General features: G+C 41.3%; 7 protein-coding genes and 1 long non-coding RNA gene across 13 annotated transcripts; 3 read left to right on the top strand and 5 right to left on the bottom strand.

Moving 5' to 3' along the window:
- Positions 1 to 485: 485 nt before the first annotated feature.
- Positions 486 to 14,182, bottom strand: LOC146713080 (uncharacterized). The gene is made up of 9 exons (XM_085437446.1): positions 14,079 to 14,182; positions 10,870 to 10,905; positions 10,453 to 10,716; positions 10,128 to 10,373; positions 9,883 to 10,041; positions 9,283 to 9,371; positions 5,188 to 5,272; positions 3,779 to 3,865; positions 486 to 538 (listed from the first exon to the last, which is right to left on the bottom strand). Exons 1-9 carry the CDS (start codon positions 14,107 to 14,109, stop codon positions 495 to 497), a joined length of 1,041 nt encoding a protein of 346 aa, XP_085293572.1. The 5' UTR covers positions 14,110 to 14,182; the 3' UTR covers positions 486 to 494.
- Positions 14,183 to 16,130: 1,948 nt separating this feature from the next.
- Positions 16,131 to 16,382, top strand: LOC146713081 (uncharacterized). Its single transcript, XR_014919129.1, has 2 exons — positions 16,131 to 16,189; positions 16,225 to 16,382. It is a non-coding gene; the product is annotated as an uncharacterized LOC146713081 (long non-coding RNA).
- Positions 16,383 to 25,592: 9,210 nt separating this feature from the next.
- On the bottom strand, positions 25,593 to 30,430 carry LOC146713082 (Fc receptor-like protein 5). The gene is made up of 6 exons (XM_085437457.1): positions 30,327 to 30,430; positions 27,118 to 27,153; positions 26,701 to 26,964; positions 26,376 to 26,621; positions 26,137 to 26,289; positions 25,593 to 25,639 (listed from the first exon to the last, which is right to left on the bottom strand). Exons 1-6 carry the CDS (start codon positions 30,355 to 30,357, stop codon positions 25,593 to 25,595), a joined length of 777 nt encoding a protein of 258 aa, XP_085293583.1. The 5' UTR covers positions 30,358 to 30,430.
- A 7,931-nt stretch (positions 30,431 to 38,361) lies between these two features.
- LOC146713083 (programmed cell death 1 ligand 1-like) lies at positions 38,362 to 42,296 on the bottom strand. Its single transcript, XM_085452385.1, has 3 exons — positions 42,047 to 42,296; positions 40,311 to 40,670; positions 38,362 to 40,072 (listed from the first exon to the last, which is right to left on the bottom strand). The coding sequence occupies exons 1-3, from the start codon at positions 42,114 to 42,116 to the stop codon at positions 39,864 to 39,866; spliced, it is 639 nt and encodes a 212-aa protein (XP_085308511.1). The 5' UTR covers positions 42,117 to 42,296; the 3' UTR covers positions 38,362 to 39,863.
- A 7,960-nt stretch (positions 42,297 to 50,256) lies between these two features.
- LOC146713084 (Fc receptor-like protein 5) lies at positions 50,257 to 55,890 on the bottom strand. The gene is made up of 7 exons (XM_085452359.1): positions 55,787 to 55,890; positions 54,929 to 54,964; positions 54,483 to 54,749; positions 54,158 to 54,403; positions 53,901 to 54,071; positions 53,672 to 53,746; positions 50,257 to 51,768 (listed from the first exon to the last, which is right to left on the bottom strand). The coding sequence occupies exons 1-7, from the start codon at positions 55,815 to 55,817 to the stop codon at positions 51,725 to 51,727; spliced, it is 870 nt and encodes a 289-aa protein (XP_085308485.1). The 5' UTR covers positions 55,818 to 55,890; the 3' UTR covers positions 50,257 to 51,724.
- A 4,633-nt stretch (positions 55,891 to 60,523) lies between these two features.
- Positions 60,524 to 64,460, bottom strand: LOC146713085 (coxsackievirus and adenovirus receptor-like). The gene is made up of 3 exons (XM_085452458.1): positions 64,218 to 64,460; positions 62,630 to 63,010; positions 60,524 to 62,391 (listed from the first exon to the last, which is right to left on the bottom strand). The coding sequence occupies exons 1-3, from the start codon at positions 64,276 to 64,278 to the stop codon at positions 62,252 to 62,254; spliced, it is 582 nt and encodes a 193-aa protein (XP_085308584.1). The 5' UTR covers positions 64,279 to 64,460; the 3' UTR covers positions 60,524 to 62,251.
- Positions 64,461 to 84,127: 19,667 nt separating this feature from the next.
- On the top strand, positions 84,128 to 108,291 carry LOC146713086 (uncharacterized). Its single transcript, XM_085452448.1, has 5 exons — positions 84,128 to 84,614; positions 88,475 to 88,566; positions 88,965 to 89,917; positions 90,119 to 90,121; positions 107,236 to 108,291. Exons 2-5 carry the CDS (start codon positions 88,549 to 88,551, stop codon positions 108,110 to 108,112), a joined length of 1,851 nt encoding a protein of 616 aa, XP_085308574.1. The 5' UTR covers positions 84,128 to 84,614; positions 88,475 to 88,548; the 3' UTR covers positions 108,113 to 108,291.
- Positions 98,671 to 103,385, top strand: LOC146713087 (uncharacterized). Of its 6 annotated transcripts, XM_085452372.1 has the most exons (11): positions 98,671 to 98,741; positions 98,889 to 99,122; positions 99,234 to 99,339; positions 99,611 to 99,726; positions 99,907 to 99,978; positions 100,061 to 100,126; positions 100,391 to 100,479; positions 101,204 to 101,315; positions 101,396 to 101,504; positions 101,590 to 101,660; positions 102,179 to 103,385. In XM_085452372.1, exons 6-11 carry the CDS (start codon positions 100,061 to 100,063, stop codon positions 102,269 to 102,271), a joined length of 540 nt encoding a protein of 179 aa, XP_085308498.1. In that variant the 5' UTR covers positions 98,671 to 98,741; positions 98,889 to 99,122; positions 99,234 to 99,339; positions 99,611 to 99,726; positions 99,907 to 99,978; the 3' UTR covers positions 102,272 to 103,385. The 6 variants fall into 6 exon arrangements, with proteins under 6 accessions (XP_085308498.1, XP_085308495.1, XP_085308497.1 ...); XM_085452370.1 differs by lacking the exons at positions 98,671 to 98,741; positions 98,889 to 99,122; positions 99,234 to 99,339 and having other exon boundaries at positions 99,709 to 99,726; positions 99,776 to 99,978; XM_085452374.1 differs by lacking the exons at positions 98,671 to 98,741; positions 98,889 to 99,122; positions 99,234 to 99,339; positions 99,611 to 99,726 and adding an exon at positions 99,745 to 99,817.
- Positions 108,292 to 108,835: the final 544 nt, after the last annotated feature.

Genomic DNA, 108,835 nt, shown 5'->3' on the forward strand with positions numbered 1-108,835 from the left:
TGAGTTTTAAAAGTATCCGTGTTGGAGAGGTCCTGATATGTGAAGGCAGTTTATTGCACAGTTTCGGCGCAGTCACAGCAAAAGCCCGATCTCTGTGTTTTAAAGTAGACCTGGGGACAGCTAGAAGCATTTGGTCCGCAGACCTCAAAGATCTCACCGGAGTATACCAATTTAGAAGATCAGAAAGATATATAGGGGCTAGTGCATGCAATGTTTTAAAAAACAGCGTCAAGATCTTAAAATCAATTCAGAAACGTATCGGCAGTCAGTGTGAGGCGAGTATAGGGGCTATGTGCTCTCGCTTGCGCGTCAGTCAGAAGACTTGCCATAGCATTTTTTTTGAATAATATGAGTCTAAATAAGTGAGAAAAACAAATAAAATATGTTAAAAAATATTTTGAACATGTGGATGTCCTCTGGTCTGAGGTGCTGGGAGGACCAGTTAGAGACCAGCAGCTGGCAGCTGGCAGTCCACCAGTCCAACCACTGGTGGACTACTTCAGTAAAGAGTAGATGCCGTCTGGCTCTGGTTTAAAGTCTGAACACAAACACACACACAGTTCAAACAACAGGAGACATCATTACAAGATTTGTAGTTCAATCAAGGCTTTAATCTCCACCTCTCTGTGTCACACAGTTCAAACTTTACTGGAAACCAGCTCAGACACAACTGACAGAGCTTCTGTATCGCCCACACTGTAGCTGCATCTTAAAATATGTAAAATGTCAAACCTGGAACCCACAGAGCTGAAACATTTGCATCAACTATATTCAGCGACACTACAAGTCAAATCTTTTGCTGTTTTCCACGATCTCACAGAAAAAACATAAAACCAGGAACTGTATAATATTGATTCTGTTCATTACTGGGTGGAGATTTCATAAACTAGGATTTGTTTGCTGGATACATATTTACTTGCTGTCATGTGATTTTGCTGCAAGATTTAGCCACATTTCATACTCAGAAAAAACAGCCTGTGATAGACTGGATATCTTTCAAAGGTATACCTCACCTCTTCTACTGACAAATAAGACAAATAAGCCTCTCTCTCTGTCTCTGTCTCTGTCTGTCTCTCTCTCTCTCTCTCTGTCTATGTGACATGTTCACTGGGTGAGAGAGCAGTGAGGTTTCAGAGAGTAAAGGTGAGCAGTAGTGCAGTGAAGTGAGGCGTGGGTGTGTAAATTTTGACCCAGTAAATTGTTTTAAAATTGAACTTTGTGGTACACCACAGGTACTGTGAGCTTCATATGATGAGACAGTATCTATGGTGACCAAAAAAAGCTTCTACTGAGACAGAAGCTGCAGATAGATTTAAAAGAACATCCAGACACAGCAACATCAGCAGATTTATTGCAGCCAGTTAGTGTGTGTTAAATTGTCATAATGTGGAAATGCAGTAGTTAGTATTGCATAGTGCAGCGGTCCCCAACCCTTTTTGCGCCACGGACCGGTTTATGCCCGACAATATTTTCACGGATCGGCCTTTAAGGTGTCGCGGATAAATACAACAAAATAAAACTAGTACCGGTACCGAACAAAAGAAAATTTATTCATAACACAGGTGAAAAGACCCAGGAAAACCGAGTAAATGATAAAAACGATAACAAAATAACGCTGAAAACCAATAAAAACCCTGAAAACTATACATTTCACACCTGAGCCTCAACTCTCGCGGCCCGGTACCAAACGACTCACGGACCGGTACCGGTCTGAGGCCCGGGGGTTGGGGACAGCTGGCATAGTGCATGGGGCTTGCTACAGCCAATGCTCTGAAGGAAGTATATGGATTGAGAACCATTGCTATTGGTTTGTTTGGCTATAATTTATGCCACAACTGAATAGGAAACTGTCTGCTTCCACTCAACAGGACAGGATAATAGATACACAATCTCCATATTTAACATAAAACACTTCTGCTTATTTCCAGACAAGCTTTGCAAAACTCAAAGTTAAATATAAGGAACATCAATCGCCCTCTGTTTGGAGGTCCATGCACAATCTTGCTTCATGGGGTAAATATGATCATGAGAAAAGATGGTGGATCAGCCCACACAGGAGTAGCTTGTTAATGATCTGAAGGCAGTTGGTACCAAAGTCACCAAGAACAACATTGGTAACATGCTATGTCATAATTTGTCGACCTTTTCAGCACCCACAAGGTTCCCCTGTTCAAAAAGTCCTATGTACAGGCTGTCTTAAGTTTACCAGTGAACACTGACATGATTCAAAGAAGGCTTGGGAGAAAGTGCTGTGGTCAGATGAAACCTAAATTAATTTGGAAGCTCAACTCAGTGTTAACTCGATCCACTGTTTGGAGGAAGAAAAATGTTGAGTATGTCCAAAGAACACCATCCCACAGTTAACTATGGAGGTGGTAGCATTGGGATTTTTGCCTGTGTTTCTGCTAAGGGTACAGGACAACTTCACCTCATTAAGGATGGATGGTACCATGTACAGAAAAAACTTGGAAGAGAACCTCTTTTCCTCCATCAGAACATTGATGAAGGGTCATGGATGGGTCTTGTAGTATGCCAATGACCCAAAACATTCAACAAGGGAAACAAAGAGGAAGCAGCTGAGCCAGTCTCCTGACCTCAGTCCTACAAAATATCTATTGAGGTTTGAGGTGAAGCCAAGAAACCTAAAGGATTTAGAGAGTTTCAGTAAAGATGAATGGGCCAAAATCCCTCCTGAAATGTGGTGACCAACTACAAGAAATGTCTTAGTATTGTCCTTACCAACAAGGACTTCTCCACCAAGTACTACAGTCATGGCCAACTCCAGCCCTACAGGGCCTGTGTCCTGCAGGTTTTAGAGGTGTCCTTGATCCAACAGAGCTGATTCAATTGGCTAAATTACCAACCATTCATCTGCTTCCGATTATCCTTTCCAGGGTCGCGGGAGGCGCTGGAGCCTATCCCTGTCATAGCTGTCATATAGGGCGAGAGGTGGGGTACACCCTGGACAGGTCGCCAGTCTGTTGCAGGGCTTGCATAGAGACACAGACAACCATTCACACTCACATTCACACCAATGGGCAATTTAGATAGACCAATTAACCTATCCCCACTACTGCATGTCTTTGGACTGTGAGAGGAAGCCTGAGTACCCGGGGAGAACCCACGCAAACACAGGGAGAACACCGTGCTGCCTGGCTAAATTACCTCCTCAACATTTCTTGAAGTTCTCCAGAGGCCTGGTAATGATATCTAAAACCTGCAGGACACCGGCCCTAGAGGCCTGGAGTTGGCCACCCCTTTAGTACTAAATCAAGTTTTAATTGGGGTCTAATACTTATTCCCTCAATGATATCAATTTGTAGCTTTAATTAATGTGTCTTTTATTTATTTATTTGGTTAATATTCTGTCGTTCTCCATTAAAATGAAAACATAAAAAAACATTTCTTTGTAAATAAGCAAAATTACAAATTTAACAGAGAATCAAATAAATATTTAGAATATTATTGACCCTTTACCTCTAAGTGTATATGCTCCCCTTACCCCAGTCTATATATTTATTCTTGTTCTTGCTCTAGCTGTTTGTTTGTTTTTCGTTGTTTGATCTTTTGCACTGAATGTAACTGGAACCTCGTCGTCTCGTCTCTCTGTATAGTGTACTGTGTATAGCAGAGATAACAATAAAGTTTGACTTTATTTACATTTTGATGACGATAAAAGTGTTTGATGTCCTAAGCTTGAGAAATGATGTGGTTAGCTTAGCACGCGGACCAGAAACACTTGTCTCTGCCCAAAGTTGAACATGAAGAGCAGCTGTACCTCTTTTCCTCTTTGGTGTAACAGCTATTTGTCCATAACTTATTTCTTCAGTTCTCACTGCTGAGTAGATTACAGCTGGATCACGCTCTGAAGGAAAAACACACACAAATTATAGTTTAGTTCAGACAATATTTTTTTAATTTTAATTATGAAGAGATTAAGTTAGATCTTCTGCAACTAGCTGCAGGTTTTCACAGTTTTTTTCTTCTTTACACCTCTGCTGAGAAACTAGAATTAATTGCATTGAACTTGTAGCTGTTTGAGTGAAGACGAAGGTGCACAACCACAGAGATTGCACCTTCATCTCAGTGCAGTCTGACACACTTCACCACAGAGCACCAAACAAACAAGTTCTCACAGCATGAACACTCCCATTGCCAAACCAGAACTCACAGTGGTGAGAAGCCCCTTCAGCATTACGCTAGAATCAACAACAGGAAATAACTGCTGTGGTTAAACATACAGAACTTGTTAAAGGACATTTGGTCTCTTCAGTCTCTTTCTTCAGACATTTAATTAATTTAATTCTAACAATGTTCACCCTGCTAACAACTTATGCTTGTGCCTAAGCAAGACAGCAGACACATCTGGGCATTTTGCTCACATGTTGAGTTATGGCATGGCCAAAAGTTACAACCAACCTCACATCTGATCCATTTAAGGTGGACCTGTGTGAACACCATTAAGTTAAAACCAAATGTGGCACTAAGAAAACAGTCTTATATCATCATATGGCATCGGCTTAAATCAAGTGAAAGCTGCAGAGAGCCATGTCAGCGCTTCTTCCTGGTTTTGACTTTGGATAGAGATAGGTTGGGTGCTTTAGTCAAGTTTTTTATTAGCTGCACTGTATCAACTCTGTTTCTTTACTTTTGTCAGACCAGCACAGCAATAAAAACAAAACATTTTAAAGTGTTTCTGACAAGAATAAGATAAGAGGTGCACAAGACACAAATACTGAATGACTTGTTTACATGTGAAAACTAGCTTTCCTGTCCATGAATGAATCCCGGCAATGGAAAATTGAACTTTTCCATGTGAATGAAGTGTTCTTATTCCCCATTCATCAGGGTGTGGAAGGTGTGAATACCGAAAATACATTGTTTACACTTTAGTTTGTCATCACAGGATGTTTTAAATTCTATGAAGTACTGTTAATTCATTCATTTAGCTGGATGGCTAATTCATTTTTATCATTTTTAAACTTATAGACCTCCAAGTCCAACAGGATTGCTTTCATGCTAGTTCACACATTTTTAACCTTCCGTGATTTTTTGTTTGTTTGTTTGTTTATTAGAGCTACTGACCATCACTGCATTAGCATTTTCGTGTTATCCTACAACCTAACTTAAACCCTCAACTTCTGTCCAAGAGGAGAATCATGATGGAGACAAAGAAGAGCAGCTTACCTCTCGGCTTTGATCTGTTTTTCTTGTCGTTGATGATGATTTGTCCATAACTGACGTCTTCAGTTCTCACTGCTGAGTAGACAAATTAGTTGGATCAGTCTCTACACAGTAAAACACACACAGGACATCAGTGCAGGCAGAAAAAAGCTTTCAAGCAACACAAATTAAAAGTCAAAGTTATGTTTACAACCTCACTGCTCATCAATAGAATGGATGTATGTGGTCATCATGTGAGGCCATAAAAACTAAAATTATTAACAATTTAAGTAATTTAACTTCATCCAGTTATTAATAATTTCTTGTTCTGTTTTTAAATTCAACACCTAAATATCACACCATCTAAGGTGACGGGACACCTTTTTGTTCAACTTTTTTAAAAATCTCATACAGGATGCTGTATGACTGCAGAGCTGTTAGCTTCAGTTAACCGCAGACCACAAGTACACAATCCACCACACAGAACAACAGTCAATACACAAACTTCTCTTTGCCCAATAAAAAAACGAGAAAAAAATAAAAATGTAAAAATAAAAAAAACTATATGTTTCTTGTTCACAATAGCACACATTTTTACACTTCTGACCACCTCTCACATGCGTCATGAAGTTCTCATCCCTTATATAATTTAATAATTGTTTTCATGTTATTTATTGCCCTTGATTGACTGTACCCCCTAGATTTTTTGTGGGATCCTGCATCTCTGCAGTTCACCTCATAGACCCCTGCTGTTTGAGTGTTTCACTGCATGTGTACCTGTCTCATTCTTAATCTTTTTTATCATGCTGTCAGATGCCTCCTAAAGGCTTCTGCCAAAGAGCTTAAGCATGATAAGAAGGTTTTTAAAGTATTTAAATGGGCAGTTATAAGAGAATTTAGGGTCTCAAATATTCATGGATTTCAGCTGTTCACAGGTAGTTGACTGTAGTTCCCTTTTCTGTCCACTCTCTCCAAGTCCATGTGTGCTTACCATTGGTTTGTGTCTAGTGTGTAGGTTTGTGTCCAGTTCATAGGTTTTAGTATCAGTTTCCAGTTTTATTTGCTAATCTTTTGTCTCATGTGTGCCATTAGATTCTGTTCACCTGTGTCTCAATTTGTTCCCAGGTGTTTCCTCTGTGTCCTGATTTTCCTGCATTCTATTTATTTTGCTCTCTTCCTGCTTGTTGTTGCCATATCACACTGTTATGGTCATTCTTTTACATCTCCCAGTGTCTCCTAGGCACATTGAGGGTTTTTTTTTCTTTTTTTTTTTGTGTCCCGTTTGGATCTATAGCCATCAGAATTGTTGTCTTAAGGCCAAGAAAGATGCCAAGCGGATTTATTTTACCAAGTGGATCATCATGGCCTTGCCATATTGGTCCATTTGATTGACCTTTATTATAATTATGAATTTATTTTATTTTTAGTTGCTACAAATGGGACAGACATGACTGGGGGATAGGACAGGGAGAAAGAATCAAAGAAAGAGAGGGAGAGAAAGAAAACCAAAGGGGAGAAGAGACGGTGAGAAGGGGGGGAAGAGAAAACAAAAAAAAAACAAACAAAACTCCTGGGTCACCTGTATGGAGAAAAAAAACAGACGAGAAAGCAAACAGCAAAGAGCAACATAATAAAAAAAAACGGCACCATCACAATAAACTAGCTAGCAGTAGATATCAGTAGATACTAAATAATAAACGATATTGTGCAGCACGCAAGATAGACAGCGCACAATGTGCTTTGAGGCAGCAGCCAAGAAAGCTGTAGTCCACGTCTGTGAATACCCATGTGTACACCTGTGTGCATACCTGTGTGGATCAGCATGCTTGCATTCCAAAGGTTTCTCCATGTAACGATCTGCTAGGGAGTGTGGGGAGCCACAGCCCTGTCCTTTATGGTATCAAGCAGGTATGGAGGAGATCAATGACTCCAGACATCCAGAGGCTCCCAGAACACAAGAGACCAAGGAAGACCAACAGAGGGGCAGCCGCGCCACTGTTCCAGTAAGAGCTGAGGAGAGTCCCAGATGATGGCTCACTCAGCAGCCGCGGAGCAGAAGCCAGGGGGAGTTGCAGTGATGCGCCCGTGAGCTCCACCGGCAGCCAGCCGTGCCTGAGTGACCGAGTCCCAGGCCGAGAGGCCGGGGGCACCCCACCTCCGAAGTGGCCCGAGCGAGCCCCGATAAGCGGCCGCCAAGGAGTGAGCCGGTGTGTACCCGGACGCCCACCCCCAGACACAAAGAACCACCAACGCACCGACACCTGAGGGAGTCCGCCACTGGCAGGGAAGTGGTGGTGGGTGGAGATAGGCCTCCAAACCTTGGAGGGCCTGAGATGTCCCCAGAGAGGTGGCGTCTGATACCCAACCTGACATATAGACACAGAAATACAGGCACACACAGATACAAACATCCATTCCCACCCTCATGCTCTCATATGCACTCACTCCACACTCAACCAACGTGGAGACAGACATAAAGAGACGCTGTATACACGATCACACTCCCCAAGCGTACTCTACGAACCGGGTCTAGGTACCCTTGCCCCTGGAGGGGGAACTGCACCCAGACCCAGGTGGTGTTACCCTTTTCCCTGCGGTGGGGAGAGGCAGACCGCCCCGACTCCGCAGCAGCAGGGAGGCCCCACACTCCAGACCGCAGTCGGACGGCCAACTCCTCCTCCTAGCCCCCCCGCTCCAGCAGGTCGCAGAGAATGGGGGTGAGAGAAGACTCCAAATCTCCCTCCACCCGCTCATTGTAGTGTTGATGCATGTGTGTTCTAAGGTGCAATTAAAACCCAGGAGGGCATGGAGCTACCTGCCAGAGAGCAGCAGGTAAGCGCATGGTCCCTCCTGCTAGCCCTCAATGTCTACGTGTATTTAAAATTGAGAGGTGGGCAACGACGCCAGGGGCGAGGTGTACACCCTGATGGTACTTTGGACTCCGTGTATCGTGCCCACCCCCAAGATCCTATATGTATGTGTAATGACAGTGTGAGTAATGTGAATGTCTAAGTTGTGGGATAAAATTGAGGCACAGGCAGCCAGAAGGGGATGGGGGGGGGGGGGGGGGGGGGACGGGGGGAGGGGGGGGAACGGGGGGGGACGGGGGGGTAGCCTCCTCTGCACCCTGGTGACATACCCCTACTCCAAGGCCCTGCATGTGTGGGTGGTTTTGGTGGAGCGGGAAGAGGGAGGCAGCTGGAGATGGGGAGGGAAGGAAGGGAGGGGCAAGTGACCCCTCCCCAGGGCCAGCTCCTCCACTGACCCCAGTAGGCACCCCCATACTCCGCGACCCGCCAGGGAAAGGGGGCCCAGGCCTATCCAGACCGGGGCCCAGTGCAGCAGCGCCCCCCGGCCCCACAGAGCCCGGGACAGTTCACCCAACCCCACCACAGAGAAAACTGCACCCACCCCACCATCCACTCATCTTCCAGACTACATAAGACAATAAACGCCCAGGCTGAGATCTTCTTCCACCTCTCCTGTATCTCCCCCTCCTGCAGAGAGAGCTCCTGAGGAGAGGAAAGCTCCTGCAAGATGTGACAATCTCCCCCACCAGTTGAAGAGCCCCCCAGGTGGCTCGACGCACCGGCGGCACCCTGCGCCAGGGCTGGGCCCCCATGCACCCACCCGCCCACAACCCCGGCAACACACCAACCAGGACCCAAGCCCCCGAGGCCCGGCCAGGGCCCCAGCCCAGAGACGGAGCACCCCCAGAACCTCACGCCCATCCCGGACCCACCCAGGCACATTGAGTTTTAATTACTTTGTTGACTTTCCCATTTCTGTTTTGCCAACTCATCAGTTCAATAAAAGGCTCGCCTTTTGCTCAACTCCCCTTCACTTTCTGTGTTTGCATTTTCGGTCCTTGTTCACCACACTCAACACAAGCAGGTTGAACCACGCAGCAGAAATGTGTTACATTAAGTTATTTTGAAGTTGATTTCTATATGAATACAGGGAGACATAACTTTACTGCATGTACAAAATCTCCATTTCAGGACTTCAAGTGGAATTCTACTTTTTTAAATTTTGTTTGCATGCTAGTATTTAATTTTATAAAGACACAGTTTAATCAGTTCATCTAAACAAAAAAAAAAACCATAAACACAATATTGCCTCTGCTTTGTTTATCTGTTGCTGTTGTTGTGACATCTTAACAATGCTGTATATGATGTCTTCTAGGATGTCCTCTCCTGGAGCTTTACCTCTTTCAAATGACCCAAAGCTAACAGCAAAAGAACTCAATACAAATTCTCTATTTGAACCTTTAATCGAAATAAACGGTGAAAGAAATTCTAAATTTGTAATGTGAAACAAAGTTACTTGCGGAGACTTGAAGTGTAAATACAAAACAAATGTAATAACTGCCTAGATCATTCCCTAAAACCGAACCACACATGTAAAATTCAGATGTAATTTTTGATATTTAATGGATCGGATTACATTTTTTATTTCTCTCCGATATCCGATCCAGTAATTTAGGTCACTATCGGACCGATACCGATACGTAATATCGGATCGGTCAATCTCTAGTTACAACTGACCCACATTACAACTATCCCCGGCCTCCCCTACATGTGTAATTTGTAGAAATGTGACGGATAAATTGTAATGGAGAAAAAACATATATAAAAATAAATAAGAGTGTATTTAAATGTATAAATGATAACATATGTAGATTATCATAACCACACATCTGAAATGCAGTTTTATAACTCTCACCTTCAGGTTTCCTGTGAACACATCGTCTCACCAGCAGAACCAGTAACACCAGTAGAACAACAACACAGACTGATCCAACACATGACAATGCAGGAAGAAGATAGGAACCAGGAGGAGAGGTGGATGTAGGTGGAGGTGTGGTGGTGTGTTCCCCTAAAACAAAGCAAACACAGTTATTAAGTTGTCGTCACATTGTGAATGTTGAAAGCTGCAGAAACACAGACAGGTGAGTGTGTCACCTGTGACAGTGATCCAGCTGGATGGAGACTCTCCATGACCGCTGATGTCACACTTGTAGAGGCCTTCATCAGACCTGGAAACATGCTGGATGGTCATGTGACCTGTAGGCTGCTTCCTGATGAGGGAGCCATCTTTATAGAAAGCAGCTGGGAGGTTGGAGGGAGTGGTCTTTGTTTTACAGAGCAGAGTGACGTCATCTCCCTCCATCACAGGGAGGACAGGACTCTGCAGGATCACTGATCCACCTCAACACAGAGACAAACTACAGCATTTCATCCATTTACACACAGCTTCATCAACACTAACTCCACACACTCAGCTTACCAGTGACTGTCAGGTTAACCATGTTACTGATGGGACCCTCTCTGGACTCACACCAGTAAACTCCACTGTCAGAATGGAAAATATAGCTCATGTCACATGAAGAATTAGCTGGTTTTCCCCACCCATCTCTGCACTGAGACCTCTGTTGTTTGCTTGTGTTTCTCCTCAGAGTCCATCCAGCAGAGCTGTCGTCCTCCTCACAGCTCAGAGACACAAAGACTCCTTCAAAGAACTGAGAGCTGCTGGGACTCACAGTCAGACGAGCTGTGAGGGTTAAAAGGAAAAACTGATGATCTGTTAAGAGTTTTTTTTTTTCTTTCAAAAAGCAAAAAGAGAGTTTCTGCAAACATGAACCCAATCAGGTCATATCAGTGAGCATTTCTCAGGTTTAAACTGTGACAGAAGAAGGTTACTGACCTTGGTTTGTTGTGCAGCTCAGCAGTGAGATCAGAACTAAAAAGAAATGACACTCAGGTTGATTTGAGGTGAACATAAAGAACAACTCCACACAAACAGCTGACAAACACTTGTAACTCTCTGAAATATCTGCTCATTTTCAATTTAAAGCCAGCAACATGTTTCAATAAAGTTCGAATAAAAGCTTGAAAAATGTGCAAACCTAAAAAGCTGCCATTCATCAATTCCAGCTGTCACAGGGTGTGTACAGCTTGTCAGTCTAGTGAAGACCATCATTCACACCCATTTTAGCCATTTTAGAATCACCATTTAACCAAACATGTCTTTTGAATGTCAAGGAAACCTACACAGTATTGTGGTTCCTGTGTCGTTGGCAAGGTATTTTGAGTTTTGTGTTTGTCATGATTTATTTTTTTATTATTTATTTTTGGATTCATGAGGTAGCTCACATTCTAGTGTAATATTATTATTACTATTATGTATGTGTATGTATGTATGTATGTATCTATCTATAGATATATACAGTGGGGCAAAAAAGTATTTAGTCAGCGACCGATTGTGCAAGTTCCCCCACTTAAAATGATGACAGAGGTCAGTAATTTGCACCAGAGGTACACTTCAACTGTGAGAGACAGAATGTGAAAAAAAAATCCATGAATCCACATGGTAGGATTTGTAAAGAATTTATTCGTAAATCAGGGTGGAAAATAAGTATTTGGTCAATAACAAAAATACAACTCAATACTTTGTAACATAACCTTTGTTGGCAATAACAGAGGTCAAACGTTTACTATAGGTCTTTACCAGGTTTGCACACACAGTAGCTGGTATTTTGGCCCATTCCTCCATGCAGATCTTCTCGAGAGCAGTGATGTCGCCGAGCAACACGGACTTTCAACTCCCGCCACAGATTTTCTATGGGGTTGAGGTCTGGAGACTGGCTAGGCCACTCCAGGACTTTCAAATGCTTCTTACGGAGCCACTCCTTTGTTGCCCGGGCGGTGTGTTTTGGATCATTGTCATGTTGGAAGACCCAGCCTCGTTTCATCTTCAAAGTTCTCACTGATGGAAGCAGGTTTTGGCTCAAAATCTCACGATACATGGCCCCATTCATTCTGTCCTTAACACGGATCAGTCGTCCTGTCCCCTTGGCAGAAAAACAGCCCCATAGCATGATGTTTCCACCCCCATGCTTCACAGTAGGTATGGTGTTCTTGGGATGCAACTCAGTATTCTTCTTCTTCCAAACACGACGAGTTGAGTTTATACCAAAAAGTTCTACTTTGGTTTCATCTGACCACATGACATTCTCCCAATCCTCTGCTGTATCATCCATGTGCTCTCTGGCAAACTTCAGACGGGCCTGGACATGCACTGGCTTCAGCAGCGGAACACGTCTGGCACTGCGGGATTTGATTCCCTGCCGTTGTAGTATGTTACTGATGGTGACCTTTGTTACTTTGGTCCCAGCTCTCTGCAGGTCATTCACCAGGTCCCCCCGTGTGGTTCTGGGATCTTTGCTCACCGTTCTCATGATCATTTTGACCCCACGGGATGAGATCTTGCATGGAGCCCCAGATCGAGGGAGATTATCAGTGGTCTTGTATGTCTTCCATTTTCTGATGATTGCTCCCACAGTTGATTTTTTCACACCAAGCTGCTTGCCTATTGTAGATTCACTCTTCCCAGTCTGGTGCAGGTCTACAATACTTTTCCTGGTGTCCTTCGAAAGCTCTTTGGTCTTGGCCATGGCGGAGTTTGGAGTCTGACTGTTTGAGGCTGTGGACAGGTGTCTTTTATACAGATGATGAGTTCAAACAGGTGCCATTCATACAGGTAACGAGTGGGGGACAGAAAAGCTTCTTACAGAAGACGTTACAGGTCTGTGAGAGCCAGAGATTTTCCTTGTTTGAGGTGACCAAATACTTATTTTCCACCCTAATTTACGAATAAATTCTTTACAAATCCTACCATGTGAATTCATGGATTTTTTTTTCCACATTCTGTCTCTCACAGTTGAAGTGTACCTCTGGTGCAAATTACTGACCTCTGTCATCATTTTAAGTGGGGGAACTTGCACAATCGGTGGCTGACTAAATACTTTTTTGCCCCACTGTATATCCTCCTGACTACCAGGAAAAAAAATGTTGTCCAATCAAAAAAAATTTTAAATCCCTCATTGTTTGATTTAATTAGAAGACTGAAATTATTTTTTGGGAAAAAAAAAGATATCACATGTCCACTGCAGAGGACATTGGAAGGCCAAACGTGTAAAAATGAACTTTGATGGCAAACATTTGCTTCAACTCTTCACCAAGGAGAAGTTTGTAGTGGTTTCTTCCACAAATAGTCACTGCTATACTGAAGCCACGAGTTGGTGATTGCCAGATCAAAAAGTAGAGAACTGCACATACTGTCAATTTCTGAGTGCGAGAGACCATCCTGTAGAAACTCAACATTTGGCAACAAGGTCCACGTATTGGTAGTGTACTCAGCAATTGCCAGTGGCTTTGGCACATGGACCTTTGTTTTTCTTAGACCATCTTGTGCGTCTGTCCTGAGGTTGATTGCCATAGACAGAGGATGCCATGACAACTGGCTTGTTGTCCAACCACTTAATGACAGCAAGTTCAGGTCTGAGTACCATCCCTGATGCTCCTCCTTCTTTCTTCTTCAAGAGCTTATTCCCTATGATCTTCTTCATCAGACAACTCAAGATCTGGGTTTCCCTCATCAAACTGCAATAAATTTTTTTCTGCTTCTAAAAAGTACTCCTTTTCTAGTCATTTAAAAAACAGAACAAACTGGAGGAAATGACTACAAATGTCCACTATGGAGGACATTTTTTAAACACTTCAATACTATACTAAAATGAAGTTAGAATTAAGCATACTATGTTTTAATGTGTTATTAAGAGACTTATTTAAAATATGTTAACAACATTTACATATACCACAGTGTAGTCATGTGTCCACTGTGCAGCTGTGTTGATATAATGAGTGAATGATTTGATCTTTTCACTGCCTGCTGTGTTTCCTCGACTCCTGAGCAAAGATAAAGAGTCAGTTCAGACCTGCAGTTGGTCCTTGTGGTGTTTGAACTTGAATTCAGCCTGATTTGTTTTTCATGTCTTCTCCTCCATCATCAGTTATCAGGAGAGCAGACAGTCAAAGTACAAGAATTCAAACAAACACAGAGATTCTACTTACAGAGCAGACACAGCACAGATGTTTCCTTCATCGTCCTTCTCACTCATTTGAGCTTTTTTTCATTTCTGTCACTGACACCAAGTAAAGCCCGCCCTCTTCCTCTGAGCACCAGCTTTCTATTGGTTCAAACACAGAGGTCGGGACTAAATTCTTTTAAAAAAATCAAGTTATAAACTACAAACATGTTAATTTTAACGCGATGAGGTACCTCAGACATTCTGCACCGTAACTGTGTTATTTTTGTCAAATATTTAAATTGATGATCTGAAACATTTACGTGTGAAAAATGGTAGGTAATCAGGAAAGGGGGGGCAAACACTCACACCACTCTATAAGATCAAAGGTCACACCTAAGAAAAGAAAACCATCCGTTCAACAAACAATTGTTGCCTTGTTTTGTTTCCACCATGTTTAAGTGTGAACTCACATCTAGTTCAGAGTGAAATTTTACAAGAGCAGTGTCATGTGTCTCGCCTCTGTCAGTGCGCTCCAGGGCAGCTGTGGCTACAATGTAGCTTACCATCACCAGTGTGTGAATGGGTGGATGACAGGTTGTGTAAAGCGCTTTGGGGTCCTTAGGGACTAGTAAAGCGCTATACCAAAACAGGCCATTTTACCATTTACCATCACTTCAATTTATTCACAGCTTCTAAGCAGATTTCCACTCTGTCATCAGTTTTCATCATCTCGTATTCCTGTCAGATCGTGTGTGTTCCTGTCTAGCTATCTTTGTGAAGACCGAAATCTGCATTCATTCTACTATACTTGTGAGAACCAACACTCACTTGTGAGGACACACTCGCGATCCTCTCAAATTTGAAGGCCTTTTTGAGGCTCAAAATTTAGTTTTTTTTAGTCAGGGTTTCAATTAGGTTATGGTTAGGTATAAAGAGGGTTTGATTTAGTTCTCTTGTGTTAAAGATTTTGGTGCACAGTCCTATGGGCCGCTGGGTCATCATCATCCATACTCTCCTTTAAAGCTCCCGATCAACTTTTTTCTGCTCCTCTTCTCCTTCCCTCAAAGGTCCTCTTTGGTATATACTGTAGACGTGCCTTCTAATTGACTGGTCCTTGTATTAAGTTACTGTGTAGATATTCAGCTTATGAGTTAACGGGAAGAGCGGTATGTGTATATAAAAATAATATAAAAAAATTCCTAATGATTAGGGTTAGGCATTCGTTTTGAATGGTTAGGGTAAGGGACTAGGGAAACCATTATGTCAATGAAGGTCCTCACTAAGATAGCTGAACGGGCGCATGTGTGTGTGTGTGTGTGTGTGTGTGTGTGTGTGTGTGTGTGTGTGTGTGTGTGTGTGTGTGTGTGTGTTCCTCGACTAATTTCACCTCATAAAATGTGCCAACATGAGTTCAACAGGTCAGAACATATTTCACAGCAACATAAACAATCAATAAACATTAAAACTAGTACCAATGTTTGCAACGTTTTATTAAAAATAAACAAATAAACAGAAATAAAAATAAATAAACAGCAATATATGAACAAGCAATATTTAAACAGAAGTTACAGACTTCAAAGTCTCGTAAATGGAAGGAAAAGTCAAAGCTTCACAGATCAGAGAGGACAGATCTCCCTCTGTAGCTGCTTGGAGAAGATTTTTCTTTGATTTCATAAAATCTACCACAAAGCTTACTCAGTAATAGCTGCTAAACGGATCCTGAACATTATTAGGCAGATTATTAATAACCAGATTATGACACAGTGTTTCTGTACTTGGTTGAGTGTCTGTAATTATCTGTGACTGTGGATCTCTGCATTGGTTTGTTTGTTATGAAAGGTTTCCAATAACTTTCAGTCCAGTCCAGTTTACACAGGGAATCTTGTTTGTGTTCTTTAGGACACTTAACATTGACTGATGAATTATTCAACCATAAAAAAATAATATAAAAAAAACAATCCTTACTCAAGGGAGGAACCAGTTCTGTGCCTATGGATAACAGACAACAGGCACTTTGTTACCTGCAGCCAGTCACAAAATTGCATATTTAATCAATTTCTTTAATTAAATATATAATAATTATCAAAAATGACACTTTGTCAGTGCATAAAATATTATTTATGCAACAACAATGTGATTGTAAATAAGGTATCAGCTAAAAACTCATCTCGTTAAGGGCTGCAGTCGAGGCTTTGTCATGGTTTGAAGTTGCATTTCAGTGGTGTTGGAGAAATTGTTAGAGGTGATGCAATTATGAACACAGAAAAGTATCAATAGATTTTGATCCCCGTGTAATACCATCTAGAAAGAGTCTGATGGGCAGCAGATACATTTTTCAGCATGACAATGATCCCCAAAACATTGCAGGTATGGAGGAGATCAATGACTCCAGACATCCAGAGGCTCCCAGAACACAAGAGACCAAGGAAGACCAACAGAGGGGCAGCCGCGCCACTGTTCCAGTAAGAGCTGAGGAGAGTCCCAGATGAGGGCTCACTCAGCAGCCGCGGAGCAGAAGCCAGGGGGAGTTGCAGTGATGCGCCCGTGAGCTCCGCCGGCAGCCAGCCGTGCCTGAGTGACCGAGTCCCAGGCCGAGAGGCCGGGGGCACCCCACCTCCGAAGTGGCCCGAGCGAGCCCCGATAAGCGGCCGCCAAGGAGTGAGCCGGTGTGTACCCGGACGCCCACCCCCAGACACAAAGAACCACCAACGCACCGACACCTGAGGGAGTCCGCCACTGGCAGGGAAGTGGTGGTGGGTGGAGATAGGCCTCCAAACCTTGGAGGGCCTGAGATGTCCCCAGAGAGGTGGCGTCTGATACCCAACCTGACATATAGACACAGAAATACAGGCACACACAGATACAAACATCCATTCCCACCCTCATGCTCTTTTTGGGGGCTCGTCCGGTTATTGAGGAGGGAGAGTTGGAGGTTTAGACGGAGAAATCCGGGGTCTTAGGTGGTCTGACGGGCAGACATGAATTCCAGTGGTCTAAGTGAGTGGGCATAAGCCGGCTTATCCAAAAGGTAAGGCACTACCTGTTGAATTATTTCCAAAGTGTGCCAAATTGGAAATGATAAAATTTAAGTCTACTCACTGAAGTTACTGGTGGATGTCTGTTTTGATTTTGATGAGAATCTCATGACAGTACTGAGGATTTAAAGCAGTTGGACTGCTGGAAAGGATTTAATGCGGTTGGACCGCTAAAAGGAAAAGCAGTTGGACTGCTCAATGTTTTTAGTATGTTAGGGAATTTGCTTATTTTTTTGGTTATAAGGTTGGACCTGCTTCAGTCTTACACTTTGTTGGGTGTTTTACTGTTGTTCCAAAGTATTATAAATTACTCAAGAACGCCAGTTGGACTGGTAGGAAGCGCAGTGCTCAGAGGTAACGCTTGCCAATGTCAAGGACGCTTAGACATTGTCCTCGAAGAGGGATAGTCAGTTGGTCACTGTGGAGCTTGGGGCACTCCAGAATAACTAGGAGTTAGAGTCTCCTTACCGTTTGGAACGGTATCTGCGCTTTTTTGGGCAGCAAAGGTTGGACCTTGGGTGTTGGACACTTTTAAATTGAGTTAGGGACTTTAGAGATGAGGCCAGAAACTGTTGGACAGATACTGGTTAATTGATTACAAAAAAGTTGGACTTTATCGGTTAGACCGTTAACTGAAATTTGTCAAAATTGGTTAGGCGCTAAAGCTGACAGATCTGACAGTAGTTGTAAATATAAGACGTCTTTGTAATATAAAAAGATCTGTGTGAAAGGAGTCTGAGGCAATGCTGCTGCTATTTTTAGACGGTGTGTGTGTGAGTGAAAATGCAAATGAGTAAGCAGTGAACTGTTTAAGCCACAGTTGGTTTTACAAATACTGCTGCAAACATTGTTGAGTGTGTGTTTCAAATGCCATTTATGTTTATTAGAGGACTATAAATAAAGTTTTGAGTTGCCGTAGTGGATGTATAGTAATTGACTGAGTTTGGATGTAGATATATAAATATATTGAGTGCACTGTATATACTTAAGACTAACACATCACTTTCAGTAGTAACTTTTCTCCAGCATTAGTTGCTGGTGGGTTTATTTTTTCAATTTCTTGTGTGTGCGGTGAGAATTAATGGAGGTTTCAATTTTTTGTTTGTTTGTTTTTTACTTGCTCTTTTTGATTATGACAAGCATGTCTAAAATACTCTTAGGAAAGTGTGTTGAGTTATATTCCTCAACTCTGGTCACACTTTAAGTGTGTGAATGCGGTGACTAGAAGCTTTGACATGATGAATAAAGGTGTGAGAGGTATTTCTTTGGTGATGTAAAGTAGGATGTTTTAAAGTTTGAAAGTGTTTTTAATTTGAGAGAGGCATGAGTGATGTTATAAGAGTTTGAGTTTCTTTTTCTTTCAGTTTAAAACACATAAGTACATACACTTGGTACACCTGTTTACTCTTTGACTTTATTAAAACAGACGGTGTATTTGAGTTTGAATTTCAGTAATTGTATGTTGATATGGTAATTTAGTTTTATGTTAGGTGAAGGAGATGTCCATCTCTGCGTCTTGCAGGATCGAAAGTGAAAGTTGAAGGTTGTGATGTGAATGCTGTGAGTACTCGATTTGAATGATTCTGTGTGAGGTGTACAAAATACTAAATAATAATAACACTATGAAAGTTGATAGTAGAGTGAGTGCAAGGTGATGTGTGAACAGAGGAAGTCTGAGAGAGAAGTGTGTGCGTAGGCAAAATGCAGAGTGTGTGCGTGAAATAAGGGAGTATTGTTTTTACATCAAGGTTTAGTAGAACTAAAGTAGAACGTCACAAACAGACAAAAGAAGGTAAAATGAAGAGAGAAAATAATGTGGTTCCCTGACCGGGAGAGAAAATAACTGACAATTACATTAATGAATAGAAAACACACATACACAAAGTGCCATATGTGAAATTATTCTAGGAAGGAGTCAGAAGTGAGATAGTTTAATATAAGATGCAATGAAGGAAGCAGCTTACATTCCTTTAATTCCCAGAGCCAGTGTGTTCCCTCCCCTGCCCACTTGGGCCCCGTATCAGGCGAGTATGGAAGGCTGGATAGCCCATGACGGGTAAGATCCCACCTCGAAACCCTGGGACAACCTAAGGCAGGCACAGTCACGATTATTCGCCTCACTCAGTCCCGGTGAGCTCCGACTCACTGGTGAGATGAAGTGAAGAGGATGGGACCTCAAGGGGTAAAGCCGCTGGGCTAAGGTGGAGGTGGAAAGTGGCAAGTGGAGCCCTACCTTCTGGCTGAGGACAAGGAATGCTGCTATTTAAGGTAGGAAATCAGAATTTGGGTTAGTAAATTTGGGAGGAGAAAATTGACTGTTTAAAGGCAAAATTATGAAGGAGTCTGACACACTGCAAAAGCAACATATGCAAATTCACATACACAAACAGAAAATGCATTAAACTTATAAAGACAAGACAAGCTCATGGAGTTCAATGCATAGACACTGATTAAACCTGGCTAAGAACACAAACACAGGCAATGAAGAACAGCTTGCTATTTTGTATGAATGATACAATGGTGTGAATGTTTAATAAAATACATTTGTGTTTGTAATTGAGGAATAGAAGAAGCCATATGACAAAGGGGGTTATGTTTTATGCTGAATTGAAGTATGTTACAGAGCATAAGGGGGTGATTTTTGTGTGCAAATTGAGTGGGTTTAATGAGACTTTTGGTGTATTGAGGAGGTGAAATTGTGTGGTGGCAAGACTTGTGTGTTTAAGGTTGTTGTGGTGATGGGTTGTTTCTGTCAGGTAGGTTGTTGTTGTTATTTTTGTTTTTAATAGAGGGAGTTTTAGGAAACATGGACATGTCTGGGAGGGGCCCACTATTTTGTAACAGTGCACTTAAAGAAAACCTGTCAGGGGATTTTGTTTTGTTTTTATGAGCTAACAATCAGCTCTATTTTTTCATTTCTGTTTTAAGCAGGCCTGCAACAGTGAATAACGGCGCTGAAAATTATCGGGAAGAGCAAATACAAGGGGGGCTTTCCAGATTACAATTGGCTGAGGAGAGCTACCTGTGGGGACTGATCAAGGTCGTAAGTCCCTGTAAAAAGGATTTTATGCGAGTCAATCCAGTCCAAAAGCATAAAGAAATATTTTCCTATGGAAAATAAAAAATGACTGAGCTCATTTTGCTGAGGGTGGAGTATCTGATCGTGCGGGAAGCTCCACTATCAGCAAATACATGGTGTGACTGCATGTAAGTGAATGTGTGACTGAATGTGAGTGAGGGTGAATAAATGTGGACAAACAATTTGCTTTTACCAGAGAAAATTTCTGTTTTGTTTTATTAAGTGGGGTTAGATTATGGGATTATAGTATATTGTTGGGAGGATGCCAAATGCTAAAGGGGAAATATTTTTTGATATAACTCAGTTACCATTAATTGAAGAAACACATGACTGATAACTGTTCTGTTTTAAGTTTATTTTATGATATAGATTGGAACATGAGTGAGGAAAACTGAGCATTTTTAAGTTTTGTATAGTATCTTGACACATGAAATGTATCAAGATAAAGGGGGGTTTAGGGTTTAATAATTTAATTGTTTAATAATTTAGGATCATTTTAGGACCTTTTGGGTTTTTGATCATTTGGATATGGTAAAACTGAAACTGTTATTTTTAAGTTAAGGTTAAAGGATTAAAAGTGAACTTGTCACGGTTTGCGAGGCAAGCCGTGTGGAGTTGTAGAAAAGGACCCAAAAGGCGGCAGCTCTGGTGCAGGTGAATATTTATTTACAACGGTGGGCACAAAACAGCACTGGTGGAAAAACAAGAAACCGGAAACCTAAACTGGGTAAGCTAATAACACAAACCAGAAACGAGACGCAGGGAGACCGAGGGGAAACAACACAGACAAACCAGCAACTACCATAACAGAAGACACAACTTAAATACACCCAGAGCACGGGGAGAACACAGACATAACAGGCTGGGGGAAACATGGAATAAACACAAAGAGAGACGAGAGCTCATAAATACACAGAGGGGCACAAGGGGGTAAGAGTCACAAAGGGAAAAAACACTTAGGGAACACCACAACAGGACACCTCAGAAAACCTGGCCTAAATAAGGAGCGAAAATACAAGGAACCAAGAATGCTGGGCCAACATGGCCCAGGACCATGACAGAACTGAATCCTGTTTAGAAGATACAATGCCGGTTTTTCAAAGCTGTGAATAAATCTTAGAGGGAAAATTAGTGAGGGTTGAAGGAGTAGAACAGGTTTGATTTTTTGATTTCTAGAAGTAGTGGTTATAATGTAGGCGTACACATACAGATATTACATAGGTTTATCTTTAGGATAAAGGGGGAGCTTCTACGTAGAAATGATTTTTATACATATTGCATTTTGTGCTTTTAAAGGAGTTGTGGCTCAAATTTGTCTCTGGAGGGTCACGAGCCTTTGGCTAGCGCTATGATTAGCCAATCTACTGTGAGGATAATATGAGTTCATGAAGGATTGCACACGCTTACAGACACAGAGTTAAGAAACACACATGACAGTATTGATTCCAGGCAAAAGGCCTTAAATTCATTTAGCTTTTAACTGAACTTAAAGAAGGACCAAAGAGGAAGGAAAGCATATATTTTGGTTAGGTCTGATAAACTAGAATTAGAAGGTATTGTTACATTAAAGGGAGCAAATGAAATAAAAAGGCTATACCAAAATGGGTTATAACATAGGAAATGTGAGGTTAAAATGAAGTTAACACATAGGAGTTGTTTCAAGGCAGCATTTAGCTATGATGAAATGTATACAGGAGTAATTGCTTATATGCTTAAACTTAATTGATTAAAGTGGTTGTTTTCTTTTAGAGTAGAGGAACTTGTAGCAGCGACAATTTGTGCACAGGATGTTGATGATCAGATAAGGGAAAGTAGAGCGAGCAACTGGACGTGAAAGCAGGGCTTAAAGAGTTTAAAGTGATGAGGAACGTTGAAGAATATACATAAATACAAGTCAATAAGTTAAGAGCATAATTAGGATCATGCTTTTGATTAAAGAGTCCCAAAAAGGATAAGTTAGGGAGATGCAAGAAAAGGTGTTTTGTTTCCTTTGCAGAAGATCTCGGCGACCACAGGAGGGGCGAGGATCCTGGAGATCTCGAGGCCTGCTGAACCACAATGTATTGCGACCTCTGGTGTTCCAGAGGTCGTGAGAGGGAGTGTGGAGCAGGGAAATTATTTTACTGCTATTGTTAAATAATTGTCATCATTACCATTGCATTAATAATAAAATCTGGAGTTTATATTGCATTCAGGGGTTAAACAGTGTCTCTTTCAGAAAGACTGAGTTGCAGGCTGACAGGAAGTTGTATGCAGAAGTGAAAGCAGATAGTTATTTTGAGCCGCAGGCTAAGACGAGGCTTTAACAATGTAACAGATAGCTTTAAGAAGGCCTTAAGCAGTTATGACTATTTCATACACAATGCATATCTGTGCTTATTAAAGAGTTGGAGCTCGGTCAATTAATTGGGGGTCGGAAGCTTTGTTCGGCGCGATGTTCGGACAATCTATTGTGCAAGTGACTTGGAGCCATAGAAGGAATTGCAATACATGCTTACAAAACACTTATATATCAGATCATTTTATATTAAGGTTTTAGTAGAGGTTCTTGGTTAAAACATTTATTTAGTAGAAGACATACACATAGTCTCAGTGAGCCTCTGGTCTGGTAAAAGGTCAGAAGTGCAACAGGTGAATTGAGAAAGAGCATTTGAGGACGAGACACAGACAGTAGGTGAAGAGGTGACACAAAGAGCATGTGAGGTCGTGACACACACACATAGAGTTAAATTTATTTAGAGGAACCGTCCTTGTTGTCTCGGCAAGAAAGAGGAACAAGACAAGAACTGAAAGGAAGACAGGAAGGGCTAGCCATGAAAATAGAAGATGATTTTCTAGGTGAAAAGTCATGATGATGTTGATCTGATCTATGTATAAAATGTACCGGTGACGCATGAAGGGGCGTCAGTAAACAAACCCTGATGCTATAAAATATCTGTTCATGCTTTGATTAAGTCGAGGACTACTGGCTGTCTGCGTACAGAGTGTCTTCCCACGCGTGTATTCATTAAAATCATCGTTTGACTTCACCCGGCCGGATCGGTGTGGTTATTCTTCGATCACCTCTTGTACCCTTCCTCAATATTGAATCTTAACAAATACCATCTAGAAAGAGTCTGATGGGCAGCAGATACATTTTTCAGCATGACAATGATCCCCAAAACATTGCAGGTATGGAGGAGATCAATGACTCCAGACATCCAGAGGCTCCCAGAACACAAGAGACCAAGGAAGACCAACAGAGGGGCAGCCGCGCCACTGTTCCAGTAAGAGCTGAGGAGAGTCCCAGATGAGGGCTCACTCAGCAGCCGCGGAGCAGAAGCCAGGGGGAGTTGCAGTGATGCGCCCGTGAGCTCCGCCGGCAGCCAGCCGTGCCTGAGTGACCGAGTCCCAGGCCGAGAGGCCGGGGGCACCCCACCTCCGAAGTGGCCCGAGCGAGCCCCGATAAGCGGCCGCCAAGGAGTGAGCCGGTGTGTACCCGGACGCCCACCCCCAGACACAAAGAACCACCAACGCACCGACACCTGAGGGAGTCCGCCACTGGCAGGGAAGTGGTGGTGGGTGGAGATAGGCCTCCAAACCTTGGAGGGCCTGAGATGTCCCCAGAGAGGTGGCGTCTGATACCCAACCTGACATATAGACACAGAAATACAGGCACACACAGATACAAACATCCATTCCCACCCTCATGCTCTCATATGCACTTACTCCACACTCAACCGACGTGGAGACAGACATAAAGAGACGCTGTATACACGATCACACTCCCCAAGCGTACTCTACGAACCGGGTCTAGGTACCCTTGCCCCTGGAGGGGGAACTGCACCCAGACCCAGGTGGTGTTACCCTTTTCCCTGCGGTGGGGAGAGGCAGACCGCCCCGACTCCGCAGCAGCAGGGAGGCCCCACACTCCAGACCGCAGTCGGACGGCCAACTCCTCCTCCTAGCCCCCCCGCTCCAGCAGGTCGCAGAGAACGGGGGTGAGAGAAGACTCCAAATCTCCCTCCACCCGCTCATTGTAGTGTTGATGCATGTGTGTTCTAAGGTGCAATTAAAACCCAGGAGGGCATGGAGCTACCTGCCAGAGAGCAGCAGGTAAGCGCATGGTCCCTCCTGCTGGCCCTCAATGTCTACGTGTATTTAAAATTGAGAGGTGGGCAACGACGCCAGGGGCGAGGTGTACACCCTGATGGTACTTTGGACTCCGTGTATCGTGCCCACCCCCAAGATCCTATATGTATGTGTAATGACAGTGTGAGTAATGTGAATGTCTAAGTTGTGGGATAAAATTGAGGCACAGGCAGCCAGAAGGGGATGGGGGGGGGGGGGGGGGGGACGGGGGGAGGGGGGGGAACGGGGGGGGACGGGGGGGTAGCCTCCTCTGCACCCTGGTGACATACCCCTACTCCAAGGCCCTGCATGTGTGGGTGGTTTTGGTGGAGCGGGAAGAGGGAGGCAGCTGGAGATGGGGAGGGAAGGAAGGGAGGGGCAAGTGACCCCTCCCCAGGGCCAGCTCCTCCACTGACCCCAGTAGGCACCCCCATACTCCGCGACCCGCCAGGGAAAGGGGGCCCAGGCCTATCCAGACCGGGGCCCAGTGCAGCAGCGCCCCCCGGCCCCACAGAGCCCGGGACAGTTCACCCAACCCCACCACAGAGAAAACTGCACCCACCCCACCATCCACTCATCTTCCAGACTACATAAGACAATAAACGCCCAGGCTGAGATCTTCTTCCACCTCTCCTGTATCTCCCCCTCCTGCAGAGAGAGCTCCTGAGGAGAGGAAAGCTCCTGCAAGATGTGACAATCTCCCCCACCAGTTGAAGAGCCCCCCAGGTGGCTCGACGCACCGGCGGCACCCTGCGCCAGGGCTGGGCCCCCATGCACCCACCCGCCCACAACCCCGGCAACACACCAACCAGGACCCAAGCCCCCGAGGCCCGGCCAGGGCCCCAGCCCAGAGACGGAGCACCCCCAGAACCTCACGCCCATCCCGGACCCACCCAGGCACATTGAGTTTTAATTACTTTGTTGACTTTCCCATTTCTGTTTTGCCAACTCATCAGTTCAATAAAAGGCTCGCCTTTTGCTCAACTCCCCTTCACTTTCTGTGTTTGCATTTTCGGTCCTTGTTCACCACACTCAACACAAGCAGGTTGAACCACGCAGCAGAAATGTGTTACATTAAGTTATTTTGAAGTTGATTTCTATATGAATACAGGGAGACATAACTTTACTGCATGTACAAAATCTCCATTTCAGGACTTCAAGTGGAATTCTACTTTTTTAAATTTTGTTTGCATGCTAGTATTTAATTTTATAAAGACACAGTTTAATCAGTTCATCTAAACAAAAAAAAAAAACCATAAACACAATATTGCCTCTGCTTTGTTTATCTGTTGCTGTTGTTGTGACATCTTAACAATGCTGTATATGATGTCTTCTAGGATGTCCTCTCCTGGAGCTTTACCTCTTTCAAATGACCCAAAGCTAACAGCAAAAGAACTCAATACAAATTCTCTATTTGAACCTTTAATCGAAATAAACGGTGAAAGAAATTCTAAATTTGTAATGTGAAACAAAGTTACTTGCGGAGACTTGAAGTGTAAATACAAAACAAATGTAATAACTGCCTAGATCATTCCCTAAAACCGAACCACACATGTAAAATTCAGATGTAATTTTTGATATTTAATGGATCGGATTACATTTTTTATTTCTCTCCGATATCCGATCCAGTAATTTAGGTCACTATCGGACCGATACCGATACGTAATATCGGATCGGTCAATCTCTAGTTACAACTGACCCACATTACAACTATCCCCGGCCTCCCCTACATGTGTAATTTGTAGAAATGTGACGGATAAATTGTAATGGAGAAAAAACATATATAAAAATAAATAAGAGTGTATTTAAATGTATAAATGATAACATATGTAGATTATCATAACCACACATCTGAAATGCAGTTTTATAACTCTCACCTTCAGGTTTCCTGTGAACACATCGTCTCACCAGCAGAACCAGTAACACCAGTAGAACAACAACACAGACTGATCCAACACATGACAATGCAGGAAGAAGATAGGAACCAGGAGGAGAGGTGGATGTAGGTGGAGGTGTGGTGGTGTGTTCCCCTAAAACAAAGCAAACACAGTTATTAAGTTGTCGTCACATTGTGAATGTTGAAAGCTGCAGAAACACAGACAGGTGAGTGTGTCACCTGTGACAGTGATCCAGCTGGATGGAGACTCTCCATGACCGCTGATGTCACACTTGTAGAGGCCTTCATCAGACCTGGAAACATGCTGGATGGTCATGTGACCTGTAGGCTGCTTCCTGATGAGGGAGCCATCTTTATAGAAAGCAGCTGGGAGGTTGGAGGGAGTGGTCTTTGTTTTACAGAGCAGAGTGACGTCATCTCCCTCCATCACAGGGAGGACAGGACTCTGCAGGATCACTGATCCACCTCAACACAGAGACAAACTACAGCATTTCATCCATTTACACACAGCTTCATCAACACTAACTCCACACACTCAGCTTACCAGTGACTGTCAGGTTAACCATGTTACTGATGGGACCCTCTCTGGACTCACACCAGTAAACTCCACTGTCAGAATGGAAAATATAGCTCATGTCACATGAAGAATTAGCTGGTTTTCCCCACCCATCTCTGCACTGAGACCTCTGTTGTTTGCTTGTGTTTCTCCTCAGAGTCCATCCAGCAGAGCTGTCGTCCTCCTCACAGCTCAGAGACACAAAGACTCCTTCAAAGAACTGAGAGCTGCTGGGACTCACAGTCAGACGAGCTGTGAGGGTTAAAAGGAAAAACTGATGATCTGTTAAGAGTTTTTTTTTTTCTTTCAAAAAGCAAAAAGAGAGTTTCTGCAAACATGAACCCAATCAGGTCATATCAGTGAGCATTTCTCAGGTTTAAACTGTGACAGAAGAAGGTTACTGACCTTGGTTTGTTGTGCAGCTCAGCAGTGAGATCAGAACTAAAAAGAAATGACACTCAGGTTGATTTGAGGTGAACATAAAGAACAACTCCACACAAACAGCTGACAAACACTTGTAACTCTCTGAAATATCTGCTCATTTTCAATTTAAAGCCAGCAACATGTTTCAATAAAGTTCGAATAAAAGCTTGAAAAATGTGCAAACCTAAAAAGCTGCCATTCATCAATTCCAGCTGTCACAGGGTGTGTACAGCTTGTCAGTCTAGTGAAGACCATCATTCACACCCATTTTAGCCATTTTAGAATCACCATTTAACCAAACATGTCTTTTGAATGTCAAGGAAACCTACACAGTATTGTGGTTCCTGTGTCGTTGGCAAGGTATTTTGAGTTTTGTGTTTGTCATGATTTATTTTTTTATTATTTATTTTTGGATTCATGAGGTAGCTCACATTCTAGTGTAATATTATTATTACTATTATGTATGTGTATGTATGTATGTATCTATCTATCTATAGATATATACAGTGGGGCAAAAAAGTATTTAGTCAGCGACCGATTGTGCAAGTTCCCCCACTTAAAATGATGACAGAGGTCAGTAATTTGCACCAGAGGTACACTTCAACTGTGAGAGACAGAATGTGAAAAAAAAATCCATGAATCCACATGGTAGGATTTGTAAAGAATTTATTCGTAAATCAGGGTGGAAAATAAGTATTTGGTCAATAACAAAAATACAACTCAATACTTTGTAACATAACCTTTGTTGGCAATAACAGAGGTCAAACGTTTACTATAGGTCTTTACCAGGTTTGCACACACAGTAGCTGGTATTTTGGCCCATTCCTCCATGCAGATCTTCTCGAGAGCAGTGATGTCGCCGAGCAACACGGACTTTCAACTCCCGCCACAGATTTTCTATGGGGTTGAGGTCTGGAGACTGGCTAGGCCACTCCAGGACTTTCAAATGCTTCTTACGGAGCCACTCCTTTGTTGCCCGGGCGGTGTGTTTTGGATCATTGTCATGTTGGAAGACCCAGCCTCATTTCATCTTCAAAGTTCTCACTGATGGAAGCAGGTTTTGGCTCAAAATCTCACGATACATGGCCCCATTCATTCTGTCCTTAACACGGATCAGTCGTCCTGTCCCCTTGGCAGAAAAACAGCCCCATAGCATGATGTTTCCACCCCCATGCTTCACAGTAGGTATGGTGTTCTTGGGATGCAACTCAGTATTCTTCTTCTTCCAAACACGACGAGTTGAGTTTATACCAAAAAGTTCTACTTTGGTTTCATCTGACCACATGACATTCTCCCAATCCTCTGCTGTATCATCCATGTGCTCTCTGGCAAACTTCAGACGGGCCTGGACATGCACTGGCTTCAGCAGCGGAACACGTCTGGCACTGCGGGATTTGATTCCCTGCCGTTGTAGTGTGTTACTGATGGTGACCTTTGTTACTTTGGTCCCAGCTCTCTGCAGGTCATTCACCAGGTCCCCCCGTGTGGTTCTGGGATCTTTGCTCACCGTTCTCATGATCATTTTGACCCCACGGGATGAGATCTTGCATGGAGCCCCAGATCGTGGGAGATTATCAGTGGTCTTGTATGTCTTCCATTTTCTGATGATTGCTCCCACAGTTGATTTTTTCACACCAAGCTGCTTGCCTATTGTAGATTCACTCTTCCCAGTCTGGTGCAGGTCTACAATACTTTTCCTGGTGTCCTTCGAAAGCTCTTTGGTCTTGGCCATGGCGGAGTTTGGAGTCTGACTGTTTGAGGCTGTGGACAGGTGTCTTTTATACAGATGATGAGTTCAAACAGGTGCCATTCATACAGGTAACGAGTGGGGGACAGAAAAGCTTCTTACAGAAGACGTTACAGGTCTGTGAGAGCCAGAGATTTTCCTTGTTTGAGGTGACCAAATACTTATTTTCCACCCTAATTTACGAATAAATTCTTTACAAATCCTACCATGTGAATTCATGGATTTTTTTTTCCACATTCTGTCTCTCACAGTTGAAGTGTACCTCTGGTGCAAATTACTGACCTCTGTCATCATTTTAAGTGGGGGAACTTGCACAATCGGTGGCTGACTAAATACTTTTTTGCCCCACTGTATATCCTCCTGACTACCAGGAAAAAAAATGTTGTCCAATCAAAAAAAATTTTAAATCCCTCATTGTTTGATTTAATTAGAAGACTGAAATTATTTTTTGGGAAAAAAAAAGATATCACATGTCCACTGCAGAGGACATTGGAAGGCCAAACGTGTAAAAATGAACTTTGATGGCAAACATTTGCTTCAACTCTTCACCAAGGAGAAGTTTGTAGTGGTTTCTTCCACAAATAGTCACTGCTATACTGAAGCCACGAGTTGGTGATTGCCAGATCAAAAAGTAGAGAACTGCACATACTGTCAATTTCTGAGTGCGAGAGACCATCCTGTAGAAACTCAACATTTGGCAACAAGGTCCACGTATTGGTAGTGTACTCAGCAATTGCCAGTGGCTTTGGCACATGGACCTTTGTTTTTCTTAGACCATCTTGTGCGTCTGTCCTGAGGTTGATTGCCATAGACAGAGGATGCCATGACAACTGGCTTGTTGTCCAACCACTTAATGACAGCAAGTTCAGGTCTGAGTACCATCCCTGATGCTCCTCCTTCTTTCTTCTTCAAGAGCTTATTCCCTATGATCTTCTTCATCAGACAACTCAAGATCTGGGTTTCCCTCATCAAACTGCAATAAATTTTTTTCTGCTTCTAAAAAGTACTCCTTTTCTAGTCATTTAAAAAACAGAACAAACTGGAGGAAATGACTACAAATGTCCACTATGGAGGACATTTTTTAAACACTTCAATACTATACTAAAATGAAGTTAGAATTAAGCATACTATGTTTTAATGTGTTATTAAGAGACTTATTTAAAATATGTTAACAACATTTACATATACCACAGTGTAGTCATGTGTCCACTGTGCAGCTGTGTTGATATAATGAGTGAATGATTTGATCTTTTCACTGCCTGCTGTGTTTCCTCGACTCCTGAGCAAAGATAAAGAGTCAGTTCAGACCTGCAGTTGGTCCTTGTGGTGTTTGAACTTGAATTCAGCCTGATTTGTTTTTCATGTCTTCTCCTCCATCATCAGTTATCAGGAGAGCAGACAGTCAAAGTACAAGAATTCAAACAAACACAGAGATTCTACTTACAGAGCAGACACAGCACAGATGTTTCCTTCATCGTCCTTCTCACTCATTTGAGCTTTTTTTCATTTCTGTCACTGACACCAAGTAAAGCCCGCCCTCTTCCTCTGAGCACCAGCTTTCTATTGGTTCAAACACAGAGGTCGGGACTAAATTCTTTTAAAAAAATCAAGTTATAAACTACAAACATGTTAATTTTAACGCGATGAGGTACCTCAGACATTCTGCACCGTAACTGTGTTATTTTTGTCAAATATTTAAATTGATGATCTGAAACATTTACGTGTGAAAAATGGTAGGTAATCAGGAAAGGGGGGGCAAACACTCACACCACTCTATAAGATCAAAGGTCACACCTAAGAAAAGAAAACCATCCGTTCAACAAACAATTGTTGCCTTGTTTTGTTTCCACCATGTTTAAGTGTGAACTCACATCTAGTTCAGAGTGAAATTTTACAAGAGCAGTGTCATGTGTCTCGCCTCTGTCAGTGCGCTCCAGGGCAGCTGTGGCTACAATGTAGCTTACCATCACCAGTGTGTGAATGGGTGGATGACAGGTTGTGTAAAGCGCTTTGGGGTCCTTAGGGACTAGTAAAGCGCTATACCAAAACAGGCCATTTTACCATTTACCATCACTTCAATTTATTCACAGCTTCTAAGCAGATTTCCACTCTGTCATCAGTTTTCATCATCTCGTATTCCTGTCAGATCGTGTGTGTTCCTGTCTAGCTATCTTTGTGAAGACCGAAATCTGCATTCATTCTACTATACTTGTGAGAACCAACACTCACTTGTGAGGACACACTCGCGATCCTCTCAAATTTGAAGGCCTTTTTGAGGCTCAAAATTTAGTTTTTTTTAGTCAGGGTTTCAATTAGGTTATGGTTAGGTATAAAGAGGGTTTGATTTAGTTCTCTTGTGTTAAAGATTTTGGTGCACAGTCCTATGGGCCGCTGGGTCATCATCATCCATACTCTCCTTTAAAGCTCCCGATCAACTTTTTTCTGCTCCTCTTCTCCTTCCCTCAAAGGTCCTCTTTGGTATATACTGTAGACGTGCCTTCTAATTGACTGGTCCTTGTATTAAGTTACTGTGTAGATATTCAGCTTATGAGTTAACGGGAAGAGCGGTATGTTAGGTATTTTAGTACCATGGTAGCATTTACTGGATATTGTTTTATAGTGACATTATGCAGGAAAACTCTGTCATTCAATAAGGCCCCTTTGTTTTAGTTATTTTTCTCTCTGACCCAAGAATTAATGTGTAGGACTCACAGGCTGGTACCCCAAGGTCGAAAACACCACAGAGATGAGACCACTTCCTTACTCCCATCCTCCCTTTTTCTTTATCTCCTGGAAAAGGCTCGTTAAAGGCTAGGTGGTTTGTTTCAGAATTCACTAATGAAAGAACTCTGTATTTTATGTCTAGGAGTGTATTTTGCTGGGATGATCATAAATTATAGCTGAACTGATAAACTACACACAGGATACTTCTTTGCTCACAAGGCAGGAAGACGTTTCCTTATTTGGTCTGTACCGGTTTGAACTGGGAAAGCTGACACACGAACCTTTTTTTTCATCTATATAAACTGCTGTGTATCAAATAAACCTTTGAGTTGATTTGGGAAGGCAACCTGAAGCAGTCTGTGTTTCCTTGTTCTCCCAAGCTGCTCCCGGCGCTGTAACTAACCCAGCTGAACGGCATACCTGAGTGTTACTTTAAATAATTAGGAATCTTAGAAGGAAAGGACAAAACTCTGCTTATCGCTCACGCCACGGAGGAAACCCGGGACGGCAATTTCCTTCAATTTTGGTGTCAGAAGTGGGATCCCTGACGGAAGGTAAATATGCGTCTTTCATATTTATATAAAGACCTATTATACCTCTCTCAGTGATTGATCCACAAAGAAACGGGATATGCTGACGAAGTTTTACTTAGTGATCCAGAGAGATACACTGACGACTTCCTCAGTCCCCGAATAAAGTAAATTAACCCTTGTGTGGTGTTGGTGGACACAGGAAGTTGCCTGTTGTCTTGAATATTTTAATTTTGTTTAAAAAAATAATAATAATTAATTGTTTAATTAAACGTACGTTAAAAAGTGAGAAGTTGCTCACTTAGAAAAGTGACACAGGGAGTTGCCTGTTGTCTTAAATACTTCTCGTTAAGTGAGAAGTTGCTCACCAAAGAGTGACACAGGGAGTTGCCTGTTATCTTGAAACGTACGTTAAGAAGTGAGAAGTTGCTCACTCACAGAAAGCTAGTAAATAATTAAATTTAATTTTGTTAAAAAAAAAAAAAAAAAACGAAAGAAAACTGAAAACGGGTCTCACAGACCCGATTACCATACAAGGGTTAAAAGCAGTAAATTAAAAGCAGAAAGACACAGGAAGTTGCCTGTTGTTTTACGAGAAGTTGCTCGTTAAGCGAGAAGTTGCTCGCTAAGTGAGAGTTGCTCACACAAACAAAAAATTGCTAGCAATAAATTTAAAGTGACCTCAGCTGTGCCGCAGCGAAAACACTAACATAAATCCTCCTAGCGTGTAAACCCCTCTGGAAATCACTGAACATGGGTCAGAATAATTCAAAGACCACAGACAGGTCCGATAAAAATCTAAAGTACCTGTAAAACCAAAAATTAATAAAATACAAAATAAAGTCTCAAATAACGGCTCAGTATAACTCCCATTTCCGGTTACGTGTAACCTACGTCCGCGAATCGGTGAAGACGTCCATGATCACGTATCCAGAACATGCGGGAGTGCTTATGTGACTGACTTTGTTTACAACTTAAGAAGTTCAATGCATTCTAATTTCTTTTCGGAGCCTTATCCCGAACGATTATCGCCAGAAAACAGGTCAGTAGAAATGTTGAATATCATTTGTGATAAGAAAAGTAGTCTGCTTAAAAAGTCCTGTAGAAAATACATGATAGAATGCCGCGACGTGATACATCAAATGTTACCGCTATGGACAAAAAGAGGGTAAATAATGACAAAGTCGCCGATTTCTTTAAGAATCTAAAGAAATTCCTGCTAACAATGTCCAGAGACAAAATTGACTTAAATGCAGTAACTATGTGTAAACAGAAGCCTGATGAATCCATCCTAGTATTCATAAAACGCTTTATGCACTGTTGGACAAGCTAGAGGTGCAAATTCAGCTCAGTTTTCCAGCAGCCGCAGACACCCAAAGCAAAAATGAATTTGTGTATTTCATTTAACATAAAGGGTGAAATGTTTGCTGACACTGATAACAGCTTATGTTTTCTCTGCCCTATGTACCGACATGATGGAGAAGGAACATCCTCTGTGTCAGCTGGACCCTCAGCAGAGAATGAACTCAACATCCTTTTTGTCCGGTACTCTATGTCACACACTGTGCCAAAAAAAAACGTGTACAGACGCCACTAACAGGTAATCCCATGACTGGGAGCCACACTTTTGTTTCTCTCACACTGTTCAACAACATGATAACTGCTCACACAAGTGAAGGTCAAACAGTGATTTTGTCACATAACTCAGACATAGTTTATGACATAACTACACCATGTCGTCACATAGATCTAACCTACCCTATCCACTGTACTATTTCTGCAGTTACATTGCCAGCTGAATACCAGAATATGACATTATGGTCAAAAAGTGAGAATGATATATGATTTATTGACTTTATCACGTACACCTATTAAAACACAACGAGCCAGTATATGTCAAGCAACATCCCATTTCTGCCGAAAAAGCCGCAGCTCTAGATGTCATCATAGGAGATTTATTGACTACAGGAGTAATAAAGCCCACACTCCTGTCAATCCTGTGCCAAAGCCTAACAAACCTGGCGTATGGCGTTTCATACAAGACTTAAGGCAAATTAATGCAGTCAACATTCCTCTGCCACCTCTCGTTTCAGATGTTCACAGCATATTGACATGCATTGCATACACATTTTCCCGTGGTGGATTTATGCTCCGCTCCTTTTTCTCATGAAGACACACAGCCGTTATTTGCATTCACACATAGACATAAGCAGTACACTTGGACTCGTTTGCCCCAAGGCATGATAGACAGCTCTGCTGCTTTCTCAATGGTGCTTCACTCCTCCAGGGCTGCACCCTGATCCACATGTGGATGACCTCCTCCTCTGTGCTGAAAGTGAAAAACTATGTCAAACTGCTACACACATGCTTCTCCAGCACCTCCAAAAGACTGGCCACAAAGCATCAGCAAAGAAAATGCAGTACTGTCAGACTTCTGTTCAATATTTGGGATTCACACTGTCTCACGGAAAACGTTCCATGACTGCAGACAGGGTCAAAGCTGTGACCTCCGTCCCTCGTCCCACTACACAGAAGGAAATGTCGTCCTTCTTAGGCATGGTGAACTATTGCAGACAGTGGATACCAGACTGTTCTTTTCATGACCACATTCTGCGTGAATGCTGCAAAAAAGACAAGCCTCCTCGAATACTGTGATCCACAGAAATGACTGTCTCTTTCAATGCATTACAGGGAGTGCTGACCTCCGCCACTCAAAGGTGCTGCCTGAATTGTTCAGGAATGCCGGCCTGCCTGAGGGCAGTAGTAGCTTGCTCTATCATGATAAGGGACTGCGAGAAGCTCACACTCTAACATGACACTATTCTATACACCAATCACCAGGTCACGACCATTCTAGCAAACATAACTAAACAGCATATGCAAATCTCACTATAAAAGCGAGCAGCACACCTGATTCGCCAGCACATTTATTGATCCTATGCTGTGTTCTTCTGACCGACAGGATGGCTCAGACAGGCTTGACGTTCATGACTGCATGACACGTATACAGGAATCCACAGCACCACGTCCAGATTTAGAGCAAACACCTATCTCAGACTCAGCCACGGTTTATGTGGACGGGTCCTGTTCAAGGCCGAATGACAACTCATTTCTTTGTGGCTATTCAGTGGTAACAGTGCCTGACATCATACTAGAGGCTCACTCATTACCATTTCACTCAGCACAAAAAGCAGAGCTCATGGCTTTAATACGCGCCTGTGAGCTACATTTGGATAAGCATGTGACGATTTGCGCAGACAGCCGCTATACATTTGGCGTTGTGCATGACTTTGGCACATTGTGGAGACAAAGAGGATTTAGATCTGCTGATGGAAAATAAATTGCTAAATTGTGATTTTGTTCAAAGACTTTTGCAGGCTATACAGCTGCCATCGGCCGTTGCAGTTGTAAAAACGAAAGGACACAGTACAGCTGACACAGACGAAGCAACAGGTAATGCTTTAGCAGACGTGACAGCCAAGGCTGCAGCTGCATCACAGCTCCCACCTCCGCAGGAAGTATTATCTGTGCCCCTACAGCTGCCACTTGTTACACTCCCAGACTATTTAGACACAAATGTTGATTTAAAATTCATACAAGAGCAAGCCTCTGCATGTGATTACACCTATTGGGAGAATAATGACTGTACCTTAGATGACAGAGATGGCTTATACAAAATCTTAAGGGTTTGATTGCCCTCCCATATTCCCTGATGCCAGTCCTTGCCCGACATTTTCACTGTGTGGGTCATGTCGGACAAAGAGGGGTAATAGGGGCAATAAAATCAAGATTTGTAATTGAGAAAACATCACACGCAGTAAAACGCATATTAGCAACCTGTCTAACATGTGCGCGAACTAATGTAGGTAGCTCAAAAGCGAAACATCAGCATTTACCACAACCAGATTTTCCATTTCATACATTACAAATTGATTTTACACATATGCCAGCACAAGGAAGCATCAAGTACTTACTGGTAATAGTGGATCAATTTAGTAAATGGGTAGAAGCTTATCCAACCTCAAAAGAAACTGCAGAAGTAGTCTGTCAAAAGTTGAGCAATGAAATAATACCCAGATTCGGAATACCTCACCAGATTAACAGTGATAGAGGATCTTCATTCACATTAGAAGTAATTCAAAAGTGTGCTAAAACTTTAATGACCTGTGTCAAATTACTTACTCAAGTCCTGTGTGAGATTAGAAGGACTCAATCTGCAGTAACCAAATTATCTCCATTTGAAATAAGACTATTTCCAACACCATGGTCAGCTTCCAGAGGGGCACCGCTAGTAGAAGGTGATGTATATTGCATTGTCCACTGATGTTCACAACCTGATAGAAAAACTGAATAATAACTATCAGAAAGTTTGTCTCTCTCAGCTTTTCCCCTCCACAGTTCCACCAGTGGAGACAAGGAGATGCATGTTGGAGAAGTCACTAAACCCAAGGACACTCTGGGAGGCCGCGCGTGTTCCAGCCCCCAGGCTTTACTGGCAGTGACGAAGAACCAGCATCCTCACAGACGGACAACCTCAGTGGATTCATGCCAGCAGGGTTAAGACCAGCCCAATCGGACCATCTCAGGCGTCGGATCAAGCAGACGACATCTCCGGCGAGCCAGCGCCCGGAACTAGAGCACACACGGGTAGATGACATCTCAGGCGAGCCAGCGCCCGGATCCAGTGCACACACGCAATCACTGATTAACACACAACGTCTGAAAGAGCCACAGCAAGGTACTCGAACATCCAGCAGGAATAGAAAGCCAAAAGTACCACATGATGTCTAACCTGATAAAGCTAGACTCACTCCATCCTGATAATGAAGAAAATGAAATGCCCATTGTCATCATACGGCGCTTATTCGATGTCTCTCGAACCTGGGACCAGGCCAAAAGACAACTGAGTAACTGTTTTTCTTATATACTTTCTTATATATTTAGGTTATTTATCATATCTATCGCATTAACCTTAGGATTTCTCTTTGCTATTTTGTATTGTAAACTGCAACCATGTTCACATTTCTGCAAGCCACATTTTCAATGATAACCCATATAGCTACCAGTACAGCCACTTCAATGTATTTGCAATTAGCACAAATTGATCCTGAGGATGTGCCAGATGTTACCAATGATGTTCCTGATGTGTATATTGAACATTAGGTTGTGAACTATTACATTTTATGATTTGCTTTTTATATTATGTTATTACATTTGTGATTTTTCCTTTCTATTTGAGTTATTATTTTTGAAAAATAATAAAAGAGGGGAACTGTTAGGTATTTTAGTACCATGGTAGCATTTACTGGATATTGTTTTATAGTGACATTATGCAGGAAAACTCTGTCATTCAATAAGGCCCCTTTGTTTTAGTTATTTTTCTCTCTGACCCAAGAATTAATGTGTAGGACTCACAGGCTGGTACCCCAAGGTCGAAAACACCACAGAGATGAGACCACTTCCTTACTCCCATCCTCCCTTTTTCTTTATCTCCTGGAAAAGGCTCGTTAAAGGCTAGGTGGTTTGTTTCAGAATTCACTAATGAAAGAACTCTGTATTTTATGTCTAGGAGTGTATTTTGCTGGGATGATCATAAATTATAGCTGAACTGATAAACTACACACAGGATACTTCTTTGCTCACAAGGCAGGAAGACGTTTCCTTATTTGGTCTGTACCGGTTTGAACTGGGAAAGCTGACACACGAACCTTTTTTTTCATCTATATAAACTGCTGTGTATCAAATAAACCTTTGAGTTGATTTGGGAAGGCAACCTGAAGCAGTCTGTGTTTCCTTGTTCTCCCAAGCTGCTCCCGGCGCTGTAACTAACCCAGCTGAACGGCATACCTGAGTGTTACTTTAAATAATTAGGAATCTTAGAAGGAAAGGACAAAACTCTGCTTATCGCTCACGCCACGGAGGAAACCCGGGACGGCAATTTCCTTCACGGTATGTGTATATAAAAATAATATAAAAAAATTCCTAATGATTAGGGTTAGGCATTCGTTTTGAATGGTTAGGGTAAGGGACTAGGGAAACCATTATGTCAATGAAGGTCCTCACTAAGATAGCTGAACGGGCGCATGTGTGTGTGTGTGTGTGTGTGTGTGTGTGTGTGTGTGTTCCTCGACTAATTTCACCTCATAAAATGTGCCAACATGAGTTCAACAGGTCAGAACATATTTCACAGCAACATAAACAATCAATAAACATTAAAACTAGTACCAATGTTTGCAACGTTTTATTAAAAATAAACAAATAAACAGAAATAAAAATAAATAAACAGCAATATATGAACAAGCAATATTTAAACAGAAGTTACAGACTTCAAAGTCTCGTAAATGGAAGGAAAAGTCAAAGCTTCACAGATCAGAGAGGACAGATCTCCCTCTGTAGCTGCTTGGAGAAGATTTTTCTTTGATTTCATAAAATCTACCACAAAGCTTACTCAGTAATAGCTGCTAAACGGATCCTGAACATTATTAGGCAGATTATTAATAACCAGATTATGACACAGTGTTTCTGTACTTGGTTGAGTGTCTGTAATTATCTGTGACTGTGGATCTCTGCATTGGTTTGTTTGTTATGAAAGGTTTCCAATAACTTTCAGTCCAGTCCAGTTTACACAGGGAATCTTGTTTGTGTTCTTTAGGACACTTAACATTGACTGATGAATTATTCAACCATAAAAAAATAATATAACAAAAACAATCCTTACTCAAGGGAGGAACCAGTTCTGTGCCTATGGATAACAGACAACAGGCACTTTGTTACCTGCAGCCAGTCACAAAATTGCATATTTAATCAATTTCTTTAATTAAATATATAATAATTATCAAAAATGACACTTTGTCAGTGCATAAAATATTATTTATGCAACAACAATGTGATTGTAAATAAGGTATCAGCTAAAAACTCATCTCGTTAAGGGCTGCAGTCGAGGCTTTGTCATGGTTTGAAGTTGCATTTCAGTGGTGTTGGAGAAATTGTTAGAGGTGATGCAATTATGAACACAGAAAAGTATCAATAGATTTTGATCCCCGTGTAATACCATCTAGAAAGAGTCTGATGGGCAGCAGATACATTTTTCAGCATGACAATGATCCCCAAAACATTGCCAGTGCAGTAAAATCATACCAGGATATGAAAACATGCAGTTGAAAAGTATTAGTCAAGAATTTGCTTTGATAACACCAAATAGGCTCTCAGCTTGTTAGAACGTTTTTGCATAAACCCTCTATACTCACACGTTTGCACGTTTTAATAAAAGTCTGCAACTAATTCCAAATTTCCAAGCAAAATATAAAAACAGTGGTGGAGATGCTGTGCAGTACTTTTCTACTACTATTACTGCAAAGTATTATTATTTACAAAATACCGAAGGCCAAATATATTCACACACTTAGTAAAACAGTGTAGGCTTTAACACTTTCAACATATAATATATATCATCTTATGCTATTGACCTACTGAATAAAAAAACAAAACAAACAAAGTCATCACTTACAGTTCAGTCTAAGTGATATTAAAGAATGTGTTTGTTTTTATAAATCCCTGCCAGTCTCAGGCTGACAGATCAGCAGGTCCTGCTTCTCAACCTGCTATTTTTTAAAAAACAAATTGGATGTTGGGCAGTTTAACTCCATTTTACCATAGTGATGCTTCTCTTACCAAACATCATCATAAAAACTAAAGACATTTCAAATATGCTGCAATTACTCAGGCGGCTAGTATGGACCCTGACTCTGCGATTTATGTTTTCTGTAGATTAAAAATCCAACAACAGCAGAAACAAGAAGCACAGCAGAAACTGGCAGACCAACTTTCAGTCCAACAGATCCATCCTCCTTCCCTCCATCCTCCTTCCCTGCCTCCTTCCCTGCCTCCTTCCCTCCATCCTCCTTTCCTCCATCCTCTGTGTCTCCTCCTGTGTGACCTGCAGGTGAGAAACAGGTGTGAGGTGTCAGCTGTCAGGTAGGTGATGAGTGAAGAACAGAACAGAATCCATTTCCTCTTCAAACTGCTGTCAGACATTATCTACTGCACTCTGATCACATCACTCAGACCAGCTGCTTTCTACAAAGTCTCATCAACAACATCTTTAGAAACAAACATCAACAACCAGGAAGCAGCTTCACCTCTGATCACACACACACTCAACTCTACTCACTCACCTGGAGGTACGACTCTCAGTGTGATGATGCTGATGGGGTCACCATCCTGATTTGCTCTTTTCCTTATGTTTGTTCCTCTCATGAAGACACGACACTCGTATGTTCCAGTGTCATTAATCGTCACATCCTTCAGAATCAGAGACACGTCTCCAGCCTTCATCTGTCTGTCCTGCAGATCCACCCGGTTCTTAAATGATGGATGCTGGTTAACTGGATCAAATTGTTCATCTCTGTAAAAAAGCACATATTCATCTTGCAGGTCAGCTCTGTTCCACTCTACACCTAAGATGTTGTTGTTATTTGGAGCTCGACATGGCAGAGTGACGTTCTGTCCAGATTCAGCTGTGATGATTTTTTGGTCTGAAAGAGGAAACGACACAGAGCAGTGAGGTTAAAGGTCAAAGTGCAACTGATCACTACTTCAGCAGCCAGATGGAATGAGGAGTGTATGCACATATATTAAATTATAGTAGATCCGTGCACGATATACATAAAAAAAAGAATTAAAAAAATCTTTTGTTGATGCTAAAGTACAGACATGATCATTATGACAGTAAATGCTGTTAATATCACACAGTACCACTGCACCCCACCCTACAGAGATCTGACCTTAATCTATTACTACTGACACAGAAGTCAGTTACAACCTTCATCACTCTATATTAACAAGATGTCTTCATACAGTCAATTGTTCTATTATTTTATTTACAGAATAAATAAAATATCTACACCACCTGCAGCTGATGCAGCATCAGAGTACAGTGGAGTAACTGAGTACACTTCCTCTTTTTCTTTTTTATATTGTGTCAGATATAGTCTGACATCTTTTAGTTCTTCAGATGATGAAAAACATTGAATTCATTTCATATGATGTGTTTCCTCAGATGAAACCAGCCAACAGTAAATCAAATACTTCACACTAACTCCAACATTCATCTGTAACCAGAAAAGTGAAGCTTTAATCCAGTTCAGATGGATTAACATGAACAGTCTGTTAATCCACTGAAGCTCACAGACTTCATCAACCTGTCAGATTATCTAGACTGAAAGACGTCATTTTAAACACTTACTGTTGAAGGATCTCTGAAACCCTCAAACTCTCTTCTGATCATCAGGATGGGAAAATTAAAATTACACTAACCACTCTATATTAACAAGATTTCGTCATACAATTAATTATTCTGTTATTTTATTTTTCACTGCCTAGAATTTGAGTTGTGCTTTTTTTTTGCTGAAGCTCCCAAATCTCATATTTTGACAATACAGGGTCAGTTTAATTTTAAGTCGGAAACTCAGAGGGTTGAAGGGATGCAATAAATGAGGAGATTACTGTGGATGACAGTAGCTGTGTTATATAAACACTTATACAGTGAAACATGAGCTGATAATAAGTGAACATAATGTGTGAGAGAAAGCAGCCTCTCATTATAAGACACTGTGAGTCTCTGCATGCTGCCTTTATGTAGCTACAGCTGTTTGTATACACTGAACAAAAAGCTTTGTAGCTGCATACTGACTCCTGACACTACAACACATCACACTGACACACACATTACACTTCTTTATCTCTGTGCTGGAAACTACACACAGACACCACCAAACCTCGTGATGTCTTCACACAAGCAGACAAACTGATTAAATATGAAACTAATTGTTTGGGAAGTAACTTGTAAACCAGACTGATGTTTGTTCCTCTTTATCTCAGAGGGAAACACCGTTTGGTTTATAAACCTCACCTGCAGAGACAAACACGAAGACACCGACAATCAGCAAAGTCGAGCAGAGCGACGCAGTTACAGGAAACATTTCCGTGTTTTTGTTTCTGCTGATCTGACTCTTAGTTTGTTCTAAAAGTCTGAGTCTGTTGGTATTTTCAGTTAATAACAGAACTAGAGTTGTAAAACTGACTACATGAGGTTAACTTTGAGGTTTAAATAAAGCTGAAACATTAGTTTTTCAGCCACTCGTGCAAACCCCACACTTTCGATATCTTAAGGAAGTCGCATTAGAGTGACGTCTGTTACGCTGCGCTGTAGGACGATCATAAGTAAGTGCGTCATAACTAAAGCGGTGAAATCTAAAGCAGGTCTGAGTGTTTAACAGGTTCAGTTCTAGAATGATCTCCACAGAACAACACAAACATCACCTCTCTCATCATCAATCATCAGCTACATACTAAAGACCATCATCAGCCAAAGGACTTCAAAATGACGTCACTGTAAAAATCTATATTGTACTATGGAGGAGGCAGCATTTAGCTGGAGCCTCCATAAAACCACAGCTGATCTGGAGAACTTTGTCCACCACCTGCAGCTGATTCAGCACTTCCTGTAAATCACATGACTGTAATCAGAGTACAGTGGAGTAACTGAGTACACTTCCTCTTTTTTCTTCTTTATATTGTGTCAGATAAAGTCTGACATCGTTTGGATCTTCAGATTAAATGATAATAATAATAATTTTAATAATGTGTTTTCACAGATGAAACCAGAAAATTAAAATAAAAAAAGAAAATAAAAACCAGTAAATCGAATACTTCACACTAACTCCACATGACAGTCATCTGTAACCAGTAAAGTGAAGTTTTAATCCTCGTTCAGCTGGATCAATATTAATAATCTGTTAATCCACTGAAGCTCACAGACTTCAGTCAACCTGTCAGATTATCTAAAAGACTGAAAGACGTCGTTTTAAACACTTACTGTTGTTCTGAAGGATCTCTGAAACCCTCCAACACTCTTCTGATCATCAGGATGGAAAAATTGAAATTATCCACTGAAAGATAAAAAAACAAAAAGTCAGAGTTCAGTATCAGCTTTTTCAGTATGTAAAAAGGGACACACTGAAGATTTTTTCCACTTGATAAAAAAAAAGTTTAAAAAAAATAGTTAAGAAATCAAACAATAAAATGTAACAAGTTTAAAGTCTGTGTATAAAGTGGCCTCTGTACCACAGAGCCACAGATCAAACTAACCCACACATCCGTGTGTCATCCTGTTTGGTACAACACACCCTTCACCTGTGTGACATCAGTGCACATAGCAACACCTTAGCAACCACATTCCTATCTTCTCCAAATCTAAGTACACACATGTGACAAACAGCTACCACATATACAAAGAAACAGAGAAGTAATAAAGAAGTGAAGTGTTGCAATAAATCAGGTAGATGTGCAGAGACAACTTCCCACTCCACTCAGTTTATGAGATCAGCTCAGTCTAATGAATAAAAGTAAAAGGTGGTGATTTCCTCTGCAAGATGGTTAGGTGCAAAACAAATGAGGACAATTTATAGTTAATATTACACAAACTACATATAAACAAATGTTACGACATATATTTTCAGATGATTCCTTAAATGAAAAAATAGAAAGCAGAAGTAAAAAAGCTGATTGTTTACTCAAACTACAAAACTAGAAATACTTTATCAGAATCAGAATTCAGAATCAGAATCAGAAAGGGTTTTATTGCCAAATGTTGAGCAGGTTTACAACATTAGGAAATTGCTGCGGTGCTTCAGTGCAAACATAGTGTCATAAAATTACGCTAAAAAAGACATTAAAATAAAAATAAGAATAAGAATTAAAAGTGCTAAGTAGATAGATATATACATGATATATACATGAGTGCAGGTGGTGAGTGCAGGTGGTGATCAGTGCCAAACATGGAATGATGCAGTGACACAGCGTAGGGTCATGTGTTAGTGGCGGGGACCGTCATATGGTTATTGTTCATGTGTCCAACAGCAGAGGGGAAGAAACTGTTCTTATGGCGAGAGGTTCTGGTGCGAATGGACCGGAGCCTCCTGCCTGAGGGGAGCAGGTCAAACAGACTGTGTCCAGGGTGTGAAGGGTCAGCTGAGATCCGAGCTGCACGCCGCAGTGTCCTGGAGGTGTACAGGTCCTGCAGAGATGGGAGTCTGCAGCCAATCACCTTCTCAGCAGAGCGCACAACACGCTGCAGTCTCTGTTTGTCCCTGATAGTGGCTCCAACATACCACACGGTGATGGAGGAGGTGAGGATGGACTCGATGATTGCAGTGTAGAATTGCATCATCGTCCGTGTTGGCAGGTTGAATTTCTTCAGCTGCCTCAGGAAGTACATCCTCTGCTGGGCTTTCTTGATGACGGAGGTGATGGTGGGCTCCCACTTCAGGTCCTGGGTGATGGTGGTACCCAGGAAGGGGAATGAGTCCACAGAGGTGATGGGGGTGTCAGTCAGGATGATGGGGGGGAGTGGGGCTGTGTGCTTCCTGAAGTCCACAATAATCTCCACTGTCTTCTGGGCATTCAGCACCAGGTTGTTGTGGCTGCACCAGGACACCAGACGTTCAACCTCCCTCCTGTAGGCAGACTCATCCCCGTCAGAGATGAGCCCAATGACGGTGGTGTCGTCTGCGAACTTGATTAGCTTGACAGACTGGTGGGTGGAGGTGCAGCAGTTGGTGTACAGGGAGAAGAGCAGAGGAGAAAGAACACAGCCCTGAGGGGAGCCGGTGCTGATGGTCCGGGAGTCCGAGACATTCTTTCCCAGTCTCACATGCTGCTTCCTGTCCGTCAGGAAGTCAGTGATCCACCGGCAGATGGGATCAGGCACATTCATCTGGGAAAGCTTGCCTCGGAGATGGTCTGGAAGGATGGTGTTGAAGGCAGAGCTAAAGTCCGCAAACAGGATCCTGGCGTAGGTTCCTGGGGAGTCCAGATGCTGCAGGATGAAGTGTAGGGCCATGTTGATGGCGTCATCTACAGACCTGTTGGCTCTGTATGCAAACTGCAGGGGATCCAGGAGGGGGGCCGTGAGGGTCCTGAGATGGGAGAGAACTAGGCGCTCAAATGACTTCATGACCACAGATGTCAGAGCCACGGGTCTGTAGTCATTTAGTCCAGTGATCCTAGGTTTCTTGGGGACAGGGATTATGGTAGAGGACTTGAAGCAGGCAGGCACATGACATGCCTGCAGTGAGGAGTTGAAAATGCCAGAAAACACTGGGGCCAGCTCGTTTGCACAGTGTCTGAGGGTGGCAGGAGACACACCGTCTGGGCCGGGAGCTTTCCGAGCATTCAGACTCTTATAAATGAATCTCCAACAAAAGCTTCTTAAAACACAGAGTGTTTATATCCGATACTGTTTTACCTTCATCTGTACAACGTTTCTGTCAGAGTCATTAATCACTGACATTCTCCCACCTGACTTCCTCAGAATCATCTAACTTTTTCTACAATCCATGCATTTCTTTAAATCATTTAATTAATCCTCTGATCTTCAGCAGCTCTGTGTAAGAGAAAGAAAGGTCCGTGTGTGTGTGTGTGTGTGTGTGTGAACATCCTGGTCAAACTGGTTAAGTAGTGTATGTTTGTCATTGGTACAGATTGACCCTGTAAATCAATGACATGACCTGTGGTGTGTACTGTAAAGTACATTTATTACCACTGACAACAAACCTGACCTTTCTCTCCTTGTTGTTCTGTGTTCATGAAAGGTCTGACTGTGAAGAGATTTCACATCGAAGCTTCTTATTAGAGCTAGCTGTGAACATAGCTGTGGTCAGCTCAGCCTGCCTCATCAATTCAAACAGTTTGAAACATCAAATTCAACTGAAAAGCATCTGTATTCTTCTCTTTTTTTTATTTATATTTTAATAACTTTGTGGATTTAGTGTTCCGTACAAAGTAACACTCATCAGTAACTAACTGCATTTAATCTAGTGAAATTCACTAAAGTTCAACTGTTTTTTTTTACTATTTTTTTCCACGTTAATTTATATAGTGGCGTGTTGGGGAAGCAGCTAGTTCTCTCCCATCATGCCCTGGGACATGTGCTGCTGTTTAGATGTTCTTGTTTGATTGTTTATGGTTACATTACTTTTAACTGTTATCTTGAATGTTGTGTTTATATTGCGGTTCAAAGTCACTGACAGTTATTGTTTTATAGAATGAATGCAGTACCATAAGTGAGTTCTGTTATGCTGTTATTGATGCTCGAAGCAGTGTAGCATCAGCAGGTATGCAATAAAAAAAATCTCTCTTCCTGTTTGTGTTGAATCGGCAAGCTCAATCTTTCTGTGGAGCTTCTTTATTAAGATTTCTCTCCATGCTGCAATATTGTGTTAACTATAAAAACTTCAAACTGTGGAAACTAAAAACACGAAGACCTCAAATATGGGGATCTTATGCTTTATAGGATGAAACTAAATGATTAAATGTTGAACCCTAAATAACATCAGCAACTACAGTCAACTTTATGTCAGATTTATAGAGAAAAAACAGATTTCATACCTCCAACCCCTCAGAGTGTAGCGGTTGCTTCTTTCCCTGTTTATTCCACTAAGTCGCTGACAGAGACAGAAATACGACTTCAAAGACAACAGGACGCATGATGAAAAAACAAAAGATTAATGGGGAGGAAGTCTGACTGAGAGGAACAATTAAATATTCACTTCCTTTGTCTGGCCTGGTGGTGAGTGAATAGAAGAAAAGAAACTGTCTGTGGTCATCAAACTATCGATAAACAGGGAAGCAGGAACAGTGTTGGATTTTAACACTTGTACTGACGGCTGTGAGATGCTGTGACGCTGCAGGTTCAGCAGCACCCTCTGGTGGACGATCGACGCTGCGTGTGACCATAGAGACAAATTAAAAATGGTAATACATGAACATTTGTCCAGCAGTTTTCATAATTCCAGTGACTTTAGAAATAATCTTTTATTTATTTCTTTTTTTCCTGACCAATCTGTGGTGACCACCATTGTTGCAAGTGTAATTGTTGTTTTCCATCCATCCATTCTCTACAGTTACCCTTATCACAGTCGCTGAGTGATAGCTTTCCTTTTCAAACCACTAGGTTTATATCTGGGACTCTCCACCATTTGACCTTAGAACTGAAGAAGCTTCTCAGATGAGAGGTGAAACGTCTTCAAGTAACTTAAAGAAGTCCAGACGCTTATCTTTAGAAGTTCTTTAGACTTTGAGTACTCATTGTGTTTCTGTCATCAGTCAATCAGCCTATTTCTGTTGCTTTTTTAGGATTATTTAGATTATTGTTTTTGTATCATTGTTATGATTGGATAGATATTAGAGTTTTCAATTTAATTTACCACAGATAAAAACATCCATAACAACTTTATATCTAACTCTATCTAAGAAACGATAACAATAAGACAACACAGTCATCATGAGGGTAAACTGGAACATTGCTCTCAATAATTAAACCATCAGTGGCAATCCAACCACCAAAAAGCCAACTGAGGGAATTTGAAGTAATTTCCAACTCTGGTTCACCATGGCCAGTACTTTTAACACTTTATTTATTATCTATATCTTAAAAGCAGCAACAAAAACAGAGTGAAAAAAACACATGACATGACCATCAGAACCAACAACCACACAGTTGTAAAACTGTGTAGCTTCCTCTACTAACCTACATCTCTGCCCCTAATGCCACATATCCCCACACAAGGGATGTACAAGTAAAATAATTATAGGAGGAACACCCTCCCCCCCTCCCCCCAAGGAATATCTGATTTGTGACCGCGAATTGCAAAGTGTTCCAAAACACTGGAGTCACAAACACTGTCTTCCACATATCTTTTCAAATCAGCTGTTATTCATCAGGAGAGATGGGCAGTACGCAGCCACTGTAAAGTGAAATTCACAGACAAAGATTCTTCCACTGACGTGACCTCTGCGACACACCTGCACCAGGGCAAACCTCCGCCTGCCCCACTCCTGCTAAACATGTGACAATAGAGCAACAGGACCACCGAGTCTTTGATTTTATTTATTTTCTGCTGTGTTTTACTTGCATCTATTTGAAAGAGTGAGTGTAAACTAAAAATAAAATAAAATATTTTATGTGCTGGAATGTGCAAAAAATAAGTTTAAATGTTCTTCCAGTCAGAGAATGTTGCATATAATTTAATTGTTGCTTGATGCATAAAGTTAAAACATTAAAACTAATAAAAATAGTTTTAAATAGATAATTTTTTATTTGATTACATTTTGTATGATGGATTATGCAGAAACAGTAGAATTGGGCTGAAAGATCTATCGCTTTATCACCTATTCAGGTTGTAAATTGTGTTTTAAAAAGTAACTAAGTAACTAAATACTTTTGAAAATAAGTAATCAGTAAAGTAATAGGATTACTTTTGGGGGGAAGTAATCAGTAATTAGTTACTGATTACTTCTGATTTTTTATGTCAATGGAAAATTGTACATATTGGTCAGTATAATCTTTTAGTGATATAAGTTCGCATATGGTAGAATACTGCATGTAGTTATTTGTATTAGGAAATATTTAACCATGTATGCTTAGAGGCGTATAATCAATTGTGTAGTGACAGGATGTGTGATCTCTAGCAGGCTGCAAAAAGGCTTGGTGTGCACTCCAGGAATGCACCCCCACATCCTGTCAGCATGGGAAAGAGCTCGTACCTTGTTTTATTGTTTCATTGTTTTAACGTAGCCATGTCTGTCTTGCTTTAAGTGCCTTTTGTTTAAGATGAACTGCTGGACTTCCTCACTGTGCTATCTAGGGTGAACCATCTAGGGTGAGGGGGAGACTACTCTCTTCCTGACCAAGGATGTTCCTTTTGTGCTTTCATGTTATATGACCCTTTGATCAGCAGGACCCCACACACACACACACACACACACACACACACACACACACACACACACACACACATACACACACCCATTGAACCATATAAATAAAGACCGGGGCAGTCTCTGAGTGCAAGTCTCAGTTCTGGAGGCTGCCCTTGCTAGCAAGAATTCTCTGTGTTTCTCTTCTCTGAGTCTTTACTGAAGAAGTGTTTAGAGTATATTTCTTAACATTATTTACTTCCATCGAAACATCAGAGCAAGCATTAACCACTGAGTTAAAGATTTTAAACAGAACTCGAGGATTGTGACTATTAGTTGCAATGATGTTCGACAAAAAGTAAGTTTTTGCCATTTTGGCAGCCTTCTGAAATTGAGACTGGCTCATATGCAGAATGTCAAAGGACACCTGAAGTTGATCTTTTTTCCATCTCCTCTCAGCTCGACGACATTCACGTCTAAGAGCGAGGGTGGATTCATTTAGCCAGAGTTGGCGAGAGGTTTTACAGCATTTAGTCTTTACTGGAGCCACAGTGTCCAAAACAGAAGAGCATGTAGAAATAAAAGAGTTGACTACGCCATCAACTGAGAGAGGTGCATTACTGATGTCATCGTAACAGACAGAGTTAGCAAAGGCCGCAGAGAAATGGGCAACAACCTCAGAATTAATCAGACGCGATAGGTTCAGTGGACCCTCAGAGTTCAGTTGCATATTGCATAACTGAACATCAGTTATCACAGACACATCCCTTGTGAAGTTGATGTTGCTTCCTGCTTTTATGACCCTTTTGGTGAGCAGGAGTTCACACACACACACACACAAGTTCTTGCACATGCATACAGGTGCTTACACACACACACCCATAGTGCCTTGTCTTTGTAACCAAGAGGGGTCTTACGAGGGGAGGTGCTTTTGCTGTGATGTGTATTGTAACAGTTTGTCAATAAAAAGGCTACGAGGACAGCTGCCCTTTGAAGGATTTGGGTTTGGAGTCAGGTGAGGAGCGTGAGCTCCAAGAGCTGGTTCTGACCCAAAACCTCCCTCGTTAGCGAGTTGGTTGTTCTGTTATGTCTTGTGTTCTTCATGATGAATAAGTCTCTAAACTAGCGGGTTATGTGGAAACACAGACCCAACATTAATTAAGGGCCTGGGAAAAGATAGTGGGAGTCTTCTTTGTTCAGCAACAGCCCAGGTTGGACAAAGAGCTGTTGAGTTTGTACGACGTTATAAAAGGGGTGCTGTGACATCCCAAGGTTAGAATGCTCATTACTGCGAACCTGGGGTGTTTTGATGTGTGTGTCCGTTCTCCTGCATGCAGTAATAAATAAGTTGACCACAACTTGTTGCAGACTTTATTACAGAAAATTTCCATGACAGATATACATCTCTCCATTAGTCAGTAGACTGGTTTTAAATCAGCTCTAAAGAATTTTACTTTCAATCGTGTTGATCCAGGATAACAACACTACCACCATGAGTTCCAACTGGAAAATTAGAACTGTGCAGAGACTGATGACTAACTGGATCATTATTATTCAAATTTTATATCCTATTACCTTCATCCTAAAAGGTGTTTTATGCATGTTGTTGTTGCTTTTTCATTTATTTGATTCAGTGTCTAAAATGTAACTGTCAGAAAACATGAGATGCCAGTGTTGTCTCAGACTGTAACATTACAACCAAAGCTGTGTAGACACAATGATGACCAACTGGAACACAGTGGCTGTATCCCAATTCAGGGTCTGCAGCCTTAAAGTATGCATTTCAAGGCCCATTACGTCACAGCGGCACGCCGAAGGCTGTCCCAATTCGAAGGCTGCTTGAAATGCGGCCTTGAAATGCGTCCTTCATTTCCCTGAATTTTAAGGAGGTGGCGGTGTAGACTTCGTGGCCCAACATATCCCAGAATGCATAGCGCGGCGGTGGGTGTGGATAATTTTGCCGAAAAAACGGCGGATGAGTGGCGGCCGAAGAGTAAACTTTAAGTAAGTACTGAATATCATGTCACTTATTAATGTGCAAATGTTTAATAACGAAAAACATTAAAACATTACTGTTGGCCACATGTCGGCAAAGTTATGTGACATTAGTGACGTTTGTACTAACTTGGTTTTAAAGCCTTTACTTTAAAACATACGCCGTTCAATAGCTGAGCTTAATCCTACAGAGAATGATCAAAGCTCATGTAGAAACAAACAAACAAATGAACAAAAGATTTTCTCCTTCATTTCTGTCAAACAAAGCTGTATGACACGTTTCCAGCTGTTAGTATCATGGTTGCTAGGCAACCTGGGCAGCGCAACAAAGGCTAGACCGTCCCATTACACAAGCCTCGCACTTCCGGCCTTAGCGGTCTTTGAGTACGCGGCCCTTGAGGATCGTTGAGGCTGCGTACTTTAAGGCTGCAGACCCTGAATTGGGATACAGCCTATGATTCACATCTTAGATTAAATCCATCCTCTCCCATGATTTATCTATGGCCACTAGTTTACTTCATATATTAACATGGATACAAGCAAATAATCAGTGTTTCCATAGTTTATTTAAAAAAATAATAATAAAAGTTTTTTGTTGCGTTATAATGAATTTAGAAATCATAAATCTTCTAGTTTCTGCTGATGCCAATGAATTGCACTCTTACCACAAACAAAGCAGTTTTTTGTAAGAGTTGGATGCATTTCATTAATTATTTTGCTGCAAAATGCAAAACAATAACAAATGTTTTATCATTTTGTCGATCTCCTCTGGTCTGAGGTGGTGGGAGGACCAGTTAGAGACCAGCAGCTGGACGTCAGTGGTTGGACTGGTGGACTACTTCAGTGAAGAGTAGACGACGTCTGGCTCTGGTTTAAAGTCTGAACACAAACACACACAGTTCAAACAACAGGAAACATGATTACAAGCTTTGCAGTTCAATAAAGACCTCCAACCTCTCTGCATCACACACAGTCCCAGTTCAGACTTTACTGGGAACCAGTTCAGATACAAATCACACTTTAGGTGCCTGTTTGGTTCACAGAACTGAGCCTGGAGCCCACAGAGCTGCAACAATTTGTTAAGAAAGTGCATTAAGTCACATTTTAAAAGATGAATGATTTGCTGCTTCCAGCTTCGCTCTCATATTTAAGCAAAGTTTCCGTCTTATTATTAGAGAATTTTATTTTTTTGTGAAAATGACGCCACATATTATGACTTTGTATCGACGGCTTCCCATCACGATGCACAAAGAGGGTGAGAGTATGACCTCAGACCTCTACAGCTGTGCTGAGCACCCTGCTCCATACTTTCTTCCCATCCCAGCAACACATTCATCAGATTTGCAGTTGACTCACGGTGATGGTTGTCATTTCTGGGGACAATGAGTCTACCCAGCGACTGTCTCAGTGGTTTAAAGACAACTACTTGGTCCCGCAAGCAGACGTTGCACTATCAGCGAGGGGGAGATAAAATATTTAAAGGACAGAAATCAGTAGTGAATAAATAATGTATAAAGTACATTTCTGGGTACTTAGTTGCTCAGTTGTCTTTTTTGAAATGGACACAGAGGACCAGCATGTCTGTTACATATTTTGCCTTAATACTGGGCTGAAGAGCAGCTGTACCTGGGCCTCCTTGTTCTGATGGTTGTTTGTCCATAACCGACGTCTTCAGTTCTCACTGCTGAGTAGACCACAGCTGAATAAATGTCTGCAGAGTAAACTATTGAAATCACTGCAGGTACAACAGTTCATATGTTATTACACAGGAGCTAAAGAAGGCTAAAACATTTTTATAATTTGTAATCTTGCATCAAAAAGACAAAAAATAATGATTTTTAGCTCATGAAGACCAGAAAATTTGTCCTGCACTGAGCCTCTGTGAGATCTCAGTGGATCTTAGTTCTTATTAGTTTGCACAAAAATGCATTACTTTAAAATAACAACAACTTTAATGATGTTCTGTGTTTTTGAGTTTTTTTCTCGTCTTAACACCTCTGCTGAGAAACACTGAGTGACCACAAAGAACTGGAGGCTGTTTCTGAGAAAGATGCAGGTGGACGACCACAGAGCTGACACGTTTTCCACTGCAGACTGACACTCTTCACCACAGAGCACAAAGCAAACATGTTCTCACAACATGAACACTATTGTAAGACTAACCAGGAACACCTCGGTGAGAACATCCACAGAGACAATAAACTATAAACAAATGTGTAACTCAGACAGCAAACACATGTGTGTCCAGTCAGAGCTGCTTTGGACACCTACAGCTCACTTACAACACTGATAATGTTTTGTGGGCCAGAAAGTCACAACACACATGAGTCTGAGCCGACACCATCAGTTAAAGTCAAACTGGGCCTAAAGGAAAACTGCAGTTGTGTCACATTTGAACCAAATATACATTTCATATATGAAGCAATCATAACTGTTGCATATGTAAGTGATACTTCTGCGACATAGAGGTGAAATATGTCACATGTTCATCAGCAGATTAAACAAACCAACTCTCCCACTTGGTTTATATGATGAACACAGTAATGCAACATGAACAGTAACTACACTGACCTTTAGATTCACTATGACACTATGACAACAGTGAGATGACACTTATGAAGAGCCAGAGTCACATGTTTCCTGTTTCAGCTGTTGACTGGCTGTTTGGGAGCAGAGTTGTGGGAATCATCATGTTTTTGCTTACTAGGTGCATTTTACAAACAGACCTTTGACCTCACATTCAGTGGTGATGACGCCCACCAAAAAGAGAAAGCAACACTACCTCTTCTTGGTTTGATTGGCTGTTGTGGATGATTTGATATTTTGATGGTACTGTGTATGATCTCATCTTCTCCATCTTCTTCTTGGAAAACATAGAAAACGGAGAATAACATATATTAAATATCTAAACAGAGATTATATTTAAGAACGTTGTTACTGATCTTAATGAATGTGAACTTTATTCTACTAAACAAACTCAGACATGAAAGATCAGGAAGTCTGGGTCTCACCTTCAGGTTTCCTGTGAACACATCGTCTCACCAACAGAACCAGTAACACCAGTAGAACCACAACACAGACTGATCCAACACATGATAACACAGAGAGATCAGGAGGAAGAGTGATGTGGGTGGAACCAGGAGGAGGTGTGGATGTAGGTGGAGGTGTGGTGGTGTGTTCCCCTAAAATAAAGCAAACACAGTCATTAAGTTGTCGTCACATTGTGAATGTTGAAAGCTGCAGAAACACAGACAGGTGAGTGTGTCACCTGTGACAGTGATCCAGCTGGATGGAGACTCTCCATGACCGCTGATGTCACACTTGTAGAGGCCTTCATCAGACCTGGAAACATGCTGGATGGTCATGTGACCTGTAGGCTGCTTCCTGATGAGGGAGCCATCTTTATAGAAAGCAGCTGGGAGGTTGGAGGGAGTGGTCTTTGTTTTACAGAGCAGAGTGACGTCATCTCCCTCCATCACAGGGAGGACAGGACTCTGCAGGATCACTGATCCACCTCAACACAGAGACAAACTACAGCATTTCATCCATTTACACACAGCTTCATCAACACTAACTCCACACACTCAGCTTACCAGTGACTGTCAGGTTAACCATGTTACTGATGGGACCCTCTCTGGACTCACACCAGTAAACTCCACTGTCATGAGGTGCTGTTATACTGATATTACAGGAAGAACCAGCTATTCTCCCCCACCCATCTGTTCCACACTGACTCCTCTGTTGTTTGCTTGTTTTTCTCCTCAGAGTCCATCCAGCAGAGCTGTCGTCCTCCTCACAGCTCAGAGACACAAAGTCTCCTTTAAAGATCTGAGAGCTGCTGGGACTCACAGTCAGACGAGCTGTGAGGGTTAAAAAAAAAAAAAAGATATGTTAGACATGACACAAGTACGAAAAGTGAGCTGTGCTTTATCATTTATCTCATCAGTTTTAATGAGCTCCATTGTGAAACATGAACCCAATCAGGTCATATCAGTGAGCATTTCTCAGGTTTAAACTGTGACAGAAGAAGGTTACTGACCTTGGTTTGTTGTGCAGCTCAGCAGTGAGATCAGGACTAAAGAGAAATGACACTCAGGTTGATTTGAGGTGAACATAAAGAACAACTCCACACAAACAGCTGACAAACCACTGCAACCAATCTTGCCCTCCGTTCTATTAAAAAAGACTTAATATTTTCACACAATAAATCAATTTTCTAATTGAGAGACAAGTGCAAAGCTGGCAACTATAACTCTTCCAAAAAAATAAAATGTTATACAAAATATATTAAAAAATCAACATCATGAAAAATAAATATATTTTATGTGCAAGTCATTTCAATATACATTGTTTTAATTGTACATTTCTTACGAGAAACTACTGATATATCCTGACTGAACCATGATCGTGAGAGACAAACCACTGCACTAATTTTTGTGTGGAATTTTTTACTAATGGAGTTAATAATGAGATTAAAAAAACAGTGTTTATTGAAATCTTTTGGTTAACTAAACATGTCTCGTTTCAAACAGACCAATGAACATCATCATTGTACCTGAGATATGAACATAATGGGTGGTTTATTATATGTATGTGCACTGTTTATACTGTGACTATAGACACTCTGTTACATTTAATAACCCAGTAAAGTCATGTGTCCACTGTGCAGCTGTGTTGATATAATGAGTGAATGATTTGATCTTTTCACTGCCTGCTGTGTTTCCTCGACTCCTGAGCAAAGATAAAGAGTCAGTTCAGACCTGCAGTTGGTCCTCGTGGTGTTTTGAACTTGAATTCAGCCTGATTTGTTTTTCATGTCTTCTCCTCCATCATCAGTTATCAGGAGAGCAGACAGTCAAAGTACAAGAATTCAAACAAACACAGAGATTCTACTTACAGAGCAGACACAGCACAGATGTTTCCTTCATCGTCCTTCTCACTCATTTGAGCTTTTTTTCATTTCTGTCACTGACACCAAGTAAAGCCCGCCCTCTTCCTCTGAGCACCAGCTTTCTATTGGTTCAAAGATAGAGGTGGGAAACTCACTTTTTTCTTTTTTTAACAATTACGTTATAAAATAATTTAAACATATATGTAAGGGTACATTGTAACAATGCACTTTTATTTCAGAAACAAAAAAAATAAATCACAATTCTGTTCTTTTAAACTTATGTACAAGGACTTAAACATGGACATGTAAAAAAGTAGTAACATAATCTAAATTTCACCAGTGAGATTACAATCCATGTGTATGATGCCCACAAACATCCTAGACATTAGTTCATTGAATAAATTCAAATGTCCTCTGCTCTCAGTGATCTGTAGTTTGATTGATGAACAAATCCATGTCCATGTAGTTATGTCCCCCTCAGTGAGAGAGGCAGATATGAGCTGAAACACAGGAATCAAACCAGGGACGCTGCTGTTATGGAGCTGAACTGGAACCATTCAGACACTGAGGCCCTCTGAACACATTTTAATTACAGCTGTGCAGAGACACACTGATGACTGACTGGAACACTATGATTCACATTTACATTCACACCATCCTCACACATGGTTTATATTTGGCCACTAGAGGGAGATGTTGGACTTTAAACACTAACATGGATACAAGCAGATCATCAGTGATGCTTTCACAGCTTATTAGAGAATTACAACATGCTAGCGCTAAGCTAGCCAAGAACCCAGAGTGACATTAAAGCTGAGTGTGTACCCCAGCCCAGCAGCCAGACCCTGAACTTCAACAGGTAACAGAAGCAGTGATGAGCAGTCAGGCTGTAACCTGACTTTATATGTTTCTGTTTCAAGTTCTGCATTAATGTTTCACTTCTGAGTAATGACCAACTCTAGTAAATGGTTCTTATATAGTGTTTTCTACTTGAGCATTCAGACTGCTTTATACAACTTGTGTCATCAACATACATTTAGGTGCTTTTTTCTGCAGTGGTTTTTATTTAAGGGTGGAACTGAACTTGGGGTTGGTATCTTGCCCGAGGATACAGGCACACAGACTGGAGCAGGCAGGGATCAAACCACCAACCTTGTGATTAGTAGATGGTAAATGGCCTGCATTTGTATAGCGCTTTTCTAGTCCCTAAGGACCCCAAAGCGCTTCAAACTACATCCAGTCATTCACCCATTCATCACACACATTCACACATTCACACACTGGCGATGGCAAGCTGACCTGCTCTGCCACCTGAGCTACAGCCACCCAAGCCACCAAGATGACCTGTTCTAGTAGATGATCGGGGCGGGGGGCTGGGAGGAAAAGTTGGCTGTCTGGTCGTGGTCTGGGATGCTTGGCCTCTCTGCTGCTGCAGGACCAGGGGTGGTCTGCTTGACTCCACCCCAGGGAAAAAATGTAACATCTTCTGGGTCTAGGGGCGGATTGCTCCTCTGGGAACGAAGGTACCTGGACCTGGGCTATAGAGGATATTTGGGGAGTGTGAGTGTGTGCACAGTGTCCATTTCTGTTTGTTTCCACATTGCGTGAGTGCCGAGTATTTGTATATGTGTGCATGAGGGTGGGAATGCATGTTTGTATCTGTGTGTGCCTGTTTGTCTATGTGTCAGGTCGGGTCTTAGACTCCACCTGTCTGGGAACATCTCAGGGCCCACCGTGTGTGGGGGCCTGTGTCCCCCGACCACACTCCCTGCTGGTGGCTTGTGCCCTCCATCGTTGGTGCATTGGTGGTTCTTGGTGTCCGGGGGATGGGCGTACAGGTATGTACCTGTGAGTGAGGGTTTTGTGTTTTCCATAAATTTTCTTTTATCTCTTTTTAATCCTTTTTAATTTTTAAAATTATTTTTAAGCAGCTAAAAGTCTCAACTTCAAGCCAACTAACACTCATAAGGGCAGGGATGGTCTGATGAACCTGAGGCAGTGGGATGGACTTTCAATGTTGTCTTTTCACAAGGTCAAAGGTCAAACCTAACACTGAAAATCCTCTTTCACTGTTTGACTTGTTTTTTGTTTCCCCAGTTAAAAGATTTATGTTGTTTTTAAAAAACAGAGTCAATCATAGAGTAAAGCATTAGGAGAGGAACATTACTTGAATTTATTCACAGAAACGTCAAAGCAAATTTTGACTCAGTCAGCAATCCTCCATCTTAATTTCTTTATACAGTACAACTTAGGTGAAGTTGAAATGCAGACTTTCAGCTTTAATTCACTTGGCTTAGCAGAAAGATTGCATAAAAATGTGAGGAAATCAAGCACTTTTGAACACAATCCTTTGATTTTAGGATCTCAAAAGTAATTGGACGAATTAAATAACTTAAAATAAAATGTTAATTTCTAATACTTAGTTGAAAATCCTTTGCTGACAATGAAGTCTTGAATTCCTGGATGACACCAGATGCTGTGTTTCCTCCCTTTTAATGCTTTCCCAAACCTTTACTGTACAATTTCAGTTGCTGTTTGTTTGTGTGACTTTCTGTCTGAAATGTAGTCTTCAACAAGTGAAACGCTCAGTTGGGTTAAGGTGACTGACTTGAACATTCAAGAATATTCCACTTCTTTGCTTTAATAAACTCCTGGGTTGCTTTGACTGTATTATCCATCTGTATTATGAAACACCGCCCAATCGAAGTGACTGGATTTAGAAGGATTTGAGCAGACAGCATGTCTCTGAACACCTCAGAATTCATACAGCTGCTTCTGTCCTGTGTCACATCAGTAAACACTAGAGTCCCAGTGCCACTGACAGCCATGTACGCCCAACCCTCAGCCTCAGCCGTGTCTTACAGTTGATGTGGTTTGCTTTGGATCATTAACTGTTTCACACCTTCCCCATACTTTTTCTTACCATCATAGAGGTTGACCTTGGTTTCATCTGTTCAAAGAATGTCTTTCCAGAACTTTGCTTTTTTCATGTTTTTTTTTCTGTTTTTTTTTTTTTTTAGCAAAGTCCAATTTAGCCATTCTGTTCTTGAGGCTTGTGAGTGGTTTCACCACTTTCACTTTCAGTGAAGCCTTTTTATTTACTTCCATGCAGTCTTCACTTTATGGTAGATTTGGATATCAACACACCTACCTCCTCACCTTTCCTTCTCAGTATGATAGATTTTGCAACGCCTAATATTTTAGCAATTTATCAGATGTTTTTTTTCGGTGTTCGAATCTTAAGGATGGCTTGTTTCAGGTTCATTGAGAACAAAAAACCTAAAGGATTATTTGAATGTTATTCTTGGTAACGTTTGCTCTTCCTGAGAAATCAGTGGTTTTATTTTTATTTTATTTTTCTTTATTGTCTGATTCCAGCTCAGACAAAATCTGCATCCGCAGGTTCAACAGCTCAGAAAAAGCAACATAGACATTCAATGAAGACTAAAATATTTAGTAACGATGTTTGCAAAGCTTTATTAACAATAAACAAGCAAACACACATAAAAAATAAATAAACAATATGTAAATGACGTTTGACATATTCAAAGAAACAAACAGAATGAAAGGTTTAAACTTTAGTAATAAGAGAGGCAACATCTGACTCTGCAGCTACTTAGAAAATATTTCTTTCTCTGGTTTGATTTCATAATGACTTAATTACAGGTAGCAAATTGATCCCGGACATTATACAACTAATGATCCATCGTCTATAATCCACAGAGCTTCACAGTGTTTGTGTTCTGTGCCTGTAATTACTCTGTAACAGCTGATCTCTATATGAAAATTTGTTTGATTGTCACAAAAAATCTTCACTCATTTTCAGTCCAATTCTTCTTACTTGAACAATTTCAAAGATATTTTTTTCTGTGTTTGCAAAGACACTTAACAGTGACCTATGAATCATTTAAGCAGCTCCACGGCTGAACCAGTGTGTGTCTAAACACAACAGACAACTTGGGCACTTTGTTATTAGTACCAGTCACAAAAACACACAATTTATTTCCAGAAACAGCACAGTTGCATAGATATAAAGTAATATATTTGCACTAGACAATTGAATCCCCAAAAACTTGGTATATCTTGGCATCATGTGAAGTGCGTCCTTAAAATTACTGTGGAAACTGAACAAGAGGAGGACAAAAGAAGATGCAGCAGGCCAGTTTCTGAAAGTCATGTCCTTAAGAACTAGAAACAAAATGGTAAATGGTCTGTATTTGTATAGCGCTTTTCTAGTCCCTAAGGACCCCAAAAGCACTTTACACATCCAGTCATCCACCCATTCACACACACTGGTGATGACAAGCTACATTGTAGCCACAGCCACCCTGGGGCGCACTGACAGAGGCGAGGCTGCCGGACACTGGCGCCACCGGGCCCTCTGACCACCACCAGTAGGCAACAGGTGAAGTGTCTTGCCCAAGGACACAACGACCAAGACTGTCCGAGCCAGGGCTCGAACCAGCAACCTTCCCATTTAAAGGCGAACTCCCAACTCTTGAGCCACCATCGCCCCAAACCCAGCAAAGACCTGACAGAGGACAAGAGATGCATCTGGACCTTCAGACGATTCATTTACTGCGTGCTGAAGTCTAATCACAATCCACATTTGAAAGTTTTGGTTTAAATATTCATCTCTACACCTCTTGTAAAACAGGATGGAGAGTCTGTCAAGGTTTGAAGCTGCATTTCAGGCAGTAGTTTTGGAGATCTTGTTAAGAATGATGGAATTATGATTCAATAAACACAAGATTATAGATAGATATCATTTTATTTCATACATGCAAATATAATTGAAATAACAAGAGAAACAAAAGAAACTTGTCATGTAAATATGTAAATATCTATGTCTACAGAATATGTGTGCTCGAAAAGGAGTAGGATGAAATTTACACTTTTCCTGTTCCCACCCCCTTATTTCAAATTTCATTGCTTCCATTCCAGGATTCAACATTATTTGATCCATATATGTTTAACTATGTACAAGTCTAACACATACACAAATAAAACCATTTTCAGCACATAAACCAGAACAACAAACTACATTTTACATAAACTAATCACCCTGTCTTTAACACCCGCTTAATCTCTGAGTTTACAGTATATTAGAATTTGATCCACGATTAAGAAAGAATTTGACTGAAGTTAAATTCATTACTCAGCATAACAATGATCCCAAACAAACTGCATTTGCAGTAAATCTAAACCATATCCATCGACCATGTAGTAAAAGCATAACTGGAGAGAAAAACACACAGTGGAAAACTATGACTCATGCATCGGCCTCCCCAGAGCCCAGAGCGCAACAATAATTAAGGAGTGTGGGATCATCTTAGCAGAGAACAAAAGGCAGAAACATCCAAAGAAAAGCTTTGAATATCCTGGAGAACTATTCCTGAAGACTACTGAAATACAGGAAAGCTGCCTGAGCGAGTTCAGGCTGTGCTGAAGAATAAAGGCAGTCATACGAAATACAGACTTTCAGCTTATTAGAACTGTACAAACTCTACATGTGTGCTTGTTTCAGTATATCGCTGCACCTACTTCCACTTTTCATAGCAAAATATAATGAAATAAAACTTGGTTTAGGATGTAAGAGTGTAATCTTACTACTGCTAAAAACTAACAATTATTATTATGTATAGTTTTACAAAAACCTGCTCAAAGGTTGAAATAAATTACATGTAAAATGTTGTAGGCGTAAAATCTTAAACTTAATCTAATTGGCAGCATCTTATCTTATTAACCTAGAGAATAAAATGAATGTTATTCTTGCAGGATGTCATCATGTAGAGTCTAAACCCACAGATTTTAAAGAATATCTGTGTTATTTTTTTAATTGTTGCCAGTCTCAGGCTGAAAGATCAGCAGCTCAATCTCTTTTGTCTTTGGGCGGTTTTACTTTCTCCTAATTATTTGCTTCACTGTTATCTAAAAATATGCTCCATTTAATATGAATGAAACCTGACTCGGTTGTTTTTGTTATGTTTTCTGTAGATCAGAACTCCAAATTTCTTAGCAAAATATAAAACCAGTGGTGGAGATGCTGCGGGGTACTTTTCTACTACTATTACTGCTAAGTATTATTATTATTTACAAATTTACAAAATACCGTAAGCCTAATATATTCTTACACTTACTAAAACAGTGTAGGCTTTAACATTTTAAACAAATAATACACAGCATATTATGCTATTAACCTACTGAATTAAAAAAAAAAAAGCTAGAAGTTCAGTCTCAGTGATATTAAAAAAATATGTCTGTTTTAATAAATCTCTGCCAGTCTCAGGCTGACAGATCAGCAGCTCCTGGTTCTCAACCTGCTTGTATTTCTTTTTTAAATTTGCATATTGGGCAGTTGAACTCCATTCTGCATTTTACTGATGTAGTGTAGTGATGCTTCTCTTACCAAACATCATCATCATCAAAAACACTAAAGACATTTCAAATATGCTGCAATTACTCAGGAGGCTAGTATGGATCCTGACTCTGCTGTTTATGTTTTCTGTAGATCAAAAAACCACCAACAGCAGCAACAAGAAGCACAGCAGAAACTGACAGACCAACTATCAGTCCAACAGGTCCATCCTGTGTGTCTCCTCCTGTCTGACCTGCAGGTGAGAAACAGGTGTGAGGTGTCAGCTGTCAGGTAGGTGATGAGTGAAGAACAGAACAGAATCCATTTCCTCTTCAAACTGCTGTCAGACATTATCTACTGCACTCTGATCACATCACTCAGACCAGCTGCTTTCTACAAAGTCTCATCAACAACATCTTTAGAAACAAACATCAACAACCAGGAAGCAGCTTCACCTCTGATCACACACACACTCAACTCTACTCACTCACCTGGAGGAACAACAACTCTCAGTGTGATGATGCTGAATGCGTTTTCATTTAAAATTGGTTCTTTGATTACATTTGATTGATTCTCTCTACGTTTTTTTTCTGTCTTGACACGACACTCGTATGTTCCATTGTCATTAATCGTCACATTCTTCAGAATCAAAGACACGTCTCCATCCTTCATCTGTCTGTCCTGCAGACCCACCCGGTCCTTAAAAGATGGATGCTGTTCATCTGGATCAAACAGGTTATCTCGGTAAAAAAGCACATATTGTGTCTCCAGGTCAGCTCTGTTCCACTCTACACCTAAGATGATGTTGTTATTTGGAGCTCGACATGGCAGAGTGACGTTCTGTCCAGACTCAGCTGTGACGATTTTTTGGTCTGAAAGAGGAAACGACACAGAGCAGAGAGGTTAAAGGTCAAAGTGCAACTGATCACTACTTTGGCAGCCAGATGGAGTGAGGAGTGTATGCACATATTAAATTATAGTACATCCGTGCACGATATACATAAAAAAAGAATAAAAAAAAATCTTTTGTTGATGCTAAAGTACACACATGATCATTATGACAGTAAATGCTGTTAATATCACACAGTACCACTGCACCCCACCCCTACAGAGATCTGACCTTAATCTATTCCTACTGACACAAAAGTCAGTTACAACCTTCATCACTCTATATTAACAAGATGTCTTCATACAGTCAATTGTGCTGTTATTTTATTTTTATTTACCTATAAAAATTTACTTATTTTTTGCTGCATAGAATTTGAGTAGTGCTTTTTTTGTTAAAGCTCCCAAATCTTATATTATGACAGTATGACAGTCAAAGTTAGTTTAATTTTAAGTCGGAAACTCAGAGGGTTGAAGGGTTGCTGCATCTAGAATAAATGAGTACATTACTGTGGATGACAGTATATAAACACTTATACAGTGAAATAAGTGAAAGTGAACATAATGTGTGAGAGAAAGCAGCCTCTCATTATAAGACACTGTGAGTCTCTGCATGCTGCCTTTATGGAGCTACAGCTGTTTGTATACACTGAACAAAAAGCTTTTTAATACAGGTATTTCTTTACACATATTATCTGTAGAATGCCTTGAAATGTAAACAAGATTCTGACATTTTTTTATTTTATACAACCATTGGGACATTGGGACAGATCTACAGAGAATCAGAATCAGAAAGGGCTTTATTGCCAAATGTTGAGCAGATTTACAACATTAGGAAATTGCTGCGGTGGCATGTGCCACCCTAAAATAATCTAGGCACTAGAGGTGGTAAGAGATCATTTTAAGGTGGCACATGCCACTCCACCTCTGTAGATCGGCCTCTGGCTGTATGCTGACTCCTGAAACTACAACACATTACACTTTTTTGTCTCTGTGCTGGAAACTGCACCGCTGACCAAGCGGGTAAATTCACTTCTTCGAACCTCATGACATTTACACACAAACTGATTCAATATGAAACTACATGTAAACAGACGCTCTGAAACTAAATGTTTGGGAAGTAACATGTAAACCAGACTGATGTTTATTCCTCTTTATCTCAGAGGGAAACGCCGTTTGGTTTATAAACCTCACCTGCAGAGACAAACACGAAGACACCGACAAACAGCAAAGTCGAGCAGAGCGACGCAGACATTTCCGTGTTTTCTGTTTTTGACGATCTAACCCTTAGTTTGTTCTAAAAGTTTGAGTCTGTCGGTATTTTCAGTTAATAACAAAACCAGAGTTTTAAAACTGACTACATGAGATTTAATTTAAGGTTTAAATAAAGATAAAATATTTGTTTTTCAGCTACCCGTTCAAACTCCACACCTTGGTTTTCTCAGAAAAAAATCGCGTTGTAGTGACGTGTGTTTACGCTGCGCTGTAGGACCAAAAGGTGTGATTTTCTTTTTGTAATAAACTTTATTTAGAACAATAGCAATGTCTCAAACAGACACGCGAAATATTGAATCATTCCGAACAGTATATCACACCTCTTTTTCCTTTTCTCCTAATATATATATATATATATATATATACATATATATATATATATATATATATATATATATATATATATATATATATATATATAACTATACCCTCAGTCCAACTCATCCTTGACTCTCACTATCGTTTAATGTCTTCCATACAATGGTCTCACTGTGTGTAGAGCACAAGGCCCCTCTGTAGTGAACATGCATACAACTAAGTGAAAATATGAAATTATTATAACTAATGTGATATGATTACATACGTGATTAATACATCATGGAGAAAAAGAAATCTGCTAATACAGCCCATAACCGTAGCACGTCAGAGCAGTGTGCTCACATCATAGAGCGGCATTTCATCTCCGAGGAAGTGATCCCAGAGAGAAGTAAAGCAAGTGTGTAAGTTCATCTCTGAATTCCCACGTTAAGCTTAACAACCGATATATGGAGCAACTGCCTCTTCTCTCTCTCTCCCTCCCTCTCCTACTGCTAATTCAATCGTGAAACTGCTTAATGATCAGCTGATCGGCTTTTCTGTCGCGAGTCCGTGTCTCTAGTTTGTTTTTGGTCCACTTTGCACCAGAAAGAGGAAACCAGCGGCTGAACAACAGCAGCACGTTTAAGCTTGATAAGCTGTTGTTACAATTTATTTAATATTACTTTCTACACCAGGATCCTTTTCTACGTAGCTGACGGCTGGTAACTGTGCAGGGGCGGATCTAGCAAAGTTTAGCCAGGGGGGCCGATAGGGCATTAACAGGGAAAAGGGGGCACAAAGACATACTTTTCTTTCTTATTCTCATTTAAAATGTCGAGCTTTTAATAAATAATTATCTGAATCTTACACCCAAAGTTTTAATCTGATGTAAGATGTAAAGAAGTCCATTGCTGTATATAGTAACTATTAAGTCTAATATATATACCCTAGTAAGCTATAGTACTTTTTCCTTTGGGAAGATACCATCTGTGCAGTCTGCAATTCTGTTGAAGAAAGATGTTGAATCTATTTAATTATTCTTGAAAAATAATTTATTTCTGTGCATTTTTTTTCCAACCTGCATCAAATTAAAGTTGATTACGTCAATTAAGCATCATGAGGTGGAGGGTGGGGGGTGGTTCCCTATTTTTTTTTGTTGGGAGTTTGCAACCCTATTAGTTAGGTTACTTAATATTTCTGCTAAGTTCTCTTTAAAATACCAGAATAGGAAGGATTGAGTAGGTTTAAGTTTATTAGATTGATCAGTTTTGCTGAACTATGAAATATTTTGGGTGCAGTGTATTTTTTTACATACAGGTATAACAGAATAGCTTTAGTGTTGCTGTTTATTTAAACTTGAGTATGAACTAGTACAAAATGCAGCAAGATATAAAAAAAAACTATATCTATATTGGATTCATATCGGTATCGGCAGATATCCAAATTTATGATATCGGTATCGGACATAAAAAAGTGGTATCAATAGGGACATATTGAATATTTATTCCACTTAATACAATTAAAAAAGTTAAAAATAGTTAAGAAATCAAACAATAAAATATAGCAAGTTTAAAGTCTGTGTATAAAGTGGCCTCTGTACCACAGTGTCATGGCCTGGGTCTAGGGACCCAGGGCTCATGTATTTTCAGTGTATGTTTATGTTTATGTTTTCCGTGTGTTGTTTTGGTTTCTCCATGTGTCTCCATGGGCCTGTGCTTCGTACCGCGCTAAGTGAGTTAGCTGGATTAGATTGTTGACGATTTCGCGTGATCCTGGATCGTTCGGTTCCCCGAAGCCCATCCGGGACTTGCTGTCATAGCAACAGAGCCGTAAGCGTAAACCTGCTGGGGAGCAGGTTTACTTTATGTAAACAGGATTAGATCGTGGCCACGCAGGTATGTCCGCGTCATTCATATGAAAGCAACAGCGATATTCCACCACTGTTTCACCATAAATAAATAACATCAATGTAACTAAAGATAATGCAGCACTTGATCCTTGTATTGATTTCACACAGATACATACAGGTCATTCCCTAAAAAAGGGAAATGTACTATTAACATCCTATTACATGTATGTGATTATTACAGATGTAATTCATATTTCAGAGTAGTAATTGTAAATTACTTCGTGTAATCAAGATGAGAGACCACGGCTATAAAAGCGAAGGTGGATTTGGGAAGTCTGTCGCAGTCATATCCTGTCCGTTTACGCGAGCAACCCATTGCGGAAGGTGCAAGATTGATAAGGAGAGTTTTCGGAATTCAGCGTATATTGCGGGACAGACAGGATCCTTTAGCTCAGCGTGACAGTGTGCTCATTGAGAGATATCGATTTTCCCGTGAGGGTATTATTTACTTAACCAACTTGTTGACGAGGGGGTGCAGGACCACCACCTGTCTTTTTTTTTTGCTCTGACCTTTTCTTGGTTGCTGTTATGAACAAACAAACAGAGTATTCCAGGGTCTCTTTCCAAGAGACGACAAGCAATATAAGTGATAAATATTACCATGCTGTGGAATATTCTTATATTTCACTTTTACTTGTTCCCATGTTCTAGTGGGTCCTGTTGTGGCTCTAATGTGAAAGGGGATATAATATAACATATTATAATATAATATAATGTAATATAATATTGGATAATATAGTGTGATATGATAAATCTACCCTACCGCCTACTGGTGTTGGCCAGAGGGGCCGATGGCGCAATATGGCAGCCTGGCTTCTGTCAGTCTGCCCCAGGGCAGCTGTGGCTACAACCGTAGCTGCCTCCACCAGTGTGTGAATGTGAGAGTGAATGAATAGTGGCATTGTAAAACGCTTTGGGTGCCTTGAAAAGCGCTATATAAATCCACTCCATTATTATTGTTATTATTGAATTACTTACGAGTTTAATTTGTCAGCAACTTTCTGCCAGCCCTCTCTCCTTGCTTTTGCAGCCTTTGCAGTGTTCCCTTGCGTTTTAATTAAACTCTGAAACTCCTGAAATCCCTCACTCAAGAGTTCTTGCTCTGCTGCCGAAAAATACCGAGCGCGCTCCTTCGCCATTTTCGCCGACCAATCAGCGGGTTGCCGATCACTGTTTCTGCTATCGATGCGTATCCCCTTTTACGGCACCCAGTGATCGCACATTACTTCATCCAGCTGTACTAATCGTCAACAGCAGGTGTGTTCGGGGAACTGGATTAGCGAGCTCACGGTTAGCGCGATGATTTGATCTTGGATGTTTCATTTGATCTTGGATGTAGTAAGCGACGTACGAAGCACAGGGCCCATGTGAGCTTCCGGAGGTGTGGGTTCGCTGAGGAGACTGCGAACCCGGAAGTGTTTCTGCTCCAGAGACAGCCACACCTGCCGCTCGTCGTCCTCTGCCAGCTGCAGCAGATTACGCTCGTCAAGGGAACGGCATTTAAGACTGCAGCTGAGCTGAGGCCGACGCTGGATCCTTGAGTCAGAAATCGTCAGTACTGCCGTGAGCTTTTGCGTAACCTCCGAGGAAATAGATCCCCTGCTAACCTTCTGTTTTTTTGTGTTACCAGGAATCTGGAGCGGAGTGTGCTTCTAAGTCACGGTGTGGGAATTGGAGTTTTTTTTGGAGTCGCCACCTTTCTCTTTTACGGACATCTGCACTGTGTGGGATTCAGGGAGAATCACCACGGGACCACAGTGCTGGGATTTTGTATATAGTTGTGTGTTTTTCACCTCCTGTAAATAAATCCACTGTCCTTCGCTAAGAGTCTCGCGTTTTGGGCCCTACTTTCACTGCCACTCCATGGTCTGCCATCGCAGCCCGTGACACACAGAGCCACAGATCAAATTAACCCACACATCTGTGTGTCATCCTGTTTGGTACAACACACCCTTCACCTGTGTGACATCAGTGCACATAGCAACACCTTAGCAACCACATTCCTATCTTCTCCAAATCTAAGTACACACATGTGACAAACAGCTACCACATATACAAAGAAACAGAGAAGTAATGAAGAAGTGAAGTGTTGCAATAAATCAGGTAGATGTGCAGAGACAACTTCCCACTCCACTCAGTTTATGAAATTAGATCAGCTCAGTCTAATCAATAAAAGTAAAAGGTTGTGATTTCCTCTAAAAGGTGTTTAGGTGCAAAACAAATGAGGACAATTTATAGTTAATATTACACAAACTACATATAAACAAATGTTACGACATATATAATTTCAAATGATTCCTTAAATGAAAAGATAGAAAGCAGAAGTCAAAAATCAAAATCATATCAAATCAAGCTGATTGCTTTACTCAAGCTACAAAACTAGAAATACTTTATAAATGAATCTCCAACAAAAGCTTCTTAAAACACAGTGTTTATATCTGTATATACTGTTTTTACCATCATCTGTACACAATTTCTGTCAGAGTCATTAATCAATGTCAGATTTTTTAGAAAAAACCAAGACAAACGCTACTCCAACCCCTCCAAGTGTAGCGGAGGGGTTGGAGGTATTAAATGAGACTTTCCCTGTTTATTCCACTAAGTTGATTACAGGGGCAGAAATACGACTTTAAAGACAACAGGACACATGATGAAAAAACAAAAGATTAATGGGGAGGAACAAAGTTTGACTGAGAGCAACAATAAATTTTTTACTTCCTTTGTCTGGCCTGGTGGTGAGTGAAAAAAAGAAAAGAAACTGTTTGTGTTCATCAAACTATCGATAAACAGGGAAGCAGGAACAGTGTTGGATTTTAACACTTGTACTGACGGCTGTGAGAAGCTGTGACGCTGCAGGTTCAGCAGCACCCTCTGGTGGACAATCGACGCTGCGCGTGACCATAGAGACAAATTAAAAATGGTAATACATGAACATTTTTCCAGCAGTTTTCATAATTCCAGTGACTTTAAAAATAATCTTATATTTCTTTTTTCCCCCTTGACCAATCTGTGGTGACCAAAATTGTTGCAAGTGGCAAAATTACGTTTTGGATTTCTTTATTACGCCATAAGAAAAAAAAAAAAAAAAAAAAAAAGAAACTTAACAGCTGCACCTAGAGGAGACCTTACTATAGCACAGATACTTCTGCTTCTGGTGAGATGGAGTTTTTGTTGGGAAGATTATGATAGTGATAATAATTGTTGTTATTTTTCATCCATCCATTCTCTTGGGTTACCCTTATCACAGTAACTGGTGAGTGATAGTTTTCCTTTTCTTGTGAATATAACTGATGTCTATCATCACCATAATAAATATTTCTGATCAGTCAATGCAAATCTGCTGTGTAACTGTTGCATGCAGTAATAAATAGCTTGACTTGGGCTGTGCGATATGACCAAAATTAAGACATATATCGTCCGATAACGATATAAATATATATATATATATTTAAATGTATATATTTGTATACAACTATACATTTTTAGACATGGGTTGTAACTGCCGCTGTTTTCTTTGTAGTATTTATTACACGGCGTGCTGCGGGGAAAAGCCTGTTCTAACGTTTGAGTCTAAAGTTTATTTTTTAGAACCTGGCGGCTCTTTTTTGCTTCTCATCCGTAAATACGCTGCATCTTTCTCAACAGGATCTTGAGCTTTATTGTGAAAGGTTTATGTGGAACAAGCGGACACGCCGTGGTTTTACATTCGTTGTTGCTAACGACAACGCATAAAAACAAATGCTTGTATGTCTGTAGTGTGGTTATGTTAAATATAAGAGAAAGAGAGAACTTTAAGAAATGAATATAGCCACTACAGTGACCATCAAAACGATGAAAACATATTGCCGTAAGCAGGTTATTTTGCGACACCACGAAACAAACGATAGTGTAAAATGAAACGATAGACGTTTTTATATCGTCATCCGATATATATCGTTATATCGAACAGCCCTAAGCTTGACCACAGTTTTTTGCCATGTTGCAGATTATTATTATTATTATGGAACATTATGCAGAAACAGTAGAATTGGGCTGAAAGATCTATCGCTTTATTACCTATTCAGGTTGTAAATCGTGTTTTAAAAAGTAAATAAGTAACTAATTACTTTTGAAAATAAGTAATCAGTAAAGTAACAGGATTACTTTTTTGGGGAAGTAATCAGTAATTAGTTACTGATTACTTTTTTTCAAGTCACTTGACCAACACTGTTCATCAGCCATGTTTTCTGTTACACATAGCTGATGTTATGGGAAATGCTCAGAAGGATAAAACATAGGAGGGCCAGGTGCTGACCTGGGAAAAGATTGTGGAAGTCGTCTGTGAAGGTTCTCAGTCATCCAGGTCATCGTAGTCTAAGGAGCTTGGAAAGAAAAGCGTCTGGACTTCTTTGAGTTGCTTGAAGACGTTTCACCTCTCATCCGAGAAGCTTCTTCAGTTCTAAGGTCAAATGGTGGAGAGTCCCAGATTTAAACCTAGTTTGAGTGACCCCCCACAGAGGGACAAAAGGACCCCTGATGATCCTCTAATCACATGAGCCAAGGTGTGACAGTGGGTGTGGGTCCCAATCAGCCAGGGTTTCGGGTGAGCTCATTGTGAAACCTGGCCCCACCTTATCATGTGATTTCCTGAGGTCAGATGGCCCAGGATGTGAGTGGGTGTTAAAGCGTCTGAGGAGGGATCTCAAAACTGGATTATAGATGGCAGAGAGTTGGTGTCGTAAACCCCCGCCTCTGTTCAAAGATGGTCGCTCACAGTGGACGTAAATGGCTTCTTTCACTCCTCTTTCAAACCATCTGTCCTCTCTGTCCAAAATGTGAACATTGGCATCCTCGAAAGAGTGTCCTTTATCCTTAAGATGCAGATGGACTGCTGAGTCTTGTCCTGTGGAGGTGGCTCTTCTGTGTTGTGCCATGCGCTTGTGAAGTGGCTGTTTGGTCTCTCCAATGTAGAGGTCTGAGCATTCCTCGCTGCACTGTACAGCATACACCACGTTGTTAAGTTTGTGTTTTGGCGTTTTGTCTTTCGGGTGAACCAGTTTTTGTCTGAGTGTGTTGCTGGGTCTGAAATGCACCGGGATGTCGTGCTTGGAGAAAACTCTCCTGAGTTTCTCTGATACACCGGCTACATAGGGGATGACAATGTTGTTGCGTCTGTCCTTCTTATCCTCCCTCGCTGGTGTCTGATCTTCTTTTCTGTGCCTCTTTGCTGACTTTATAAATGTCCAATTAGGATAATCACACGTTTTGAGTGCTTCCTTTACATGTGTGTGTTCCTTCTTTTTTCCTTCAGGCTTAGAGGGAACATGTTCTGCCCAGTGGTGTAGGGTCCTAATTACTCCAAGTTTGTGTTCCAGAGGGTGATGGGAGTCAAAGATGAGGTACTGGTCCGTGTGTGTGGGCTTCTGGTAAACTTCAATGTTGAGGTTGCCATTCTCTTCAATGTGCACGGCGCAGTCCAGGAAAGGCAAACAGTTATCCTTTGTGTCTTCCCTGGTGAACTTGATGTTTTTATCCACAGCGTTAATGTGCGCAGTGAAGGATTCCACTTCTTGCGTCTTGATTTTGACTCAGGTGTCGTCTACATATCTGTACCAGTGGCTGGGTACTCTCCCTTTAAAGGAACCAAGAGCCTTTCTTTCCACTTCCTCCATGTAAAAGTTGGCTACAATAGGTGACACGGGGGAGCCCATAGCACAACCATATTTTTGTCTGTAGAAACCCTCGTATTTGTATTTGTGAAAGTCTTCTCTGTTCAGCAACAGCCCAGGTTGGACAAAGAACTGTTGAGTTTGTACGATGTTATAAAAGGGGCGCTGTGACGCCCCAAGTTTAGAACCCTCATTACTGCGAACCACTACGTAGCAGGTGGTGAAGAGGATGGCAGAAAGGTGGCTGCAGGCAGATGAGAGAGCGGTGGTACAGCCACGGAAGATGGTGAAGCCGCGAGTGGAGTGGAGACCTCTGACTGAGGTAATGCTGCCTGCGCTAACGGCTGGCTAAAAGCAGCGTCAGCTACATCATCATCCACTGCAGACACAGACAAAGATGGTGAGGAAAACAAAATATTCTCTTTATTACTCACCACAGCCGGCTCTTGAGATGCACGGGAATCCGGCTGCGGTGAGGAGCGCCGGCGGCGCGAACATCATTTCCTTGTAGACGCCGGGGCAAACCGTGGGGATGTAGGGAAGGAGGACCCAGGCGCTGAGCTCTGTGTGTAAACAGTGCGTTTATTTACAGTGTATGGAAAAAACAACAATAAATCCCCGTGCTCTCCCCTGGCTCCCGTGTTTTGTCTTTCCCTGAAAAGTCCGTGTCTCAGCACTCCTCATGCTGGCTGCTGTCTGGCACTCCACACTTCTCCTGGGGAAACAACAGAAGCAGACATCAGGACACTTTACAACTGCGGGCATACACACACACACACACACACACACACACACATACACACACACACACACACACACACACACACACACACACTAACTTTACTAAGCTGAAGACTAATGTGGAGTCTCATGCAATGATTCCACATCGGTGGGAGCTCCATCGGTCTCTTAAATAGCTCCCCCGACGAGCCTGATCAGCAGCAGGTGTGTGTGGAGCTTCAGGCGTGGCAAATCCTCTAGCAGGACCAAACCCATCAGGCCTTCAGGTGCTTGACGTCCACACACATACATACGCACACAACCTGCCTACCCATACAATAAGTGGAACACCGAACAGAAGCATAGAATTACAAATACAGGTATCCAGGTAAACCTGTGATTCAGTCAATGCTATTAGTTAAGGAGAATTGTTGTCCACATAAAACTTGACAGATGGCATTATTTCAACTAAACAAGAGATCCTTTAGTTAAGAAGATGAATTAATGAACATTTTTACTAATCATAACATCTACAATATTTCCTGTTTGTTAGATCAGCCCTGTAGAAAAAAAATATGAATTGGCTGATTGGTGTCAGGATGAGGTCGTGGACGAAAGAAGGAGGACCCAAACGCTGGACTCACAGGTAGGTGAAGATTGGTGTTTTATTGTCAACGGAGTGAACAAACAGAACAGAAGTAGGAAACGGCTGGCCGGCTGGACGACTGACTGAATGGATGAATGAAAGACTGACTGACATCTGACCGGCTGACCTGACGGAACTGAACAGAGGACAACCTAACAGCGGCGAGAACAACATCACAATAACATCAATGACACGACATTGGACTGGTTGAACTGAGGGACATAAATACACAGGCTGAGTGATGAGAGATTAGAACCTGGTGAGTACACAGCTGAACATAATGACCTAATGATAAACGGGAAGAGGACGGAACATAATGCACATGGACCAAGGCTAACACAATAAAACAGGAGGTGAAGCAGACAGAATATAAACAGTGAACATGAACTAAGAATACTGGGTCAAAGACCCAGAAACCCTGACAATTGGTCATCACCTATTGACCAATCGGTTCTCAGAAAAGACATCAGGGCAGGATCTCGATGATGTGTTTGGCCAAATCACGAGTTTTCAAGTTTATAAATGTTTCCCAGAAGGAATAACACTAACACTGGTTGGCAGAAAGATATAAAAACTACAGTCAGCTGTCAAAGAAGAAAAACCCCTGATTTAAAATCTCTAATCATTTAAAAATGAGAAAAAAGGGAAAATGTAATTTTGAAACTACTAGAAATTTTTCTCACTTAAACTAAACTGCTGTGTTTCCATCTCAAACAGACAGATCCTGTACTGAAGCTCTGCTGTGCAGTTTACAGTATTAAATGATGCGTTTGCTGTTTCCTGCACTGTTTTTGTTTCCTGCAGAGAAGAGAGATGTGCATCAGTTAGCCACAGGCAAACAAGTTTCCATCCGACATCTCAGTGAAACCCACAGAACCACACCACAAATGTTTTTTTGTTTTTTTTTGATAATGCAAAGTTGTAAAATATAGTAACATATGTAAATGGCCGATTAAATTTCAATTAAATTTCCACAGAAAAAAAAAGATCTGTCTTTTTGAATACGTTGATTTGGTTAATTAATTTGGTTAGAAGAAAACATGAAGTATATAAAAATAGTTTCAATGTGTGGATGTCCTCTGGTGTGACGTGCTGGGTGACCAATCAGAGACCAGCAGCTGGACGTCAGTCATTGGACTGGTGGACTACTTCAGTGAAGGGTAGACGTCTTCTTGTTCAATTTAAAGTCTGAACACAAACACACACAGATCAAACAACAGGATAAATGATTACAAGCTTTGGAGTTCAATCAAGACCTCCAATCTCCACCTCTCTGCATCACAAACAGTCTAAAGCCTTACTGTACTGGGAATAACATCAGCTTCAGATTCAAATATTGCTAAGGCTTTATCTGCATCTTAATGAACCATTGAATTCACAAAACACAAACATGGAACCCACAGATTTGTCAGAGAATAAATCCTTTGTTCAGTATTGCATAGCTAATTACTTGTTTGGTGGTCAGTTCCACTATGTGGTCAGATGATAAATAGCAGCTGCTATCTGAGCATCCCACACTTGTTCATGTATTGCTGTACACATCTGTGTTTCTGCTCACCACACTTCCATATTTCTCACAGAAATTGCCTGTGAAGTCTTACTTTATCAGAATGATTCTCTGGATTCTATTCTATGGATTGCAGGTTGTTGCTGGGGAAGCCCAAATTAAGCAATGATTTGATCGTAAGTTTGGGCCTCTTTAATAGCTGTAGATCAGCAGTGTGCTTCTGCAGTAGGGTGGGTGCATTTGATGGTGTTTATTGGATATAGTCATAGTCTTTGGTGGTGGACTCCATGTGTCATGGTTATTTGTGCTTGTTTAAGCCAATTGAGGCCAATCTCCACCCTTCCTTTCATCTCAAAAATTCTTGAAAGAGTCTGCAGAGGAGTGCCTTATTTCTCTGTGCTTGTTACAAATGATCTTCTTATGGCCTCTGACAGTGGACTCATCTCTGTGCTTGTCCTGCTAGACCTTAGTGCAGCATTCGATACTGTTGACCATAATATCCTATTAGAGCGATTAGAGCACGCTGTAGGTATTACAGGCAGTGTTTGTCAAGTTACTTGAAAAAGGTAATCAGTAACTAATTACTGATTACTTCCCCAAAAAGTAATACTGTTACTTTACTGATTACATATTTTCAAAAGTAATTTGTTACTTAGTTACTTAGTAACTTTTTAAAACATAATTTTCAACCTGAATAGGTAATAAAGCAATACATCTTTCAGCCCAATTCTACTTTTTCTGTATAATCCATAATATAAAATGTAATCGAAAGAAAAAAGTATTATATTTTTTAAAACTTGTTTTATTAGTTTTAATCTTTGAACTTTATGCATCAAGCAAAAATTAAATTATATGCAACATTCTCTGACTGGAAGAAATTTTTTTTAAATTTTAACCTATTTTCTGCACATTCCAGCACATAGAATAAAATAAAATAAAATAGTTTTTTGTGTTTACACTCACACTTTCAAGTAGATGCAAGTAAAACACAGCAGAAACCGTTAAGTAATGCAGTAAAGCAGCATGCTTACAGGAAAGTAACAGGAATCTAATTACCTTTTTTGCAATAGTAATCCCTTACTTTACTCCTTACTTGAAAAATGTGATTACTGCCCATCTCTAGTTACAGGTCATCATCTAATAGACTCCAATTTGTTAATATAAATGGAGAGTCCTCTTCACATTGGAAGACAATTGGAATTGGATTCAAAATCCTCCTCCTCACATACAAGGTCTTAAATAATCAGGCCCCATCTTATCTTAATGACCTTGTAGTACCATATCACCCAATTAGAGCACTTCACTCTCGCACTGCAGGCTTACTTGCTGTCCCTAGAGTATTTAAAAGTAGAATGGGATGGAGAGCCTTCAGTTCTCAGTAGGGATGGGTATCGTTTAGATTTTATCCGATACCGGTGCCAAACCGGTACTTTTGAAACGGTGCCGGTGCTTAAACGGTGCTCAAACCGCTGCTTAAAGAATGGAGAACACAAAATTGGTCCAAAAACCTCTCATGTTCAGCTGTTTTTTTGTAAAAAGATAACAATGTTAGCCTTTTCTGCAGCTATAGGGCATATATGGTATCACTCTTGGCTGGAAGCAGTGCTTAAACAATGGAAAAAACACAAACTCTGTCCAAAAACCTCTCATGTTTAACTGTTTTCCACTTTTTCTTTGGTCATTTTAGCCTTTTTGGCCAGGGTGAAGGGAGTATCTGCCATCAAACAAGAAGACAGCCGCATGTAACTACTAAGGTGTTTGCTAGTTCACCTTACATGCATTAATGTAATAACGTGGTTAGCCTACTCAAAGTAAATTACACACGAACAACATTAAGCTACTCACGCAGAGAAGAACGGCTGCTGCTGCCGTCATCATCCTCATCATTTCTGCTACACTGGCAGGGCTACGGGCCAGGACTCTACTCTTCGTGTTTTTGGGGGATGTTGCTAACTCCGGGTCCGATAACTGGCAACCCACCCGCAGTAGATGTGCTCGGTGTGAGGTCTCGCAGCAAGCTATCAAATACGGCGCATTTCTCGGCTTTAAAAAAACCCACTATGCGTCGCCAGGTGTTTCATCGGATTTGAGGTGTTACCTCCTTTGACAGTATCACAGTATCAGCTTAAAGCACTTGTTGCAGGCTGCTGAGTTTGCATCTTTTGCTGTGAAGTACAGCCAGACTTTCGAGCGCTTCGCCTTGGGCATTTTTAATCTGTAGCTAAAAGAACGTACGTACCTGGCCCCGCCTACTATCCTCGGAAACGTAAAATGATTGGCTAGAATTCAAAGTGTATCACATCTCAGGAAAAAAAAGCACCGAAATGTGCGCTGCTTTTCGGTCTGGTTACTACCGTTTATGTCAGAACCAGTGCCATCATGGCACTGGACACCGGTACCCATCCCTAGTTCTCAGACCCCTCTTCTGTCGAATCAGCTTCTAGTTTGGATTCGGGAGACAGACACTATCTCTACTTTTAAGATTAGGCTTAAAACTGCCTATGCTTAAAAAAGTTAGGGCTGGATGAGGTGACCCTGAATCCTCCCATAGTTTTGCTGCAATAGATGTTTCTTCTTGAGTCACCTTTCTAACTCATTATGTGGTAACCCTTTAAGACCTACTATAGAACCAAGTCCGCCAGAGCTTATATTTATATTTTTACATGCTGTAGTGCCATTTTTGGGAGCATTTCAAGTTGCTTTACATCAATACAACTGTTATAGCCAAAATTGTAATAATATGTATGCAATAAGTCCATATTAACTACATAACTTGCAAAACAGTGCATTAAACTACAAAAATTAAAAAATTAAAAAATCTTTTTTTTTTTACATATCTTTCTGGTTAGAGAAATTTAAGAGGTTTATCCCTCAAAACTGTAGATACAAAAAAGATGCACAAAATAGTTTCCCAACACAAGAAAATAGTTTTATTTTTAAGATAAATAAATTTGTATATACACTGCATGAAAAACAAAAATAAATATTATAATGCAAAAAAAAAAAAAAGCATGTGCATCAAAATAAACTATTTCCAGCAGTGCAGTTTGAGTTCAAAGCATCCCAGAAACTATACAGAAAAGCTTAAAGTCAAATGTAAACACGGTACCACCTGACCCCACTTCCGCGAATCCCTTTATTGTGGCGAGAATGAACCCCGTATAAGTTCCGGGTCAATCAGCTGCATGTTCCCTGCTCCCCTGGCTGCTGTTGTCCCTGTGGTTGGCTTTCTTTTTTTTTTTTTTTTTGCCTGTCCCATTTGGTTCTTTAGCCGTCAGAATTGTTGTCTGAATACCAACAATGGATTTATTTTGCCAAATGGATCATCATGGCATTGCCGTATTGGTCCATTAGATCGACCTTTGTTTTTATTATTTATTTTATTTTATTTTCAATTGTTAGAGACGGGACAGACATGAGTGAGGGATAGGAAAGGGAGAAAGAAAGAGGAAGGAAAAGAAAAACAGAAGGGGAGAGGGACAGTGAGAAAGAAAAAAAAATCTCCTGGATCACCTGTTGAGAGAAAAAGAATAGAAAACAAGCAAAAAAAAAACAAAGCAACATACTAAACACAACACCATCGCATTAATCTAGCTAAGTGTAAACAGCAGTAAATACTAAATATTGAATGTCGTTGTGCAGCACGCAGGACAGACAGCTCACAATGTGCTTTGAAGTAGCAGCCAAGAAAGGTGTAATTTAAGTCTACGAGCAGTGAACATCCCATGTGTACACCTGTGTGCACACCTGTGTGGATCAGCGCACTTGTATTCAAATGGTTTCCCCATGTAATGGTCTGCAAGAGGATGTAGAGAGCCATAGCCCCGTCCCCCAGGGCATGAAGCAGGCATGGAGGAGATCCAGGCCCCAGACATCCAGAGGCCCCAGAGTGCGAGAACCCAAGGAGGACCACCAGAGGGGCATCTGTGCCACCCTCATGGGAAAGGCTGAGGATCCTCAGATGAGGCGTCACCCAGTAGCCACCGAGCAGAAGCTAGAGGGGCCTGCACCGGCGTGCCCGCCGGCTCTGCCGGCAGCCAGCTGTGCCAGAGTGGACTGAGCCGCAGGCCCAGAGGCCGGAGGCCCGAGGGCCCCCCGCGCCCCAGAAAAAGCCTGACCGAGCAAAAAAGCGCCAGGCCCCGCCAAGTAGCCACCGGGAGTGAACCACCAATGCACCGACCCCTGAGGGCATCAGTCACCGGCAGGGAGTGTGGTGAGGGGAGATAGGCCTCCACACTTTGGAGGGCCTGGGAGTTCCCAAAGAGGTGGAGTCTAAGACCCGACCTGACATATAGACACAGACAAACGGGCACACACAGACACAAACATGCATTCCCACCCTCAGCACTCACCCAACGTAAGGATTGACATAAATGGACATGTACACACAATCACACTCCCTAAACATACTCTATACCCCGGGTCCAGGTACCCTCACCCCCAGAGGGGGAAACGGCACCCAGACCCAAGAGATGTTACCCTTCCCTCCGGGGTAGAGGCATGCAGACCGTCCCAGGCTCCGCAGCAGCAGGGAGGCCAATCGGACAGCCAACATCTTTTCCCAGCCCCTCCGCCCCGATGGCTAGTAGAGAATGGGGGTGTGTGAAGACCCCATACCTCCCTCCTCCCGCTCATGTGTAGTGTTGCTGCGTGTTGTTCTAAAGTGCATTTAAAACAAGGGAGAGCATGGTGCTGCTGCTAGAGAGCAGCAGGTGTTAGCATGGCCCCTCCCGAGAACCCTCAATGTCTACATGGATTTAAAATTGAGAGGTGGTTGGCGTTCTTGTCAGATATTGACAAATTACAGATTACATATCAGTTGACAGCGTGCAATAACCCGGCCGATTCATTCACCTTTACACCCTCTCTCGATCGACTCAACGGTCAGTTTTTTTTCTCCTGCAATCAGCCCTGATCAGCGCGAACGAAATGGCTCTTAGAGCCGGGTCTTTGACGTGAACGACGCAAGCTGGCTCCTTATCGCAAGTCGTGTTTTGTTTTTTTGTCTCACCCTCTCTCTCGCACTTTTTTCCGCTTCACTCAGCATGCGAGTCTTGTGCTTTACGCTGGGAAGAGGGAGGAGGGGCGGTAGTTATACTCAGTAGCACAGGTAAAGAGCAAGAGGGAGAGGGAGAGAAAGAGCCAGGGACAGCAACGTCACTTTAGAAAGGTATCCGGTGTTCTGGGAATTTCTCCTACCCCGTAAACCGTCCTACCCGTTGTTCCTGAGCATGTGCGCGCATGCGCACAACACAAAAAGGGAAGCTAAGCGCATCCGGCTGTGATTTCACGCTACTCCGTTGTCATATTTGCAGGAGAATAGGTAAGTAGTAAGTATTAGTACTTTTTATTGACGTTGATACTTGATTTTTTAAGCCTTTGTGATTGTTTGTCAATATTAAAGTGAAGTCGCTATCTGCTTTCTGCACAAAACTGTCGAATTTGCAGATTCGGTGAAGTCTGCTGTCAAGTTACTGGACACGTGGTATTTGCACAACACTTTTGAGTCCGCAGCTTCGGTGTTTTAAGGCTGTTTCGGTAATGTCGTTATTTAATAAGTTAAATTATTTGCATTGTCAACTGCACATATTGAAGCTCATAAGAAAATGTTTACTGACATTCATAGATATGGAGAAGAAGTGGGAAGAGATTTACGCATTCATTTCTGCGGGCTCCTACCCTTCAGGATACGACAAGGCTCAGAGGCAAAACCTCAGAAGATATGCCTCAAAATTCAAACAAAAGGGTCAGTAATTTATTGTTAATACTAACAACTCATATATGTGGTTAAATTAATTTCTAAATATATATTGTTTTACTGCAGATGGAGAACTCTTTGTTGGAACCAGAAGAGTAGTAAAAACCATGGATGGTGCCAGGAAGATATTTCATGAGTTTCATTCATCTCCAATTGGAGGACACACTGGCACACACAAAACGCTAAATGCAGTGTGTTCCAGATTTTACTGGTTTGGTATGACAGTTGACATTAAAACATGGGTATGTATTAACTGTTTGTACTGTTGTTAAATAGTGTTTAAAATAAGCAAATTTTTTTATATCAGTTAAAAGAGAAACTGAACACTTGCAAAATATAAATAAATATGGTTAATTAGTGATATTACAGTAATAACCTGTAGGCCTGGCAGAGATTTGAAGACGCGCACACAAACTATTGTTGCTAAATAGTTTGTTCGTTAGAGAATATGTCATTAAGTGTTTTTGTTTTTTACAAATGAGAATGTTGAACATTTACGTGAACTCCATAAATATTTTTACCTTAAAGATTCAGGAATGTGACCAGTGTCAAAAAGTTGGGAAACCACTGACTGCTGTGCAACCGTTGCAGTGTATTCAGGTAAATATTATGCCCCGTTTACCCATCAAACTATGCTTGTAGCTCATTTTCATAAAGGCAGGAGGGTTTGCCAACTAATTTTAACCATCAATGTTAATGTGTACATTATACAAATTGTTATTCAAATTATTAATTTGTCCTTGATAGGTGTCTGAAGTGTGGGAACTTATTGGTATAGATCTTACTGGACCTCTTCCTAAAACTTCAAGCGGCTTCCAGTATATACTTACTGCAACTGACTACTTTTCAAAATGGGTTGAAGCTTTCCCATTAAAAACGAAATCTGCATCTGAGGTAGCCCAGCACTTGTGCTCCATTATATATAGATATGGCTGCTCCAAAAGGATTTTGTCAGACCAAGGCAGAGTGTTTGTGAATGAAGTAAGTGTTAAATAATTTTCAGTTACATTTTTTAACTTTACTTCACTGGGGTCAAAGATTTTTTCTTGTGTGCTTGTATAAGCAGTATAACCTTGTCCTTATCTGCTCAACTCTGATCTTTGCAAGTTATTGCAAATTGAAAGAAGTGTCACAGCAGCATACCATCCACAGACCAATGGTCTAGACGAAAAGACCAATGACAACATAAAAAGGTATGCCTAATTTTTATCTATCAGTTTTTAATAACATTACTTATGTTATTCAAACTTAATTGTTACTTAATAATTTATTAATTTCTTTACTTCTAATTAAACTTTCTGTCTTACTTACTGTGTTTACATATTTCTATGCCTGCATTTAGAGCCCTCCGAAAACTGGTGAATGACCAGCAGAATAACTGGGATCTGTATCTAGAGCCCACCCTGTTTTCACTTCGGTCAAAAGTACACACCACAACAAAATACAAACCTTTTTTTCTGATGTATGGAAGAGAGGCAGTATTTCCATCAGAAGCGCCTGCTCAAGTGCCGGTGAGTGTTTGTCAAATTCTTTCTATGTTAGAACTAAGAATTGAAACCATTTAAGAAAAAACCCCAGTAATGTCTTGCATTTTGCCAAAGTAGGGCAGTTTGTCATATGGCAGCGTAAAATTCTCCTACTGGTAGGTCGTTTTGCCAAAGTAGGATGGTTTGTCAGAACACCGGAGTCGACCAGGAAACGTCTCCCAGACCGCGAGTCTTCTATGAAGAGCAGTTTTTCTTTGTCGCCAGCGATCGCGGCCGCTACAGCGCGCTGGCGGGGTCCATATCCCAGGGTCGGAAAAGCGCACGGCGGCAGACAGCGGCGCACTTCGGCGCCAAAACGCTGATGGTAGAAACAGAGGTCCCGTCCGTGGTGTCGCTGTGCCGCGATCTTTGCCGTCAGCGAAGGATCGGGTACGTCGTGGCAGGTCAGCGGGGAAGTGGAAGGCGCCGCCGGCGAGGCTGGAATTGGGTCGTGATCGTGGGAAGTGCGGGTAGCCAGGAGAATACGATCCGCGTCCTCAGCCAGGGAGCGATAATCCTTCGTGCCCAGAAGCGGAGAGTTGGCGAGGCCGGCTCTCACGGCCGCCGGCAGCTGTCAGAGGAAAATGTGGGCGAAGAGGAATCCCCCGTCGTCCGGTCTGAGAAAGGATAGCATGTGCTCCATCACTTCGAGAGCCGTACCACCACCCAGGCCTGAGAGGGAGAGGAGCTTCTCGGCTCCCTCTGCGTCGGTGAGGGCATAGCGCCGAAGAAGCAGCTCCTTAAGGGCGGCGTACTTCTCTCGGGTGGGTGGGTCCCAGAGGAGAGTCAACGACGGGTGGCTAGCGGGTCGAGAGAAGCCACCACATGGTGATATTTCGTGTCGTCAGCCGAGATGCCACGAAGGGCGAACTGGGCCTCCACGTGCACGAACCACGACGGGGGATCGTGAAGCCAAAAGTCCGGCAGCTCGAGTGCCACAGCAAACGTAGCTGCGGCCGGAGGCAGAGGGCTGGCGGCTGCTGATGCATCCAGAGCGGAGTCGGCGCCACCATCGGACTGCAGCATGTTCGAGTCAGGGGTCACCAATGTGGAGGTAAACACAGACAACACGAGAGCTCTCGATAAACACTGCTCGTTTATTACTCATCACCACAGAACTGAACACTTTCCCTCCAAAACACAGCAACAATACTTCCTGAGAACTGGGTGTGAGTGGAGCCCTCCAGTGGTCCACCACAATGTCACAATTACAGGATGATCTACTAACAGTGTGCTTTAATCTCTCTATGAAGAAGCCACTTCAGTTCAGTAAAAATCAGCTGGAGAGCAGCTGTGAACAGCTGACTCTTCGATGTGCTAAAGAACAGAAAACATGATTTCCCATCAGACCATGAGCAACAGTCAGGCATGTAACACAGTAACACTTTTATTTTTTACATATTCAGCAGAGAGTTAGCTGTGTGCACTATTAAAAAATAAGAAGCGTAATTCATTTCAGCTTAATATAAACTGTATTATGGAGGAAAAATAAGTGGGGCTCACCTCAAAACACAGCTTGAGGACTGACTGGAGAGTTTTAGGACAGTCTCTTCAGTAAATCGCAGCTCTTTAACATCAAAAGACATGTTTGAACTGCTGCAGATGTTAGTAAATCTGACCCTAACTGTTCGTTCTTCTTTAAAATTCAAACTTAATAATGAAGCAATATTTTTAACAGGCTGTTCCTGTTTATATAACCTCCATAAAACAACAGGGTTAGAACACATTGTGACAAAGTAAGATGTTTGTTTTGTAGTCCATCTTCTGCACAATGTAGTTTCAACAGGCGGACATCCGGTGTCACGTTGTTACAGAGAGGCGAGTGTATGGCTGTTCCAATTCTCAGCACCGCTCCTCTCTTTCCCTGACTTCTCAGCAGTTGTCCTCCCCACGATGACGTTTTCATCGAGGCCAAGGAAAAGAGTTTAGGAAAAGGAGATTGGCGCTACTTTTGAAATAACACTCCACGGGGTTGCATTGTGCAGCTTAGTCACGTGACCGCACAGCAACAAATCACAGCGGAGTCAGTTAAAGGGGGCGGAGCAAAGTGTGTGTGCAGGAGAGGAGTCGAGCAGAGAGAGCTGCTTTTTCATGAAACGGGAGTAAAGTAGTAAACTTACTGGAACATATACCACTACCAACGTTTGGATCGATATCTGCATCGATCTGCACACCCTTGTCTCATGGATCCTAGCTGAGATCAGCGTGAACCACGTGGGTCTCTGCTCCCTGATCTGTTTCCTGTGTTTGGAAAGAGTTCCAGCTTCATCACGGAGTTTCTCTCGGTTTGTGGGCTCGTCTAAAGGTAAGCATCAAGCTAAATTTAATGTGGGTTCAGTTTATGTTGAGTTTAGCTCTGTTGAGAATAATAGATTGCTTGGTAGACATTGGAGTTAGACAGACTGTAGAGTTTGTGATTGCTTGCAACATCATAATATGGCGGTTGCTGGGGTGAAAGAATACATAAAGAAAAATAGTCTTGGAATATGAACAAAAGGATGGGGTACAGGGCAGGAGAACAACCAACCCCCACCCCAGGACATGAAGCCACAGGTACAAGCCTGGGGGAGCGCAACCCCAGGGTGAGAGTAGTGGAAGCTTGCTGAGAAGGAGGCCAAAAGGCTTTCGATGCGCTCTGAGGTCATAGTTTTAAACACTTGATGTACTCAGCTGCATGAAGAGCACGCTTGAGTTTCTCAAACACAATTAAATAAAACCATATGAAGGTCAAAGGTCGTTACTTGTATGTTGAACTACAAACAGTTTTTTGCAGTTTTTTGCACATAGTGTCTTATTTACCATAAAGTGATGCAGAGTTATTCATACCAGAGTAACCAGAGAGGATCATATATTTTTAAATATATAACTTTCTACAGCCTCTGGGGAGTATCTGAGTATTTATAACATTACACAAACCAGAGGTCTCATCACAGTGTTCATGAAACGCTGGGTTTATCCATCTTCTGGGGCGGGCCTACAGAGGAGTGCTGAAGATTTCCCTGTGAGGGAGCTGCTGGTGAAGATCATGAGTCCTGCTTGATCAATGCGATGAGCTTCAGTGTTCCTGGTGTTTCTTAAATGAAGCCTCTTTCAGTGGGTCAACAGAACTTCTGGCACAGGACAGCTGTGATGAAAGAAAGGGAAGAAGTTTCTCCAAACCTCTGGACCCAGAAACCCAGCTCGGTCCTGATGGTCTCCCTCACTAATTTCTCTCCAGGGTGAATGTAGCTGTTATACATAATACGGATTATTATTAAATGAAAAGAACACATTAGACTACTCTACTGAAACCTTCTGCTGCTGTTTTAAAAGTTTCATGTTACCAGGCTGTAGACTAGAGATTTAAACCGTTTTAGATCCATCATACTCAGTCTTAAATGTTAAAATCTCAAAGGACAGCATTATATTTTTGATATTAACAGTAACTCTGGGCCTCTGTGGAGTGTGCAGCTGATCTCATCGCTGTCTAAAAATGGATAAAAAAACATAAGGAGTGCTGAATCCTTCAATAACACAGACTATTAGAGTAACAGGTGTGTAGCATCGCTAACTAGCTAGCAACAAGCCTCCAACACAGTGCATATGCTAGCGGCTAATCTAGCAAACGAATTAACAACAGAGCGATTTTAGAACTATAAGATGATAAGCTGTGTGTCTTTTCTTATAACAGTGACATGGTTGTATTTACCTTAATTAAACGAGTCGTCAGTTGTGGTAAACCAGCAAAAAACTTGAGCCACAGGTGCTACGTAAAAAGTGTAGGGGGCGTGTTTGCGGTCATGTCCAGCGGGAGTGTTACACAGTCGCTCCACCTCAAGTCATTCCCGCGCAGACTCTGGCTCCAAATTTGCAAGATGGCAGCCTCCACAAACGGGATATTTTGGCTTCATTTTTGCATAATGGGAGGAGGCGGTGTCGCGTCGTCCATCTTTTATACAGTCATTGGTTGCAACATGGCAAATTGAACCTCCCCCACCCTCATTCAGATCTGGCCTTTGGAACTATTTTGGTCTTCATGTGACATATGACTCTGAAGGTAAGCGCGTCATGGACAAAAGTAAAACAGTATGTCGGATGTGCCACGCAATGCTCAATTACATGGGTGGAAACTACTGCGTTAGCGCAGTTTGCTCGTTAACGTGTTGACGCCGTCCAGCCCCACGCACGGGGCGATCCGCGGTAGCTCGTTAACGGAGATTTGCCGTGTTGTGGCGTTAACGTCATTTCAGATTAACGCTGACAGCACTAGTGGGAACACAACGAATATGACTGCACATTTACGCCGACATCATCCTAGTGCAAAGACAAGTGGAAGCAGACAAAAACAACAAGCACGCATGCTACAAACTTTACCCGAGTCATTTAGACAGCCATTAGCACATGATTCTCCTTATGGGGACCTGACATGTTTAATATGCTGATGAGAATATAGCCCAGAAGAAGCGGATAGTATAGCTTTTATTTTGGAAAGAGCCATTTCTCTGTAATAAACTCTCTTTTCCAAAGATGAGTGATTTCTCGATCAGATTTATTTTTTATTACTTTATTGTTTCAGCAACATTAAATTTAAAAACTGTACTTTTGAGTTAAAATATATATTTATAATTTTAATAAATGACAAATTAAAAATGCATGAACATTTTTTTGTATTGAAAAAATATCGAACCGTGACACCAAAGTATCAAACCGAACTATGAATTTTCTGTATCGTTGCACCCCTAATATATGTGTATGTGTGTGTATATATGTGTGTGTGTGTGTGTGTGTGTGTGTGTGTGTGTGTGTGTGTGTGTGTGTGTGTGTGTGTGTGTATACACTCAACAAAAATATAAACGCAACACTTTTGTTTTTGCTCCCATTCCCCATGGGATGGACGTAGAGACCTAAAATTCATTCCAGATACACAATATAACCATCCCTCCCAAACAGTGGTCACAAATCAGTCCAAATGTGTGGTAGTGGGCACATCTGCTATATTGAGATAATCCATCCCACCTCACAGGTGTGCCACATCAGGATGCTAATCTGACATCATGAGTAGTGCACAGGTGTACCTCAGACTGCCCACAACAAAAGGCCACCCTGGAATGTGCAGTTTTGTCTCACAGCAAAATGCCACAGATGCCACAAGCAATGAGGGAGCGTGCAATTGGCATGCTGACAGCAGGAATGTCAACCAGATCTGTCGCCCGTGCATTGAATGTTCATTTCTCAATCATAAGCCGTCTCCACAGGCGTTTCAGAGAATATGGCAGCACATCCAACCGGCCTCACAACCGCAGACCTCCACATCCAGCAGGTTCACCTCCAAGATCGTCTGAGACCAGCTACCCAGACAGCTGCTGGGACAATTGGTTTCCACAACCAAACAATTTCTGCACAAACTGTCAGAAACCGTCTCAGGGACGCTCAACTGCATGCCCGTCGTCCTCATCGGGGTCTTGACCTGACTCCAGCTCGTCGCCGTAACAGACTTGTGTGGGCAAATGCTCACATTCGATGGCGTCTGGCACGTTGGAGAGGTGTGCGCTTCACGGATGAATCATGGTTCACATTGTTCAGGGCAGATGGCAGCTGAGAATGTCCCAGTTCTTGCATGGACAGCATACTCACCGGACATGTCACCCATTGAGCATGTTCGGGATGTGCTTGACCGGCGTATACGACAGCGTGTACCAGTTCCCACGAATATCCAACAACCTCACACAGCCATTGAAGTGGAGTGGACCAACATTCCACAGGCCACAATTGACAATCTGATAGACTCCATGCGACGATGTGTTGCACTGCATGAGGCAAATGGTGGTCACACCAGATACTGACCGGTTCTGGGTCCCCAGACCCCCAATAGCGCAAAAAACTGCACATTCCAGGGTGGCCTTTTGTTGTGGGCAGTCTGAGGTACACCTGTGCACTACTCATGATGTCAGATCAGCATCCTGATGTGGCACACCTGTGAGGTGGGATGGATTATCTCAATATAGCAGATGTGCCCACTACCACACATTTGGACTGATTTGTGACCACTGTTTGGGAGGGATGGTTATATTGTGTATCTGGAATGAATTTTAGGTCTCTACGTCCATCCCATGGGGAATGGGAGCAGTAACAAAGGTGTTGCGTTTATATTTTTGTTGAGTGTACTTCTTTTTTGCTGATTAACAGGAGACGAGTCTGGTGGTGCAGCAGAGGAACAATTTCAGCCATTTGGACTCAGCTCAGCCACTACAGTGGAAACAATGTCTTCAACACAAAAGGTGAGAAAAGTATTAGAGTTTTCTGTTAAGAGCAGCTTCCATCCTGGGCTCCTCCATATATACAGAATCTACATTCAAAATCAGAAACCACAGAAGTCACAAGAAAATACAAAGATCATATTTTATCTACACACATTGAAACAACAATATCATCAGTTGAACTTTGAATTTTTTATGAAATAAAAGATTTTCTCTGCTGATCAATATTTCCTAATGTCATTTTAATTATACCTCTCATTGTGTCACATTATTGTAATGTGACACCATCACCAGAAGGTGGTGGTAACACACCAACAAGGTGTTTGTTGACATGTTTGATTCCACCAATAGAGGGAGTTTCAGTTTGTTCCAGGACTGCATTTCACTCACTGCCTCTGTTTGTATCTCTGTCACTGCAGGACCAACATGGAGCAAGAAGTCAGCGCTCTCAGGAGGCCGACAAACGTCAAAGAAGAAAGGGAGAGAAAACATACAGCTGTGACGAGTGTGGAAAGTCTTTTACCCAGTCTGGAAGCTTAAAAAGACACCAAGTCATCCACAGTGGAGTTAAACCTTACGGCTGTGACTTGTGTGGAAAATCTTTTGTGCAGGCTGGAAACTTAAAAAAACACCATGTCGTCCACAGTGGAGTTAAATCTTACAGCTGTGAGTTGTGTGGAAAGTCTTTTACCCGGGCTGAAGGCTTAAAAAAACACCAAGTCATCCACAGTGGAGTTAAACCTTACAGCTGTGACTTGTGTGGAAAATCTTTTGTGCAGGCTGGAAACTTAAAACTCCACAGAATCATCCACAGTGGATTTAAACCTTACAGCTGTGACTTGTGTGGAAAGTCTTTTGCCCGGGCTGAAAACTTAAAAACACACCAACGCATCCACAGTGGATTTAAACCTTACAGCTGTGACTTGTGTGGAAAATCTTTTCTGCAGGCTGGAAACTTAAAACTCCACAGAATCATCCACAGTGGATTTAAACCTTACAGCTGTGAGTCGTGTGGAAAGTCTTTTGCGCGGGCTCGAGGCTTAAAAATACACCAACTCATCCACAGTGGAGTTAAAGCGTACAGCTGTGAGTTTTGTGGAAAGTCTTTTACCCAGGCTGGAGACTTAAAAAACCACAGAATCATCCACAGTGGGGTTAAATCTTACAGCTGTGACTTGTGTGGAAAGTCTTTTACCCGGGCTAGAGACTTAAAAAAACACCAACTCATCCACAGTGGAGTTAAACCTTACAGCTGTGACTTGTGTGGTAAAGCTTTTGGTCAAAGTCGAAACTTACAGAAGCATCTAGTTACCCACTCTGGAATTAAGGCGTACAGCTGCGACTTTTGTGGAAAAACTTTCAGTGAAAAAAGGTACCGAAATATTCACCTACGCATTCACACCGGAAATGATCTTTCCTACTGTGATCAGTGTGGGAAACTGTTTACAACAGATGCACAACTACAAAAACACATGTTTACCCACACTGAGGAGAGACCTTATTAATGTGACCTGTGTGAGAAGACTTTTAAATCTCCACATTACCTGAAAAAACACCAACAGATCCACACCAGAAAGTAACTCTACAAGTGCAGATACTGTTAGGAAGTATTGATTTTTTATCTTGTCATTTTAACCTGATTGTTTGGAACAAGTCTGATCAGTAAACCTATGGAGGTATCCTGATAGAACTGTTTTGGAAAATGAAGAATCATTTTCGCTCGGTAAGCTGAGTGTTATAATGTAAACAGTAAAACGTAATTGGACATTGGCAGAGATCACTTACGCTGACATTGTTTAGAAGCAGAGCAACACAGATGGATCCAGTTCTCAACCCTGTCGTCACTGTGGTGGTGGGAAAACGTTTCTCTGTGACCTTTGTGGAAAAACTTCCAATCATCAACGGGACCTAAAACCACATCAACGTAGCCACACTGGAGACAAAATGAACTACTGCAAAGAATGTGGGAGAGGCTTCCACACAAAGTGCATTAAAAATACATGAACTATTCCACAGTGTGTTCAAAAAGCACATCTGTGACCAGTGTGGGTCATCCGTCACCACTGCACGTGAGCTTAAAGAACAAGAATAAGCAAATCCACACAGTAGAGACACCATACAAGTGCAGACACTGTGACAAAAGCCTCTCACAATCAGGTCATCGTAACAAACATGAACGTACACACATGGAAGTGAACTTCAGCTGTGACCAGTGTGACAAGAGTTTCAGGAATCTCAGTTCATACTCCGAACACAAACGATCTCACGCTGTAAATAAACTGTTTCACTGTTACCAATGTGCAAAAACCTTCACTTCATTATCTGCTCTGTGCAAACATCAGCCTGATCATGCAGGACTGAAATCACTGGATCACAATGAATCTGAAGAGAGAGAAAGATCCTCTTCTGGTTTCAGGGTCAGACTTAAAAACCTTGAGATCAGGCTCCACAGAGTTCAGATGGAATCTCCTGTAAAGAGTGTCAGCTGATGTCACACTTGGATCTGATGAGGTAGCTCTGATTTCTGGACCTGCAGTGAATAATCCTGAATGCTACATTTAGGAAGCTGCATGTATAGATATGTATATCAAGTTTATGTTTTTTCCTTTGAGGGATTTTAATTCTCTAAAATGTTATCCCTGTTACATTTTAACCTTTGTTCCCTTAGGACACAGTAGTGTTTAGTAGTTGTACTATTAAAGTTATAGGAATGTCTTTTCTTTCTTTTTTTTAACCAAACTGGTATTCTATCAAAAATCAAATATGGATATGTAAATCATTTCTTTTATTTGAACTTTTTTAGCTTTTCCAAAATTAACTTATTTTTTTATGTATTCATTGCATGTTTCACCTCAGTTAAATTTCAATCCTTCATTCATATTTAAACTTTTGCTGTGGTAAAATCTTCTCTTAAATCCTTTTCTCCCAAAACAAGCAAATATTTTCACAGCAGTTGCTCTTAAAACTTCCAAAATGAACTAAATCTGTCCACCAGCTTTGAAACAACACCTGCTGTGACTTTATGTCCAGAAAAAAGAAACTCAAGCTGAACTGGTTTTGGGCTGTATTTCCATGTAATACCTTTTTTTTTTTTTTTTTCCAGAAGATGGAGCAGTGATGCTGTGTAACCTTTATTTAATTAGGCAAAGAACACAATATTCACAGTGGCAGCAAAGAACTGTTAAAAGTTAAAAACAGCAGCACACATCAGAACCATTTTAAAGATCACAGGTGACTACTTTTAGTTAATTCAAATCCTATTAAACATCTATTTTTGGATCCTCCTTTCACTTTAGTGTATTTACTGTATCCTTGAAGTCCACGTTGTTTTTTTAATGAATTCATTTTGATCCACATGTTCTGCAGCTGTTTGCCTTTTGATTTGAAGTTTGCATTATGAAATCCTGATACTGTTAAAGCATCAGTTATAATTGATGAACTCTGTGTAAAGTTTATTAAATAGTTTGGTGTGAAAAATAAAGAAATGGTCTCACAGCAAGTAGTTTGAGCCATGATTTCCGATTCAAACTAATTTAAATGTTTTCAGTGGTACATGTGGAGGTTTATCAGAGGAGGAGACTTGGCTGCTCTCGGCACGGTTCCTGCAGCTCATTAAAATCTCTGAAATGATCTTCAAGGAAAAGATGATTAATTTTTCTTAAAAACAAGATGTGGGCATGAAGTTTTAACATGAGTGTGTTTAAGATGCATTGTGATTAGCATCTCACACGTTCCAATAAAGCAGATGTTCCTGCATTGCAACAGTAGTTTGCAGATGTGTTCATCCCCCGACCATCTGCAAGACTCTCATGCAGCACCAATTTGAAACGCAGCCTGGAAAGTGCGTTCATGGCCCTACAGGTTGCCTAAGCACAAGAGACAAATTGTGCAAAAGGAATTGGCTGAAATGGTGAAAATGCTGTTATCATAGGATGAAACGAGGATTTGTTCCTCAGTGTTTGGTCTCCTATGCTTACCTTTTCTCCAGATGATTTGTCACAATTGAGAGAGGCCGGTTGTCTTTAAGGTGCTTTCAGGTAATTAAGAAGTGAGTGCAGGGTTTGTACCATTCATCACACTTCTGTTAGGTTTGTTTGAAGACTCGGGCATTTTTCAGCACCTCCTGTAGCGATAGCTGCGTCCTCACACTGCATATGCTGTTTGCCACCTGGATGATGTTGTCATTCATAGTGATACCACGGTGGAGCATGTGCAGTGGGTGGTCACAGTCCCTAAAGTGTGTGGTTGGATGGAGGGACGTACAGTATTTGGGTACAATTTGGGAGCTGGGTATGTGCATCCACACATGGATAAAACAGCAGCCATTGCATCCTGCCTGTGTCCCAACGCAAAACAGAAGATCCTGATAATAATGAATTACAATATTCCCGACAAGAAGAAATAAATGCATGAATGAGTTTTTCAGCATCACTCTGGGACAGGATATTTCTGATTTTCAAGATATTGCAGCAATGAAAGAAAGCAGTCATAAATATTTGCTTAATATTTCCATTAAAGGAGAAATCCTGGTCAAAATGACTCTAAGATTCCATATAGTGTTACTGGAGGCCAAGGTATTGCATCCAGAAAAGAATAAAATCCGTAGCTGTTGATAAAATTGGCACAGAGCTTCCCCCATGCATTACCAAAGATTCACATCAAACTCATTCTTGATTGCTTTAATGAACATTTTTTTATTGTCACAGTTTGATACTGATGATTTCTTGTGAACACTCCTTTAGTTTAAACCCAGTGACAGTATCAAGTTATTATGTTTGTTTTCATGTAAGTATCTACACTTATATTATCTATCTATACTTCGTCTGCATCCCTCGAGGCCCCATTTGAAGGCTGATTATGTCCCAACATAGGCCAGAATTCATAGCGCAGTGGTGGCTGTGGCTATTTTTTTCAAAAAAGAAAAAACCCCAGCAGATGGCTGAAGCGTGGTGGCCAAAGAATAAACTTTTAAAAGCAAGTATTAAATTTTAGATCACTTATATATCTGCAAAGAACGTTATAACATTACACATGGGTTTTTAATTATCGATTTATCGATTAAAATCGGTTCTGGCTTGGATAATGTGATATCGATTCAGAGGTCAGAGGGCCCGGTGGCGCCAGTGTCCGGCAGCCTCGCCTCTGTCAGTGCGCCCCAGGGCAGCTGTGGCTACAATGTAGCTTGCCATCGCCAGTGTGTGAATGTGTGTGTGAATGGGTGAATGATTGAATGTAGTGTGAAGCGCTTCGGGGTCCTTAGGGACTAGAAAAGCGCTATACAAATGCAGGCCATTTACCATTTACCATCGATTCATTAAAATCCTGAATTGATTTTTTAATACAAATTTATTTTGACCAAAATGCCAGAATTTCAGGATAAACCTCACAAAATTTCAACAAATAACAACAACCAAACAGCTGAAATAGTAAATGAGAGCAGGAACACGATTCTGCACAAAGACGTAAACACAAAGCGTGGATCCACCGACGGATCAGAATCAGCGAGATGTCGCCTTTCTCTCACGACAGCACGGACACGGTCGGGGCTGAAAGCCGACAGCTCGCTGATGTTTCGGTGGGTCCGTGCTTTGTGTTCATGCCCTTTGTCCACTAGATTCTGAAGCTGCAGGTTTTTTCTCTCTCAAAACAATATTGACTAAACCAGCAGCAAAAGCAGATCCAACCCTTCACATAAACATCGTGATAATTTCCTCTGACTTTTGCTGTTTTACTTCCACAACAATAAAATCACACTTCATGCACAGCTCTCTCCCTCTCTCTCTCTGTCTTTCTGTCTATGTGTACTTCAAGAACAGTTTCCCGTCAAAAAAATCTATTTTCTGCATTATTCGCTTGTTTATTACGCACAAGTCTACTGTTGTTTGCAGCGCTGTCGGCCGCTGTTTTTTCCCTTTTACATAATTCTGAAAAGAAAGTCTCGTTTTTGCTGTTCAATAGGCTACTGAACAAATTCTTTTTAAAATTAAACTTTTTAAAATTATGGGAAATTTCAAAACACTTAGCTGTGTCTCTAATAAAACCTCTGTAACTTTGCTCTGCTTCACTTCAGCAGCATCAGCTGAGGTTCATATGTTGATTAATGGTTTTCTTTCATTTTCGATGTACTGCTGAATATTTTTATAAAATCCCAGGCCAGGAAAATCAACTTCGTGTTTTTTTGTGTTTTATCTTCAGCTACTTTGACACAAAGGCATCTGCTGTGATGCTCACACCTTTGATAGAGTCTAGCAAGTGTCGGCTTTTTTTATAGATATAAAAATATGGAAATGTATTGATGCAGGACCTGAATGATGATATATGGAATGTGGAATATCTGTCCATGCAGACAATATTGATTTGTAACTTAAAATTTGTTATTTTAACTAAAAATCTTGTCAGCATAAAGTTCTTTATTTGGAGCACAGATCTACAAGAAAGATAAGTTACTGAAACGCACTTGTGCTTAAATTCCATATCACTCTTTGGCAATATTGTGAGTAATGTTAAACTTAAAGATCATCTCTGCCTCCTGATCTGTTTCCTGCTGCCTGCCACTGAAGACAGTGGGGAGAGGTAACAATTAGGCAGTGCATTTACCGTGGCATATAATGTCATCTTTTCTCATTACAGTCCACTTTGACCAGCAGGTTTGTGACAGTTGGCTGAACATACCGAGCCAAGGAATCTAAATATACATTTGGCATCTCAGTGGGGCTACCAAAAATCATCACCTCAGTCTTTTTATCATTGAATTTTAAAAAGTTAAGAGACATCCAAGCCTTAATGCCATCAAGACACTGAAGTAATGGTTGTATGGAATATGTGCCTTTTTTATGTAGAGGGACATATATCTGACAGTCATCAGCATAGAAGTGAAATGCAATGCTGTGTTTTCTCAGTATAGATCCAAGAGAGAGCAGATACAAAGAAAAGAGAAGGGGGCCTAGAACTGAGCTCTGTGGGACACCACACAAGAGAGGAGCGGAGGACGACACATGGTCACAGAGACTGACACAAAATGTTTGCCCCGCCAAGTAGGACCTGAACCACTCAAGTGCCCACCCAGTGCTCCAAATGACAGAGTAAAATGCATGATCCACAGTATCAAATGCAACTGTCAAATCTAAAAGTACAAGAACAACACAGTCCCCAGCATCAGTGGCTCAAAATATGTCATTAAAAACTTGTAAAATGGCTGATTCAGTGCTATGAAAGGGTTTAAAACCAAATTGGAAAACGTGTAAAACATTTTGCTTTTTCAGGAAGGTCATTCATTGACTGTCAACTCTCTTTTCAAGAATTTTGGAAAGAAAAGGTAGTTAGAAGAAAGGCCTGTAATTTGCAAGAATCGTAAGATCAAGAACGGGTTTTTTTAAAATAGGTGTTTGACTACAGTATGTAAAAATTTTGGGGGCTACATCTGACAATGTGCTCAGCTCGACGGCACTCGTGTCTGACAGCTCGGGTCGTGTCGTTCAGCCAGGGCTCAGATTTAGTTTTAGAATGGCTGGATTTTAATTAAGCCATGTGCAAAGCAGTCCAAAGCAGTCTGGCAGGTGGAATAAAATCATGAGCTCAGTTCTGGCTGCATTAAAAATCTGGGATTTTGCAGTTCTGGTTAAAACTGTTGAAAACTGCTCAGCAAGGGAGGAGTTAAAAACTCGACAGCGCCGAGCAGCAGCGTGAGGTTTAACTGAGGTACAGGCAAGAGGAACTTCAAACATCACAGGACTGTGGTCAGAAAACACAGCATCACAAATCTCTACATTAAAAACAAAACAAAAAACCCAAAACAAAACATGAGATAAAACAAGATCAAGTGTGTGTCCACATTCATGTGTGGGACAGGTCACACATTGCACAACATTAAAAGAATCAATAAGGCCTTAAAAGCCCTTTGCAATGGGCATATCAGGACAACACACATGAATATCAAAACCCCCAACAATAGAAACACAATCATATTTTGGCATGTATTCAGCCAAGATGTCAGCAAAGTCCTTCACAAAGTACTTATTGTATTATATATTTAATTTTATATGTTATAGAAGTGACAGATTTGTAAAGTGAGGCAAATTATGAAAACAAACAGTCACAAACCTTTCCCCGAACGTTGCGATGGGAGAGCCAGGCTCTTCTGGGAGCCGGTGTTCTGGGAATTTCTCCTACCCCGTAAACCGTCCTACCCGTTGTTCCTGAGCATGTGCGCGCATGCACACAACACAAAAAGGGAAGCTAAGCGCATCCGGCTGTGATTTCACGCTACTCCATTGTCATATTTGCAGGAGAATAGGTAAGTAGTAAGTACTAGTACTTTTTATTGACGTTGATACTTGATTTTTTAAGCCTTTGTGATTGTTTGTCAATATTAAAGTGAAGTTGCTATCTGCTTTCTGCACAAAACTGTCGAATTTGCAGATTCGGTGAAGTCTGCTGTCAAGTTACTGGACACGTGGTATTTACACAACACTTTTGAGTCCGCAGCTTCGGTGTTTTAAGGCTTTTTCGGTAATCTCGTTATTTAATAAGTTTAATTATTTGCATTGTCAACTGCACATATTGAAGCTCATAAGAAAATGTTTACTGACATTCGTAGATATGGAGAAGAAGTGGGAAGAGATTTACGCGTTCATTTCTGCGGGCTCCTACCCTTCAGGATATGACAAGGCTCAGAGGCAAAACCTCAGAAGATATGCCTCAAAATTCAAACAAAAGGGTCAGTAATTTATTGTTAATACTAACAACTCATATATGTGGTTAAATTAATTTCTAAATATATATTGTTTTACTGCAGATGGAGAACTCTTTGTTGGAACCAGAAGAGTAGTAAAAACCATGGATGGTGCCAGGAAGATATTTCATGAGTTTCATTCATCTCCAATTGGAGGACACACTGGCACACACAAAACGCTAAATGCAGTGTGTTCCAGATTTTACTGGTTTGGTATGACAGTTGACATTAAAACATGGGTATGTATTAACTGTTTGTACTGTTGTTAAATAGTGTTTAAAATAAGCAATTTTTTTTATATCAGTTAAAAGAGAAACTGTACACTTGCAAAATATAAATATGTTAAAAGTCCGCTTGTTCACTGTAGCTGTTTTATACTACGTTACCCATGATGCACCTCGGTATCTGTACTTCCTGTTGGGAACGTGTTCAGCGCAGCGCTGCACAGATGAGAGGTGTGTCGGAGGAGTAACGTATTAACGTGCATTCGGTGTGAGTTAATACTGCGTGCGTGCTTACCATGTGAGTATTGTAAGATGAGAGTGAGGCTTGTTGACTTTATCTGTGTAATTTGCTATCGCTAAGAGGCTAGTCCCATTGCTATCGCTAAGAGGCTAGTCTCGTTGCTATCGCTAAGAGGCTAGTCCCATTGCTATCGCTAAGATGCGTTTTGTTTGGCCTACTACAGGCAGCCTTGTGTTCAGCCCATATTTCATTCCATATACGACTTACTGTCAAGCATTGTGGTTGTAGGTGGATGTAACTATTTACTATGTTTATTCTCTGAATCGTTGCAATCTGCAGAGGTCTGGTTTGCCAATGTATATACAAGCCAGAAATTAATTTATGGTCTTAGGGTGCCATCTAGTGGCCATGAGGTTATGGCAGATTGTATAACATTACGCTGGAAACCCACAGTACTGTATAAGGGGTACACTGCTATCCATAGTGGTTAATACAAATGTTTGTTCTTTCTGTTTACAGATGACCACACACACACACATACCCATATACACACTCACACCCCCGTTACCTGCATGTGAATACTGTAATGCCTCCCTACCAACGCTGTACATCCTGTTGATGTCATCTGCCACCTCTTTAGTAAAGTTATTTGAACTACATCACTGTGGAGTACCATTCCTTCTGACCGAGGACGACTCAGTTGAAGCGTGATCGGCAATCAGTGCAAACATACATTACAAATAAATATGGTTAATTAGTGATATTACAGTAATAACCTGTAGGCCTGGCAGAGATTTGAAGACACGCACACAAACTATTGTTGCTAAATAGTTTGTTCGTTAGAGAATATGTCATTAAGTGTTTTTGTTTTTTACAAATGAGAATGTTGAACATTTACGTGAACTCCATAAATATTTTTACCTTAAAGATTCAGGAATGTGACCAGTGTCAAAAAGTTGGGAAACCACTGACTGCTGTGCAACCGTTGCAGTGTATTCAGGTAAATATTATGCCCCGTTTACCCATCAAACTATGCTTGTAGCTCATATTCATAAAGGCAGGAGGGTTTGCCAACTAATTTTAACCATCAATGTTAATGTGTACATTATACAAATTGTTATTCAAATTATTAATTTGTCCTTGATAGGTGTCTGAAGTGTGGGAACTTATTGGTATAGATCTTACTGGACCTCTTCCTAAAACTTCAAGCGGCTTCCAGTATATACTTACTGCAACTGACTACTTTTCAAAATGGGTTGAAGCTTTCCCATTAAAAACGAAATCTGCATCTGAGGTAGCCCAGCACTTGTGCTCCATTATATATAGACATGGCTGCCCCAAAAGGATTTTGTCAGACCAAGGCAGAGTGTTTGTGAATGAAGTAAGTGTTAAATAATTTTCAGTTACATTTTTTAACTTTACTTCACTGGGGTCAAAGATTTTTTCTTGTGTGCTTGTATAAGCAGTATAACCTTGTCCTTATCTGTTGAAGCTCAACTCTGATCTTTGCAAGTTATTGCAAATTGAAAGAAGTGTCACAGCAGCATACCATCCACAGACCAATGGTCTAGACAAAAAGACCAATGACAACATAAAAGGTATGCCTTATCTATCAGTTTTTGTTGTTACTTAATAATTTATTAATTTCTTTACTTCTAATTAAACTTTCTGTCTTACTTACTGTGTTTACATATTTCTATGCCTGCATTTAGAGCCCTCCGAAAACTGGTGAATGACCAGCAGAATAACTGGCCCTTGTCTGCTTGTGGCCCGTTGGCCCTTGTCTGCTTGTGGCCCGTTGGCCATTGACCGTGATTTTCAAATGGCAACTGTTATTACTAAAGAAACTTATCATATTTTGTTTTTTAGTGAAGTGGCTTTGGGCTGCAAAAGACACCGGGCATGTGGAGGCAGTCGTTGGGCCATACAAATTGTATGACTCTTCTTTTCGCACACTGGAGGATAGTGGGTGGCTTTCTGATGAGGTAAGTGAAATAATCATTTTTGGTCCTAGTGGTGGTCTGTAAAAATAAGGTCATTGATGCATACCTGCACTGCCTCATTAAGAAACAAAAGGCAAGTAAGAACGTATGCCAGTTATTTCACAAAAGTATTTTATACAATTTTGTAATCATTTAAAAAAAAAAAAATCTTGCATTTTTCAGAACCCCGTGTATCAGTTGTCTTGCGTTGTTGCAACCTCTCTGTTTTCTGTGAAGTTTAAATGTGTCAGCAAGGTAATGTAGATGTTATATTGGTTAAATAGTGTATGTTATGTAAATAAATCTAAACCTTTATAAACTTAAAAATATTCCACAGATGTTGTTTCCGGCTGAGGACATTTGGTTGTGCCCACTGAACTCTGGTGCACACTGGATCCTTGTGGTACATGTTCACACCTCATGTGTTTTTTCTCTTTTTTGTTTTACTGTTCTTTTTAGCAGCATATTCTTATTTTGAAAATGCTTACAATTGATTATGCTTACTTAAGTGAGTGTAATAAAATGGTAAATGGCCTGTATTTATATAGAGCTTTACTAGTCCCTAAGGACCCCAAAGCGCTTTACATATCCAGTCATCCACCCATACACACACACATTCACACACATAATAATACACATATTCTACTAAATACAATTTTTATTTTAGGTTGTCAAAATCTCCTCACAATCTGTACTGCTGTTAGACCCTCTTGGAAATGAAGGTTGTTATGAAAGGAAAGTTATGCGTAACTGGAGGTATTCATCATTCATTAATTATCTGTTTTAGGTTGTTTGGTTTGTGGGTTTTTTTTTTCTTTTTATTTAGAGCAAAATGCTGGCTACATTTTAAAAACTTGTGTTGGGTCTGTGTTTCCACAAACCCCGCTAATTCTAGAGACTTATTCATCATGAAGAAAACAAGACAGTCGATCGATCCATTACTTGCACAAGGGAGGCCTCGTCTGTGTCCAGCACGACAAAGAACCCCAAAATGGTGGCCTCCTCTCGCTGCCTTTTATTGACAAACTTCAAACAATAGTTTACAAAGCACCTCCCCTTGCAACCCCCCTTTGGTTACAAAGACAAGGCACTGTATGTAAATGTATACAGTGTGTGTGTGTGTGTGTGTGTGTGTGTGTGTGTGTGTGTGTGTGTTGGTCAAAGGGTCATAAAACCTAAAAGCAGGAACAACATCCTTGGTCATAAAGAGGGTAGTCTTCCCCCACACCCAATGTATGGTTTACCAAAGATAACACAGTGAAACCATACAAAGGGTAGGAAGCTCTACCAAACATCAAACAGATCTTCAAGTTAGGATGTATCTACAATAAAACCTCCCCCAGCACAGAGTGGCTGGAGAGGTGGTCAGGATCAAAGGAATGGCTTTGATCCTACTGCTTAAACTAAGACTGTACAAATTTAAGAAACACAATGGCAACATTCAACAATTAGACTTAACAACTTGTTTTGTTTTTATTAGGAATTTTCTGAAGATGAAAGGAAAGGAAGAGTCCCGAGTGGATTGGAAAATGGAGACTCTGCCACACAACAAGCAGATGGACTCCAGCAGTTGTGGAGTTTTAGTGTTGAAGGTATTTAATAAGCAACTGTATTTAATGTATTTAACTAGAATTAAGTTAATCATTTGCAATTACTGTAACATATTTTACAGTTTGCCAAACACTACCTTCTGAGTGGAGAGGTTACTAGGGTGCTGTCCACTCCAGAAGCCATTGGGCTGCACCGCACTGAAATTGCTTGCGAACTGCTAGAACATCAAAGTAAGTTGAGTCATGTGCTTTTGTATTGCAATAGCACTTTCAGTTTTGTTTAAAACTGTTAGGTTGAACGTCAGTGTGTTTCTAGGTAATGCTGATGACTACTGTGTGGTTTGTTCCATGCTGGAAGCCGATCCTGAGTCCAGTATGATTGAAATGGTAAAACAAATAAACCACAAATGCAATATACAGTGGCTTGCAATAGTATTTGGCCCCCTTGAACTTTTCCACATTTTGTCACATTACAGCCACAAACACAAATCAATTTTAATTGGAATTCCACGTGAAAGACCAATACAAAGTGGTGTACACATGAGAAGTGGAACAACAATCATACATGATTCCAAACAATTTTTACAAATGAATAACTGAAAAGTGGGGTGTGCATAATTATTCAGCCCCCTGAGTCAATACTTTGTAGAACCACCTTTATCTGCAATTACAGCTGCCAGTCTTTTAGGGTCTGTCTCTACCAGCTAGAGACTGGTAGAGACATTGGTCTTTCACGTGGAATTCCAATAAAATTGATTCATGTTTGTGAATGCAATCTGACAAAATGTGGAAAAGTTCACGGGGGCCGAATACTTTTGCAAGCCACTACAGTAATTATTTTCTTATCAAATTCATAATGTTGGTTAACACACTTAGCCCCCCCCCCCCCCCTTCTCCCTCTTCAGGTGCAGTGCGAGTTTTGTTCCAGATGGGCACATTTTGGATGTGCTCAATATGAGAGCAGCCTGGTCAAGTACCTGTGCGACAAATGTGCATAATTTGTACACGTTTCTTTTTCAGTTCTTTCTCCCTGTGTTCTATTGGATCTATAAATGTCAAATATATGCATCTGTAAATATATTCAGTAAATATATACTGTAACTATAATGGAGTGAGTTCATTGTCAAAGTTTATATAGTCAGGTGTTCCAATCACTTCAGTGGTGACAGCTGTATAAATTAAGCACCTTGGCATGCAGACTGCTTCTACAAACAAGTGCCAAACCATGCTACTGTTGTTATTATAAGCTAGAAGCATAATTCTGACGGGAAGAATTACGTGCCAAACCATGCTACCGTTGTTATTATAAAGTAGAAGCATACTCTGACAGGAAGAATTACGTGCCAAAACAGAAATACAGCAAGCTGTCCATACCTGAGGCCTTGGAAACTGCCAAGCAAAGACTCACAGCCTTGGCCAGCCGCTTGAGGAGGTACACCAGAGAGATAGAAGGCAGAAGAATCAACCAGCTGTTCTCCACAGAACCAGCAAAGGTGTACTCTCAGTGGCAAGGGAACAATAATAATAAGAGAACAGCACCACCAAGGCTGGAGACGGAGCAATACTGGAAGAGCATATGGGAGAAGGACGCAACCCATAACGGCAATGCTCAGTGGCTAGTGGATCTGAGGGCAGACCACAGCGACCTCCCTGAACAGGGTCCAGTAACCATCACAGTGGCAGATATCCAAGAAAGGGTCTCCAGTATGAAGAGTTGGACAGCACCAGGGCCCGACATGGTTCACGCCTACTGGCTAAAGAAGCTGACTGCACTCCACGAGCGTCTGGCAGCACAAATGAACCAGCTGCTAGTTAAAGAGAGACACCCGGAATGGCTAACCGAAGGTCGGACGGTCCTGATCCCCAAGGACCCCAAGAAGGGACCAGTCCCCTCCAACTACCGACCAATAACCTGCCTCAGTACTACATGGAAGCTCCTGTCAGGCATCATATCGGCTAAGATGAACAGGCACATGGGTCAATACATGAGCGGGACACAGAAAGGAATTGGCAAAAATACCAGAGGCGCAAAACACCAGCTACTGGTAGACAGAACAGTAAGCCGAGACTGCAAGACCAAGCAAATGAATAAACAACCTAATTCGTGATAGACCTTTGACTCTGTTTTGTTTGAATCCAACTGTTTTTTGCAGATGTGCATAAAACATGTTACTTTTAGTATTGTTATCATTATCATCATTATTGCACTAAATATATTTTAAATAAAGGATACTTTGATATACATTCTACTGTAATGTATTTTCTTCACCCTAAAATATGTTTTGAAATGTATTTTGGTTTGAAAGAAATATATTTTCAATTTCAAAAATATATTTTTTTGGAGCATCACAAATATATGGTAAATATATTTACCATATATTTGAAATATATTTTGGCCAGGAGAAATGTATTTTTTTTACCGTATGGGGCTGCTGATGCATCCAGAGCGGAGTCGGCGCCACCATCGGACTGCAGCATGTTCGAGTCAGGGGTCACCAATGTGGAGGTAAACACAGACGACACGAGAGCTCTCGATAAACACTGCTCGTTTATTACTCATCACCACAGAACTGAACACTTTCCCTCCAAAACACAGCAACAATACTTCCTGAGAACTGGGTGTGAGTGGAGCCCTCCACTGGTCCACCACAATGTCACAATTACAGGATGATCTACTAACAGTGTGCTTTAATCTCTCTATGAAGAAGCCACTTCAGTTCAGTAAAAATCAGCTGGAGAGCAGCTGTGAACAGCTGACTCTTCGATGTGCTAAAGAACAGAAAACATGATTTCCCATCAGACCATGAGCAACAGTCAGGCATGTAACACAGTAACACTTTTATTTTTTACATATTCAGCAGAGAGTTAGCTGTGTGCACTATTAAAAAATAAGAAGCGTAATTCATTTCAGCTTCATATAAACTGTATTATGGAGGAAAAATAAGTGGGGCTCACCTCAAAACACAGCTTGAGGACTGACTGGAGTTTTAGGACAGTCTCTTCAGTAAATCGCAGCTCTTTAACATCAAAAGACATGTTTGAACTGCTGCAGATGTTAGTAAATCTGACCCTAACTGTTCGTTCTTCTTTAAAATTCAAACTTAATAATGAAGCAATATTTTTAACAGGCTGTTCCTGTTTATATAACCTCCATAAAACAACAGGGTTAGAACACATTGTGACAAAGTAAGATGTTTGTTTTGTAGTCCATCTTCTGCACAATGTAGTTTCAACAGGCGGACATCCGGTGTCACGTTGTTACAGAGAGGCGAGTGTATGGCTGTTCCAATTCTCAGCACCGCTCCTCTCTTTTCCTGACTTCTCAGCAGTTGTCCTCCCCACGATGACGTTTTCATCGAGGCCAAGGAAAAGAGTTTAGGAAAAGGAGATTGGCGCTACTTTTGAAATAACACTCCACGGGGTTGCATTGTGCAGCTGAGTCACGTGACCGCACAGCAACAAATCACAGCGGAGCCAGATAAAGGGGGCGGAGCAAAGTGTGTGTGCAGGAGAGGAGTCGAGCAGAGAGAGCTGCTTTTTCATGAAACGGGAGTAAAGTAGTAAACTTACTGGAACATATACCACTACCAACGTTTGGATCGATATCTGCATCGATCTGCACACCCTTGTCTCCTGGATCCTAGCTGAGATCAGCGTGAACCACGTGGGTCTCTGCTCCCTGATCTGTTTCCTGTGTTTGGAAAGAGTTCCAGCTTCATCACGGAGTTTCTCTCGGTTTGTGGGCTCGTCTAAAGGTAAGCATCGAGCTAACTTTAATGTGGGTTCAGTTTATGTTGAGTTTAGCTCTGTTGAGAATAATAGATTGCTTGGTAGACATTGGAGTTAGACAGACTGTAGAGTTTGTGATTGCTTGCAACATCATAATATGGCGGTTGCTGGGGGGAAAGAATACATAAAGAAAAATAGTCTTGGAATATGAACAAAAGGATGGGGTGCAGGGCAGGAGAACAACCAACCCCCACCCCAGGACCTGAAGCCACAGGTACAAGCCTGGGGGAGCGCAACCCCAGGGTGAGAGTAGCTGTTATACATAATACGGATTATTATTAAATGAAAAGAACACATTAGACTACACTACTGAAACCTTCTGCTTCTGTTTTTAAAGTTTCATGTTACCAGGCTGTAGACTAGAGATTTAAACAGTTTTAGATCGATTACACTCAGTCTTAAATGTTAAAATCTCAAAGGACAGCATTATATTTTTGATATTAACAGTAACTCTGGGCCTCTCTGGAGTGTGCAGCTGATCTCATCGCTGTCTAAAAATGGATAAAAAAACATAAGGAGTGCTGATCCTTCAATAACAGACTATTAGAGTAACAGGTGTGTAGCATCGCTAACTAGCTAGCAACAAGCCTCCAACACAGTGCGTATGCTAGCGGTTAATCTAGCAAACGAATTAACAACAGAGCGATTTTAGAACTATAAGATGATAAGCTGTGTGTCTTTTCTTATAACAGTGACATGGTTGTATTTACCTTAATTAAATTTAAATTAAATTGAACCTCCCCCACCCTCATTCAGATCTGGCCTTTGGAACTATTTTGGTCTTCATGTGACGTATGACTCTGAAGGTAAGCGCGTCATGGACAAAAGTAAAACAGTATGTCGGATGTGCCACGCAATGCTCAATTACATGGGTGGAAACTACTGCGTTAGCGCAGTTTGCTCGTTAACGTGTTGACGGCATCCAACCCCAAGCACGGGGCGATCCGCGGTAGCTCGTTAACGGAGATTTGCCGTGTTGTGGCGTTAACGTCATTTCAGATTAACGCTGACAGCACTAGTGGGAACACAACGAATATGACTGCACATTGACGCCGACATCATCCTAGTGCAAAGACAAGTGGAAGCAGACAAAAACAACAAGCACGCATGCTACTAACTTTACCCGAGTCATTTAGACAGCCATTAGCACATGATTCTCCTTATGGGGACCTGACATGTTTAATATGCTGATGAGAATATAGCCCTGAAGAAGCGGATAGTATAGCTTTTATTTTGGAAAGAGACATTTCTCTGTAATAAACTCTCTTTTCCAAAGATGAGTGATTTCTCGATCAGATTTATTTTTTATTACTTTATTGTTTCAACAACATTAAATTTAAAAACTGTACTTTTGAGTTAAAATGTATATTTATAATTTTAATAAATGACAAATTAAAAAAAGCATGAACATTTTTTTGTATCGAAAAAATATCGAACCGTGACACCAAAGTATCAAACCGAACTATGAATTTTCTGTATCGGTGCACCCCTAATATATGTATATACGTGTGTGTGTGTGTGTGTGTGTGTGTGTGTGTGTGTGTACTTCTTTTTTGCTGAGTAACAGGAGACGAGTCTGGTGGTGCAGCAGAGGAACAATTTCAGCCATTTGGACTCAGCTCAGCCACTACAGTGGAAACAATGTCTTCAACACAAAAGGTGAGAAAAGTATTAGAGTTTTCTGTTAAGAGCAGCTTCCATCCTGGGCTCCTCCATATATACAGAATCTACATTCAAAATCAGAAACCACAGAAGTCACAAGAAAATACAAAGATCATATTTTATCTACACACATTGAAACAACAATATCATCAGTTGAACTTTGAATTTTTTATGAAATAAAAGATTTTCTCTGCTGATCAATATTTCCTAATGTCATTTTAATTATACCTCTCATTGTGTCACATTATTGTAATGTGACACCATCACCAGAAGGTGGTGGTAACACACCAACAAGGTGTTTGTTGACATGTTTGATTCCACCAATGGAGGGAGTTTCAGTTTGTTCCAGGACTGCATTTCACTCACTGCCTCTGTTTGTATCTCTGTCACTGCAGGACCAACATGGAGCAAGAAGTCAGCGCTCTCAGGAGGCTGACAAACGTCAAAGAAGAAAGGGAGAGAAATCCTACAGCTGTGATGAGTGTGGAAAGTCTTTTACCCAGGCTGGAAGTTTAAAAACTCACCAACTCATCCACAGTGGAGTTAAAGCATACAGCTGTGAGTTGTGTGGAAAGTCTTTTACCCAGGCTGGAAGTTTAAAAACACACCAAGTCGTCCACAGTGGAGTTAAATCTTACAGCTGTGACTTGTGTGGAAAGTCTTTTGCCCGGGCTGAAAACTTAAAAAAACACAGAATCATCCACAGTGGATTTAAACCTTACAGCTGTGACTTGTGTGGAAAGTCTTTTGCCCGGGCTGAAAACTTAAAAACACACCAACGCATCCACAGTGGATTTAAACCTTACAGCTGTGAGTTGTGTGGAAAGTCTTTTGCCTGGGCTGGAGACTTAAAAAAACACCAAGTCATCCACAGTGGATTTAAACCTTACAGCTGTGAGTTGTGTGGAAAGTCTTTTGCCTGGGCTGGAGACTTAAAAAAACACCAAGTCATCCACAGTGGATTTAAACCTTACAGCTGTGAGTTGTGTGGAAAGTCTTTTGCCTGGGCTGGAGACTTAAAAAAACACCAACTCATCCACAGTGGAGTTAAACCTTACAGCTGTGACTTGTGTGGTAAAGCTTTTGTTGAAAGTCGAAACTTACACAGGCATCTAGTCACCCACTCTGGAATTAAGGCGTACAGCTGCGACTTTTGTGGAAAAACTTTCAGTGAAAAAAAGTACCGAAATAGACACCTACGCATTCACACTGGAAATGATCTTTCCTACTGTGATCAGTGTGGGAAACTGTTTACAACAGATGCACAACTACAAAAACACATGTTTACCCACACTGAGGAGAGACCTTATAAATGTGACCTGTGTGAGAAGACTTTTAAAGCTCCACATTACCTGAAAAAACACCAAAAGATCCACACCAGAAAGTAACTCTACAAGTGCAGTTACTGTGAGGAAGTATTGATTTTTTTATCTTGTAATCTTAACCTGATTGTTACAAGTAACGCGTTGGCCATCTCTGCTCTGTAATCTACAGAGCAACATGTACACTCAGATCATCACATATTTGTGTTGTCATTTGAATCAATAAATGGCTGATCTGATATCTACATGAGCATCAGTGTGTGTGGTTTAAACCTCACAGAACAAGAATGATCTTAGGAAACAGAACCTGAAGATTAAACAAACACTCAATGACTCAATCATTCAGCTGCATACACTGAACTTATGTAGAATATTTTTTTTCCGAATTGTCAAAATATTCCACCACAACACTGAAAATGTAAAGCACAGCAATTCATGGAGTCACTGACAGATAGCACAGAGAGACACACTAACCCCGTTCTGGCTCCAGTAAATAAAATCTTGTTATACTGACCCCTAGTGGTAGAGGAGGTCTTAAAATGTCTTCAACGAGGATAGAAACTCCATTTTATCTGGAGGCACAGTGGTACAGAAAGGCATGGTGGAATCCATATGCATCCTCTTTATGGTGTTAAGTTTGGACAGTCTGTAAGTATGTTTCCTGTTCGATGTCTTCTGGTTATTTCCAGAAATATTGCACACATATTGCTATTTTCTTATGTTTTAATTACCTCATATTTAGAGTTATTGGAGCAGGTGGTAGTATCCTGTCAGAAGTAACAATGTTAT

The sequence above is a fragment of the Copadichromis virginalis genome, linkage group LG3, assembly GCF_057382275.1.
Source record: "Copadichromis virginalis isolate Kocher_CV1m ecotype Utaka linkage group LG3, C_Virginalis_male_GT1.1, whole genome shotgun sequence".
Classification (NCBI taxonomy): domain Eukaryota; kingdom Metazoa; phylum Chordata; class Actinopteri; order Cichliformes; family Cichlidae; genus Copadichromis; species Copadichromis virginalis.

Bases quoted from the DNA above. Each gene is read 5' to 3' on its own strand.
- LOC146713087 (XM_085452369.1), top strand. From the start codon at position 99,832: ATGCCAGTTATTTCACAAAAGTATTTTATACAATTTTGTAATCATTTA. The intron at 100,480-101,203 runs GTATTCATCATT...TGTTTTTATTAG, and splicing joins AAAGTTATGCGTAACTGGAG to GAATTTTCTGAAGATGAAAG. The intron at 101,505-101,589 runs GTAAGTTGAGTC...GTGTGTTTCTAG, and splicing joins CGAACTGCTAGAACATCAAA to GTAATGCTGATGACTACTGT.
- LOC146713082 (XM_085437457.1), bottom strand. From the start codon at position 30,357: ATGAAGGAAACATCTGTGCTGTGTCTGCTCT. The intron at 26,965-27,117 runs GTCAGTAACCTT...TAACCCTCACAG, and splicing joins GAGCTGCACAACAAACCAAG to CTCGTCTGACTGTGAGTCCC. The intron at 26,290-26,375 runs GTGACACACTCA...GCTTTGTTTTAG, and splicing joins CAGCTGGATCACTGTCACAG to GGGAACACACCACCACACCT.
- LOC146713084 (XM_085452359.1), bottom strand. From the start codon at position 55,817: ATGAAGGAAACATCTGTGCTGTGTCTGCTCT. The intron at 54,072-54,157 runs GTGACACACTCA...GCTTTATTTTAG, and splicing joins CAGCTGGATCACTGTCACAG to GGGAACACACCACCACACCT. The intron at 51,769-53,671 runs GTAGTGTTGCTT...GTTTGTGTTCAG, and splicing joins GCCAATCAAACCAAGAAGAG to ACTTTAAACCAGAGCCAGAC.
- LOC146713083 (XM_085452385.1), bottom strand. From the start codon at position 42,116: ATGTTTCCTGTAACTGCGTCGCTCTGCTCGACTTTGCTGATTGTCGGT. The intron at 40,671-42,046 runs GTGAGGTTTATA...TTCCTCTTTCAG, and splicing joins CTTCGTGTTTGTCTCTGCAG to ACCAAAAAATCATCACAGCT. The intron at 40,073-40,310 runs GTGAGTGAGTAG...TCTCACCTGCAG, and splicing joins ACTGAGAGTCGTACCTCCAG to GTCACACAGGAGGAGACACA.
- LOC146713080 (XM_085437446.1), bottom strand. From the start codon at position 14,109: ATGAAGGAAACATCTGTGCTGTGTCTGCTCT. The intron at 10,374-10,452 runs GTAAGCTGAGTG...CTCTGTGTTGAG, and splicing joins GGTTAACCTGACAGTCACTG to GTGGATCAGTGATCCTGCAG. The intron at 5,273-9,282 runs GCAATATTGTGT...TGATCCAACTAA, and splicing joins AACAGATAAACAAAGCAGAG to TTTGTCTACTCAGCAGTGAG.
- LOC146713085 (XM_085452458.1), bottom strand. From the start codon at position 64,278: ATGTCTGCGTCGCTCTGCTCGACTTTGCTGTTTGTCGGTGTCTTCGTG. The intron at 63,011-64,217 runs GTGAGGTTTATA...TTCCTCTTTCAG, and splicing joins CTTCGTGTTTGTCTCTGCAG to ACCAAAAAATCGTCACAGCT. The intron at 62,392-62,629 runs GTGAGTGAGTAG...TCTCACCTGCAG, and splicing joins GAGAGTTGTTGTTCCTCCAG to GTCAGACAGGAGGAGACACA.